The 144,179-nt window shown below is 38.2% G+C and overlaps 13 non-coding genes and 1 gene segment (V, D, J or C); 5 read left to right on the top strand and 9 right to left on the bottom strand.

Annotated features, from left to right (window-relative positions):
• Positions 1–16,916: 16,916 nt before the first annotated feature.
• On the bottom strand, positions 16,917–16,998 carry trnal-aag (transfer RNA leucine (anticodon AAG)). Its single transcript has one exon. It is a non-coding gene; the product is annotated as a tRNA-Leu (tRNA).
• Positions 16,999–18,175: 1,177 nt separating this feature from the next.
• On the bottom strand, positions 18,176–18,257 carry trnal-uag (transfer RNA leucine (anticodon UAG)). The gene has a single exon. It is a non-coding gene; the product is annotated as a tRNA-Leu (tRNA).
• A 12,916-nt stretch (positions 18,258–31,173) lies between these two features.
• Positions 31,174–31,245, top strand: trnap-ugg (transfer RNA proline (anticodon UGG)). The gene has a single exon. It is a non-coding gene; the product is annotated as a tRNA-Pro (tRNA).
• Positions 31,246–33,725: 2,480 nt separating this feature from the next.
• Positions 33,726–33,807, bottom strand: trnas-gcu (transfer RNA serine (anticodon GCU)). Its single transcript has one exon. It is a non-coding gene; the product is annotated as a tRNA-Ser (tRNA).
• Positions 33,808–34,130: 323 nt separating this feature from the next.
• On the bottom strand, positions 34,131–34,212 carry trnal-uag (transfer RNA leucine (anticodon UAG)). Its single transcript has one exon. It is a non-coding gene; the product is annotated as a tRNA-Leu (tRNA).
• A 23,103-nt stretch (positions 34,213–57,315) lies between these two features.
• On the top strand, positions 57,316–57,387 carry trnap-ugg (transfer RNA proline (anticodon UGG)). The gene has a single exon. It is a non-coding gene; the product is annotated as a tRNA-Pro (tRNA).
• A 9,031-nt stretch (positions 57,388–66,418) lies between these two features.
• trnal-aag (transfer RNA leucine (anticodon AAG)) lies at positions 66,419–66,500 on the bottom strand. The gene has a single exon. It is a non-coding gene; the product is annotated as a tRNA-Leu (tRNA).
• A 7,152-nt stretch (positions 66,501–73,652) lies between these two features.
• LOC131349872 (T cell receptor alpha variable 12-3-like) lies at positions 73,653–82,413 on the top strand. The segment is given in 3 exon segments: positions 73,653–73,692; positions 73,828–74,117; positions 82,321–82,413. Coding segments are annotated over 3 exon segments (423 nt in total).
• Positions 82,414–84,250: 1,837 nt separating this feature from the next.
• On the top strand, positions 84,251–84,322 carry trnac-gca (transfer RNA cysteine (anticodon GCA)). Its single transcript has one exon. It is a non-coding gene; the product is annotated as a tRNA-Cys (tRNA).
• Positions 84,323–116,029: 31,707 nt separating this feature from the next.
• On the top strand, positions 116,030–116,101 carry trnap-cgg (transfer RNA proline (anticodon CGG)). Its single transcript has one exon. It is a non-coding gene; the product is annotated as a tRNA-Pro (tRNA).
• Positions 116,102–119,710: 3,609 nt separating this feature from the next.
• On the bottom strand, positions 119,711–119,783 carry trnav-aac (transfer RNA valine (anticodon AAC)). The gene has a single exon. It is a non-coding gene; the product is annotated as a tRNA-Val (tRNA).
• Positions 119,784–120,689: 906 nt separating this feature from the next.
• Positions 120,690–120,762, bottom strand: trnav-aac (transfer RNA valine (anticodon AAC)). Its single transcript has one exon. It is a non-coding gene; the product is annotated as a tRNA-Val (tRNA).
• Positions 120,763–121,666: 904 nt separating this feature from the next.
• trnav-aac (transfer RNA valine (anticodon AAC)) lies at positions 121,667–121,739 on the bottom strand. The gene has a single exon. It is a non-coding gene; the product is annotated as a tRNA-Val (tRNA).
• A 247-nt stretch (positions 121,740–121,986) lies between these two features.
• Positions 121,987–122,059, bottom strand: trnav-cac (transfer RNA valine (anticodon CAC)). The gene has a single exon. It is a non-coding gene; the product is annotated as a tRNA-Val (tRNA).
• Positions 122,060–144,179: the final 22,120 nt, after the last annotated feature.

Genomic DNA, 144,179 nt, shown 5'->3' on the forward strand with positions numbered 1-144,179 from the left:
TAAATTTGCTGTCCCCTCAAAATAACTCAACACACATCCATTAATGTCTAAACCGTTGGCAACAAAAGTGAATACACCCCCTAAGTGGAAATGTCCAAATTGGGCCCAAAGTGTCAATATTTTGTGTGGCCACCATTATTTTCCAGCATTGCCTTAACCCTCTTGGGCATGGAGTTCACCAGAGCTACAGGTTGCCATATATTTACAAAAATGTGAGGGGTGTACTCACTTTTGTGAGATTCTGTATATTGCCACTTACTGAACAATCATCTAATTTTTAATATTATTACTGTATATTTTGCAACAAGTTTGAAGTAATATCTAAATAAAGCTAGTCTAAGTAGATTGATTGATAATGTTAAATTGCCCCTAGGTGTGAATGGGTGAGCAAATGGCTGTGTGTGTGTGTGTGTGTATGTGTGTGTGTGTGTGTGTGTGAAAGAGAGAGAGAGAGAGAGAGATAAACATTTTTTTTTTTTTCAATTATATTTCTGCACATATTTGGCAAGTTAAAAAACAATTTTTTTTGGTGTTAAGGTTTTTCTCTTCAGTGAACACAAGATGGCGCAGTCACTTATCTTAATGTTGGTCTAGAACTAGAGCACCACACAACCTGCTCACATTCTCTGAGACATAGAGTATACTTGTTCTTCTATCATACATACTGCTGATATAATATCCTAACCCCTGCCCTGGTTACTCTTAGTGCCTAAGCTAATTTCAGAGATATCATTCTGATTAAACAACACAACTGTCCACTTAACACTAAACTGTCATAAGAATAAATTCTCATCTAATGTCATTTCTTTGGCACCTGCTGTGTCAGAAACATTAAAAACTAGAAACTTATATGTGAATGTGCCTTTATTCTTCTTTCTCTTCTTCTGATGCTATTGTGAGTACAGGAAAGTTTTATTTTTCAGATTTAACTGTTAGAGCTGAGAAATAAGGGATTAATTCAACCTTAATTACCAAGGGAAAATACTCATTTCTTCCTCATTCTTAAATAAACCATATTCTCTTCCACTTAGTTTTTCTAACATTAATCTGCCTGCTGGTGTTTACACAAACTTTCTCTAATTTAGAGATATCACTAACATATGTGAAATAACATAAATACATTAATTTCCTACTTTCAGTATGTGTTTACTTAAATGTCCTCTGGACAGATTCCCCATATGAGGCTGAATGTAAAGCCAGGATGTTTCAGTAAGAATCAACAATCTGACAACAACATTGGTGACACTGTCATGTGATGCTGTGGGGTGGAGCAATTTTGAAGCTTTATGGTGTTAACATATTAGATTACAGAAAGATCTCCACTATTTTCACTGAGCTAAGACCAGTCATCATGTTCACTGTTATATTCATGTATCTGTGGCTTTCACTAGGTGAGTTAACATTGACTTTTTATTATTACAGAAATATTAACTATATTATATTAAATATTAGTCTGTGTGGTGATGCAGTGTGAAAATGCAGAGTGTGGGTCTGACTTAAGTATTTCCTGTTGATTATTAAAAGTTTAAGAACATTATGTTCTCTTCTCTATGACAGGTGACTCCATGGCAGATTCAATAGAGTCAGATTTCCATCATAAAGCTGTAGATGAAGGTGATGATGTTACTCTGTCCTGCAAATACAAACCAAGCTTTACAGGAAACAACCTGCACTGGTACAAGCAATATCCAAAATCTAAACCTGAGTTCCTTCTTATTGTTGACCAAAAAGGAGAACTAATTTCCAACACTGACCCAAGAATGTCTGCTAAAGTTGATGATAAAACTAAACAAGTGGATCTGATCATCTCCTCTGCTGCTGTATCAGACTCTGCTCTATACTACTGTGCTCTGGCGCCCCACAGTGACAGGAAATCCAGCTGCACTGTACAAAAACTTTCACACAGTTTTGTTATATTGAAAGCAGTTCTGCTGATGATGTTGAGCTGCTATTTACATGCTATTTTTGGCGAATTCTGTCTCTCTTGCAATTTATAAAGGGTTCATAAATATATTATAGTTTGACAAATGTTGGATTATTAGGAGATAGCTAATTGTTTTTTAAGCTTCATTAACCACTTTATCCTGTTCAGAGATCTATAGCTTTTCTTGGCAACACTGGAAATGAGGGAAACCTGAGCTCAATCTCGAACTGGGGACCATGGAACTGTGAGGCAGCAATACTATCTGATGTCTTTGTCTGACAGTTCATCAGTGCCTGAAAAGTAAAAATTAGTTAAATATTTTGCATTCATTAATGGTATAATATTTGGTTTAGAGAGGGATTATTAATATAACTTTTAAAAGTAGCTTTTCCTTATTTTGGTATTCAATCTTCTTGTGGATTTCTTTAGATGCTCTGATGAGTCTACATGCAGAAAGAAGAAGAAGAGGCTTAAAGCCATGTAAAAGCAACAATCCACAGGTTAAAAAAATACATGACTGTTGGCATCACAGTGATGACAGTTTTTATGGTGCATCACATAGAATCTTATCTGAGCCAGAAAATCCCAGAAGTGTCTCAATTTCATGTAGAGATAGGAGAGCAGACCCCTCTCTCCCATCCTCATCATTACATTCAGGGAAATATTGATAGCATCATGTGAAACTATTCAGCTGTTTAATATTAAACTGCACTCCGTGTCAGAGCAGAAGACTCTATGGAAGATAATGAAAACCACTAGAAAGATGATTAGGGTCTATCTATCCACCACTGAGGATCCTTACCAGAAAATATATACAACTTTGTGGATGTTGCCTCCGAGCCTCTTCCAGACACTTTACTCAGATAGTCAGGTATACATCTTTATACACTGATGATACTATTCCATATTCCTTGATAACCTGGAAATAAAAAGTAAAAGCTTGGTTCAATCATCACAGCAGAATTTTACAATATACATTATACCAGTATAGGACGTGCATTTCAGACCTAGTCATTTGTATTGATGTGCTCTGTGTAGAAAAAAAGAGTAATGTAATTAACAAATGAATCAAATAGGAAAACGTTTTCATTATTTTCATTGTCTGTACCACTTATCCAATCTATCCTCAGGTCACAGGGAGCCTGTACCTAACTCAGGAATCAAGGCAGGATACACCCTGGATGGAGTGCCAGCCAATCGCAGGGCACACACACAACGGGCAATTTAGAGACTCCAATCAGCCTAGATAATAATAAATTTAGCTAGCTTAGTAAATGACAGTGTAAAGTTCACATGCCTGAAATACCCAAAAATGTTACACCATTCCATTTGATGAACAGTTATTTCTGTGTTTATTGTGCTTGAGATCTGACGTGTTTAACATATGTTTCTGTGCAGGTTTACTTTGGTCTTGAGTCTTGAATAATAAGAATGTCTCCTTGTTTGATTTCCCAGTGTGTTTTTGACATTGATTGAAATACTTCAGCACTTAATTGCTGTGGGTTTTGGGAATATGTCTGTTACCCTCTGAGACCCTGCATCTGTGGAACCTGTAAAAGAATGCAAGTCTGTTTAGGAAACTTCTAAGTGATATTTTTGTTTCAGGCCCCAAAACACAAATGAGCCTAATTATATTTGATAATAAATCTGTACTACTGTTAATAATTAGGGGTGAATCAATACTACACTGTGAACTCACAAACAATGCCCCAATGTATATATATTGAATTTACAACAACATAAGATTTAATTATTATTTAATGTTTATAGAATAGATTGATTGTTTTCATTAATAAAAATGATATGCTGTCAGTATTTGTTTACTATGTGCTTAGGACAGGTTCCTCATTCAAGGTTGACTAGAACTCATTCATTATTACAGTGCTTTTTTCTATTGTTTTGCACAGTGTTCAGTTTTGGCAAAATAAATAAAAAAAATCATAAAAGTTTTTCGGTGTCAAATATTATCTTGTGATTAATAATCAAGTATTTAAGTAAATTTAAGGTAATTGTGTGTTTACTCCCCTGATAGGACAGGATGTAGGACAGGATGTAGGACAGGACCATGAACATATATCACCAAAACTATGTGTAAATGTTTTTATCTTTTATATAATCTTGCAGAGGCTGTTTGCCTACAGTGTAAAAGTTGAATAAAGAGACAAACATGGCGGTAAAAACAGTAAAGCTGCTTACAGACTTGGAAACCTTGATATCTGAGGCAGAGCACAAACTACAAGAATTAATCACTGACCCTTTCATTCTACACAATTCAACACATCGGACCACTTAAGACTAAACTGTAATAAAAATAAATACTCATCTAATGTCATTTCTGTGACAAACAAAAGCACCTGCTGTATCAGAAACACTGCACTCATCTGAAACTCTGCCTTTATTGTTCTTTCACTTCTGATGCTATCTTGAGTACAGAAACATTTTATTTTTTCTATTTAACTCCCTGTAACATTGTGTGTTTGTTAGGACTGAGCATTAAGGGGTTAATTAAAGTAAAAAAAAAACTTCTTCCTTATTCTCAAGTATAGTGGTTCTAACAATAAGCTCCCTTCTGCTGCACACATGACACACAGAGGAAGGAAAACAGACAAAACCAATTTCAACACAAAACCAATAAATACCACTGCAACATTTAATTCATTAAAACTATCTTAGATAGAATTTTACAGAATGATCAAGAAATGGAAAATGTAGGAACAAGCAAACTTTCACACAGTTTTGTTATATTGAAAGCAGCTTTACCAATGCTTTAGAGAAAGTTCCATGTCCTTTTGGGGGATTCTCTCTTTCTCTCTTCTGGTGATTGTCATGTTTTTTGGAGGTGATTCAAAACTGCACACAAACTGACAGTGACCTGAACACATCATCAAACTGGGGATCCTGAAGCTGTGATGCAGCAACACTACCTGCTGTGTCACTGTACTATCACACTGTTAAAATCCTTCTACTTAAAGTGTTTTCTTGTAGTGTGGTGTTGTGTCATTGTTATTATAAAGAAAGATTTCTACCCTCATGGTACAATTCCATACTGACTGATAACAAGTGCACTAAAGACAAGGCTCAGGTCAATCCTCATAGCAGAATTCCACAATGCCAGTGGACTCATGATCCTCTCTGTTCTGACTGGAGTAATTACACTGCAGATGAAGGGCATTTTATTGTCTCAGTGTCGTAACTTCACATATATAATAGTCAAACTAATCAGTAAACCAATTCCTTGTATTTTTAAACAAGTAACTAGAACCGTCTTATTCTTTAGTGCATTGTTGTCTTCTGCTCTTTTGCAGTGTTCAGTGTGAGAAAGTCTGAAGAAGAGAAATGTTTCATAAAAGAATGTTAGTTTAAAATATAATGTTGTGATTCATGATCAAGCATAAGAAAATTTATCTAAAGGGAATTCTGTGTGTTGTGAATACAATTAAATTCTAAGGTCAAATATAAAAATATTAATCCAGAGCATACGTGTGACTATATGACCTGTTTGCAGGGTCTTATTTATTTATTAGTGTGTTATGTTTTTTCTCTTCAGTGAACACAAGATGGCGCAGTCACTTATCTTATTGTGCCTCAACAACTAGAGCACCACACAACCTGCTCACATTATTTGAGACGATGAAAGCTACTTTTCACAGTAAAACCTTTGTGACGTTCTTCAATCATACAAAAATCAACAAAAGTACCTGCTGTGTGAGAAACACTGAAAACTGGAATCTTATCTGTAAATCTGCCTTTACTCTTCTTTCTCTTCTTCTCTTGATATCATAAGTACAGGAAAGTTTTATTTTTTAAGATTTAACTGTTAGAGTTGAGCATTAAGGGAATACATTAATTTCCTGCTTTCAGTATGTGTTTACTTAAATGTGCTCTGGACAGGTTTCCCATATGAGGCTGAATGTAAAGCCAGGATGTTTCAGTAAGAATCAACAATCTGACAACAACATTGGTGACACTGTCATGTGATGCTGTGGGGTGGAGCAATTTTGAAGCTTTATGGTGTTAACATATTAGATTACAGAAAGATCTCCACTATTTTCACTGAGCTAAGACCAGTCATCATGTTCACTGTTATATTCATGTATCTGTGGCTTTCACTAGGTGAGTTAACATTGACTTTTTGTTATTACAGAAATATTAACTATATTATATTAAATATTAGTCTGTGTGGTGATGCAGTGTGAAAATGTAGAGTGTGGGTCTGACTTAAGTATTTCCTGTTGATTATTTAAAGGTTAAAAACATTATGTTCTCTTCTCTATGACAGGTGACTCCATGGCAGATTCAATAAAGCCACTTTTCCCTCATAAAGCTGTAGATGAAGGTGATGATGTTACTCTGTCCTGCACATATAAAAAAAGTGGTGTAACACACTACCTGCACTGGTACAGACAATATCCAAAATCTAAACCTGAGTTCCTTCTTAATGTTGACCAAAAAGGAAATCTAATTTCCAACACTGACCCAAGAATGACTGCTAACGTTAAAGATGAACAAGTGGATCTGATCATCTCCTCTGCTGCTGTATCAGACTCTGCTCTATACTACTGTGCTCTGCAGCCCACAGTGACAGGAAATCCAGCTGCACTGTACAAAAACCTTCACACAGTTTTGTTATATGGAAATCTATTATCTACTGATCATTTTGAATTTACATGCCATGTTTGGAGGAATTCTGTCTCTAATGTGGTTTATAAAGAGTATATTTATAAATCACATTAGATTTTTGACACATGTATTATTAGGAGACAGTATGTTCATTCAGACACAAATCTATCACTTGTGAGCCTCAGTGATTAATCTCTGCTCCTCTGCTGGTCTGATCATGGAGACAGTCTTGGATGCACATTACAGAGTATTGTGACTAGCTCTGTACCAAGCTGTTTCTCGTGTTTCTTTGTCTGATTCCTATTGTGGTTTTGATCTCATTTTGTTTCATCGGTTTTCTGAGTCAGTCTAGTGTTTTTTGGATTAGTTTGCATCGCGGTTCATCTTTACGGTTCTCTGACCTTTCTGCCGGTCCCTGATTACGTTTACCTTGCCTGTCGTTTTGCATTATATTAATAAACTGCACATGGATCCTACTCACCCGGTGTCTGGAGGTTTGTTACAGCCATGCAGCCCACAGAGACACAAAACTCAAACAGACTGTACAAAAGTCAAGCTTGATTTTTTTCTCAGCAGGGGGAGATGTTTATCTGTTTCATTCAAATACAGGTTTCTTTCTTAATTCTCAAACTTCGCTGTTTATTTCCTTTAAATATCAACAATGATCCTCTTACATATGTTGTTAATACTTATTGGTTGAGCAATCAGAGAAGAAATCTTTTAAAAATAAATGTTAATCTTTAATCAAAAATAATTATTTCTGCTAAGGTTCATGCTGTTATTCCCCTGATGCAATAAAAATGTAAAACAAAGTTAAATATCAATGTCTTTAAATAGTTTAAATTGCTGGGTTTTAATGTAACACTAGTGAACTAAAGACTTCACTCTTCATTATTTGGCAGCTTATCAAATAGCACTTGATCCAGCACTGATATTAAGTGAAACACTTGAATTACCACAGATACTTAAAAGAGCATTGAGCTTAATACAAGATGCTTCTAAATTGTATTGTATTTTATATTATTATAATTTTATGGGGAATTTTTAAAATGGAATATATTAAATACTGTTATATGTTATATACTGCAGACAAAAGAAATAAAATGAAAAGAAAAAAAATGTAATCCCAATTATAGTAGTAGTTCTCCTAGACATCAGAGACACATTTCAAATACACAACACTGGCAATTATTTCTAAAGCTAGAGACCTGAACTAAACACTCAGGATAACAATGTTACTCCTCTTCTTGCTTTTCTTTACTGTTGCTGCCCAACCACACTGTACAAAAAGCACTACACATGACTGGAACAGAGCCATGCTTTTCTCACAAGATGGAGCTATTTACATGTTTACATTCACTTCTGAAATGCCTGACTGTGAGGACAGTTAGAAGCTGAATCAAGCTCAAGTTAAACAGCTGAAGCTTTACAGATTCAGGAGTTCAGGAGAGTAATGTTATGTAATGTTCTGGAAAGTAGTATTTGTTGTTATACTTTGTGAATGAAAATGACTTCTTGTTGTGGTTGTTATGTGTAGCATAGCTTCAACCATAGCCTTTTCTGGTAGTTTGCAATTTGCACTTGCATCTGCCTTTTGTGGCATTAATTAAATAAATGTCCTGCTTGAACTTGAATACAATGTGGAAATATTCTCCACAAACAGCGACGCTTCAGTAAGAATCAACAATCTGTCAGTAACATTGGTGTCATGTGATGCTGTGGGGTGGAGCTTCATGAATATTTATGATGTTGACATATCAGAGTACATAAAGACCTCAGAATATTTACATTCAGCTAAAACCGTTCATCATGTTCACTGTTATTTTTATGTGTCTGTGGCTTTCACTAGGTGAGTAAATTGCCTTGTTTATTGCATAAATATTAAAAGTTGAATTAATGGTTAAATAGTCTGTGTGGTGATGTGAAACAGCAGAATGTGAGATTTATGTAACACTGGCTTGATCCACACATAGGTTACTGACATTATGTTCTTTCCTCTATGACAGGTGACTCCATGGCAGATTCAATAAATCAACTTTCAACTCATAATATTGTACATGAAGGTGAAAATGTTACTCTGTCTTGCAAATACAAATTCAGCGGTGTTTCAGGAAACTACCTGTACTGGTACAGACAATATCCAACATCTAACCCTGAGTTCCTTCTTTATATTGATACAAGTGGGTATAAAAGTGACCCAATCCCACCATGTCTGAACGCTCATGTTGATAAAAACATACAACGAGTGGATCTGATCATCTCCTCTGCTGCTGTATCAGACTCTGCTCTATACTACTGTGCTTTGGTGCCCACAGTGACAGGAAATCCAGCTGAACTGTACAAAAATTTTCACACAGTTTAACTACACTGAAGGCAAACATACTACTGTTTTTTCTTCTGTCGGCTGATCCTGTTAGGGTTTGCCACAGTGGATCATTGATCTGTATATTTTGATTTGATGTAAGTTTTACAGTGGATGCCCTTCTTGATGCAACCCTCTGTGGAAAATATTTTTCTGATACTATAACACTATTTAATACTACTCAATTAATACTTTACTATTATCTGTCTCCAGCTCCACATTGACCTGACAGCTCAGTCAAGCAAGGCTCTAACTAAAAAACGCCAAGCTGCCCAGACTGGATGAATGCAGATACAAGGTTTATTTGCAATCAGCGCTGGTTACAAGAATTGAGCTGCTCACGAATGAACATCCCAACAACCTCCGAAATAATCATCACAAAACATAACCTTTTTATTCTTTTCTCTTATCTTTTCATAATATTCAAACCAAACCTTCTTTGCTGAGAAAGTCACTCCTATTTACTTCCTGAAATATCAGGTTCTTTTTTGGACACCATTATCTCTTACTTTTTAACTCTTTCACAATTCATTATAATCGGACTTCCGAGGTCAGTTATGAAAAATAGTGGACATCTGTGCACTTATCAATAGGACTTTTCCAGCTTGTTTTCATCAAACAGTTCATTTTGACCTCTGAGGACAGCATGGGTAAGTTTCAGGGCCACTGCTCTGTCTTTGCTTAGTTTTAATTCATTGCAAACAATGTTTTCTTTCACTTCTACACCTGCTGTAGTTTTAATCACAGTTTCCCTCCAATTATTCCTAGCTCTATCTCCTGCTACCCTTGACTTCCTACGACGTGCTGCGCTTCTGCTCAGGACCTTGGGTACAGCTCCAACCAAGATTGAAACTCCGTCCAAGTTTCATCTACTGTCAACAAAGTTTGCCAGATAGACATTACTCCTACTGCTACTGATTCTACACAGGCCATACAATCTCGCACCCAAACCTCGTAGTGTTAAATCCTTCATTGTTAGAGCTGTAGATAGAGGTGCCCAATAAATGCTGTGTCTCCAGATCTAAACTCACACTAAGTAAAACTCTTCTTACTGGTTCCTCAATTCCCTTTTATTAGTCTACTTTAAACTAAAAATCTAAATAAAACCTCCAAAATTCAAAAGAGATTCCTGTAAATGTAGCACAGACACACCACCTCAGACATTTCTCTCACACGCTTAACTTATTGTATGTTATGAACAATAATTAAATAATTTTGGTCTTTTATTTCTTACTATCAGCACCTTCAAAGTAGAATAGATATTTACTTCTCATCCTAAACTGTGAACACACAGGTATATAAAGAGACTGATTTGGATTTTTAGCAACTATGTCAATTTTGAGTACCAATATTTTATTACTTACATTTGAAGAAAGGCTATATAAATTTAAAGATTAATTAATGATAGTAATTGTGGAAAAGCAATGACATGAAATTATTATTTAGATATAATTACACTAATCAGCTTTCCTATACTTACCTATTGGGCAAATGTATGTGTAAAGAGAAATTTTGTACGAATCTGGTTCTGTTGTTCTATGATCATTATTATAAAAAGTTTGCATTTACTTTTCATACAAATATCTTGATGTAGTGGCCAATGAGCCTATTTATCACATTTACAGATTAACAGCAAAATATCATAATTGTTTATAGTTTTCAAATAATGTAAACACCACACAAACAAGTAAAGGCTTATAGTATTGTATAGATGATAAATCTTAAAATACAACACAGCTACATTAATGACTCTAGTTTTCTGTCACTGAAACTGTGTGAAGTGATGATCTGTACAAAGTTACACTACAGCATCACTTCCTGGGTGTGTCCTTCTAGAGACGTGTAAAGTTCAGCACATACAGCACTATTATACAGAATCCTCACAGAGCTGTGTTCAGAAATGGATCAACTATACAACTTACTGTACATAGTGAGATACATACCACTGATTCTCACTCTAGTTACAGGTCATTTATTTTTATCTGTTTATTCATTTTTGATGATATTATGATATTTAATCAGCTTTGTTAATGGTTTGCTCAACCTATTGCTGGCTATATATCGTCATATTGTGTAACTTGAGTATGTACCTTGTTTTGTTTGTTTGTAATTGAAGAATTAAAAATATAATAATAATAATAATAATAATAATAATTGCTTTACTCTCTAAACAACAGTTTGTTGATTTGGGAAAAATATTGTTGTTGTTAAAAGATACTGTATTTCCCTAGTTTACTCAGTTACATTAGATAGAAAGTTTTTCAGAAAAGTCCACAGAGCCAGTTCTGAATTTAATGAAAGCAGCTGAGGCTCTGTGCAGAAGTTCAGAAATTACTATTTGTTGTTCTAATTTGTGAATTTCAAGAAAAAAGACTTGTTTGTTAAAGTTTTTCTCTTTTCTCCAGAAGATGGAGTAGTGAGTTATCTTATTGTGGCCCAAATACAAGAACCCTGCTCACATCCCCAAGAATGTAGACTTCTGTGATTATAAATACTTCTTTGCAAAATAATATTGACTCTATCTGTTGTTTAATCCTACATACACAGTACTAGGCCTATAGGTACAGTAGACCTATACGTACAATTTCATTACAAATGTGTGAACTACACTGATCAGGCATAACATTATGACCAGCTGCATAATATTGTGCTGGTCCTCCTTTTTCTGCCAGAAAAGCCCATCATGCACTGTGTATTCTGACACCTTTCTATCAGAATCAGTATTAACTTCTTCAGCAACTTGAGTAACCAAGCTGTTGGATCGGATCACATGGGCCAGCCTTCGCTCCCCACGCGCATCAATAAGTCTTGGCCGCCCATGACACTGTCGCCGGTTTACCACTCTTCCTTGCTTGGACCACTTTTGATAGATACTGACCACTGCAGACCGGGAACACCCCACAAGAGCTGCAGTTTTGGAGATGCTCTAATCCAGTCGTCCAGCCATCACAATTTGGCCTTACGCTTGCCCATTTTTCCTGCTTCTAACACATTAACTTGTTCAAAATGTTCACTTGGGGCCTAATATATCCAACCCACTAACAGGTGCCATGATGAGGAGATCATCAGTGTCATTCTCTTCACCTGTCACTGGTCATAATGTTATGCCTGATTGGTGTAAATTAGTATTATATTTTTATTATTATTATATCATATTACAGCTGCATTGAATAAAATGGGATCTGGACAGATTCTCTTATCATAGGATAAGGTAAATACTCCACCCTTTCTTTATGAACACAGTTTCATGTTTAAATTACCACCTTATGAAATGTAATTCTATTTAATAAACATGCTTTATCACAACAATCAAGTACCCTAATACACCACTTATAAAATATATATATATATATATATATATATATATATATATATTTTACTCATTTTAATTATTACTACATTTTTCATTTTTATAAAGTAGAATTTTTTTCCTGCTGTCAGATTTTTTTTTGTTTGTTTACAATGTAAAGAGTTTCAGCACAGTTTCCCAAACAAGGCTTAATGTAAAGCCAGGATGTTTCACTGTCATCAACACTGGAGACACTGTCATGTGATGCTGGGGGGTGGAGCTTCCTGAACATTTATCATGGTAATATATTAGAGTACAGAAAGAGCTTTTTCATTCAGCTAAAACCAGTCATCATGTTCACTGTTATATTCATGTGTCTGTGGCTTTCACTAGGTGAGTTAACACCTTTTGTTAGTTTAGATATTATGTATTGTTTATTAATTGTCTGGTGTTATAGAAAGCATGATTTCTGTGTGTAATTCTGGCTTGATTGTGTTAAACTTTATGTTCTCTTCTCTATGACAGGTGACTCCATGGCAGATTCAATAAAGCCACTTTCCACTCAGAATGTTGTAGATGAAGGTGATGATGTTACTCTGTCCTGTGAATATGAAACAAGTACTACAGGATTCTACCTGCACTGGTACAGACAATATCCAAAATCTAAACCTGAGTTCCTTCTTTATATTTACAAAACTGGAGATCTAAGTGAAAACCTTCCCCCAAGAATGAATGCTACACTTAAAGATAAGAAAGTGGATCTGATCATCTCCTCTGCTGCTGTATCAGACTCTGCACTATATTACTGTGCTCTGGCGCCCACAGTGACAGGAAATCCAGCTGCACTGTACAAAAACCTTCACACAGTTTTGTTATACTCAAAGCAGTTCTGCTGGTGACAATCCTTTACTCCTAAGTGAAATTTATAATTAAATTAGAAGTGCATTAAAGACAAGGCATGGCTCCACATTTATCACCTTGAACTGTATATATCATCTAACACCAATCACACAGACCAGCAACGAGGTAATGAGAAAAACCTCCAGAACTAAGGACTGAGTTTTAGGCTTCACAGGTAATAAGAATTAGACCTCACATGCTTTGTCACTTCTGCTGTGATGGAGTGTATCTGAAATTTAACACTGCAATGTGTGTGATTTAAAGTTTTGTTGCTTCATTGCTTTATGTGTGTACTTTAATCTGTTTGTGTTAAAGCATTACACAGGAAACCTGCTCTCCACATAGCATTATCTCTACAGATGGTATAACCACTACAGAACAATTCCTGGTATTTTTACACAAGTGACTAGAACTGCCTTATTTATTAGTGCATCATTAGTTTTCTGATCTTTGCACAGTGTTTGCACAACTTAGCTCTAAGATATCTCTCCGATTTACTCACCACTTACAATCCTGCTCGGTCACTTAGATCCCAAGATGGTCATCTTTTGTGAATACCATGGTCTCGCCTGTAACGCAGGGGAGACAGAGCCTCCGCAGTAGCTGGTCCTAAGCTGTGGAACAGCCTGCCATCACCCATTAGAACTGCTTCCACGTTAGCTGAATTCAAATCGATGTTAAAAACGCATCTCTTTTCTTCTGCTTTTAATTGTTTGTAATGTGTATGTGTTTTCCTGCTTTCATCCTTTTTATTTTTATTTTTTTCCCTTTCTTTTTGTTCAGCACTTTGGCAAACTAAGGTTGAATTTAAATGTGCTTTAGAAATAAAATTGAATTGAAAATTGAATTGAATTGGTGTATATTTCTTATGAGTTCAAATGCAATAAATACTTTAAAATATTAAAGTTTAAAATAATAAAGTTGTGCATTGAGCCACTAGCTTTGTTTGTTTATTGATTTAATGTTTTCAACTATCTAACTGACCATGTTTGTGCTTTCTTGGGAAATGTCCGTCATGTTCGGACACATGCTTTTATGGTCATGTGACCTGTATATATTTGCATACATAATAGTGGTAGGGCGGGGTATTCAAATAAATGAGCGTGTTTCTTTTTTAGGTGTACATGTTCATGTTATTGTTTTCTATTGAAATTAAATTACACATCAAAAGGACTGAATGCCCTGATACTTACATCTGACTATAAAAAATTGATGAATTAGTATATAGTTTTTTTCTATGGGAGAACGTATATTACATTAAGGGCCCTGCTCAGTTGACCATGTGGCTTAAACCCCATTCTGTCATTCAACAAACCAGCAACCCTTAACCACTTGAACCACCACTGCTGAAGGATTCCTTTCAACATACAACAACAGACTTCTGTACAGGATCACAATGAAAGAAAGCAATGTCAGAAGTGGGATTCGAACCCATCTAATCAGATTGACAGGTCCTCTGTTGAAGTGCAGGATTCTGTGTAGGTTTTGTAGAACCACAGAAACTAAACTACACTATTCCAATACTCAACTGTTTTATTTGTTAATACTGATAAATCAAGTGTTGTAGTCATTCTAGATGACATTCAGATATTAGATGTTAGGAGAAATTGGACTGTTAATCTTTAGTTAGTCAATCACCTGGTCAGTAAACATTAATCACCAGCATGAAATGGAATTTCCACCTGTTTTATTGTGTCCATGTTCAGTATTTAATTTCATTGTCAGATTACACTCCATAGTCATAGTTAATGGTTCATATGTAAATAGACACACTTTGTAGATTTGGATTTTAATCATCATCATTCATCTGTTATAATAATTATTACAATGATATTTAATCAGTTAATAAATTATATTGATTAATTACCCTATTTATATTAATCTAGTCATTTTTTTATTTTTTATTATATGATTTGCAAAAAATACTTCACTGATATATTTTTTATGTTCTTCTTACACCAGGCAGTTTTGCAGATAAAATTGGACCAACGGATGAAGATGCCAACATTGTCAGGAAAGAAACAGAGACTGTTACTCTGAAATGTTCATATGAGACAAGCAGTGATTACATTTTGCTTTACTGGTACAAACAATATCCTAACAGCGCACCACAGTTTTTACTGTATAAAGGAGCATGGTCAGGACCTGATCAGAGAACTCTTGATGATCGTCAATTAGAGTTAAAAACAAGCAGAGACTCTACTGAACTTACTATCAGAGGTCTAAAGCTCTCAGATTCTGCACTCTATCATTGTGCTCTTAGAGTAGAAGCACAGTGATACAGAGTCACTGAAAGGCTTTACAAAAACATCAAATAGCACATACACATACAAAAGGTTTCTAAAAACTACAGCAACTTTTTATCAGTTAAGCGCAGACATAAATAAAAAAATATGGCAACATGCAGCTGAAAGAAATAGTAAATGAAAACAAAGTGGGTTCAAACATGACAACTACACATTAATTACAATAAATTCACAAATCTACATGTTTCAGGCTTAAAAAATATTTTCCTGATGCTATCAGAGCCATTGGGTCACATGTTGCTGCTGTCTATTTTTAATAAAAGTTATTGACATTTTCTCTTGCATTTTCATTCATTATTTTTTTTTGTTCATGTGTAATTATGCATGTACATCCTGGAAATGCGTGTTGCTTTGCAGGATGTGTGCTAAAGCAATGGCCTTTTACAAACAATCAGAGCAGATGTGGGTTTAATCATCCAGATTTATTCATATTAATTATCCAAATGTAGGGAAATGTGATCTGACTGAGTTTGTGGCATGTTTTTTGGTTTAAGATGAGGATTTTGAGTATTTCTGAAACTGTTCTGAACAGAATTTTTTTGGATTTTGATACAACAGTCTATAAATAACCCCTCTTTACAATCACGGTGAAGAGAGAAGCATCTATAACAATAAAAGATGTCCAATCTTGATGTGGATGAGCTACAGGACTTCAGGATCCTCTGCTGTCATTGAAGAGCAGGACTCTGAGGTTACACTGGAAACAGACTTACAGCAGAAGATTGGACAGTGACAGTATTCACAACTTCAGCTGAATACAAAACTGACAGATTCTAGCCTGAGCAACGAGGTGCAGACTGCATTTATCAAAGGATCCTGAAAAACAGAAATCTCTAAACTATATAATTTATCTGTTTTTAAACAGCAAACAGATTATTTTTGGGTTAGATTTGTATCATTTTCATAGGAAATCCTTGGACAGTTTAATGTTTTTTGTATTTCTTTAAATATTTTATTATTTTCCTATTTATTTCGTATTTTTCTATACTACTTGCTATACTCTTCATTGTATTATATTTCAGTGCACTGTTGTTGAGAAGAGCACCCACAGTTTCTTTGTACTCCTTATGTGCAATGACAATAAAATTTATGCTATTCTATTCTATTCTATTCTATTCTATTCTATTCTATTCTATTCTATTCTATTCAATATCAGCAAGCATGGCTTTGGTTGGAGCACAATTTCATTTCATTGTCTGTACCGCTTATCTGATCTATACTCGGGTCACGGGGAGCCTGTGTCTATCTCAGGCATCATTGGGCATCAAGGCTGGATACACGCTGGACGGAGTGTTGGAGCACGATGTTATAGTTAATTAGAGGTTATAGGTTTTTATCAGAAATAAACAGAAATAAAGCCGATAGATAGTCGTGCAGTGTGAAAACAATGGCGACCCAAAAACTTTGAAAATCTTGCAGTGTGAACTCAGCATTAAGGCTTCGCACTCAACCACACACCCCTAAAGGTGTGGGTGAAGGAACAACCTTCTGCTGTCATCGACCCAAAAGTTCAACTGGCAGCGGTGGGATTCGAACCCACGCCCCCGAAGAGACTGGAGCCTTAATCCAGCGCCTTGGACCGCTCGGCCACGCTACCAAGCAATTGGATGGTTGGGGGCTGTGGTCAAGGGAGGCCTGCCAGGTCGGGAAAGAGAGGCACTCTGGCAGGCGGTAGCAATGGTTGTACCACGCACGCTTCCATTACCAGACGTGATTCAAGATCCAAACTCAGGAAAGGTTTGGCAAAGTGGATTGACAGCCTTAGGCTCTTGTTGACAAGGTTTGCTGATATGAACTTGAATCCCAGTCTGTTGCAATCAAGGTGCACGATCAGTGCCGCTGTCTTCGGAACTGTGCACTGCATTGATCTGCATGGATCTCCAGTGGCGACCCGTCAGGCTTGCAGCATCTGTGTCCAACCAACATGGAAATATAGCCCACGGTTGCGAAACCCTAGACCCAGGGCTAGCTTTTCTCACTCCCCTCTAGCGCAGTCTCACAGACCAGGTACGAAGCATTCCGCATGCAGGAGTTGTGGTAAAGAGGAGGTTAAAGGGCACACAAGCAACAAGGAAGGGATTCAAACCCACACGTGTAGAGAACAATGGATTAACAGACCATCACCTTAACCTCTCAGCCACCTCGTCAGATGCAGGTGTGGCACCCACGGCCAAATGTCCACAGAGACCGCGACAATTCTGTAGAGGAGCGCCGTAACCCAACACGTTTAAACAAGCCTGTTCCCAAAGCAACTGGAGCCCATCCCACGTGGATTAGCAGTCTGTTTCCTTAACCTCTTGGCATCCTAGGTCACCCACATGACCTTACACCTCAGTGCACCTGGCACTTGCACTCCATTGCCCAAACCTCTTGGGCACCACTTCTTATGTCGATTTTTTATTCTTGGTTGAATTGTTGTTTTGTTGGTAGCTTGTAACCATGGTAAGGGCACAACTGATGCGGCTCACACACACGGAAACTGTGTTTTGCGTACCGTTCTGTGGTTGTTTGGACTTGCTGTTTGTAAAAGCAAGGTGTGAAACAGAGCAGCATCTCAAAGCCAGGCGCTGACACCAGTTGCCAAAACCGGGGAGCTATTTCAGCACCCGGGTCTGGGGGCTCCGGTATGGTGTGAGCGTGCTCGTGTTTTTTTGCAGCCAGGCAGCCTGCTAACGTCAACTCTTAAGCACATTTGCAGAAGGCACAGGAGCCACAACCACTGTAAAGCCTTTGTGGTGCCAGAGCCCACAACCACTGCCTTGAAAAGGCTCAGATGGCAGCGGTGGGATTTGAACCCACGCCTCCGAAGAGACTGGAGTCTAAATCCAGCACCTTAGACCACTCGGCCACGCTACCCAAGGGCTCAGTTCTTATAGACCTCTGTGGAGAGCACACTGACATACTGATTGGGTGTATGGTACACAGGCTGCACAGATGAGGACAGACAAACTGTGCAGAGGGTGAAAAACAGCTCAAAAAATCATCGGCTGAACTCTGCCCTCCCTGGATGACATGTCCAGGTCCCGCTGCCTCAGCAAAATCAAGGCCTTCACAGGAGACTCCTCACATCCTGCTCATCACTTGTTTGACCTGTTGCCATCTGGGTGGCACTTCAGGTCAACAAAGTCTCACACCACCAGACTTACAAACAGCTTCTTCCCCTGGGCCATTCGGACTGCAAACAATCACTGAACACACACACACACATTCTACCTAATAAAATGTGCAATTCTACTGTGCACTTTAATCTGTCTGTGAATTGAGTACAAGTTATAACTTAATATTGGCTTTGCACAAATTAGATTTCAAGCAAATATATAATTGGGAACATTTTCTTGCAGCTTTATGAATGTTCTGCTTATATTGCAGTAGCCCTTTAAAAAAGGGTACAAGTATGCATATGTATGAAAGGAGAGTCCATAACCTGAGGTACTGAGATATTGAGAAGGGTTCAGTAAATTAATTCTATTTTTACATATGTTTCTTTATTGACATGCACAACCAATTATTACAACATTATTACAACAATACTAATTCTAACAAAGTCCTGAATATGTACAATATGGCTATATTTGTGGACACCTAACCATCACACCAGTATGTGGGCATTCTCCAAACTGCTGCACAATTGTAGGATGTCTTTATATTCTTACAAAAACATGTTCCAGCTCAATGAAGATGTTTATTACAAGTTTGGTGTGGAATAAAATGAGTTACCTGCACACAGCCCTGAACTCAAACCCACATTTGGGATGAATTAGAATTCTGACTGCACCCCAAGCCACACATGCCTGATGTTTTAGGGCTGTATGGACACATGGACATACAGTATCTCACAAAAGTGAGTACACCCCTCACATTTTTGTAAATATTTTATTATATCTTTTCATGTGACAACATTGAAGAAACGACACTCTGCTCCAATGTAAAGTAGTGAGTGTACAGCCTGTATAACAGTGTAAATTTGCTGTCCCCTCAAAATAACTCAACACACATCCATTAATGTCTAAACCGTTGGCAACAAAAGTGACTACACCCCTAAGTGGAAATGTCCAAATTGGGCCCAAAGTGTCAATATTTTGTGTGGCCACCATTATTTTCCAGCATTGCCTTAACCCTCTTGGGCATGGAGTTCACCAGAGCTACAGGTTGCCATATATTTACAAAAATGTGAGGGGTGTACTCACTTTTGTGAGATACTGTATACTGCCACTTACTGAACAATCATCTAATTTTTAATATTATTAGTGTATATTTTGCAACAAGTTTTAAGTAATATCTAAATAAAGCTAGTCTAAGTAGATTGATTGATAATGTTAAATTGCCCCTAGGTGTGAATGGGTGAGCAAATGGCTGTGTGTGTGTGTGTGTGTGTGTAAAAGAGAGAGAGAGAGAGAGAGAGAAAAACAATTATTTTTTTTCAATTATATTTCTGCACATATTTGGTAAGTTAAAAAACAATTTTTTTGGTGTTAAGGTTTTTCTCTTCAGTGAACACAAGATGGCGCAGTCACTTATCTTAATGTTGGTCAAGAACCAGAGCACCACACAACCTGCTCACATTCTCTGAGACATAGAGTATACTTGTTCTTCTATCATACATACTGCTGATATAATATCCTAACCCCTGCCCTGGTTACTCTTAGTGCCTAAGCTAATTTCAGAGATACCATTCTGATTAAACAACACAACTGTCCACTTAACACTAAACTGTCATAAGAATAAATACTCATCTAATGTCATTTCTTTGGCACCTGCTGTGTCAGAAACATTAAAAACTAGAAACTTATATGTGAATGTGCCTTTATTCTTCTTTTTCTTCTTCTGATGCTATTGTGAGTACAGGAAAGTTTTATTTTTCAGATTTAACTGTTAGAGCTGAGAAATAAGGGATTAATTCAAACTTAATTACCAAGGGAAAATACTAATTTCTTCCTCATTCTTAAATAAATCATATTCTCTTCCACTTAGTGTTTCTAACATTTATCTGCCTGCTGGTGTTTATACAAACTTTCTCTAATTTAGAGATATCACTAACATATGTAAAATAACATAAATACATTAATTTCCTGCTTTCAGTATGTGTTTACTTAAATGTGCTCTGGACAGGTTTCCCATATGAGGCTGAATGTAAAGCCAGGATGTTTCAGTAAGAATCAACAATCTGACAACAACATTGGTGACACTGTCATGTGATGCTGTGGGGTGGAGCAATTTTGAAGCTTTATGGTGTTAACATATTAGATTACAGAAAGATCTCCACTATTTTCACTGAGCTAAGACCAGTCATCATGTTCACTGTTATATTCATGTATCTGTGGCTTTCACTAGGTGAGTTAACATTGACTTTTTATTATTGCAGAAATATTAACTATATTATATTAAATATTAGTCTGTGTGGTGATGCAGTGTGAAAATGCAGAGTGTGGGTCTGACTTAAGTATTTCCTGTTGATTATTTAAAGGTTAAAAACATTATGTTCTCTTCTCTATGACAGGTGACTCCATGGCAGATTCAATAGAGTCAGATTTCCCTCATAAAGCTGTAGATGAAGGTGATGATGTTACTCTGTCCTGCAACTACGAAGCAAGCACTAAAGGAAACTACCTGCAGTGGTACAGGCAATATCCAAAATCTAAACCTGAGTTCCTTCTTTATATTGCTCAAAGTGGAACGTATAATTCTGATCCTCCCCCAAGAATGTCTGTTAACGTTGATGCTAAACAAGTGTATCTGAACATCTCCTCTGCTGCTGTATCAGACTCTGCACTATATTACTGTGCTCTGGCGCTCACAGTGACAGGAAATCCAGCTGCACTGTACAAAAACCTTCACACAGTTTTGTTATACTCAAGGCAGTTCTGCTGGTGACAATCCTTTACTCCTAAGTGCAATTTGTAATTAAATTAGAAGTGCATTAAAGACAAGGCATGGCTCCACATTTATCACCTTGAACTGTATATATCATCTAACACCAATCACACAGACCAGCAACGAGGTAATGAGAAAAACCTCCAGAACTAAGGAATGAGTTTGAGGCTTCACAGGAAATAAGAATTAGACCTCACATGCTTTGTCACTTCTGCTGTGATGGAGTGTATCTGAAATTTAACACTGCAATGTGTGTGATTTAAAGTTTTGTTGCTTCATTTTATGTGTGTACTTTAATCTGTTTGTGTTAAAGCATTACACAGGAAACCTGCTCTCCACATAGCATTATCTCTACAGATGGTATAACCACTACAGAACAATTCCTGGTATTTTTACACAAGTGACTAGAACTGCCTTATTTATTAGTGCATCATTAGTTTTCTGATCTTTTGCACAGTGTTCAGTGTGAGAAACATCAATTCAATTCAATCTGAACTCTGAACACTGTTCCAAACACAGAGACCACAGATTATCAGATATGCTCTTGTCATGTAATGGAGTGCAAGCAGAGACTCTGGTAAAAAGTGTGGAGTAAAGACAGAATTGTCTTTTAAATGTTTTGAATGGTTTAAAGTAATATAAGTTCTCAGAATAGACCTACACAAAGCAGAAAGAAAGAATAATAACATCAATAACATCAAATCCCCCAAACTGTTATTGTACAATAAAATAAAACTGAATTCTTAAAAAAGTTTTTCGTGTGCTAATGAGACGCAGAAAGTCACGTGACACTTCCGCATGTCCTAATTAGCATATCACAACAATGACGGATTCTTATAGAAGAAAAAAGTCAGTGAAAAAGAGTCTTTGTTACATGACAGTTGTCTTCAAGCTACTTTGTTTCTGCTCACTCCCAATTTAAACTCACATGACACTGCATAATTGTTCATTTACTGAAAGCTTAATGCAGGCTAATTTATTCCAAATCAGAGTAACTGGTATGCATTGCATGCTCTGGTGTCTGCAAACACGGGTAGCTGCAAACGAGACCATATCACACCAATGTTACGCTCCCTGCACTGGCTGCCAGTCTGATATCGAATTGATTACAAAATTCTGTTATTTGTCTATAAAGCTCTTAACAACTTAGCTCCAAGATATCTCTCCGATTTACTCACCACTTACAATCCTGCTCGGTCACTTAGATCCCAAGATGGTCATCTTTTGTGAATACCATGGTCTCGCCTGTAACGCAGGGGAGACAGAGCCTTCGCAGTAGCTGGTCCTAAGCTGTGGAACAGCCTGCCATCACCCATTAGAACTGCTTCCACGTTAGCTGAATTCAAATCTATGTTAAAAACGCATCTCTTTTCTTCTGCTGTTAATTGTTTGTAAATGTGTATGTGTTTTCCTGCTTTCATCCTTTTTATTTTTATTCCCTTTATTTTTGTACAGCACTTTGGCAAACTAAGGTTGAATTGAAATGTGCTTTAGAAATAAAATTGAATTGAAAATTGAATTAAATTGATGTATACAGATGTCGGCGCTTTGGTATGTAAATGCATGTGTTGGACTTCACAGAATCTCCACCAGGTGGCACATGGTACACCTCTGGCCTGAGCACATTATACAGTATAATCACTCAAAGTTTGCTATGTAGTCTTCATACTCTTGTTAAATACGCTTGTAATTTATCACGTTACATTAAAAAGTGTCCAGTAAATTTGTTAACTGCACATGTAATGTAGTGATTGTGAGAAAACATCCACAATACATTCTGAAAGACATAAACACAGTTTCTAAAGTATATATTTTAATACTTTAATACATATATAATAATATTTACATTTTAAATGAATATGTATAAATTTACCCGTGACTGTGTGAGTGTAAAGCTGCGAAGTATTTTATGTGCTTTGTAAATACTTAATTGCGCTGGTGTTGTCCTGCCATTTGCACATAACTTGTTTTTGTTCAACTTTAAAGATGCCTGTGCAAAGATAAAAATTAAAATGGAAAACCTCTTCAGATTAAAGTCATTATAATGCAAAATTTAACTGGTAGTTATTCCAGAAAAAAAGTCAAACTAAATATAATTGTGACAAAGTAGTAATATTTCGCGAATAAAGTTAACACTATGAGAAAAACGTAAAAATCACGAGATTCGTAGCAATACGGGATTAAATTCGTGAAATTTTGAGAATAATGGCCTATTTGTGTATAGTGAAATTAAGGTATGAATAAAACGACTTATGCATATGCATAAAAGTGCTTAAAAATGAAACTTAATAATAAGGTAGGTATAACTTATCTGCTTTGAACATTACTCCAAACACGTTGATGTATATGGCATTATAAATAAAACATTACAACTTAATCCCTACAGTATATTGCATGAGTTTAATACTGTTGCATGAAGTCAAACACATTAAATGACGTGCTTGGAAACGGAATTTCTCTCAGAAGCAGATTAAAACAAGCAACAAAGAAAGTAAATGTGTGGAATTCATATTTAACATTTTCAGCTGTGAGTTTTCAATGTCATAACTTCATGGTTAAAAAGTTTAAAAAGTTAGTATGAAAGGTTAAAGTATTGTAAGTTATTGTGTCTTTTGAGACACAGCCCTGACCTCTAACTCCAAAAGATATGTTTAAGAGGTGAAGTCAGATGCACTGATTCTCACTCTAGTTACAGGTAATTCATTTTAATCAGTTTACCAAAAGTTTTAATTCTTACAATCATATTTAATGAGTTAATTAGTTGCATTAATTAATAACCATGTTTTTTATTATTCATCCAGTCATTTCTTTATTTCTTAAGTCAATATTAATAAAACGTATAAACCAGTATAAATGAAGATTCTAAAACCACATCAAAGATCCTTCCTTTACCAACCTGTTATCAGAAAACCACAGACACAAACAATGTTTGTGGTAATTCTGTGGCATAAATCAATAAATAAAAAAAGTAGTAAAGTATATATATATAGTTACTTAAATGGTTTGAGGAAATCGATGGCCTTAAATGGTTTGAGTTGACGGAACACAAACTGATAAAGTTAGTCTTGATTAATTTGAGTTCAGTCAACTCAAACCATTTAAGGCAATCGGTTTCCTCAAACCATTTGTGTAGCTAAAATGTTATTTGGACTTAATTACATCTGTTACCTGAACACAAACAGATTTAAAGACTAAGCAAAATCGAACTTTCCTTGGTTCCAGGAACCAAAAAAAAAAAAGTCAGCTTCTTGGGGTAGCTGATATGAAGGGCATAAAGCAGCCCAAAAAGCAGCATCAGAGCACTGACCCAGGATTTTGAAGACATCACCATGTCATCTTCAAGGACAATCAAGACATACAAACAAAAAAACAAAGAGGCAAAACAAAATTAATACCAGTGGTTCCCATTAGAATGAACTAAACCTTATAATTACAACATAACAAGCTTCTGCAAATAGTGCAGATCATGTTCATGACTTTGGAGTATGAGCTTTACATATGACAATGATATAAACATACAGAAAACAATGCACATCAAATTTAGATATTATATTTAGATAATGTGTTTAATGTGTGTGTTGAACCATGTTAATATTTTAGTAAAGTCTAAATCAAAGTAATTTTTGAAGCTTGAAAATACAGATTGCCTTTAATTGGACAGACAAAAGGAGAGAAAAAGATTTAAACGTACCTTTAACAAAAATCTAATGGAATTACACGAGGGTGAGTAAATGAATTATATAATCATCATTTGAGTAAACCTTTCCTTTAAGATTACTGAAATGATCAACTGTACAGCTACTCTAGCTGTATTTTTTTCGATGTCGACAAAAAGATCAAAATGTTTCAGAAAGTAGTCCTGATGAGCCTTACCGTGTGTGTCTTGAAAACATCTGACGAGTCTTCCTTCAAGTAAAGCGGCAGTCCAGCCAGGACAAGAGTTCCAATGACACTGATGTCATCCTGATCCTTAAAGACAAAACAAAAAATGACCATACTTTTAATTCCCAACTAAGCAACATTTTGAATTTATTAACATGATTAATGATGAGACAACATTCTAACACTGCAAACCTAGCTACAACATGTAACAGCACTAGTTATTACCTGGCACTTTCTTACTAATCCACATAACAGGCAAATTCCTTTAGGCAGTTTAATAACAGCACAAGCACATTTTAAGGATTAGTTCATCCACACACAAAAATTGTCATCATTCACTTACTTGCATGTTATTCTACACTACTTTGTGTAATTTATTTATTTTGTTTGTATAGACTACTGTTTTAGAATGCCTTCATGTTTTTGTCTTTTCTGGCAACTGAAAACATAATGTGACAATTTTTTTAACCTGTACAGCCCTTGAGTATGTTCAATGGGAATTCCACTTACTTGTTCATGATAGTCTTTTAATATTTTAGCCATCTGGTTGCCAATGGTACCATCCTTCGATGCCTTAGCTCTGAAAAGTGTCAGGAGTTGTGGAGTGTGCTTGTCCAGGGAAATGTAAAAGGTTTGCTGCAAATTACAGGACTTGGTTACAGATGTATGTTATCTAGCTAGCGAACCTCGCTAATCATTTCATTTACACAATATCATATAGAGTGTAAAGCTTGCTGAACTCGGGTGAAGGTTTTAATAATTATTCCGTATAATATTTAGATAGATTTCGGATGATGGACTGGGACAGGAGGTTTTTGAGACTTTAATCAGTCACCGTGTACGGTGAATTTACACAAGCTAATGCTAATGCTAGATAATGCTAACTAATGCTAATATTTGTCTGTTTATTCTCAGCTTAACTAGTTTACAAACTCACAGGTTCATTAACGTTTCTGCGTTAAAAAGGAAATTTTTGTATTTTTACGTCTCCCTTTTTAAAAAAAAAAAAAATAATCAAAATTCTCTGTTTCTGGGTGTGGGTGAAAAAAACACTGGTTTATCCACACTGTTAGCAAGCCTGGATAATTAACTTGGTAGCATCATTAAGATAAATATCGTAATGAGTAAAGCAAACCTTTTAACCGGTAAACAAACCTTTCCTTTATTTTACTCAAGCTGTTTTTACTGTAAGGAACGTGACAGAATGTTAGATGTGTTATTATGAAACTGCGATGAGAAGAAGCACTTATGATGGGGCGGCGGGAGGAAATGTACAGTACATCATCTTTTTTGGAGAACAGGACATGTTTAGGCTTACATCCTGCTTCGTGTTAAGGTGTAAATTAAGTAGCCATCTAGAACACCATAAGTGAATTTTTTTGTTTTTTACGTTTTAACAGGATGCAGTTGGCGTACAGCTGGCCTCCATGGCTCCGATTCGGTTCCTGAGGACTCCTTCTCATCGGGACTCCATCAAAGCAGAGCTCTCCGGGTCCTATGTAAGCTTATGAATGCCTGTGTAACATGACAGCTGTTTAAATCTGAAAGACTTTGATAATAGAGAACTCCATTAGGACTCCATTATGTAAAGTTAATTTCTTTTTGTAACTTTTCTGCTCTCTGCAGGCCTACCAGTACAACCTCGTGGACGTGTTTTACGAGCTGCTTCTCTGCGGATACTTCACGAAGGGCTTAACGCCTCAGCCAGTAAGCGTCTTATCGGGAGATTTAAAAGCGATGCTTGAATGTAGTTTGAGAACAGGATCTATTTTATTTCATTTTGTTTTCCCATATTTTAAACCCTGACATTAACAGAGCTTGTCGTCTCCCTTTCCTAAAGCTTCAGGGAGGACTCTCGGAGCGCCTGCTTGCGCTCATCAAGTGGGATGTAGACGTTCGGGAGCCTGGAGCAAAGATCTACTTCACAGTGCTTATTGTAAGTGTTCAAATATCTTCTGATGCCACGTTACACAAATGGTCAGCATTGTATCTCTAAGACAGTGACATTACACTGGATTTGTGTTTGTGTAATTTGTTGATAGGATCAGCTTACAGACCTTTTTGTGGTACTGTTCTCTCAGCCCCTGGAGCTCTACACCGACCCGCCAGCTTTAGCCAGCACGGTTAGGCATCTCCTCGGGCAGCATGTCGAGAAGAAGATGGTGAAGACTTTGGAGAGGCTCTTGGCAATGTCCTTCCCTTACTTCTACACCTTCCCAGTACCCACCAACACAACACACACACACAAACACACAATTTATTGCACAAGTTCCCATTCCATACTTTGTTACAGTTCATATTTTGTCCCTACATTGCTCAAGCGCTCCACAGATGAGTATAAATTGATTTTGTAACATTTCAATTGTCACATTTTAAAATATCTCTCTTCTTTTTCCCCTTGACAGGTCTGCACAACGATCCCAGGACTTTAGGACCAGAATTGCACATTCTGCTTTATTGGTACAAACAATATCCTATAATTATATATCCTGTAATTTTTTTCCATTCATACATTTATTTATTCTTTCATGTGTTTATTATACCTGTGTGTATAAATGTATGTTACTTTACCAAATGTGAACTAAGATCCAGAACAAAATGTGAGCACTCCAGACCATAATTCCATTGTATAGTTACAAGAAGTTAAAATGGATGAATAAGGAAAGTGTTAGTCAAATTTGCTTTCCTTTTATTGATCATAATGAAATTCATCAAGATTGAGTGAAAATGAAATGAAAATGGAAATTGTGTATTAACATTTGTATTTTCAGTTAAATGGATGTACAATGTCTGCCAAATTTTAAATGGATCAGCAAAAATCCATTCACAGTTGCATTTCCCAGGTCTTAAGTGTTACGACCCTGACCTGTGGAAACATCACTTACTCTTCCCTGCACCACCTTCCATTCACAAACCTGTGCTCCACCTCAGTCCTGCCTCCACATATGGCTTTCATGGAAGAGGTGAGAGGAAGAAGCTCTTTCTCTCCAAAAAAACATGGCAGCATCTTAACAAATTCGGGAACAATATTTTTTTGGACTGATGGTTAATCATTATTCATAGTTTCATGTTTGGTGAAGGTCAAACAGAGTTTATCACAACAAACACCTCATACCAAGTGTCATGTTGGTGGAGGGGTGAGGATTCGGTTGTTTTGCAGCCACAGGCTCTAGAAAACTTTTAATCATTTGGACATTGATGATCTCCACTTTATATTAGAATATTCTTGAGACAAATGTAAGACTGTCCATGAGCTTATGTTGTGCTGAAACTGGGTCATATTAAAGGACAATAATCACAAGCACACCAGCAAATTTGTCTCTTTAAGGATGCTGAATCTGAGGACTTGTTTTTGTCTAGGTTAATGTCAGAAATACAGATAAAAAAGAAAAAGACGGGTTATTCTTGTGTTCTGATATGCTGAAATGCTGTAATGATTCCAAATGAATCTGTGAATTGAAACTGTGAACTATTCCCAGCGTGGTGAGCAATACTTTTGTTTTAAATATATTGATGGTTCTTGATGTAAATAATGTATATGTCTATTTAAATTCAGCTCCTGCAGATGGCAGTACATGACATGAAAATACTCTAGAACTGAACCTGATTGGACCTGGACACAACAGAACCATGTGGAGTGTTAAAGTAGCCATGAACATTAAACCTGAACAAAGCTTCAGCACAGATACATGGTGTGTGGAGTGCAGTCCGACTGAAACACTTGAATTACTGCAGAATCTTGAGCTTAATACAAGATGCTTATGTATTTGTGCACATGCTCTCAAACACCACCTTGTTAGGGGTTTTATATTATTATAATTTTGTGGGGAATTTTTTCAAATCCTATCAATCACTACAGTACCTCTGGTGTTTTGTTTAGACTTTAAGGGTGTACTATAAATCTGCTGAAGAATTTAATTTCACAATAAGAATTGTTTGTAATTGCAACAATATATTTTGTAGATTAGAAAAGGTTTAAGTTCATAGAAATAGGAAATACAGGAAGTAAATATTTGAATCTTTTGCTCATTAAATTCTTTTAGAACATGTGTGTGTATTTTACATAATGTGGCAAATCCTGCACTCTGATTGGTTAAAACAGAGGGAAGCTACAGTTGAGGCTTTGTACACAAGAAATGCTTAGATGCTTCACTGAAGACAGAGTAGAAGGAAACTTGACATTTACTGTAACATAAAAAGGAAACTTTCAGAAGAACAGAGGAAATTAAAACATGATGGTTTTCTGTATGTTTCTGTTTTTTACCATGTTCATAGGTAAGCTTATATTTTATATATCCCCATATATTATGTTTAAATGTTTTATAACTAGTAAAGAAATGTTTCCATGTGTGAGTGTTTTAGATTGTAAGCATGTACTGTATGTATACTGTATAATATAAAATGATAATATTCTGAAATAAATGTCCTCTTCAGGTGAGAGCACACAGCATTACTCCAACATCTTCTGCTGTCTATGGTAAAGAGGAGCAAGAAGTTACACTCTCCTGTGATTATAAATACACTGTTTCTATGAACAATCTACAGTGGTATCGACAATATTCCAATGCAGCACCAGAATTCCTCGTTCTGTTGACGGAATCGGGAGTGAATCAGACAGGTGATACTCCTCATCCTCATTTGTCTGCTAAAGTTCATAAGAGTCTGAAGCGTGTGGATTTGGAGATCTCGCCTGCTTCAGTATCAGACTCTGCACTGTACTACTGCGCCTTGCAGCCCACAGTGACAGGAAAGTCAACTTCACTGTCCAAAAATCTACAGAGACCTCAAACATGAAAGAGTTATTGATCCAGTAGAAATATATGTATATAACCATATATGAATACTTTATTTGAATTCAATAGACAAAACATTCTAAGTGAATCCAAATACTGATAGAAAAGTTAGGTGTGTGTTTGAAGAAGCCACATGTTCACTCCCTCTGCAGTATTAAGTGCAGTTCTCATAAACAATAGTGGCAGGTGTGATGGTTTATTTACTTAATGACAGTGTAAAGATCACATGCTGGAAAATTTGGATATTGTAAACTTTTTTGACAAGCAGCTGATTTGACTTTTTTTTTTTTTTAATTTATTTGTTTGTTTGTTTGCTTGTTTGTTTGTTTGTTTTACTGAGCATGAGATTTAATGTGTTCATCATGTGTGTCTTTGCAGGGTGTTTAATATATTTTTGAGAATTACAGGATACCTGAAAGTATGTATAACTAAGAATAAGAATTGTGGAAAATAAAAACACAGTTTCCATCACACAATCAGGAAATAAATAAGCTCTACTGAAATAGTGCCCCATAATCAATTCTTGAGGTAGATGAGCTACAACAGCTAAAGACCACATCGGGTTTCATTCCTGTTCACCAAGAACAGAAATCTAAGACTACAGTAACAACCCTGTAAATGACATAAATCATACTAAAATATTTTTTAAAATCCATAGCTACCACATGGGACTCCATTACAGCTTCCTAGTGTCACCCTATCGAACAGATGAGACCTTGTCACAGTTACCAAACCATACCCCACCAGCCACCTGAGTTTCTTTAGCAACCAGCTAATTCAATTTTATTACCAACTGGAATCATTTTTAAACTTACTGCAAATGTCACAGAAACTACTTGAAGCCTCATAATATTCACCAAGCTATACTGGAGCAACAGTACAGTTTCCAGCAAAGAAGCTACAATCCTGTAAACTTGACCTAAACTGAAACCTCCACCTGACACTAAAGCAAGCTTGTTCTACAAGAATTGATTTTGATCTTCATGTCCACCGAGATTAATGACATATTTGGCCCAATGGCAAGAGCTGCTTACTTGGTTCACACTTAGCGTCTGCATTCCAAAAAGGTTCGAATCCCACAGGAGCCTCGCTTTATTGTTAACTTGACTTTGTGTAACCGAGTTCCTTTTACTCGGACCCCAGTCCATATGAACTGGAAGGTCACAGAGAGTTACAGAGTACAGTGAACCTCCATTGGCACACAGCAAGCTGAACAGGGACGACCTGGCTCATTGGTCTAGGGGTATGATTCTCGCTTTGGGTGCGAGAGGTCCCGGGTTCAAATCCCGGACGAGCCCTGGTTTTACATGGAAGAGAGTGGGTGGGATAAAACTAATGGAAACTTGCACTGCCGGCTTGGTTCTCGCTTGGAAGCTTGTTTCTCCAGAGGTCCAAGGAGGTTCAAATCCCACTGTAATTACCTCTGAAAATTAAAGCTCCAACCTGGAGCCTATCTCTGGAATACAGGGAGCGGGATGGAGAATGTCACACTTTGTGGAGACCTGAACCTCTGAAATATTAATATAATAGAGTACAGAAAGACCTCAGAATATTGTCATTTTACTAACACCATTCATCATGTTCACTGTTATATTCATGTGTCTGTGGCTTTCATTAGGTAAGTTATCATTGATCTTTTCAGAAAGGAGGGTAAAAGGTAAATCCCTATGCCACCACATCTGTCTGCTAAAGTTGATGATAAAACTAAACAAGTGGATCTGATCATCTCCTCTGCTGCTTTTAATGTTTGATAATATACAATTAGAAGGTAATTTATTCATAATCACACTCTCTGGTATCACCCAGATGAGGATGGGTTCACATTTGAGTCTTCCTCATATCGTCTCAGGGAGTTTTTTCTTGCCGCTGTTGCCTCAGAGTTGCTCATTAGGGGTAAAGTTAATTTTCAACTTTGTAATTTCTATTCTGAATTTCTGTATTTCTGTAAAGCTGCTTTGAGACAATGTCCATTGTTAAAAGTGATGTACAAATAAAAATGAAGTGAACTGAATTGAATTGAACTGAATTTAATTACCTTTTGGTTATAGACACAGCAAATTTACTTATGAGAGATTTTGTTTAAATCTGGATCAGTTTCTTATGATTTTCCACAGCAAATTATCATAATTATTTATAAATTTACAAATAATTTAAAAACCACACAAACAGATAAAGGCTTATAGTATTGTATAGATGATGAATCTTGAAATACAACACAGCCATAATGACTCTAGATTTCTGTCACTGACACTGTGTGAAGTGATCTGTCCAAAATAACACTAAAACTGCATCACTTCCTGGGTGTGTCCTTCTAGAGACGTGTAAAGTTCAGCACATACAGCACTATTATACAGAATCCTCACAGAGCTGTGTTCAGAAATGGATCAGCTATACAACTTACTGTACATAGTGAGATACATACCACTGATTCTCACTCTAGTTACAGGTCATTCATTTTCATCAGTTTATCAATAGTTTTAACTATCACAATCATATTTAATCAGTTAATTAATTACATTAATTAATAACCATGTTTTTTTTTGGCGACGCTACCCATGCACTTGGAGGGTTGTGGGGCTGTGGTCAAGGGAGGCCTGCCAGGTCGGGAAAGAGAGGCACTCTGGCAGGCGGTCACAATGGTTGTACCACGCATGCTTCCATTACCAGACGTGATTCAAGATCCAAACCCAGGAAAGGTTTGAAAGGCTTAGGCTCTTGTTGACAAGGTTTGCTGATATGAACTTGCATCCCAGTCTGTTGCAATAAATTCAGTTCAATTCAATTTTATTTGTATAGCGCTTTTAACAAAGAGCATTGTCTCAAAGCAGCTTTACATGAGAAACCACATCAAAAAACAACAAACATATGAACAGACAAACAGACAAACAGTCCTAGATGTTATCCCAAGTGAGCAAGCCTGAGGTGACTGAGGCGACTGTGGCAAGGAAAAACTCCCTTAGATGGTATGAGGAAGAAACCTTGAGAGGAACCAGACTCAAAAGGGAACCCATCCTCATTTGGGTGACAATTGTGTGATGTAGATACAGCATGTGTATAGTGTTATGTGAATCAATAAGGAGGTTGTTGTCCATGGCGCTGCTTGAATATTCCAATCCTCACAAGCAGAACCCAGCTGGAGCTGGTCCATCTCCGGATGCCACTGGAGCCGGCACAGTCTCTGTATGCCTCGGGATGGGTAGAAGAAAGGAAACAATGGAACAGCATTAGCGTAGCTGCTGTTCATAATATTAGCAGTACTAGCTGAATGTGCATTTAATCAGATGTACTGGCGTGCAAGGTTATGGGAAGTGTTAGATGTATGCCTGGCTAAAGAGATAAGTCTTTAGTCTACTTTTAAACTGGGTGACTGTGTCTGAGCCCCGAACACAGTCAGGAAGACTATTCCAGAGTTTTGGAGCTAAATACGAAAACGCTCTACCTCCTTTTGTGGACTTTGAATTTTCGGCCATCCAATTTCTAATATCTTTAACACACTCAGTTAATCTAGACCAATTAGATATTTCATCTGGTTTTGATGAGATATATAAAGGCGCACGATCCGGGCCGCTGTCTTCGGGACCGTGCACTGCATTGATCTGCATGGATCTCCAGTGGCGACCCGTCAGCCTTACAGCATCTGTGTCCAACCAACATGGAAATACAGCCCACGGTTGCGAAACACCTAGACCCAGGGCTAGCTTTTCTCACTCCCCTCTAGCACTCCGATGCATTGCGCGTGCAAGAGTTGTGGTAAAGAGGAGGTTAAAGGGCACACAAGCGACGAGGATGGGATTCAAACCCACACGTGCAGAGCACAATGGATTAGCAGTCCATCGCCTTAACCTCTCGGCCACCTCGTCAGGTGCAGTTGTGGCACCCACGACCAAATGTCCACAGAGACCGCAACAATTCCGTAGAGGAGTGGTTGTTTGGACTTGCTGTTTGAAAAAGCAAGGTGTGAAACGGAGCAGCCGGCGTTGACACCAGTTGCCAAACCCTGGGAGCTATTTCAGCACCTGGGTCTGGGGGCTCCGGTACCGTGCGAGCTCATTTTTTTTTTTTTCAGCCAGACAGCCAGCTAATGGCAACTCTTAAGCAAATTTGCAGAAGGCACAGGAGCCACAACCCCTGTAAAGCCTTTGGGGTGCCAGAGCCCACAACCACTGCCTTGAAAAGGCTCAGCTGGCAGCGGTGGGATTTGAACCCACGCCTCCGAAGAGACTGGAGCCTAAATCCAGCGCCTTAGACCACTCAGCCACGCTACCCGAGGGCGCAACACTTATAGACCTCTGTGGAGAGTACACTGACATACTGTCTGGGTGTGTGGTACACAGGCTGCACAGATGAGGACAGACAAACTGTGCAGAGGGTGAAAAACAGCTCAAAAAATCATCGGCTGCCCTCTGCCCTCCCTGGATGACATGTCCAGGTCCTGCTGCCTCAGCAAAATCAAGGCCATCACAGGAGACTCCTCACATCCTGCTCATCACTTGTTTGACCTGTTGCCATCTGGGAGGCGCTTCAGGTCAACAAAGTCTCACACCACCAGACTTACAAACAGCTTCTTCCCCTGGGCCATTCGGACTGCAAACAATCACTGAACACACACACACACATTCTACCTAATAAAATGTGCAATTCCACTGTGCACTTTAATCTGTCTGTGAATTGAGTACAAGTTATAACTTAATATTGGCTTTGCACAAATTAGATTTCAAGCAAATATATAATTGGGAACATTTTGTTGCAGCTTTATGAATGTTCTGCTTATATTACAGTAGCCCTTTAAAGATGGGTACAAGTATGCATATGTATGAAAGGAGAGTCCATAACCTGAGGTACTGAGATATTGAGAAGGGTTCAGTAAATTAATTCTATTTTTACATATGTTTCTTTATTGACATGCACAACCAGTTATTACAACATTATTACAACAATACTAATTCTAACAAAGTCCTGAATATGTACAATATGGCTACATTTGTGGACACCTAACCATCACACCAGTATGTGGGCATTCTCCAAACTGCTGCACAATTGTAGGATGTCTTTATATTCTTACAAAAACATGTTCCAGCTCAATGAAGATGTTTATTACAAGTTTGGTGTGGAATAAAATGAGTTACCTGCACACAGCCCTGAACTCAAACCCACTCAACACTTTTGGGATGAATTAGAATTCTGACTGCACCCCAAGCCACACATGCCTGATGTTTTAGGGCTGTATGGACACATGGACATACAGTATCTCACAAAAGTAAGTACACCCCTCACGGTTTTGTAAATATTTTATTATATCATTTCATGTGACAACATTGAAGAAACGACACTCTGCTCCAATGTAAAGTAGTGAGTGTACAGCCTGTATAACAGTGTAAATTTGCTGTCCCCTCAAAATAACTCAACACACAGCCATTAATGTCTAAACCGTTGGCAACAAAAGTGAATACACCCGTAAGTGGAAATGTCCAAATTGGGCCCAAAGTGTCAATATTTTGTGTGGCCACCATTATTTTCCAGCATTGCCTTAACCCTCTTGGGCATGGAGTTCACCAGAGCTACAGGTTGCCATATATTTACAAAAATGTGAGGGGTGTACTCACTTTTGTGAGATACTGTATATTGCCACTTACTGAACAATCATCTAATTTTTAATATTATTAGTGAATATTTTGCAACAAGTTTGAAGTAATATCTAAATAAAGCTAGTCTAAGTAGATTGATTGATAATGTTAAATTGCCCCTAGGTGTGAATGGGTGAGCAAATGGCTGTGTGTGTGTGTGTGTATGTGTGTGTGTGTGAAAGAGAGAGAGAGAGAGAGAAACAATTTTTTTTTTTTCAATTATATTTCTGCACATATTTGGTAAGTTCAAAAACAATTTTTTTTGGTGTTAAGGTTTTTCTCTTCAGTGAACACAAGATGGCGCAGTCACTTATCTTAATGTTGGCCTAGAACTAGAGCACCACACAACCTGCTCACATTCTCTGAGACATAGAGTATACTTGTTCTTCTATCATACATACTGCTGATATAATATCCTAACCCCTGCCCTGGTTACTCTTAGTGCCTAAGCTAATTTCAGAGATATCATTCTGATTAAACAACACAACTGTCCACTTAACACTAAACTGTCATAAGAATAAATAATCATCTAATGTCATTTCTTTGGCACCTGCTGTGTCAGAAACATTAAAAACTAGAAACTTATATGTGAATGTGCCTTTATTCTTCTTTCTCTTCTTCTGATGCTATTGTGAGTACAGGAACGTTTTATTTTTCAGATTTAACTGTTAGAGCTGAGAAATAAGGGATTAATTCAACCTTAATTACCAAGGGAAACTACTAATTTCTTCCTCATTCTAAAATAAATCATATTCTCTTCCACTTAGTGTTTCTAACATTAATCTGCCTGCTGGTGTTTACACAAACTTTCTCTAATTTAGAGATATCACTAACATATGTAAAATAACATAAATACATTATTTTCCTGCTTTCAGTATGTGTTTACTTAAATGTCCTCTGGACAGGTTTCCCATATGAGGCTGAATGTAAAGCCTGGATGTTTCAGTAAGAATCAACAATCTGACAACAACATTGGTGACACTGTCATGTGATGCTGTGGGGTGGAGCAATTTTGAAGCTTTATGGTGTTAACATATTAGATTACAGAAAGATCTCCACTATTTTCACTGAGCTAAGACCAGTCATCATGTTCACTGTTATATTCATGTATCTGTGGCTTTCACTAGGTGAGTTAACATTGACTTTTTATTATTACAGAAATATCAACTATATTATATTAAATATTAGTCTGTGTGGTGATGCAGTGTGAAAATGTAGAGTGTGGGTCTGACTTAAGTATTTCCTGTTGATTATTTAAAGGTTAAAAACATTATGTTCTCTTCTCTATGACAGGTGACTCCATGGCAGATTCAATAGAGCCACTTCTCCCTCATAAAGCTGTAGATGAAGGTGATGATGTTACTCTGTCCTGCAGCTACAAAAAAAGTAGTACTTCAGACGATCTGCACTGGTACAGGCAATATCCAAAATCTACACCTGAGTTCCTTCTTATTGTTGACCAAAAAGGAAATCTAATTTCCAACACTGACCCAAGAATGTCTGCTAAAGTTGATGATAAAACTATACAAGTGGATCTGATCATCTCCTCTGCTGCTGTATCAGACTCTGCACTATACTACTGTGCTCTGAGGCCCACAGTGACAGGAAATCCAGCTGCACTGTACAAAGACTTTCACACAGTTTTGTTATATTGAAAGAAGTTTTGCCAATGCTTTAGAGAAAGTTACATGTCCTTTTGGGGGATTCTCTCTTTCTCTCTACTGATCAGGGTCGTGGTTGATATGGAGTTTGTCCCACACATGAGGTAGGAAACACCCTGAATGGGATGTCAGTCCTTTGCAGAGCTCCATACACAAACCCTTTCACATACTTATTTACACATAGTGAATTTATTAGTAAATTTATTACTGTCATGTTTTTTGGAGGTGATGCAAAACTGCACACAAACTGACAGTAACCTGAACTCATCATCAAACTGGGGATCCTGAAGCTGTGATGCAGCAACACTACCTGCTGTGTCACTGTGCTATCACACTGTTAAAATCCTTCTGCTTAAAGTGTGTTCTTGTAGTGTGGTGTTGTGTCATTGTTATAATAAAGAACAATTACTAATTTTAAGTATTATGTATTTTGACAGCCCAACTTTAACAAGCCATAAACATATTTCACCAAGCAATGTTTAAATCTTTTATTTACTTTATAATCCTGCATAGGCTGTTGTCACTGAACCTTTCATACTACACAATTGTAATTGCATGTGATAAGTTTATTGGTGTAATAGGGGTGTGTTCATGAAAATGTGTGTGTGTGAAAGAGAGAGAGAGAGAGAGAGAGAGAGAGAGAAGGAGAAATTTTAAATTGCTAAATTATAAAACTATTTATTAGTGTGTTAAGGTTTTTCTCTTCAGTGAACACAAGATGGCGCAGTCACTTATCTTATTGTGGGTCTAGAACTAGAGCACCACACAACCTGCTCACATTCTCTGAGATGATGTTGCTACTTTTCACAGTAAACAATTGTGACATAGAGTTTACTTGTTATTCTACTAAATAGTTTATTTATATTCTTCTTTATAATGGGCAGTTTAGCAGATTAAATTGGGCTGACCGATGAAGATGCCAACATTGTCAGAAAAGAAACAGACTCTGTTATTCTAAAATGTTCATACGAGTCAAGCAGTGATTACACTGAGCTTTACTCTTCTTTTCCTTTCACCAACTTAAGAGCCATGCTTTTCTCACAAGATGGAGATATTTACACTTTTACATTCACTTCATCATCAACCTGTAACATTAACCATCATTTAACCATCAAATGTAATATTTTAATGGACACAATATTAGAGGTTAACTAATGTTGTATTGTTTGTAGAATAAAGCCCAAACTGCACTTCACTAACAACTCCTCATACAGCTAGTTTGTTGTGTAACTGGTTATTATTGCATGGACCCAGTGGACACTGTGGATCAGAAACCCAGTAAACGCTCTGTTCTGGACATTCTTGTACCATTAAAGTTAGAATATTAATGCTATATTTGATTTATTTGGTTTATTCTAGATGGAATCTGAAAAATACATGCAAACAACATGACTGTCAAGTGGATTAGTTTTAAATGTTATGCTTGTTTTCTATAGAAACTAGTTTGGAGTTAAATGGAATATTGGTTCCAGATGTAGATGCAGACACCACTAATTTAATGTGTAATTAAATAACTTTAATTACTTTATTTACTGTAAGTAAATCCTGGATTTATCAGGGGGAATAACTAATAAACTAAGGTGCAGAAATAGACAAAAGATCAAAAAGAGAGCAAAAGGTAAATAAAACATCCAAAAATATCCAAAACAAATCACACAAAAAGTTGATCATCAACAGTGGAATAGTTCTGTGTTGTATTAGTGACTCAGTTCACTGTCACTTATACTGTGAAGTGATGATCTGTGTAAAATTATGCTCCAACAGCATCACTTCCTGGGTGTGGCCTTCTAGAGACGTGTAAAGTTCAGCACATACAGCACTATTATACAGAATCCTCACAGAGCTGTGTTCAGAAATGGATCAACTATACAACTTACTGTACATAGTGAGATACATACCACTGATTCTCACTCTAGTTACAGGTCATTCATTTCATCAGTTTATCAAAAGTTTTAATTCTTACAATCATATTTAATGAGTTGCATTAATTAATAACCATGTTTTTTATTATTCATCCGGTCATTTCTTGATATTTTAAGTCAATATTTGGTTTAAGAAAAATATTTCACTGATATATTTTTTGTATTTTTTTTTTTTTTACACCAGGCAGTTTTGCTGATAAAATTGGACCAGCAGATGAAGATGCCAACATTGTCAGGAAAGAAACAGAGACTGTTACTCTGAAATGTTCATATGAGTCAAGCAGCAATGACATTGATCTTTACTGGTACAAACAATATCCTAACAGCGCACCACAGTTTTTACTGTATAAAGGAGCAAGGTTAAGATCTGATAGGAAGAGCACTCCTGATGATCATCGATTAGAGTCGAAAACCAGCAGAGACTCTACTGAACTTACTATCAGAGGTCTAAAGCTCTCAGATTCTGCACTCTATCAATGTGCTCTTGAAGTAGTAGCACTGTAATACAGAGTTACTGAAAGGCTTTACAAAAACTGTAAATGGCATATATGACGTTTATAAAACCACGAGATCAAAGAAACTCACTTTATCAACTTTTTGGTAAACCACAGAAACCAACAACTTTTGTAATAACATTTACAGCTGGAGAAAATAGCTGAGAAAAAAAGAATGATGAGGGATTAACACAGCAACTACACAATATTCATGGTAAACTCACAAATATACATGTTTCAGATACTAGATGTTGCTGGTCTTTTAATTAAATTAATAAATTAATAAAAAACCCACAACCCAGTGTAGTCCATTGTAATTTGTATTCCTGCTTCATGACTAGTGTTGCTGGGAGAAGCTCCAGATCCACTGCAACCCTGACCAGGATAAAGCAGTTACTGAAGATGAATGAATGAATGTAGGTTTATATAGACAGTTGTGGACATGTGACCAGGATAGAGCAGTTAATAAAAATAAATTCTGAGTTACTGATCATTTATTAGGACAGTAAGCAGCTGTTGATATTATTTATAAGGTATAGTTGGTGTGATCATGCAATGTGTCTCATAGCAAACAAAAACCTAGTAAATCCTAGCAAACCTATTAACAAAAACCTGCATTATGACCAAAGCCTCTGATGCTAATTAATGAAGCTAGTGAACATGTAACACCAGCCATACAACATCATCCATGATTGTTCATTAAGTTTGACAAAAGTGGATCTGTTCATCTCCTCTGCAGCAGTGACAGACTCTAAACTGTACTACTCTGGTGCACACAGTGACAGGAAACCCAACTAGACTGTAGACAATGTACTACACATGATTAATTCATTCTGTGGAAATGCTTTCTTTATATTATGTTGGTAGATGCAGCTCAGGCTCTTTTGGTGAAAGCAGGAAAAAGAGCTGAGAGAGAAGAAGGACAGAGTGATAGCAAAGCTAACAGAGAAAAAGATTCTCCTTTCCACTGTGTGTTTGTAGACTTGGAGAAAGCGTATGACAGGGTGCCAAGAGAAGAGCTGTGGTACTGTATGAGGAAGTCAGGAGTAGCAGAGAAGTATGTCAGAGTGGTGCAGGACATGTATGAGAGGAGCAGGACAGTGGTGAGGTGTGCTGTAGGTCAGACAGAGAAGTTCAAAGTGTGGGTGGGACTGCATCAGGGATCGGCTCTGAGCCCCTTCCTGTTTGCTATGGTGATGGACCAGTTGTCAGAGGAGGTCAGACCGGAGTCTCCTTGGACAATGATGTTTGCAGATGACATTGTGATCTGTAGTGAGAGCAGGGAGCAGGTGGAGGTAAACCTGGAAAGGTGGAGGTTTGCGCTGGAGAGAAGAGGAATGAAAGTCAGTGGTAGTAAGACTGAGTACATGTGTGTGAATGACAGGGAGGGAAGTGGAACAGTAAGATTACAGGGTGAAGAGGTGAAGAAGGTACAAGTACTTGGGGTCAACAGTTGTTAAGTTTTACAGCTACTATCAACATCTGTTTTCTTGTGAGAAAAAAAATCCATGGAAATGACAAATTCAGCGGTATTTGAAAGAGAAATATATGGGGGCTATGAAGACATTTTAGGTATTTGAATAAATATTTCTTCCATATTCCAAAATCAGTTCAATCCCAGAAACCACCTACTAAAGAAAGGACTTAGCATATTATAACAATTCCTGTATGTTTCACCATTCAAATATTCTTATTTTTGTAATGAGAGAGAGAGAGAGAGAGCAAGAGAGAGAGAGAGAGAGAGAGACCCAAAAACAAGTGTTATAACTTTTAATGTCAAAATATCACAGAAAAATTGAGTAGATGGTATGAGTGAATCCATTGCTTCTCAGGACCACATTGTTTTATTAAGACAAAAACATTTCTACAGATTTATATAAACAGTATACAGAACAGTACAGTTATCATGAATATGCATAAATACAAGTAGGTGGAGCTAGAGGTGGAGATGTACATCAAATAGTAACACTGACATTCATTTCTGAAGCTAGAGGTTTGAACTAAACACTCAGGAAAACAATGTTGTTCCTCTTCGTGGTGTTTTTCACTCTTGCTGATGTTGGTAAGTCATATACACTGCACACAAAATATTATTTTTTCTAATTAAGAAGACAAAATTTTCCATGTGAAATGTGTCATTTATGATTAAAATATCACAATATTGTTGTAATGTTTTTATAGCAGAGGCTGCTGACAATAACATTAAACCAGATCAAACCAATGTATTTTCAATGGAAGGCAGCAACATCTCACTGTCCTGCACATATACTGGATCAGTTGACAGTCTCCACTGGTATCGACAAAAACCTGGATCAAGACCTGAGTTTCTGCTGCTGATTCTTGAAGCCAGTGAAACTGTCACTGAGGCTCAACCACCTCATCCACAATTGTCTGTACAACTTAAAAAAGAGCAAGATAAAACGAATAAGAAAGTGGATCTGATCATCTCCTCTGCTGCTGTATCAGACTCTGCTCTATACTACTGTGCTCTGGAGCCCACAGTGACAGGAAATCCAGCTGCACTGTACAAAAACTTTCACACAGTTTTGTTATATTAAAAGCAGCTCTTCCAATGTTTAGAGAAAGTTACATGCCCTTTTGGGGGATTCTATCTTTTTCTCTATTGGTCAGGGTCATAGTAGATACAGAGTCTGTCCCAGACATGAGGTGGGAAAACACCCTGAATGGGATGTCAGTCCTTTGCACTCCACAAACCCTTTCACACACTCATTCACACAAAAGTGCAATTTCTCCTAGCAAATTTTCCTACTGTCATGTTTTTTTTGGAAATGATGCAAAACTGCACACAAACTGACACTAACCTAAACTCCTGTTAAAATCCTTCTGCTTAAAGTATTTTCTTTCCCTATGGTGTAATTTTTATAATAAAGAAAGATTTCTACCCTCATGGTACAATTCCATATTGACTGATAACAAGTGCACTAAAGACAAGGCTCAGGTCAATCCTCATAGCAGAATTCCACAATGCCAGTGGACTCATGATCCTCTCTGTTCTGTCTGGAGTAATTACACTGCAGATGAAGGGCATTTTATTGTCTAAGTGTCGTAACTTCACATATATAATAGTCAAACTAATCAGTTATAGCCCAATGTTCAACAAGTTCAACCTCAACAGAAGGAGATCATCTTCAAAACTAAGGATTATCTTATTATCAGCAAACCAATTCCTTGTATTTTCAAACAAGTAACTAGAACCGTCTTATTCATTAGTGCATTGTTGTCTTCTGATCTTTTGCAGTGTTCAGTGTGAGAAAGAATCATTATGTTGTGATTCATGAACAAGCATCTGAGTAAATTTATCTAAAGGGAATTGTTTGTGTGTGCGTGTGTGTGTGTGTGTGTGTGTGTGTGTGTGTGTGTGTGTTTAATCCCCTGATAGGAAAGGAAGTATGTCATGTGAACATAAAGTATTTCTCAATGGCCAGTTCAGTTTAATTGTTGAGATTTACAGCTGTTTTCAACATCTGTTTCCTTTTAGTTTTCTATTATTATTTCTTTTTGTGCTTTACATTAAATAACGTAACCTGGTGTTGTAAATACAATTTAAATGTAAGTTCTAATATATAATTACTAATCCACAGTATGAATATATATGTATGGCTGTATGAACTGTTTGCAGGTTTTTATTTTGTCCAAGTTAAGGTGTTTCTCTTCAATGAACACAAGATGGCGCAGTCACTTATCTTATTGTGGGTTAAGTTCTAGAGACACTACCACACAACCTGCTCACATTCTCTGAGATGATGGAAGCTACTTTTCACAGTAAAACCTTTGTGACATAGAGTATACTTGTTCTTCTATCATACATACTGCTGATATAATATCCTAACCCCTGCCCTGGTTACTCTTAGTGCCTAAGATAATTTCAGAGATACCATTCTGATTAAACAACACAACTGTCCACTTAACACTAAACTGTCATAAGAATAAATAATCATCTAATGTCATTTCTCTGACAAACAAAAGTACCTGTTGTGTCAGAAACACTGAAAACTGGAAACTTGTCTGTAAATCTGCATTTACTCTTCTTTCTCTTCTTCTGATGCTATTGTGAGTTTAAACCTTAATTATCAAGTAAAAAAATTATTCAATTAAACCTTATTCTCTTCCACTTAGTGTTTCTAACATTAATCTGCCTGCTGGTGTTTATACAATAATTCTCTAATTTAGAGACATCACTAACATACAATTAAAATACTGACAATGTAATTATTAGATTAGATTTTTACTAGATTTAATTGATCATTTTTACATAAATACATTAATTTCCTGCTTTCAGTATGTGTTTACTTAAATGTGCTCTGGACAGGTTCCCCATATGAGGCTGAATGTAAAGCCAGGATGTTTCAGTAAGAATCAACAATCTGACAACAACATTGGTGACACTGTCATGTGATGCTGTGGGGTGGAGCAATTTTGAAGCTTTATGGTGTTAACATATTAGATTACAGAAAGATCTCCACTATTTTCACTGAGCTAAGACCAGTCATCATGTTCACTGTTATATTCATGTATCTGTGGCTTTCACTAGGTGAGTTAACATTGACTTTTTGTTATTGCAGAAATATTAACTATATTATATTAAATATTAGTCTGTGTGGTGATGCAGTGTGAAAATGCAGAGTGTGGGTCTGACTTAAGTATTTCCTGTTGATTATTTAAACATTATGTTCTCTTCTCTATGACAGGTGACTCCATGGCAGATTCAATAGAGCCAGATTTCAATCAGAAACCTGTAGATGAAGGTGATGATGTTACTCTGTCCTGCAAATACAAATTCAGTGGTGTTTCAGGAAACAACTACCTGTACTGGTACAGACAATATCCAAAATCTAAACCTGAGTTCCTTCTTTATATTGATCAAACTGGAACTTATAATTCTGATCCTCCCCCAAGAATGTCTGTTAACGTTAAAGATGAACAAGTGTATCTGAACATCTCCTCTGCTGCTGTATCAGACTCTGCTCTATACTACTGTGCTCTGAGGCCCACAGTGACAGGAAATCCAGCTGCACTGTACAAAAACCTTCACACAGTTTTGCTACATGCCCTTTTGGGGAAGTCTCTCTTTCTTTCTCAAGATTTATAAAGAGTTTATATTATTATAATATTTGATTATTAGTAGACAGCTCATTCATTCATTCATTCATTCATTCATTCTTCTTCTATTCTTCTATAACTATTCTATTTTGGTCAGGAAACCAGAAGTTACATTAGACAGAAAGTTAAACAGAAAGGTACTCAGAGGGTCCAATTGGGACCATTTCTGAACTTCAGTGAAGCAGCTGAGGCTCTGTACAAGTTCAGGAGTTGAATAAAGTAATGTTCTGAAAATTATTATTGTCATAATTTGTGAAAAAAACAAACAATCAAACAAAACCATGGCTTCTTTTTCCCAGCAGGCTTTTTTATGTGCAAATTGGGATATAGTTTTATGATTGAGTAAAAAATAAATAAATAACTAAGTTCAAACAGAAAAGACCTTGGTGTGTTAAGGTCTCTTTCCTTTCACCACAAGATGGAGGAGGCTGTTATCTTATTGTTGGACAAGTACTAGGATTCTGCTTACATCCCCCAGAGATGCTGACATTATGATTATGAATACTTTACACAATTATAAAGACTACAGCTATTCTTCAGCCTTACATAGATAATACTTTTATATATAAAAAAGTCTAGAACCAATCAGAATGTTTTAATAATCTCTGCTTGTACAATCAAGCTAATTAGTGTCATTTTCAACACATCATCAAGCCTTGAAAGGAGTTTGCTTGAATCCAGAAAGGAAACTGAACTTGTAGTAGGGCTATACATGCAATTTCTGTAAAAATGAAATGTACATGTTCACTTGCAATGGGATGTTTGTCATGAGATAATATAAATACTACACTCTTTATTTGTACACAGTTTCATGCTTAAATGAAAAATAATGATATAAAAATCCAACAGTACAGATGATATTGATAAAAAATGATAGATTAGAGAAAGAAAAGAGGCTGGTTTGTTCCTCACCACAGTAAAATACTCCTCAACTGTTTGTAATCCTATTTAATAAACAGGTCATTAGGTCTACACACACCTAAATTTCCATTTCCCATCCTGCATTGTACCAGACTCCACTTCCCACAATGCACACTCACTTCCACATTCATTAGTTCATTTATTTTATTGAAGTATTTTTCATGCTATCAGTTTGTGTTTGTTTACCATGTGCTCAGGAAAATTTATCCATGTGGTGCTGAATGTAAAGCCAGAAAGCTTCAGTAAGAATCAACAATCTGTCAGTAACATTAGTGACACTGTCATGTGATGCTGTGGGGTGGAGCTTCATGAATGTTTATAATGTTAATATATCAGACTGCAGAAATTTTATTTTCATTTATAAGCTCATCCATCATGTTCACTGTTATATTCATGTGTCTGTGGCTTTCACTCGGTGAGTTAACATTGATTTTTGTAGATTCAGAAATTGTTTTTAATTAGATTTAATTAGTCTTTTTAGTTATGTAGTATATCTGCGTAATTTAACACTGCAATGTGTGTACTTTCATTCGTTTGTGTTAAAGCTTGACACAGGAAACCTGCTCTCCACATAGCAATATCTCTACAGATGGTATAACCACTACAGAACAATTCTGGGGTTTTTTAGCAGTGACTATAACTGCCTTATTTATTACTGCATCATTTGTTTTCTGCTCTTGTGCACAGTATTCACAGTAAAATAAAGTCAATTCAGTTTAAGTTGAACAATGGATACTGCTACAAACAAGGAGACCACTCGCGTGCGGTGCTGCGTGTGCCGCTGTCAAACCTTTATATCCTTTTATTTAGGAATAAATATTTTACAATGATAAAATAGCATGTCTGATGCAATGGTTTGTGAAGTAACAGTGTTTTTGTTCTGTGTTGTACTGGTTACTCAGTTCACTCTCACTGATATTGTTAAGTAATAATCTGTAAAAAGTTATACTACAACTGCATCACTTCCTGGGTGTGGCCTTCTAGAGACGTGTAAAGTTCAGCACATACAGCACTATTATACAGAATCCTCACAGAGCTGTGTTCAGAAATGGATCAACTATACAACTTACTGTACATAGTGAGATACATACCACTGATTCTCACTCTAGTTACAGGTAATTTTCAATCAGTTATTAATTATTACAATGATGTTTAATCAGTTAATTAATTGCATTAATTAATAAGCATGTTTGTATTAATCTAGTAATTTCTTGATTCATTAAGTCAATATTGGAATTACAAAAAATACTTCACTGACATGTTTCTTTATATTTTTGTCACACCAGGTAGATTTGCATATAAAATTGAGCCAACAGATGCAAACATTGTCAGGAAAGAAGCAGAGACTGTTAGTCTGAAATGTTCATATGAGGCAAGCAGTGAATACATTTATCTTTACTGGTACAAACAATATCCTAACAGCGCACCACAGTTTTTACTGTATAAAGGCGCAAGGTCAATTGCAGGTGCTGGGAGCACTCCTGATGATCATCGACTAGAGTCGAAAACAAGCCGAGACTCTACTGAACTCACTATCAGAGGTCTAAAGCTCTCAGATTCTGCACTCTATCATTGTGCTCTTACAGTATTGACACAGTGATACAGAGTCACTGACAGGCTTTACAAAAACATCAACATGTCATATTAAGTTTCTAAAACCACAGAAGATGAAAGAGACTCACTTTACCAACTTATCAGTTAACCACAGATACAAACAACATTTGTGAAAACATTTGCAGCTGGAGCTAAATTTCCCCTAAGTCTGAATGAGTGTGTGAATGTGTCTGTGCATTTTGTCCTGCATTAGACTGCTGTATCATCCAGGGTGTATTCCTGCATCATCCCTAGTGTTGCTGGGAGAAGCTCCAGATTCACCTGCCCAGGACAAAGCATGAATGAATGAATGAAGGTGTGTATATATAATGTATATAGACAGTTGTGGAAGTGTGACCAGGATAAAGTAGATACTAAAAATAAACTCTGATTGAATGACCATTCATTAGGTTGCAGCTGCAGCTTATGGATCTGGGGCTTGGTTTTACTGTAGTTTTAGCATACTAAGATTTGCTAATTGTCTAGTAGATGAGAAAGAGTTGCTGTGTGAGGTAAAGCAGAGTTGTCATGAATATGAATAAATATGATGTTTATTTCAAAAGATAAACACAAACTAACTAAACACTCAGGATAACAATGTTATTATGCCCACTTGGTTTTCTTCACTATTGCTGATATTGCTAAGTCCTTTAGTTTGCAAGTTACAAACCAAAAGAACAAGTATTTTAAAAAGTTGCTTAATAATAAATTGTTGTCAATAAATTCAAATAAATTGGTGTATTTATATTAAAGGCTGTTGACAACAATTCATCCACCCAGAATACACTGTTTAATGTAATCACAATCATCTTTAAGTAACCAAACATAACTATAAAATAAATACATATCAGTTTCTGATTGCCAGTGAAATGTAGTTAGAGTGAGAATGTTCTTTTAGCTGATTGTTTATAACAGACGTGTTCCTGAACATTAATGAGGAAAGGCTCAGGTGCACAGTTTATTCTCCTCTTGATCAATAGATGAAGAAAATTGTTGGAGGAAAAGTTTCTGTTCCTCTGCAGCTCTTTTTCTCTATAGACAATATTCTGTTTGTGAGACCTGTATGATTGTAATTAACACCAGTGCAATCATAGCTCCAGTTTTGTTCTTTGGTCACTACACTTAATTAACCCTACTGAATAAAATCAGATGGAAAAATATTTGAAGTGAACTGGAACAGCGATTTAGTCCAGGAACTCTATGGAACTCTGTATGGGAAGGCTATACAAAGAAATGCAAAAAATACTAAATATATACATTATATAATATTAATTATAGTTCAGAAGTTTGTTTATTATTGTCATTAATAAATAAATTACCTTCAATTACCTTAAAAATGAAAAAGAAGAGCAAAAAGATGGTTTAGTGAGTTATCTTATTGTGGGTCAGGTGCTAGGACTCTGCTCACACTTGTAGATGAAGGTGATGATGTTAATCTGATAAAATCGGTCCGTAGGATGAAGATGATAACATTGTCAGTAAGGAAACAGACACTTTCTTATGAGTCAAGCAGTCATTGTGTTTGGCTTTAATTGTACAAACAATATCCTAACATTTTATTTCGGGGGCCCCTCTGTACCACCAATATGACTAATTATAACTAATTATTGTCATTTTGTATAATAATCATTGTCCATTGACATATATCAAAAAAAAGACGATGTCATTTCATGTACTCTTGGGGGCCCCCTGGTGGCTACGGGGCCCTAAGCAGCCGCTTAGTTCGCTTATGCCTTGGGCATAACCACTTCCTGACTCAGTATCTGACAGTCAATATTACTAATGTAATGTTGTATGATATTTAGGAATGATCATAAAATTATCAAAACTTCTGCAGATTTCTGCAGGACTTGAAGAGCTGGACACTGGGTGAGATCGCCTGTGCTGCGGGTCTGTCAGTGTGTGTGTGTGTGTGTGTGTGTGTGTAAATAGTGCCCTTTGCACTTACTCATTTGTTTTGGGTTTTCTGTTTGTTAATGTATTAGTTATCACAGTATGCATTTTGGGCTGCTATTTTATTTTATTTTATTTTTAAATGGACGGGTTTTAAGCTGTAGCTGGGCTGGAAATCTTAGGTCCAATCCGGAAATCCCTGGTTACTATGGTTACCGCGTCCTGCGGTCTTCACTGGTGTCCTCAACCGTTTAATAGCAAAGTAAAATAGAAATTAGGCTAGAGTATTTCACACCTCACAAGGAATAGTCAATTTTATTACAGTCTGCCTTGAAAATGCATGTGTAAGGATGTCTGCCACCAAATCGATTTCTTCTCCTCTGTCAGTCATTGTGAGTTAAAATAATTTTATTTAGTTTGTGTGGTTCTCTGCCTCTGACTACTCCAGTTGTCCAATCAAAGGATGGGAAATTGCTGACGTAATCGTATGCCTGCTAGATGGCGCCAATGACGCCAACTCGAAATCTGATTGGTTAATGTAACAATTTTAATTGCCACTTATAATAAGCTACGGGCGCCTGCACTATTCATTCTGAAGGCCTTAAGACAGATTTCTTTCACTCTGGCAACACATGATGTCAGCCACTGGCTGAAATATGATTAGATAAATATTCTTATCATTACTGGAAGCAGCGCAACCAAGAGCAAAGCTAGGACATGTAGAGAATAGACTATTGGGAATAATTTAATACACACGCATGGAAAAATATATTAAAATGCAAATCAGTGATTCAGATCACTGCTGTTTAGGCCAGCAGAGAAGGCCTTGCTGGCACTGATGGCCCACCACTGGTTTAGATACTTTAGAAACTATTTTGGATTGGAATATTCAAGATGTAGATGCAGACACCACTGATTACTTTTTAACATTTTATTTCTGTACCACTTATCTGATCTATTCTCAGGTCAAAGGGAGCCTGTGCCTATCTCAGGCATCATCGGGCATCAAGGCAGGATACACCCTGGACAGAGTGCCAATTCATCGCAGGGTGCACACACACACTCATTTACACACTACAGAACTCCAATCAGCCTAGAAGCATGTCTTTGGGCGGAAACTGTAGCACCTGCAGGAAACCCACCAAGCAACGTGCAAACTACACACACACACACACACACACAGTGAGCAGGAGCAAGACTTGAACCCAGGACACATGGAGATGGACGCGTGGAGGTGTGAGGTGAACGTGCTAACCACTGAGCTGCCTGATTGCAAACATATAATGTGTAATTAATTTAAAACTTGTTTAATTTTTATATTATGGCTTAACAATTGTATAATTATCATTAGAATAATTACATTTGTTTAATTATATTGTTGCTATTATCTGTATATTACAAACAGTTCCTGCTTTGGGTTTGCTTAAAATATATATAGGTCCTTTAACTACAGTTGAATGTAAATCCTGGATTTATCTGTAAGAATCAACAATCTGTCAGCAACATTGGTGACACGGTCATGTGATGCTGTGGGGTGGAGCGTCATAAAATGAACATATTAGAGTACAGAAAGAATATTTCTATTCAGCTAAGACCATTCATGGTATAAAAAACACTAATAAACTAAGGTGCACAAAATCACAGAAAATAATGAACTGCTGAAGTGCGTCTGATGTAAAGTTTTGTTATTTATTTTATATGGTGTTTATTTTAAATCCTAAACTTTTACACATGCACCCACCAACTGGCCTGCACTTCACCTAGCATTATCCTGTCATCATGCATTATCAGTGTCATCAGATTTTATAAACACTACAGTTGACTAGAACTGGATCATTCATTACTACATTGGTTTGTTTTTGTATTCAGTGTGAGAACATTTGAAGAAAAGACTAAGAATCATTTCATAAAAGTATGTTGGTTTAAAATATTATGTTGAGATTCATAACCAAGCATCTAAGTAAATTTATCTAAAGGCAGTTGTGTGTGTTTAATCCCCTGATAGGACAGAAAGTATATCATGTGAATATAAAGCATTTCTCAGTGGCCAATTTAGTTTAGTTGTTGAGTTTTACAACCGTGTTCAACATCTGTTTCCTTTTAGTTTTCCCTTATTATTTATTTTTTCTGCTTTGTATTAAGTAACGTAAAGAAAATATAAAAAACAAAGATACAGTGACAAACCCAGCAGTATTTAAGAGAGAAATGGATGACACCCCAAACTGTAAATACAACTTAAATATAAGGTCTAATAAAAATTAAAAATCCAATATATGTGTGGCTGTATGACCTTTTTGCAGGGCTTTATTTATTAGTGTGTTAAGGTTTTTCTCTTCAGTGAACACAAGGTGGCGCAGTCACTTATCTTATTGTGGGTTAAGTTCTAGAGACACTACCACACAACCTGCTCACATTCTCTGAGATGATGGAAGCTACTTTTCACAGTAAAACCTTTGTGACATAGAGTTTACTTGTTCTTCTATCATACATACTGCTGATATAATATCCTAACCCCTGCCCTGGTTACTCTTAGTGCCTAAGATAATTTCAGAGATACCATTCTGATTAAACAACACAACTGTCCACTTAACACTAAACTGTCATAAGAATAAATACTCAGCTAATGTCATTTCACTGACAAGCAAAAGCACCTGCTGTGTCAGAAACACTGAAAACTGGAAACTTATCTGTAAATCTGCAGTTTTTCATATACATTTTTTATATTTAACTGTTAGAGCTGAGCATTAAAGGATTAATTAAAAATTCATTAATTTCCTGCTTTCAGTATGTGTTTACTTAAATGTGCTCTGGACAGGTTCCCCATATGAGGTTGAATGTAAAGCCAGGATGTTTCAGTAAGAATCAACAATCTGACAACAACATTGGTGACACTGTCATGTGATGCTGTGGGGTGGAGCAATTTTGAAGCTTTATGGTGTTAACATATTAGATTACAGAAAGATCTCCACTATTTTCACTGAGCTAAGACCAGTCATCATGTTCACTGTTATATTCATGTATCTGTGGCTTTCACTAGGTGAGTTAACATTGACTTTTTGTTATTGTGGAAATATTAACTATATTATATTAAATATTAGTCTGTGTGGTGATGCAGTGTGAAAATGCAGAGTGTGACTTAAGTATTTCCTGTTCTCTTCTCCATGACAGGTGACTCCATGGCAGATTCAATAAAGCCACTTTTCCCTCATAAACCTGTAGATGAAGGTGATGATGTTACTCTGTCCTGCACATATAAAAAAAGTGATCCATCAGACTACTTGTACTGGTACAGACAATATCCAAAATCTAAACCTGAGTTCCTTCTTTATATTATTCAAAGTGGAACTCTAAAGTCTGAAATTCCCCCAGGAATGTCTGTTAAAGTTGATGATAAACAAGTGGATCTGATCATCTCCTCTGCTGCTGTATCAGACTCTGCTCTATACTACTGTGCTCTGAGGCCCACAGTGACAGGAAATCCAGCTGCACTGTACAAAAACCTTCACACAGTTTTATTATACTGAAAGTAGTTCTGCTGATGATTTTGAGTAATTTACCTGCTATTTCTGAGGAATTCTGTTTCTCTTGCAATTTATACAAAATACATAAATATATCGTAGTTTGACAAATGTTGGATTATTAGAAAACAGCTAATTGTTTTTTTTTTTAGCTTCATTAACCTCTATATGCTAATCCGTGATCTATAGCCTTTCTTGGGAAAACTGGGAATGAGGGAGGAATGTGAGAAAATCAGAAAAGACAGAGGAAGCCCATGGGGATACAGTCAGCCATTGTACAGACAGTAACCTGAGCTCAATCTCGAACTGGGGACCATGGAACTGTGAGGCAGCAATACTACCTGATGTCTTGTTCTGACAGCTCAACAGTCCCTGAAAAGTAGAAATTAGGTGAATATCTGTCATTCATTAATGGCATGATATTTTTACTACACATGTTTTACAATATAAACTTTAAGAGAGGTTTTATCTTGTTTTGGTATTCAGTGATCTTAGGCATTTCTTTAGATACAGAGACTATGATCACTGCTGACTCACAACACAAAATACAACTTGAATAACATCTTGTTGATTTCAGAAAGACCCACAGTGATGACAGTTCTATTTTGCATCACATAGGATCTCATCTGGGCCAGAAAATCCCAGAAGTGTCTCGATTTCCTGTAAATACAGGGAAATATTGAGAGCATCTTGTGCATTTATACCGCTGTTTAATATGAAAAGTGCATGCTGTCTCAGAGTACAAAACACTACAGCAGATAGTGAAAACCACTGAAAACATCATCAGGGTTTCTCTTACTTCAATCAAGGATCCTTACCAGAAAGTGTACATTTATAAAGCCACCAGTTTTGAGAACATCACCTCCACTCTTCTACCAGACTCTCCTCCCCTGCCATAAGAACATCTAGACAGAACATCTGGAAAACTCTGTAACAGCTTCTTTCTCACGACAGAACTAATATAAATATATCTAATGAGCTTGATACATCCTCTGTGTGTATAGTATATACACTGTTACTCTGAAATGTTCATATAAGTGAAGCAGAGATAACATTCTGCTTTATTGGTACAAACAATATCCTATAATTATATATCCTGTAATTTTTTTCCATTCATACATTTATTTATTCTTTCATGTGTTTATTATACCTGTGTGTATAAATGTATGTTACTTTAACAAATGTGAACTAAGATCCAGAACAAAATGTGAGCACTCCAGACCATAATTCCATTGTATAGTTACAAGTTAAAATGGATGAATAAGGAAAGTGTTAGTCAAATTTGCTTTCCTTTTATTGATCATAATGAAATTCATCAAGATTGAGTGAAAATGAAATGAAAATGGAAATTGTGTATTAACATTTGTATTTTCAGTTAAATGGATGTACAATGTCTGCCAAATTTTAAATGGATCAGCAAAAATCCATTCACAGTTGCATTTCCCAGGTCTTAAGTGTTACGACCCTGACCTGTGGAAACAGCACTTACTCTTCCCTGCACCACCTTCCATTCACAAACCTGTGCTCCACCTCAGTCCTGCCTCCACATATGGCTTTCATGGAAGAGGTGAGAGGAAGAAGCCCTTTCTCTCCAAAAAAACATGGCAGCATCTTAACAAATTCGGGAACAATATTTTTTTGGACTGATGGTTAATCATTATTCGTAGTTTCATGTTTGGTGAAGGTCAAACAGAGTTTATCACAACAAACACCTCATACCAAGTGTCATGTTGGTGGAGGGGTGAGGATTCGGTTGTTTTGCAGCCACAGGCTCTAGAAAACTTTTAATCATTTGGACATTGATGATCTCCACTTTATATTAGAATATTCTTGAGACAAATGTAAGACTGTCCATGAGCTTATGTTGTGCTGAAACTGGGTCATATTAAAGGACAATAATCACAAGCACACCAGCAAATTTGTCTCTTTAAGGATGCTGAATCTGAGGACTTGTTTTTGTCTAGGTTAATGTCAGAAATACATTAAAAAAGAAAAAGACGGGTTATTCTTGTGTTCTGATATGCTGAAATGCTGTAATGATTCCAAATGAATCTGTGAATTGAAACTGTGAACTATTCCCAGCGTGGTGAGCAATACTTTTGTTTTAAATATATTGATGGTTCTTGATGTAAATAATGTCTATTTAAATTCAGCTCCTGCAGATGGCAGTACATGACATGAAAATACTCTAGAACTGAACCTGATTGGACCTGGACACAACAGAACCATGTGGAGTGTTAAAGTAGCCATGAACATTAAACCTGAACAAAGCTTCAGCACAGATACATGGTGTGTGGAGTGCAGTCCGACTGAAACACTTGAATTACTGCAGAATCTTGAGCTTAATACAAGATGCTTATGTATTTGTGCACATGCTCTCAAACACCACCTTGTTAGGGGTTTTATATTGTTATAATTTTATGGGGAATTTTTTAAAATCCTATCAATCACTACAGTACCTCTGGTGTTTTGTTTAGACTTTAAGGGTGTATTATAAATCTGCTGAAGAATTTAATTTCACAATAAGAATTGTTTGTAATTGCAACAATATATTTTGTAGATTAGAAAAGATTTAAGTTCATAGAAATAGGAAATACAGGAACTAAATATATGAATCTTTTGCTCATTAAATTCTTTTAGAACATGTGTGTGTATTTTACATAATGTGGCAAATCCTGCACTCTGATTGGTTAAAACAGAGGGAAGCTACAGTTGAGGCTTTGTACACAAGAAATGCTTAGATGCTTCACTGAAGACAGAGTAGAAGGAAACTTGACATTTACAATAACATAAAAAGGAAACTTTCAGAAGAACAGAGGAAATTAAAGCATGATGGTTTTCTGTATGTTTCTGTTTTTTACCATGTTCATAGGTAAGCTTATATTTTATATATCCCCATATATCATGTTTAAATGTTTTATAACTAGTAAAGAAATGTTTCCATGTGTGAGTGTTTTAGATTGTAAGCATGTACTGTATGTATACTGTATAATATAAAATGATAATATTCTGAAATAAATGTCCTCTTCAGGTGAGAGCACACAGGACAGCATTACTCCAACATCTTCTGCTGTCTATGGTAAAGAGGAGCAAGCAGTTACACTCTCCTGTGATTATATATACACTGTTTCTATGAACAATCTACAGTGGTATCGACAATATTCCAATGCAGCACCAGAATTCCTCGTTCTGTTGACGGAATCGGGAGGGAATCAGACAGGTGATACTCCTCATCCTCATTTGTCTGCTAAAGTTCATAAGAGTCTGAAGCGTGTGGATTTGGAGATCTCGCCTGCTTCAGTATCAGACTCTGCACTGTACTACTGCGCCTTGCAGCCCACAGTGACAGGAAAGTCAACTTCACTGTCCAAAAATCTACAGAGACCTCAAACATGAAAGAGTTATTGATCCAGTAGAAATATATGTATATAACCATATATGAATACTTTATTTGAAGTGAATAGACAAAACATTCTAAGTGAATCCAAATACAGATAGAAAAGTTAGGTGTGTGTTTGAAGAAGCCACATGTTCACTCCCTCTGCAGTATTAAGTGCAGTTCTCATAAACAATAGTGGCAGGTTTGATGGTTTATTTACTTAATGACAGTGTAAAGATCACATGCTGGAAAATTTGGATATTGTAAACTTTTTTGACAAGCAGCTGATTTGACTTTTTTTTTTTTAAATTTATTTGTTTGTTTGTTTGCTTGTTTGTTTGTTTGTTTTACTGAGCATGAGATTTAATGTGTTCATCATGTGTGTCTTTGCAGGGTCTTTAATATATTTTTGAGAATTACTGGATACCTGAAAGTATGTATAACTAAGAATAAGAATTGTGGAAAATAAAAACACAGTTTCCATCACACAATCAGGAAATAAATAAGCTCTACTGAAATAGTGCTCCATAATCCATTCTTGAGGTGGATGAGCTACAACAGCTAAAGACCACATGGGGTTTCATTCCTGTTCACCAAGAACAGAAATCTAAGACTACAGTAACAACCCTGTAAATGACATAAATCATACTAAAATATTTTTTAAAATCCATAGCTACCACATGGGACTCCATTACAGCTTCCTAGTGTCACCCTATCGAACAGATGAGACCTTGTAACAGTTACCAAACCATACCCCACCAGCCACCTGAGTTTCTTTAGCAACCAGCTAATTCAATTTTATTACCAACTGGAATCATTTTTAAACTTACTGCAAATATCACAGAAACTACTTGAAGCCTCATAATATTCACCAAGCTATACTGGAGCAACAGTACAGTTTCCAGCAAAGAAGCTACAATCCTGTAAACTTGACCTATACTGAAACCTCCACCTGACACTAAAGCAAGCTTGTTCTACAAGAATTGATTTTGATCTTCATGTCCACCGAGATTAATGACATATTTGGCCCAATGGCAAGAGCTGCTTGCTTGGTTCACACTTAGCGTCTGCGTTCCAAAAAGGTTCGAATCCCACAGGAGCCCTCGCTTTATTGTTAACTTGACTTTGTGTAACCGAGTTCCTTTTACTCGGACCCCAGTCCATATGAACTTGAAGGTCACAGAGAGTTACAGAGTACAGTGAACCTCCATTGGCACACAGCAAGCAGAACAGGGACGACCTGGCTCGTTGGTCTAGGGGTATGATTCTCGCTTTGGGTGCGAGAGGTCCCGGGTTCAAATCCCGGACGAGCCCCGGTTTTACATGGAATAGAGTGGTTGGGACAAAACTAATGGAAACTTGCACTGCCGGCTTGGTTCTTGCTTGGAAGCTTGTTTCTCCAGAGGTCCAAGGAGGTTCAAATCCCACTGTAATTACCTCTGAAAATTAAAGCTCCAACCTGGAGCCTATCTCTGGAATACAGGGAGCGGGATGGAGAATGTCACACTTTGTGGAGACATGAACCTCTGAAATATTAATATAATAGAGTACAGAAAGACCTCAGAATATTGTCATTTTACTAACACCATTCATCATGTTCACTGTTATATTCATGTGTCTGTGGCTTTCATTAGGTAAGTTAACATTGATCTTTTCAGAAAGGAGATAATAAATTAATGATTAATTAGCCTGTGTGATGTTAAGAAAAAATAGAATATGACTTATATAACTAAAAACTAAAAAATTATTTTGTTCTCTTCTCTATAACAGGTGACTCCATGGCAGATTTATTAGAACCACTTTTCACTCATAAAGTTGTAGATGAAGGTGATGATGTTACTCTGTCCTGCAGCAACAAAGACAGTGGTTCAGTAAACAGTCTACAATGGTACAAACAACATCCAAAATCTAAACCTGAGTTCCTTTTTTTCATCACTCCATGTGGAGGTAAATCCCTATGCCACCACGTCTGTCTGCTAAAGTTGATGATAAAACTAAACAAGCGGATCTGATCATCTCCTCTGCTGCTTTTAATGTTTGATAATATACAATTAGAAGGTAATTTATTCATAATCACACTCTCTGGTATCACCCAGATGAGGATGGGTTCACATTTGAGTCTTCCTCATATCGTCTCACAGAGTTTTTTCTTGCCGCTGTTGCCTCAGAGTTGCTCATTAGGGGTAAAGTTAATTTTCAACTTTGAAATTTCTATTCTGAATTTCTGTATTTCTGTAAAGCTGCTTTGAGACAATGTCCATTGTTAAAAGTGCTGTACAAATAAAAATGAAGTGAACTGAATTGAATTGAACTGAATTTAATTACCTTTTGGTTATAGACACAGCAAATTTACTTATGAGAGATTTTGTTTAAATCTGGATCAGTTTCCTATGATTTTCCACAGCAAATTATCATAATTATTTATAAATTTACAAATAATTTAAAAACCACACAAACAGATAAAGGGTTATAGTATTGTATAGATGATGAATCTTCAAATACAACACCAGCCATAATGACTCTAGATTTCTGTCACTGACACTGTGTGAAGTGATCTGTACAAAATAACACTAAAACTGCATCACTTCCTGGGTGTGTCCTTCTAGAGACGTGTAAAGTTCAGCACATACAGCACTATTATACAGAATCCTCACAGAGCTGTGTTCAGAAATGGATCAACTATACAACTTACTGTACATAGTGAGATACATACCACTGATTCTCACTCTAGTTACAGGTCATTTATTTTTATCTGTTTATTCATTTTTGATGATATTATGATATTTATTCAGCTTTGTTAAAGGTTTGTTCAACCTATTGCTGGTTATATATCGTCATATTGTGTAAGTTGAGTATGTATCTTGTTTTGTTTGTTTGTAATTGAAGAATTAAAAATATAATAATAATAATAATAATAATAATAATAATAATAATAATAATAATAATAATAATAATAATAATTGCTTTTCTCTCTAAACAACAGTTTGTTGATTTGGGAAAAATATTGTTGTTTTAAAAGATACTGTATTTCCCTAGTTTACTCAGTTACATTAGATAGAAAGTTTTTCAGAAAAGTCCACAGAGCCAATTCTGAATTTAATGAAAGCAGCTGAGGCTCTGTACAGAAGTTCAGAAATTACTATTTGTTGTACTAATTTGTGAATTTAAAGAAAAAAGACTTGTTTGTTAAAGTTTTTCTCTTTTCTCCAGAAGATGGCGTAGTGAGTTATCTTATTGTGGCCCAAATACAAGGACCCTGCTCACATCCCCAAGAATGTAGACTTCTGTGATTATAAATACTTCTTTGCAAAATAATATCGACTCTATCTGTTGTTTAATCCTACATACACAGTACTAGGCCTATAGGTACAGTAGACCTATACGTACAATTTCATTACAAATGTGTGACCTACACTGATCAGGCATAACATCATGACCAGCTGCATAATATTGTGCTGGTCCTCCTTTTTCTGCCAGAAAAGCCCATCATGCACTGTGTATTCTGACACCTTTCTATCAGAATCAGTATTAACTTCTTCAGCAACTTGAGTAACAGTAGCTCATCTGTTGGATCGGATCACACGGGCCAGACTTCGCTCCCCACGCGCATCAATAAGCCTTGGCCGTCCATGACACTGTCGCCGGTTTACCACTCTTCCTTGCTTGGACCACTTTTGATAGATACTGACCACTGCAGACTGGGACCACCCCACAAGAGCTGCAGTTTTGGAGATGCTCTAATCCAGTCGTCCAGCCATCACAATTTGGCCTTACACTTGCCCATTTATCCTGCTTCTAACACATTAACTTGTTCAAAATGTTCACTTGGGGCCTAATATATCCAACCCACTAACAGGTGCCATGATGAGGAGATCATCAGTGTCATTCTCTTCACCTGTCACTGGTCATAATGTTATGCCTGATTGGTGTAAATTAGTATTATATTTTTATTATTATTATATTACAGCTGCATTGAATAAAATGGGATCTGGACAGATTCTCTTATCATAGGATAAGGTAAATACTCCACCCTTTCTTTATAAACACAGTTTCATGTTTAAATGACCAATCAGCAGATATGAGATGAAGTCAACTAGTTTTACAAAGTGGTTTTATTAAGCAATGAGTTAAATGACATTAAAGAATAATAGATAAGAGAAAGAAAAGAGGCTGGTTTGTTCCACACCTCATGAAATACCACCTTATGAAATGTAATTCTATTCAATAAACATTCTTTATCACAACAATCAAGTACCCTAATATCCAAACACCACTTATAAAAAAAAAATATATATATATATATATATATATATATATATATATATATATATATATATATATTTAAAAAACAAAAATATTTACTCATTTTAATTATTACTACAGTTTTCATTTTTATAAAGTAGAATTTTTTCCTGCTGTCAGTTTTTGTTTGTTTACAATGTAAAGATTTTCAGCACAGTTTCCCAAACAAGGCTTAATGTAAAGCCAGGATGTTTCTCTGTCATCAACACTGGAGACACTGTCATGTGATGCTGGGGGGTGGAGCTTCCTGAACATTTATCATGGTAATATATTAGAGTACAGAAAGAGCTTTTTCATTCAGCTAAAACCAGTCATCATGTTCACTGTTATATTCATGTGTCTGTGGCTTTCACTAGGTGAGTTAACACCTTTTGTTAGTTTAGATATTATGTATTGTTTATTAATTGTCTGGTGTTACAGAAAGCATGATTTCTGTGTGTAATTCTGGCTTGATTGTGGTAAACTTTATGTTCTCTTCTCTATGACAGGTGACTCCATGGCAGATTCAATAAAGCCACTTTCCACTCAGAATGTTGTAGATGAAGGTGATGATGTTACTCTGTCCTGCGAATTTGTAACAAGTGCTACAGACTTCTACCTGCACTGGTACAGGCAATATCCAAAATGTAAACCTGAGTTCCTTCTTTATATTTACAAAACTGGAGATCTAAGTGAAAACCGTCCCCCAAGAATGAATGCTACACTTAAAGATAAGAAAGTGTATCTGAACATCTCCTCTGCTGCTGTATCAGACTCTGCTCTATACTACTGTGCTCTGGCGCCCACAGTGACAGGAAATCCAGCTGCACTGTACAAAAACCTTCACACAGTTTTGTTATACTGAAGGCAGTTCTGTTGGTGACAATCCTTTACTCCTAAGTGACATTTATAATTAAATTAGAAGTGCACTAAAGACAAGGCATGGCTCCACATTTATCACCTTGAACTGTATATATCATCTAACACCAATCACACAGACCAGCAACGAGGTAATGAGAAAAACCTCCAGAACTAAGGAATGAGTTTTAGGCTTCACAGGAAATAAGAATTAGACCTCACATGCTTTGTCACTTCTGCTGTGATGGAGTATATCTGAAATTTAACACTGCAATGTGTGTGATTTAAAGTTTTGTTGCTTCATTTTATGTGTGTACTTTAATCTGTTTGTGTTAAAGCATTACACAGGAAACCTGCTCTCCACATAGCATTATCTCTACAGATGGTATAACCACTACAGAACAATTCCTGGTATTTTTACACAAGTGACTAGAACTGCCTTATTTATTAGTGCATCATTAGTTTTCTGATCTTTGCACAGTGTTTGCACAACTTAGCTCCAAGATATCTCTCCGATTTACTCACCACTTACAATCCTGCTCGGTCACTTAGATCCCAAGATGGTCATCTTTTGTGAATACCATGGTCTCGCCTGTAACGCAGGGGAGACAGAGCCTTCGCAGTAGCTGGTCCTAAGCTGTGGAACAGCCTGCCATCACCCATTAGAACTGCTTCCACGTTAGCTGAATTCAAATCTATGTTAAAAACGTATCTCTTTTCTTCTGCTTTTAATTGTTTGTAATGTGTATGTGTTTTCCTGCTTTCATCCTTTTTATTTTAATTTTTTTCCCTTTCTTTTTGTTCAGCACTTTGGCAAACTAAGGTTGAATTTAAATGTGCTTTAGAAATAAAATTGAATTGAAAATTGAATTGAATTGTTGTATATTTCTTAAGAGTTCAAATGCAGTAAATACTTTAAAATATTAAAGTTTAAAATAATAAAGTTGTGCATCGAGCCACTAGCTTTGTTTGTTTATTGATTTAATGTTTTCAACTATCTAACTGACCATGTTTGTGCTTTCTTGGGAAATGTCCGTCATGTTCGGACACATGCTTTTATGGTCATGTGACCTGTATATATTTGCATACATAATAGTGGTAGGGCGGGATATTCAAATAAATGAGCGTGTTTCTTTTTTAGGTGTACATGTTCATGTTATTGTTTTCTATTGAAATTAAATTACACATCAAAAGGACTGAATGCCCTGATACTTACATCTGACTATAAAAAATCGATGAATTAGTATATAGTTTTTTTCAGTGGGAGAACGTATATTACATTAAGGGCCCTGCTCAGTTGACCATGTGGCTTAAACCCCATTCTGTCATTCAACAAACCAGCAACCCTTAACCACTTGAACCACCACTGCTGAAGGATTCCATTCAACATACAACAACAGACTTCTGTACAGGATTACAATGAAAGAAAGCAATGTCAGAAGTGGGATTCGAACCCATCTAATCAGATTGACAGGTCCTCTGTTGAAGTGCAGGATTCTGTGTAGGTTTTGTAGAACCACAGAAACTAAACTACACTATTCCAATACTCAACTGTTTTATTTGTTAATACTGATAAATCAAGTGTTGTAGTCATTCTAGATAACATTCAGATATTAGATGTTAGGAGAAATTGGACTGCTAATCTTTAGTTAGTCAATCACCTGGTCAATAAACAATAATCACCAGCATGAAATGGAATTTCCACCTGTTTTATTGTGTCCATGTTCAGTATTTAATTTCATTGTCAGATTACACTCCATAGTCATAGTTAATGGTTCATATGTAAATAGACACACTTTGTAGATTTGGATTTTAATTTAAAGTGTAGTATTTCATCAGTATTTCTGTTTAATCTAGTCTACTAGAGGCAATATATTACTAGAAAAGTTAAACTAAAACCAGTTGTACACAAATATTACCAGAGTGGAAAGAGTGAACATAGTCTGTAGTTTGTTCACAAAAATACTTGACAGATTTATTTCTTTTATTTATATTCTTCTTTATAATGGGCAGTTTAGCAGATTAAATTGGGCTGACTGATGAAGATGCCAACATTTTCAGAAAAGGAACAGACTCTGTTATTCTAAAATGTTCATACGAGTCAAGCAGTGATTACACTGAGCTTTACTCTTCTTTTCCTTTTACCAACTTAAGAGTCATGCTTTTCTCACAAGATGGAGATATTTACACTTTTACATTCACTTCATCATCAACCTGTAACATTAACCATCATTTAACCATCAAATGTAGTAACAGTGTATTTTAATGGACACAATATTAGAGGTTAACTAATGTTGTATTCTTTGTAGAATAAAGCCCAAACTGCACTTCACTAACAACTCCTCATACAGCTAGTTTGTTGTGTAACTGGTTATTATTGCATGGAACCAGTGGAAACTGTGGATCAGAAACCCAGTAAACGCTCTGTTCTGGACATTCTTGTACCATTAAAGTTAGAATATTAATGCTACATTTGATTTATTTGGTTTATTCTAGATGGAATCTGAAAAATACATACAAACAACATGACTATGTCAAATGGATTAGTTTTAAATGTTATGTTTGATTACTTTCGAAACTAGTTTGGAGTTAAATGGAATATTGGTTCCAGATGTAGATGCAGACACCACTAATTTAATGTGTAATTAAATAACTTTAATTACTTTATTTACTGTAAGTAAATCCTGGATTTATCTGTAAGAATCAACAATCTGTCAGTAACATTGGTGACACTGTCATGTGATGCTGTGGGTGGAGCTTCATGAATCTTTATGAAATTAACATATTAGAGTACAGAAAGAATATTTCCATTCAGCTAAGACCATTCATGGTAAAAAATAAAAAAAAAATAAAAAAAACATAAAAAAAGAGGAATAACTAATAAACTAAGGTGCAGAAATAGACAAAAAAAGTTGATCAGCAACAGTGGAATAGTTCTGTGTTGTATTAGTGACTCAGTTCACTGTCACTGATACTGTGAAGTGATGATCTGTGTAAAATTATGCTCCAACAGCATCACTTCCTGGGTGTGTCCTTCTAGAGACGTGTAAAGTTCAGCACATACAGCACTATTATACAGAATCCTCACAGAGCTGTGTTCAGAAATGGATCAACTATACAACTTACTGTACATAGTGAGATACATACCACTGATTCTCACTCTAGTTACAGGTCATTCATTTTTATCTGTTATAATAATTATTACAATGATATTTAATCAGTTAATAAATTATATTGATTAATTACCATATTTATATTAATCTAGTCATTTTTTTATTTTTTATTATATGATTTGCAAAAAATACTTCACTGATATATTTTTTATGTTCTTCTTACACCAGGCAGTTTTGCAGATAAAATTGGACCAACGGATGAAGATGCCAACATTGTCAGGAAAGAAACAGAGACTGTTACTCTGAAATGTTCATATGAGACAAGCAATGATTACATTTTGCTTTACTGGTACAAACAATATCCTAACAGCGCACCACAGTTTTTACTGTATAAAGGAGCATGGTCAGGACCTGATCAGAGAACTCTTGATGATCGTCAATTAGAGTTAAAAACAAGCAGAGACTCTACTGAACTTACTATCAGAGGTCTAAAGCTCTCAGATTCTGCACTCTATCATTGTGCTCTTAGAGTAGAAGCACAGTGATACAGAGTCACTGAAAGGCTTTACAAAAATATCAAATAGCACATACACATACAAAAGGTTTCTAAAAACTACAGCAACTTTTTATCAGTTAACCGCAGACATAAATAAAAAAAAATATGGCAACATGCAGCTGAAAGAAATAGTAAATGAAAACAAAGTGGGTTCAAACATGACAACTACACATTAATTACAATAAATTCACAAATCTACATGTTTCAGGCTTAAAATATATTTTCCTGATGCTATCAGAGCCATTGGGTCACGTGTTGTTGCTGTCTATTTTTAATAAAACTTATTGACATTTTCTCTTGCATTTTCATTCATTATTTTTTTTGTTCATGTGTAATTATGCATGTACATCCTGGAAATGCGTGTTGCTTTGCAGGATGTGTGCTAAGGCAATGGCCTTTTACAAACAATCAGAGCAGATGTGGGTTTAATCATCCAGATTTATTCATATTAATTATCCAAATGTAGGGAAATGTGATCTGACTGAGTTTGTGGCATGTTTTTTGGTTTAAGATGAGGATTTTGAGTATTTCTGAAACTGTTCTGAACAGAATTTTTTTGGATTTTGATACAACAGTCTATAAATAACCCCTCTTTACAATCACGGTGAAGAGAGAAGCATCTATAACAATAAAAGATGTCCAATCTTGATGTGGATGAGCTACAGGACTTCAGGATCCTCTGCTGTCATTGAAGAGCAGGACTCTGAGGTTACACTGGAAACAGACTTACAGCAGAAGATTGGACAGTGACAGTATTCACAACTTCAGTTGAATACAAAACTGACAGATTCTAGCCTGAGCAACGAGGTGCAGACTGCATTTATCAAAGGATCCTGAAAAACAGAAATCTCTAAACTATATAATTTATCTGTTTTTAAACAGCAAACAGATTATTTTTGGGTTAGATTTGTATCATTTTCATAGGAAATGCTTGGACAGTTTAATGTTTTTTGTATTTATTTAAATATTTCATTATTTTCCTATTTATTTCTTATTTTTCTATACTACTTGCTATGCTCTTCATTGTATTATATTTCAGCGCACTGTTGTTGAGAAGAGCACCCACAGTTTCGTTGTACTCCTTATGTGCAATGACAATAAAATTTATTCTATTCTATTCTATTCTATTCTATTCTATTCTATTCTATTCTATTCTATTCTATTCTATTCAATATCAGCAAACATGGCTTTGGTTGGAGCACAATTTCATTTCATTGTCTGTACCGCTTATCTGATCTATACTCGGGTCACGGGGAGCCTGTGCCTATCTCAGGCATCATTGGGCATCAAGGCTGGATACACGCTGGACGGAGTGTTGGAGCACGATGTTATAGTTAATCAGAGGTTATAGGTTTTTATCAGAAATAAACAGAAATAAAGCCGATAGATAGTCGTGCAGTGTGAAAACAATGGTGACCCAAAAACTTTGAAAATCTTGCAGTGTGAACTCAGCATTAAGGCTTCGCACTCAACCACACACCCCTGAAGGTGTGGGTGAAGGAACAACCTTCTGCTGTCGTCGACCCAAAAGTTTGGCTGGCAGCGGTGGGATTCGAACCCACGCCCCCGAAGAGACTGGAGCCTTAATCCAGCGCCTTGGACCGCTCGGCCACGCTACCCAGGCAATTGAATGGTTGGGGGCTGTGGTCAAGGGAGGCCTGCCAGGTCGGGAAAGAGAGGCACTCTGGCAGGCGGTAGCAATGGTTGTACCACGCACGCTTCCATTACCAGACGTGATTCAAGATCCAAACTCAGGAAAGGTTTGGCAAAGTGGATTGACAGCCTTAGGCTCTTGTTGACAAGGTTTGCTGATATGAACTTGAATCCCAGTCTGTTGCAATCAAGGTGCACGATCCGTGCCGCTGTCTTCGGGACTGTGCACTGCATTGATCTGCATGGATCTCCAGTGGCGACCCGTCAGACTTACAGCATCTGTGTCCAACCATCATGGAAATATAGCCCACGTTTGCGAAACCCTAGACCCAGGGCTAGCTTTTCTCACTCCCCTCTAGCGCAGTCTCACAGACCAGGTACGAAGCAGTCCGCATGAGGAGTTGTGGTAAAGAGGAGGTTAAAGGGCACACAAGCAACAAGGAAGGGATTCAAACCCACACGTGTAGAGCACAATGGATTAGCAGTCTATCGCCTTAACCTATCAGCCACCTCGTCAGACGCAGGTGTGGCACCCACGGCCAAATGTCCACAGAGACCGCGACAATTCTGTAGAGGAGCTCCGTAACCCAACACGTTTAAACAAGCCTGTTCCCAAAGCAACTGGAGCCCATCCCACGTGGATTAGCAGTCTGTCTCCTTAACCTCTTGGCGTCCTAGTTCACCCACATGACCTTACACCTCAGTGCACCTGGCACTTGCACTCCATTGCCCAAACCTCTTGGGCACCACTTCTTATGTCGATTTTTTATTCTTGGTTGAATTGTTGTTTTGTTGGTAGCTCGTAACCATGGTAAGGGCACGACTGATGCAGCTCACACGCGGAAACCGTGTTTTGCGTACCGTTCTGTGGTTGTTTGGACTTGCTGTTTGAAAAAGCAAGGTGTGAAACAGAGCAGCATCTCAAAGCCAGGCGTTGACACCAGTTGCCGAAACCGGGGAGCTATTTCAGCACCCGGGTCTGGGGGCTCCGGTATGGTGTGAGCGTGCTCGTGTTTTTTTGCAGCCAGGCAGCCAGCTAATGGCAACTCTTAAGCACATTTGCAGAAGGCACAGGAGCCACAACCCCTGTAAAGCCTTTGTGGTGCCAGAGCCCACAACCACTGCCTTGAAAAGGCTCAGATGGCAGCAGTGGGATTTGAACCCACTGGAGCCTAAATCCTAAATCCAGCTCCTCAGACCACTCGACCACGCTACCCGAGAGCTCAAGCCTTATAGACCTCTGTGGAGAGCACACTGACATACTGTCTGGGTGTGTGGTACACAGGCTGCACAGATGAGGACAGACAAACTGAGCAGAGGGTGAAAAACAGCTCAAAAAATCATCGGCTGCCCTCTGCCCTCCCTGGATGACATGTCCAGGTCCCGCTGCCTCAGAAAAATCAAGGCCATCACAGGAGACTCCTCACATCCTGCTCATCACTTGTTTGACCTGTTGCCATCTGGGCAGCACTTCAGGTCAACAAAGTCTCACACCTGAGGTACTGAGATATTGAGAAGGGTTCAGTATTTATATTAACATATTTTTACATATGTTTCTTTATTGACATGCACAACCAATTATTACAACATTATTACAACAATACTAATTCTAACAAAGTCCTGAATATGTACAATATGGCTATATTTGTGGACACCTAACCATCACACCAGTATGTGGGCATTCTCCAAACTGCTGCACAATTGTAGGATGTTTTTGTATTCTTACAAAAACATGTTCCAGCTCAATGAAGATGTTTATTACAAGTTTGGTGTGGAATAAATTGAGTTACCTGCACACAGCCCTGAACTCAAACCCACTCAACACTTTTGGGATGAATTAGAATTCTGACTGCACCCCAAGCCACACATGCCTGATGTTTTAGGGCTGTATGGACACATGGACATACAGTATCTCACAAAATTGAGTACACCCCTCACATTTTTGTAAATATTTTATTATACCTTTTCATGTGACAACACTGAAGAAACGACACTCTGCTCCAATGTAAAGTAGTGAGTGTACAGCCTGTATAACAGTGTAAATTTGCTGTCCCCTCAAAATAACTCAACACACAGCCATTAATGTCTAAACCGTTGGCAACAAAAGTGAATACACCCGTAAGTGGAAATGTCCAAATTGGGCCCAAAGTGTCAATATTTTGTGTGGCCACCATTATTTTCCAGCTTTGCCTTAACCCTCTTGGGCATGGAGTTCACCAGAGCTACAGGTTGCCATATATTTACAAAAATGTGAGGGGTGTACTCACTTTTGTGAGATACTGTATATTGCCACTTACTGAACAATCATCTAATTTTTAATATTATTAGTGTATATTTTGCAACAAGTTTGAAGTAATATCTAAATAAAGCTAGTCTAAGTAGATTGATTGATAATGTTAAATTGCCCCTAGGTGTGAATGGGTGAGCAAATGGCTGTGTGTGTGTGTGTGTGTGTGTGTGTGTGAAAGAGAGAGAGAGAGAGAGAGAGAGAGAGAGAGAAAGAGAAACAATTATTTTTTTCAGTTATATTTCTGCACATATATAAATTTGGTAAGTTAAAAAACAATTTTTTTTGGTGTTAAGGTTTTTCTCTTCAGTGAACACAAGATGGCGCAGTCACTTATCTTATTGTGGGTTAAGTTCTAGAGACACTACCACACAACCTGCTCACATTCTCTGAGATGATGGAAGCTACTTTTCACAGTAAAATCTTTGTGACATAGAGTATACTTGTTCTTCTATCATACATACTGCTGATATGATATCCTAACCCCTGTCCTGGTTACTCTTAGCGCCTAAGCTAATTTCAGAGATACCACTCTGATTAAACAACACAACTGTCCACTTAACACTAAACTGTCATGAGAATAAATAATCATCTAATGTCATTTCTTTGACAAGCAAAAGCACCTGCTGTGTCAGAAACACTGAAAACTGGAAACTTTTCTGTAAATCTGCAATTACTCTACTTTCTTTTCTTCTGATGCTATCATGAGTACAGGAAAGTTTTATTTTTCAGATTTACAACAAAACTTTATTTCCTGCTTTCAGTATGTGTTTACTTAAATATCCTCTGGACAGGTTCCCCATATGAGGCTGAATGTAAAGCCAGGATGTTTCAGTAAGAATCAACAATCTGACAACAACATTGGTGACACTGTCATGTGATGCTGTGGGGTGGAGCAATTTTGAAGCTTTATGGTGTTAACATATTAGATTACAGAAAGATCTCCACTATTTTCACTGAGCTAAGACCAGTCATCATGTTCACTGTTATATTCATGTATCTGTGGCTTTCACTAGGTGAGTTAACATTGACTTTTTGTTATTGCAGAAATATTAACTATATTATATTAAATATTAGTCTGTGTGGTGATGCAGTGTGAAAATGCAGAGTGTGACTTAAATATTTCCTGTTGATTATTTAAAGTTTAAAAACATTATGTTCTCTTCTCTATAACAGGTGACTCCATGGCAAATTCAATAGAGCCAGATTTCCCTCATAAAGCTCTAGATGAAGGTGATGATGTTGTTCTGTCCTGCAAATACAAAACAAGCACAAGTTCAATAAACAACTACCTCCACTGGTACAGGCAATATTCAAAATCTACACCTGAGTTCCTTCTTATTGTTGACCAAAAAGGAGATCTAATTTCCAACACTGACCCAAGAATGTCTGCTGAAGTTGATGATAAAACTAAACAAGTGGATCTGATCATCTCCTCTGCTGCTGTATCAGACTCTGCTCTATACTACTGTGCTCTGCAGCCCACAGTGACAGGAAATCCAGCTGCACTGTACAAAAACCTTCACACAGTTTTGTTATACTGAAGGTAGATAAACTGCTTAAACTCAATAATTTACATTCCTTTAAATCAGGAACTCTGCTAGTTTTTGACTCTCACAATTTTCAAGTGAAATAAACTCACACAGCAGAATAAAATCATGAACAGGATATTATTGTACATCTCTCCACTATAGATAGTCTTTTTGGAGTCCTATGTGTCTGTGGCTTTCACTAGGTGAGTTAACACCTTTTGTTAGTTTAGATACTATGTATTGTTTATTAATTGTCTGGTGTTATAGAAAGCATGATTTCTGTGTGTAATTCTGGCTTGATTGTGTTAAACTTTATGTTCTCTTCTCTATGACAGGTGACTCCATGGCAGATTCAATAAAGCCACTTTCCACTCAGAATGTTGTAGATGAAGGTGATGATGTTACTCTGTCCTGTGAATATGAAACAAGTGCTACAGACTTCTACCTGCACTGGTACAGGCAATATCCAAAATCTAAACCTGAGTTCCTTCTTTATATTTTCAAAACTGGAGATCTAAGTGAAAACCGTCCCCCAAGAATGAATGCTACACTTAAAGATAAGAAAGTGGATCTGATCATCTCCTCTGCTGCTGTATCAGACTCTGCTCTATACTACTGTGCTCTGGCACCCACAGTGACAGGAAATCCAGCTGCACTGTACAAAAACTTTCACACAGTTTTGTTATATTGAAAGCAGTTCTGCTGATGATGTTGAGCTGCTATTTACATGCTATTTTTGGCGAATTCTGTCTCTCTTGCAATTTATAAAGGGTTCATAAATATGTTATAGTTTGACAAATGTTGGATTATTAGGAGATAGCTAATTGTTTTTTTAAGCTTCATTAACCACTTTATCCTGTTCAGAGATCTATAGCTTTTCTTGGCAACACTGGAAATGAGGGAAACCTGAGCTCAATCTCGAACTGGGGACCATGGAACTGTGAGGCAGCAATACTATCTGATGTCTTTGTCTGACAGTTCATCAGTGGCTGAAAAGTAAAGATTAGTTAAATATTTTGCATTCATTAATTGTATAATATTTGGTTTAGAGAGGGATTATTAATATAACTTTTAAAAGTAGCTTTTCCTTATTTTGGTATTCAATCTTCTTGGGGATTTCTTTAGATGCTCTGATGAGTCTACATGCAGAAAGAAGAAGAAGAGGCTTAAAGCCATGTAAAAGCAACAATCCACAGGTTAAAAAATACATGACTGTTGGCATCACAGTGATGACAGTTTTTATGGTGCATCACATAGAATCTTATCTGAGCCAGAAAATCCCAGAAGTGTCTCAATTTCATGTAGAGATAGGAGAGCAGACCCCTCTCTCCCATCCTCATCATTACATTCAGGGAAATATTGATAGCATCATGTGAAACTATTCAGCTGTTTAATATTAAACTGCACTCAGTGTCAGAGCAGAAGACTCTATGGAAGATAATGAAAACCACTAGAAAGATGATTAGGGTCTATCTATCCACCATTGAGGATCCTTACCAGAAAATATATACAACTTTGTGGATGTTGCCTCCGAGCCTCTTCCAGACACTTTACTCAGATAGTCAGGTATACATCTTTATACACTGATGATACTATTCCATATTCCTTGATAACCTGGAAATAAAAAGTAAAAGCTTGGTTCAATCATCACAGCAGAATTTTACAATATACAATATACCAACACTATATCATGGAAGGCAGCACTGAATCTTTTGAGTTTGTTGCAGTGAACAACAGCAAGTTCACCACCACTGCCTTGAAGAGGCAAAAACTAACACATAATGTATTACAGTGTTACAGAGAAAAAATCCTTTATAAATATATGAAGTGCAAAGTTTAAATACTCTTTCTGATGACTCAAGCTTCTTTTTGTCTGTGAACATTTCTTTGTGTCTTAAGGTTTTTCTCCTTGATGAACACAAAGATGGTGAACTCAGTTATCTTATGATGGGCCGAATACTAGAGCAGCATATAAACCTGCACATTCTTTTCACATACTTTTCACAATAAACCCTGTGATATAGACTCTACCTCTACTTCTATCATACATACTGCACAAATATTATCTTAACCCCTGCCATGGTTCATCTCAGTAGTAGATATAATTCCAGATATACCAGTCCACATAAAACAACTGTCCACTTTAGACTAAACTGTGTTTTTAAATCTCTAGTGCAGTTGTACTAATGTTGTATTTTTCATATGTAACTACCTTTAACCTTGTGTTGTTAGAGTCTTCCAGTCCACCTCACTCCTGAATGTAAAGCCACACTGCTGACACTGTCATGTGATGCTGTGGGGTGGAGCTTCATGAACCTTTATGATGTTAAGATTAGCAAGAAATTTGACAAAAAAAATTTTTCATTCAAAAAATAAATTCAATAAATCCTGTATTCAAATGTAAGAATCAACAATCAGCACTGTCATGTGATACTGCAGGGTGTAGCTTCAAGAAGCTTTATGAAGATCCAGAGAGCAAAAGGAAAACAAAACCTCCTAAAAAGCTAAACAAAATAACACAAAAAAGAGAAAGAAAAGATAATGAATCCATAAAGTGATATAATACACAAAATAAAAAAATTAAAAAAGAATAAAATGGTGTGTGTAGCTAACACAGGCTCCCGTGTTCCATACACAACAAAAGACAAGACATTAGGGAATTTAATTTCTTTACTGAAGCAGAGTGATGTCTAGATCAATAACAAAAAGAACTGTACATGTTACATGCATACTTTTATAAGGTTTTATAAAGTAATTGAAGTTGATTTTAAATAGTCAGAATGTAATAAATGAATATTAGCTATACAAAATTTAGCAATTACCATTTATCCATTTATCCAGTGGTATCCTGGCTAATCTGTCCTACTGAATAAATTTAGAAATTAACTTTGTTCTACATTAAAATCATCTATTGAAAGTAATTGAAGGAAAATATTCAGAAAACAGCACCATTTTCTGTTGTTCCACAAGGAGGCAGAATAAAACAATAAACCCAGCCACTAATAAACATGTGCTGCTGTCACTCTGTAACCATGACTCTATCAGGCAATGTCCAAAATGGAGTTAGAGACCCCTGGTATAATATGTAAAACCTTAATTATTAGATGAATGATAAATGTCTTGTTCCACATGTGAGACTGAATGTAATGTCAGGATGCAGTAAGTCAAGAATCTGTCAGTAAAACTGGTGACACTGTCATATGATGCTGAGGGGTGGAGCTTCATGAACCTCTGAAATGTTAATATAATAAAGTACAGAAAGACCTCAGAATATTGTCATTTTACTAACACCATTCATCATGATCACTGTTATATTCATGTGTCTGTGGCTTTCATTAGGTAAGTTATCATTGACCTTCTCAGAAAGGAAGTGTTACATTAATGATTAATTAGCCTGTGTGATGTTAAGAAAAAGTATAATATGAGTTAAATAACTGAAAAATAAAAATGATTATGTTCTCTTCTCTATGACAGGTGACTCCATGGAAGATCCAATAGAGCCACGTTTCCCTCATAAAGTTGTAGATGAAGGTGATGATGTTACTCTGTCCTGCAGCTACAAAAACAGTGCTACAGTAAAAAGCCTACAATGGTACAAACAACATCCAAAATCTAAACCTGAGTTCCTTTTTTACATCTTACCGAGTGGAGATAAAACTGACCCTATGCCACCACGTCTGTCTGCTGAAGTCGATGATAAAACTAAACAAGTGTATCTGATCATCTCCTCTGCTGCTGTATCAAACTCTGCTCTATACTACTGTGCTCTGGTGCCCACAGTGACAGGAAATCCAGCTGCACTGTACAAAAACACTGACACAGTTTTATTATACTGAAGGTAGATAAACTGCTTAAACTCAATAATTTACATTCCTTTAAATCAGGAACCCTGCTAGTTTTTGACTCTCACAATTTTCAAGTGAAATAAACTCACACAGCAGAATAAACTCATGAACAGGATATTATTGTACATCTCTCCACTATAGATAGTCTTTTTGGAGTCCTAATTTACTAAAAAAAATCAAATGTACATTAAATAATTGCTTAAATTGACTGTTGTTAGTTTTTAAATGCATTATCATACTAAATATTTTACAGTAATTCATTACATACAACAGTCTGCCATAAGATCAGCAAACTTCCATGTATTTATTTTATTTTGCTCTCTTTTGGTCCTCATCATGAGGAGACTCTTGCAGAAGACTGAACAGGAGTTGTTTGTTCTCTGATATAACTGAGGATAGCTAGCTAGCAAGCTAACATTAGCTATGTCTGTTTATAACAGTAGCTTGCAGAGTCAAATGCTGCACTCATACAGTAGTTCAGAATTATCAGCTAACAAAAACACAAAACCTCTTGTTACCTATACAGCCTGAATACAAGTATAGCTTTTCTATTTCAATTTCTACTCCAAATAAAATAGAAAAAACTTGGAAATGTATTTAGTTTTAAAAAGTTAGTATCAAAGGTTAAAGTATTGTCAGATATTGTGTCATTTTTTGTTAGATTCCTGAGACACAGCCCTGAAATCTAACTCCAAAAGATATGTTTAAGAGGTGAAGTCAGATGCAGTGGGTTGATCAGCAACAGTGGAATAGTTCTGTGTTGTATTAGTGACTCAGTTCACTGTCACTGATACTGTGAAGTGATGATCTGTGTAAAATTATGCTCCAACAGCATCACTTCCTGGGTGTGTCCTTCTAGAGACGTGTAAAGTTCAGCACATACAGCACTATTATACAGAATCCTCACAGAGCTGTGTTCAGAAATGGATCAACTATACAACTTACTGTACATAGTGAGATACATACCACTGATTCTCACTCTAGCTACAGGTCATTTATTTTTATCAATTTATTAACAGACCTCATTATTACAATAATATTTAATCAATTAATTCAGTGCATTAATTAATGACCATGTTTTCTATTATTCATCTAGTCATTTATTGATTTTTTAAGTCAATATTTGGTTTAAAAAAACTATTCCACTAACATATTTTTTTATATTCTTTTCACACCAGGCAGTTTTGCAAATAAAATTGGACCAACAGATGAAGATGCCAACATTGTCAGGAAAGAAACAGAGACTGTTACTCTGAAATGTTCATATGAGACAAGCAGTGAAGACATTTATCTTTACTGGTACAAACAATATCCTAACAGCGCACCACAGTTTTTACTGTATAAAGGCGCAAGGTCAAGATCTGACCAGAGCACTCCTGATGATCATCGATTAGAGGCAGAAACCAGCAGAGACTCTACTGAACTCACTATCAGAGGTCTAAAGCTCTCAGATTCTGCACTCTATCTTTGTGCTCTGTAGCACAGTGACACAGAGTCAGTGAAAGGCTGTACAAAAACAGTAAAATGGTACATATAAAGTTTCTAAAACCACAGAAGATGAAAGAGACTCAATTTAACAACTTGTTGGTAAACCTCAGCCACAAACAACATTTGTGAAAACATATGCAGCTGGAGGGAACAGCAAACAAAGAATACTGAGCAATTAACACAACTTCACAACCAGTAACCTGAAAATTAAATTTACAAATCTACATCTGCCAGGCGATATTTAACATATTTAATTTATAAAATATGTTCAGGAAAAAGGTACTGAAGCATCCAGGTCCTCACAACCAGACTGTGTAACAATTTCTTACCTCAAGCCATCAGACTCCTCAATACCCAGAGACTGGACTGACACACACACACACACACACACACACACACAAACACACACACACATACACACACACACACACACACAAACACACACACACACACAAACACAAATGCACATAAACACACACACACACACACAAAATTCTTCAAATGAGAGACAAAAATTCTTTGTGCAATTGTAACCTTTATTATCTCTAATATAAAGGTACGACAAAACTACAAAAACACACACAAAAGATCATGAAGTTGCATGTTCACCTCAAAAGCATATTTGAGTTATTATAAATCCAAGTATGAAAGATTGAGAACAGAGAATATAACCGCCAACACCGCTAAAAATGTGGAAGATAATTAGTGCGCTGTCTATTAGCTTGATGCTAACATATAATGGGAATTGCCATAGACAAGTTAACGGAAATTAGCATTGGCATCACGACCAAATAACATGTAAAAACATGAGAGTGTAAATCAACTATTTACCTTTACAAACTCAACAATGAACTCAAGATGTTGTCATACTTTCAGGCATTTGTTTTTACTCTTTAAAATAACTTTACAACTCTGTAGTTGTGTACTGCTGCCAGTTTATTGTGTCTGTAACTCTTCACTGTTCACATATATTACTCAGATTCCTAACTGCTCACACTATTTCACACAACAGAAAATGTCTGAGAACAGAAAATATCAAGAAATAGCAACACTTCCAATAATTCACAGTGAATACAATTATCTGGCTTCAAAGTGCTGTTTATAACATATAGAGGGCAAGTATTTCAATGCAAAGGAGTGTGGAGAGAGAGAGAGAGAGAGAGAGAGAGAATAGATTCTTATAACCACCAGAAAGAAAAGAGATGTGAGTTGTGGTTGCTTCAGTAAATTAATCAGGATAATCATATTTTCATATACATTCTGTGTAGCATAAAAACGAGTTGACTTTAAACCAGGCATTTTCTCTCAGCAATGTATGACAAGCAGACTCTGGATGCTAGTTTAATGTTAGACTTAATATGATCATAACTCAGTGGTTTTCATATCAGAGGACAGATGAGGTGGACAGTTATGATGCATGGAATGATGTGATTGAATGGATAGATGGAGAACAATGAAAAATCTTCTTTGTATATATATAAATTTATGTTTGTGAGACTGTGTGAGAATCTTGCATCCTGTGTACCAAAAAAGTAATGTATCTATTGTGTTATCAATTTCCCATCCTTTTGGATTACAGCAGTAACGAATTACAGATGTTTATTCCTACCCTGGTGTAATACAGTGTTGGAGACATAAAAATGATTTACCTTAGGTATTTGTGCTGCACAGAAAATAAACACAAGGAATGTAAATATTTTAATTTATTCATTAACTAAGGGTGGTGGTTTATGCATGAAAGACAATTATTAAAGTAATCACCAACATCTTCATATAAGTACATATTAATTTTACTGCTGTCTATCTGCACCTGATATTACACAATAATGCTGTAACACACACAGTTCATAAAAGCTTTCTGCTTTTTCTATTCTAAACCCCTGAGGTTTGGTGGATGTGTCTCTGACAGACATCCTGTTAAACAAGTCATTTATTTTACATTTTCAGGTACAGCAGTCAGTTTAAAATAAACGTTTCTTTAACAGAGGTAATTGAGTCTCATATTATTTACATTTTTTTCAAACACAAAACATTAATGTTGAATATTTTTGACTTTATAAAATGATTTTCTCAAGTCTTGGTGATCGACCCTATTAAACAATAAAGAAAGTAAGACATCTTTTTATATACACAGTTTAGTAGCCTACTATTCTTTTTGGCCGAATTTATTATTATAATCAACTTCATTATTTCCTGCATTTTGTATCACCAAAGTCTCTAAATGTATGTAAATGCAGGAAATGGGATTCAAATAAAAAACATTTTCCCCCATTTTGTGCCCCCCCCTTCTCAAATCCAAGTTACACCCTTGATGCAAAAACATTTCTACAGATTTATATAAACAGTATACAGAACAGTACAGTTATCATGAATATGCATAAATACAAGTAGGTGGAGCTAGAGGTGGAGATGTACATCAAATAGTAACACTGACATTCATTTCTAAAGCTAGAGGTTTGAACTAAACACTCAGGAAAACAATGTTGTTCCTCTTCGTGGTGTTTTTCACTCTTGCTGATGTTGGTAAGTCATATACACTGCACACAAAATATTATTTTTTCTAATTAAGAAGACACAATTTTCCATGTGAAATGTGTCATTTATGATTAAAATAATCAAAATATTGTTGTAATGTTTTTATAGCAGAGGCTGCTGACAATAACATTAAACCAGATCAAACCAATGTATTTTCAATGGAAGGCAGCAACATCTCACTGTCCTGCACATATACTGGATCAGTTAACAGTCTCCACTGGTATCGACAAAAACCTGGATCAAGACCTGAGTTTCTGCTGCTAACTGATAAAAGCGGTATACTTTTCATACAGGCTCAGCCACCTTATCCAGGATTGTCCATAAAACAAACTAAAACGAGTAAGAAAGTGGATCTGATCATCTCCTCTGCTGCTGTATCAGACTCTGCTCTATACTACTGTGCTCTGAGGCCCACAGTGACAGGAAATCCAGCTGCACTGTACAAAAACTTTCACACAGTTTTGTTATATTGAAAGAAGTTTTGCCAATGCTTTAGAGAAAGTTACATGCCCTTTTGGGGGATTCTCTCTTTCTCTCTACTGATCAGGGTCATGGTTGATATGGAGTCTGTCCCACACATGAGGTAGGAAACACCCTGAATGGGATGTCAGTTCTTTGCAGAGCTCCATACACAAACCCTTTCACATACTTATTTACACATAGTGAATTTATTAGTAAATTTACTACTGTCATGTTTTTTGGAGGTTATGCAAAACTGCACACAAACTGACAGTAACCTGAACTCATCATCAAACTGGGGATCCTGAAGCTGTGATGCAGCAACACTACCTGCTGTGTCACTGTGCTATCACACTGTTAAAATCCTTCTGCTTAAAGTGTTTTCTTGTAGTGTGGTGTTGTGTCATTGTTATTATAAAGAACGATTTCTACCCTCATGGTACAATTCCATATTGACTGATAACAAGTGCACTAAAGACAAGGCTCAGGTCAATCCTCATAGCAGAATTCCACAATGCCAGTGGACTCATGATCCTCTCTGTTCTGACTGGAGTAATTACACTGCAGATGTCTTGTAATTGAAATTTAAATATAAGGTATGTTTATATATTTATATATAAACTATTTGATCCCCTGCTGATTTTGTACGTTTGCCCACTGACAAAGAAATGATCAGTCTGTAATTTTAATGGTAGGTTTATCTGAACAGTGAGAGACAGAATAACAACAAAAAAATCCAGAAAAACACATTTTAAAAAAGTTATACATTGATTTGCATTTTATTGAGTGAAATAAGTATTTGACCCCTTTGCAAAACATGACTTAGTACTTGGTGGCAAACCCTTGTTGGCAATCACAGACGTCAGACATTTCTTGTAGTTGGCCACCAGGTTTGCACACATCTCACATCTCAAGGAATTTGGGCCCACTCCTCTTTGCAGATCCCCTCCAAGTCATTAAAGTTTTGTGGCTGACCCTTCAGCTCCCTCCACAGATTTTCTATGGGATTAAGGTCTGGAGACTGGCTAGGCCACTACAGGACCTTAACGTGCTTCTTTTTGAACCACTCCTTTGTTGCCTTGGCCGTGTGTTTTGGGTCATTGTCAGGATGAAATATCCATCCACGACCCATTTTCAATGCTCTGGCTGAGGGAAGGACGTTCTCATCCAAGATTTAACGGTACATGGCCCCGTCCATCGTCCCTTTGATGCGGTGCAGTTGTCCTGTCACCTGGGGATGGTGTGCTTGGGGTCATAGGCAGCATTCCTCCTCCTCCAAACACGGCGAGTTGAGTTGATGCCAAAGAGCTGGATTTTGGTCTCATTTGACCACAACACTTTCACCCAGTTCTCCTCTGAATCATTCAGATGTTCACTGGCAAACTTCAGATGAGCCTGTACATGTGCTTTCTTTAGCAGGGGGACCTTGCGGGTGCTACTGAATTTCAGTCTTTCATGGCGTACTGTGTGACCAATTGTTTTCTTGGTGACTATGGTCCCAGCTGCCTTGAGATCATTGACAAAATCCTCCAGTGTAATTCTGGGCTGATTCCTCGCTGTTCTCATGATCATTGAAACTCCATGAGGTGAGATCTTGCATGGAGCCCCAGACCGAGGAAGATTGACAGTCCTTTTGTGTTTCTTCCATTTGGGAATAATTGCACCAACTGTTGTCACCTTCTCACCAAGCTGCTTGGCGATGGTCTTGTAGCTCATTCTAGCCTTGAGTAGGTCTACAGTCTTGTCCCTGACATCCATGGACAGCTCTTTGGTCTTTGCCATGATGGAGAGTTTGGAATCTGATTGATTGCTTCCTTCGGTGGACAGGTGTCTTTCATACAGTTAATGAGCTGAGATTAAGAGCACTCCCCGAGAGTGCTCCTACTGTAATCTCACTTCCTTACCTGTATAAAAGACATCTGGGAGCCAGAAATCTTTCTGATTGATAGGGGATCAAATATTTATTTCACTCATTAAAATGCAAATCAATGTATAACTTTTCTGAAATGCGTTTTTCTGGATTTTTTTGTTGTTATTCTGCCTCTCACTGTTCAAATACATTAAAATACCATTAAAATTACAGACTGATCATTTCTTTGTCAGTGGGCAAATGTACAAAATCAGCAGGGGATCAAATAATTTTTTTAAAATGTTGATTTTCAACTCAACTCAAATACATGAAATTAATTTCTCACTTATATACAAATCCCTTTTAAAGAGTATCAGAAACTTTGAGTCATTCACTACAGTGTGAAATGAAAATGTCAAAATAACAAAATACAGATAACCTTCAAGACCCAACCTGTCAGGATCATAGTCTGAAATTCTAATTGTAAAGGATCAAACACCATTTTACACATATTAGTGGATTTGTTTACTTGGAATAGCATAATAGTTTCAGTTTTTGATTTGATTTGTGCTATATGGCGACGTTTTAAATGTGTTCTGGAGGAATTCACCAAATGTTTTCGGGTTTCTTCAGGTTAATCTAAGGGATTTCTGCCTTTTTATTCTTAGTAGAGGAAAATAGGTTTAAACTTTAATTCATGATAAAGGCACATGGTCACTTTTTGTTTATATATGTTTAACAATGCTTTTATGAATCACTGTGTTTGATAGTGATGTGTCGTTCATGAAAGATTCGTTCATTTTGAATGAATCTGTAATATGACTCGGGAGTGATTCGTTCATTTTGTATTGACCGCGCATGCGCAAGATCCTATCTGGGTCTGTGCTGGGAAACTTGTTCGTCACGTGACAGCCTCATAGGCTACGGCTCTGCAGTCAGTACCGTCTTTGGGTCGGATTCGTTCGTTCCTTCATCACACTTCCTGGCTCAGTATCTTACAGTCCATAATATTAATGTAATATTGTATAATATTTAGGAATGATCATAAAATTATCAAAACTTCCGCGGATTTCTGCAGGACTTGAAGAGCTGGACACTGGGTGAGATCGCCTGTGCTGTGTGTCTGTCAGTGTGTGTGTGTGTGTGTGTGTGTCTAAATAGTGCCTTTTGCACTTTTGTTTTGGGTTTTCTGTTTGTTAATGTATTAGTTATCACACTATGCATTTTGGGCTGGTATTTTATTTTATTTCATTTTTAAATGGACGGGTTTTAAGCTGTAGCTGGGCTGGAAATCTTAGGTCCAATCCGGAAATCACTGGTTACTATGGTTACCGTGTCCTGCGGGGAGAAAGAGCTCCTTCTGACAACACTCAGCCCCTCACGGTAGGACGATCTTTATCCTTTAATGTCACACTGATTTTACAATAAATGTACAATAAATATACAATATAATATAACATAATATACAATACAATGTAATATTTACCCCAGTAGTAGGACACTTTCAAGAACCCTGTGTTCCTTCCTCTGCTCCAATAACTCACAGTGGCAGGGTAGCAGTTCGGTAGTTCAGTGTTCGAAAAAAAGGATGAGACGGACAAAGTTAGCCGATGCATGCCATTTAACTTCCCTCAGAATTTACTCCCGGATGGAATAACTTACATGAACTCTAAAATAAATAGCAAATAAGCTTTTTTTTTCTCTGCTTTCCAAACTAGGTGAACCGCGAGCGCGCACACACTTCTGAGCACATTGTTCCGCACTACTCTACCCATAATGCATTTCACTCAGGACTACAACCTCCCCGTAGACAGTGGTCTTAAAGCAACAGCTCTTACTTTACCCCACTCCCGCAACACTACCCCCACTCTGGATGGTGATTAAACCCTTAACACCACTCTAGCAACATAGTATGATGGATACACGGCACATCAACACACACATTAGCCATGATATTATCATAGATCTACGGTGTAAATGAAAGGCAGAAATACATTCAACACAATGTCCAACCATTGGCCTACCCCCCATTTGGTTGTTAACAGTCCCTGTCGAATCCTGTTGCAGCATGCTACTCCCACTCGACTGAACATTCTCTGTGTGTCCTGCTCTGTCATCGGTTCAGCGGGATTATCCATGAGAGGCGTGCTGTTCGTGCCACTGGAATTTTCAGTTTCCTCTGCTAAGACACAAGACAGATTCAGGTGAAGTCCAGTTCCATCAGCTTCCAGGCTTAGGGCAGGAACTTCCTGAGGTTGCCAACCGTCCGAGTCTTTAAATACCCAGCTGTTCTCCAAGGGTTGCAGAGAATGGTAGGGTTTGGGCTTGTCATGATGAACGACCTTTACTTTGGTCCTAGGATTTCTTTGGATTCAGTACACTAGGTTGTCAAGATGTCCCAAGATAAAGTAAGGGCCATCGTAGTTGGGGAGAAACTTCCTGATCTTGTTTTTCACTGCCTTGGTTCTTTTGACAAGATACCACACTGCATCACCGACCTTGTAGCATGTTCTGGTCACTCGCTTATCATACTGTTTAGCACGCTCCACAGATTGGCCTTGTGCATTCCTCGCCACCTGATTTGCAAACTCCAAACTTGCTCTCATCTGAATCACATATTGTGGGACTGATTCAGTCACTGTGTTGCTTAGGGGCTTCCCTGTGATGAGGTCGATGGGCTCCATTATCTCCTGGCTGAAAAGCATCATGTTTGGGGTAAGCCCAGTCGAGCTGTGTTTGGTCACTCTGTAAGCCATTACAGCATAAGGAACCATAAGGTCCCACTCCCAATGACATCGCACGGAGGTCATGGCTAGGATTTTCTGTAGAGTGGCATTAAGCGCTCTGCGCTCTAGACTGTTGAGTCGTCCGTGGGCATAACCAAAAAGATTAAGCATATCGCCTATAGACTCAATGAATTTGTGTTAAGGTGCCCATTGATGGCCAAGAACATATTCCAAACACCTCCACCATCTACAAGGACTGTCTCCACATTTAAAAAATTCCCTTGATCATTATACCAGCTCTACTCACAGGGACTCACTAAATAAAAGTATTAGCAACGACAACAATGTAATCCAGGGTAAGACCTACCTTTGTCCTCCGACAGCCTCACTTATCTGTGGAATGGATTAAACAACGTGGTGAATTTACAAAGATGGGTAAATTGTGGCCTTGAAGGGATGCTCTTGGATAGCAAAGATGCTCAAATAGGCTTTGGCTTTCAAGGGGCGACTGATTTGTGTTAAGGTGCCCAGAGTCTGCTATGAACAAATTCCACACACCCTGCACCTACAAGGACTGTCTTCACAGTAATATGTTACCCTGATCATTATGCCATGTCTACCAGCAGGGACTGTTTTCATTGTAACAAATAATTCCCACACCAGTAGACCACCTAGACCAGTTGACACTCTTTTCATTGGGACCAAGCAGAGTGCGTTAGAGAATTTTATTGCGGATCAGATGGCCCCCTGGACGAATCCGCATACCGCTGCCTGAATCCGCTGATTCAGGTATCCTTAACTGGTTAACAGTTTACAACATTATAAGTTGTCTGGAAATGACCAAGCCTACAAACGATATCATGTGTAGATAATCCCATCGCAGTAGGAAACTGCAGATTGACTTTTAATCTATGCACCCTTGGTCCAATATTAAAATGACAGGTTTAAAATGCTTTGAAAGGGCAACCTGTTGTCAGTTGCTAGTACTTACCTGTGGGGGTGTAGCTCAGTGGCAGAGCATTTGACTGCAGATCAAGAGGTCCCTGGTTCAAATCCAGGTGCCCCCTGATGGATTTGCTTTGCAGTACCTTTAAATTGCTCAACCTGTCCATCTGACTGAGGTCAGAAAGGTGTTCGGTGGGTTTTGTCAATGTCTAGCAACTCACACATGCTCTGGAAGACCTCTGATTCAAAATTGGTGCCTTGGTCACTATGGAGTGTAAGTGGTGCCCCATAATGGCAGACCCGTGTGCGATACCAAAGTGAAACATCTTCTCGCATTTGGTACCAACAATACCTGGTCCACAACCAAGACAATGTTCACTCCACACCGAAATGTCCACCCACTGGCTCCTCGTGCATCTGGCGCATTACATCTTCCTGGAAAACTCGCGGCAGGATTATCTGGGGATAAAACTCAGGGCCCTCATTCAGGTACAGTCTTTGCCACTGGCTTCAGTAGGCTTTTGTTGCTGGGCCATAGGGGGATACATTCTCCCAGGAAGGTCATTCATTGGCTTCCTCCATCCACCTCTTGATGGGAGCAATTTCCGGATCGGCTGTCTGAGCAGAACGCAGTTCCCTTGTTGTACTTGAGAAAGCACAGGTCTGATTCCGAAATTGCTAGCATCTGTGTCCAGAACAAGATCACCAATGTCCATAGGGTAGCCAAGGATGGGGGTGGTAGTGAGCAGCTTCTTTAACTCATCAAATGCCTGTTGGCTCTCAGGGGTCCAGTGAAATTGGGCATGTTTCCTCAACAGGTTGTGAAGGGGCTTTGCAACTGCAGCAAAATCTTTGACAAACCGCCTGTAGTAGCATGCAAGACCCACAAACTGTTGAACTTTGTGAACACTCACAGGCTGTGGCCATTCTCGAATTTCCTGCACCTTCTCTGGGTCGGCGGCTATACCATGCTCTGAGATGATGTGGCCAAGGTAGACTACCTGGCAGCAGAAGAGACAGCATTTTGCAGGTTTCAGCTTCAGGTTCGCTTGGCGCAGCCTTTTGAACACCTGTCTATCTTACATTAGAGCGAGCAGAAAATAAAACAGGATGGCAAGAGAACATGTTACCGCTGCAGAAAGAGTGGTCATCCGGCACAAGAATGCTGGTTCAAAGACAAAGACTGCAGAAACTGTGGAAGAAAGGGACACGTTGAGCGTGCATGTCAAAGCAAAAAGCTGACCATAAATGAGAAAGTAAAGCCAACTAAACAGGTGGAACAAAAAGAAGGATATGTCAGGAAATTTAAAAAGAAACACATCAATCAAGTAGAAAATACGGGGAAACAAGAGGATGAATCTGAAGAAAATGACTTCTCACACATAATGTCTGTGTCTTCAAATTCTGATGGCTACTGGGTGACGCCACTGTTAAATGGGGAGGCCGTCCCTATGCAGGTGGACACAGGAGCAGCTGTATCACTCGTGACTGAGTCAACTTACAGAGAGAAGTGGCCATACCTCCATCCCAAGGAAGCAAAGCTGACTCTGAAATCATACACAGGAGAGCTTGTGCCTCTTTTAGGGGTGGTGGATGTAACTGTGAAGCTGAACAGCCAGAAGGTAAAATTACCACTATATATTGTGAAAGGTAGTAGTCACATTTGATGGGCCAAGCATGGCTAGAGAAAATAAAGTTAAATTGGCAAGAAGTGCACTTAGTAGCGAAAGAGTCTACCAGCTTACAAAACATCCTGAGGAAGCATGCAGAGGTGTTCGGAGATGAGCTGGGGAACATGAAAGACATCATTGTAAAGCTGGCCATTAAACCCGACAGTAAACCTAAGTGCCTTAAAGCCCGCCCTGTTCCCTATGCAACTAAGCCTAAGGTGGAAACAGAACTGGACCGCCTGGAGAACACTGGAGTACTGAAGAAAGTGGGCATCAGTGAGTGGGCCACACCTATTGTTCCTGCATTAAAAAGGATGGAACGGTCAGAATTTTTGGCAATTTCAAGGTTACGATAAACCCTGTTTTAACTGTGGAACAGTACCCCTTGCCGTTAATTGAAGATCTTTTTGCTGGATTAGCGGGCGGCCAGAAATTCAGCAAAATAGACTTGTGTCATGCTTACCTTCAAATGCAGGTTGATCCTGCTTCCCAAGAGCTGTTGACCATCGTGACACACAAGGGCCTATATAGATATCAGCGGCTACCTTTTGGAATAACTTCGGCTCCAGCATTGTTTCAACGTGCCATGGACCAGATCCTGAGTGGCCTAAATGGAGTATAGTGTTATCTGGATGACCTGTTAATCAAGGGAAAGATGATGAGGATCATCTCCATAACCTAAATACAACGCTACAGCGGCTAAAAGAGCATGGTCTCCGGGTAAAGAAAGACAAATGTGAATTTTTCAAACCCACCGAATATCTTGGACACGTAATTGACAGCGCTGGTCTCCATAAAGCTCCATCTAAGGTAAAAGCTATTATGGATGCACCGTCCCCAAAGAATGTGTGCCAGCTGAGCTCATTCCTGGGACTACTGACATACTACGCAAAGTTCATGCCAAACCTGGCCAGCAGGCTTCGTCCCCTACACGAACTGTTGAACTAGTCCCAACAATGGAAATGGTCCGACAGATGTGAGAAGGCATTCAGGGATGTGAAATGTGTATTAACATAGTCCAAGGCCCTCACACATTATAACCCTTCTATACCAATGCCATCCGGTGAAGAAAGACCAGTTGCTTTTGCGTCAAGGACCCTGAACTCAGCAGAGAGCAATTATGCCCAAATTGAATGAGAAGCTTTAGCGATCATATTTGGTGTCAAGAAATTTCATCAATACTTGTCCTGGCGCAGATTCACTCTACTTGCTGACCACCGACCACTTACCTCTATCTTTGACCCTCAAACTGTCATTCCCTCACTGGCGGCAAATCGCATGCAGCGCTGGGTTCTGTTCCTGTCGGTACATCAATACGACATCAAATACAGGAGATCTGAGCAGCACTGCAACACAGATGGACTGTCCAGGCTGCCCCTGCCGGACACACCATCAGAAGGTGGTCAAGCTGACATCTTTTACTAGAACTGACCCAGTTTTGTCAGAAGTTTTGACCTGGATCTCTCAAGGCAAGAGAGGAGAGATGACAGAAAAATTAAAACCTTATCTGGTTCGGCAAAATGAACTAACTGTACAGTCTGGCTGCTTACTATGGGGTTATCGTGTCGTTATACCCCTGACTTTGAGGAACATTTTGCTGAAGGAACTTCATGCAGGACATGCGGGAGTAGTGAGGATGAAGGAGATGGCACGCAGCTACTTCTGGTGGCCTGGGATAGATGCAGAGATTGAAGAGGAAGCAAAGGGAAGTCCAGATTTCCAAAATGTAAGAAACATGCCACAGATGGCCCCATTGTACCCATGGGACTTCCCAGAGGAGCCATGGCAAAGAATACATATAGACTTTGCAGGTCCAATAGAGAGTCACATGTTTCTAGTGATTGTCGATGCTCACAGCAAATGGCCGGAGGTAGCAGTTATGAACAGCACATCCTCTGAGAAAACCACTGAAGAGCTTAGATCCACATTCAGTCATTTCGGACTACCTCAGCAGCTTGTAAGTGATAATGGCCCTCAACTGGTGTCAGAAGAGTTTCAGTCCTTCCTGTGTGTGAATGGGATTCAACACATAAGATCTGCACCGTATCATCCATCCACCAATGGCCTGGCAGAATGTTTTGTTCAGATTCTGAAGAAGGCCCTAAAGACATCTCAGGGTAAGGGTTCCCTAAATCAGCACTTGAACACTTTTCTGTTCTCTTACAGGAACACTCCCCATGCAGTCACGAAAGTCTCCCCAGCTACAGCACTGTTGAAATGACAACTGCGCAACAGACTGGATCTGTTGAGACCAAAAGGAACCAAACAGGTGGTCCTGTTACAGCAGCGTAGGCAGCTGGAGAGACGACGTAAGGCAAAATTTAGGAGTTTCAGCAGAGGTGACAGCATACTTGCTCGTAATTACGGGAAGGGAGAAAAGTGGGTACCTGCAACCATTCTTGCACAGACTGGCCCTGTTTCATACATTGTTGAAACTAAGGACAATCAGACATGGAGGAGACACGTTGACCAGTTATTGTTTTCAGCAATCTCCAGTGATAATCCCAGTGAATGGGAAGTTCAACAACAACACACATCTCACATTGACTCTGGTAGGGATGTAGTACTAGAAATCTTGCCCGCACCACTTTCCAATAAAAGTCAGATAACTGTTCCCTCCGAGAATATATCTCCTACACCAGTGACAACAGACACTGTTGTAACAACACCTCCCGTGTCTGATCTTCATCGTTATCCGACCAGAGTGCGGAAACCACCACAAAGATTAGATCTCTAGTTAGTAGTTGACCCACAATGTTGGGGCAGAATAATCCCCAGGGTTCAATCGGGAAACAAGGCAGTCTACCCTCTTTCCCCTAGTGTTAGAAGTTTTATATATATATGTTTAAAAAAAATGTATTTGTTGAGGTTGATGTTTAAAGTAAAAGGGGAAGAGTATGTTGTGTATTGCTATCAAAATTTTGCACAGTTTGGCCTTACGCCACTCCGTATTGATTCTCTGTTTTATTACATATGCGCAGTAGGTGTAAACAATGTTTTCCCCTCTTGTATCCGGTGCATAAGCAGTAAAGGTGTGTTATAGAAAAAGTCCTGTCAGTCTCATCATTAAAAACAGCACATGGTCACTTTGTGCAGATGCAACAATTTACATGTATAAAAACAAACTAAGATTTGTCGTCAACAATTCACAACATTCAGAAGTGTCTAAATCAAGAGGTGTAGTATAATCTAGTGAAGAATATTTTCTAAGTTATCATAAAATAACATTGTCAATCATTCAGTGTGATGCAGTAATTACAACTAAAACATTACATCTAAAAAACCCAGGAATCACTCTGCCCCCTGGTGAGACATATTCTGATCAACAGTGTCAGCTGCAGGAAGTGTGGAGCTCCACAGGCTATGACAGTAAACTCCTTCAGCTTTATCTTTCAGCAGATTACCATCTCTATCATGCTGCTCTTTAATCTTTTACTGTTAATGCTTCTTCTAGGTATGTTCATCTTAATATTAGTTCTTATGACCAAGCTGGGACATGAAGTGTGAGAAATAGCACAGGGTTATATATAGGAGGTAGAACAGAACAGTTGACATGACTCTGACTAAGTAAAAGTGGGTGGAGCTAGATGTGGTAAGATACAGTTTAGAAAGGAGTAAGAGCAAGAATCAAGGGGAAGGTGTACAGGACATTGGTGAGACCGGCCATGCTGTATGTTTTAGAGGCAGTGTCACTGAGGAAGAGACAGGAGTCAGAGCTGGAAGTAGCAGAGCTGAAGATGTTGAGGTTCTCTTTGGCAGTGACACGGTTGGACAGGATTAGGAACGAGTACATCAGAGGGACAGCTCATGTTGGATATTTGGGGGACAAAGTTAGGGAGGCCAGATTAAGATGGTTTGGACATGTCCAGAGGAGGGAGAGTGAGTATATTGGTAGGAGAATGTTGGACATAGAGCTGCCAGGCAGGAGGCAAAGAGGAAGGCCAAAGAGGAGGTATATGGATGTAATAAAGGAGGATATGAAGCTAGTAGGTGCAAGTGTTGAGGATGTAGAAGATAGGGATAGGTGGAGAGAGATGATTCACTGTGGAGACCCCTGAAGGGAAAAGCCGAAAGAAGAAGAAGAGGTTTCAAATATTATCTTCTGATTAATAATCAAGTATTTAAGTAAATCTAAAGTAATTTTGTGTGTTTACTTCCCTTTTAGGACAGGATGTACAACAAGACTTTCTTAATGGCCAATTCAGTGGAGTTGTTAAGTTTTACAGCTACTATCAATATCTGTTTTCTTGTGAGGAAAAAAACATGGAAATGACAAATTCAGCAGTGTTTGAAAGAGAAATATATGGGGCCTATGAAGACATAGGTATTTGTATAAATATTTCTTCCATATTCCAAAATCAGTGTCACAGTGCAATCCCAAAAACCACCTACTAAATAAAGGAGAGAGAGAGAGAGAGAGACAGAGAGAGAGAGAGAGAGAGACAGAGAGAGACAGAGAACCAAAAACAAGTGTTGTAACTTTTAATGTAAAAATATCACAGAAAAATTGAGTAAATGGTATGAGTGAATCCATTGCTTCTCAGGGCCACATTGTTTTATTAATACAAAAATATTTCTACAAGCTTTATATAAACAGTATTCAGAACAGCAGATCTGTCATGAATATACATAAATACAAGTAGGTGGAGCTAGAGGTGGAGATGTACATCAAGTAGTAACATTGACATTCATTTCTAAAGCTAGAGGTTTGAACTAAACACTCAGGAAAACAATGTTGTTCCTCTTCGTGGTGTTTTTCACTCTTGCTGATGTTGGTAAGTCATATACACTGCACACAAAATATTATTTTTTCTAATTAAGAAGACACAATTTTCCATGTGAAATGTGTCATTTATGATTAAAATATCACAATATTGTTGTAATGTTTTTATAGCAGAGGCTGCTGACAATATCATTAAACCAGATCAAACCAATGTATTTTCAATGGAAGGCAGCAACATCTCACTGTCCTGCACATATACTGGATCAGTTAACAGTCTCCACTGGTATCGACAAAAACCTGGATCAAGACCTGAGTTTCTGCTGCTGACTGATAAAAGCGGTAGTTATGTCACTGAGGCTCAACCACCTCATCCACGATTGTCCATAAAACCAGATATAACGAATAAGAAAGTGGATCTGATCATCTCCTCTGCTGCTGTATCAGACTCTGCTCTATACTACTGTGCTCTGGAGCCCACAGTGACAGGAAATCCAGCTGCACTGTACAAAAACTTTCACACAGTTTTGTTATATTGAAAGAAGTTTTGCCAATGATTTAGAGAAAGTTACATGTCCTTTTGGGGGATTCTCTCTTTCTCTCTACTGATCAGGGTCATGGTTGATATGGAGTCTGTCCCACACATGAGGTAGGAAACACCCTGAATGGGATGTCAGTCCTTTGCAGAGCTCCATACACAAACCCTTTCACATACTTATTTACACATAGTGAATTTATTAGTAAATTTATTACTGTCATGTTTTTGGAGGTGATGCAAAACTGCACACAAACTGACAGTAACCTGAACTCATCATCAAACTGGGGATCCTGAAGCTGTGATGCAGCAACACTACCTGCTGTGTCACTGTGCTATCACACTGTTAAAATCCTTCTGCTTAAAGTGTTTTCTTGTAGTGTGGTGTTGTGTCATTGTTATAATAAAGAACAATTACTTATTTTAAGTATTATGTATTTTGACAGCCCAACTTTAACAAGTCATGAACATATTTCACCAAGCAATGTTTAAATCTTTTATTTCCTTTATAATCCTGCATAGTCTGTTGTCACTGAACCTTTCATTCTACAAAATTGTAATTGCATGTGATAAGTTTATTGGTGTAATAGGGGTGTTTTCACTACATGCTCACTCACAGATAATGTTCACACACTACACTATCTTTTACCTGCTGAAGTGTGTCTCACCCTTAAAATTTTCATGAATGTGTGTGTGTGAGTGTGTGTGTGTGAAAGAGAGAGAGAGAGAGAGAGAGAGAGAGAGAAACAGAGAGAGAGAAGGAGAAATTTTAAATTGCTAAATTATAAAACTATTTATTAGTGTGTTAAGGTTTTTCTCTTCAGTGAACACAAGATGGCGCAGTCACTTATCTTATTGTGGGTCTAGAACTAGAGCACCACACAACCTGCTCACATTCTCTGAGATGATGGAAGCTACTTTTCACAGTAAACAATTGTGACATAGAGTTTACTTGTTATTCTACTAAATAGTTTATTTATATTCTTCTTTATAATGGGCAGTTTAGCAGATTAAATTGGGCTGACCGATGAAGATGCCAACATTGTCAGAAAAGGAACAGACTCTGTTATTCTAAAATGTTCATACGAGTCAAGCAGTGATTACACTGAGCTTTACTCTTCCTTTCCTTTTACCAACTTAAGAGTCATGCTTTTCTCACAAGATGGAGATATTTACACTTTTACATTCACTTCATCATCATCCTTTCACATTAACCATCATTTAACCATCAAATGTAATATTTTAATGGACACAATATTAGAGGTTAACTAATGTTGTATTGTTTGTAGAATAAAGCCCAAACTGCACTTCACTAACAACTCCTCATACAGCTAGTCTGTTGTGTAACTGGTTATTATTGCATGGACCCAGTGGACACTGTGGATCAGAAACCCAGTAAACGCTCTGTTCTGGACATTCTTGTACCATTAAAGTTAGAATATTAATGCTACATTTGATTTATTTGGTTTATTCTAGATGGAATCTGAAAAATACATGCAAACAACATGACTATGTCAAATGGATTAGTTTTAAATGTTATGTTTGCTTACTTTAGAAACTAGTTTGGAGTTAAATGGAATATTGGTTCCAGATGTAGATGCAGACACCACTAATTTAATGTGTAATTAAATAACTTTAATTACTGTATTTACTGTAAGTAAATCCTGGATTTATCTGGGGGAATAACTAATAAACTAAGGTGCAGAAATAGACAAAAGATCAAAAAGAGAGCAACAAGGGAAAAAAAACATCCAAAAATATCCAAACCAAATCACACAAAACGTTGATCAGCAACAGTGGAATAGTTCTGTGTTGTATTAGTGACTCAGTTCACTGTCACTGATACTGTGAAGTGATGATCTGTGTAAAATTATGCTCCAACAGCATCACTTCCTGGGTGTGTCCTTCTAGAGACGTGTAAAGTTCAGCACATACAGCACTATTATACAGAATCCTCACAGAGCTGTGTTCAGAAATGGATCAACTATACAACTTACTGTACATAGTGAGATACATACCACTGATTCTCACTCTAGTTACAGGTCATTCATTTCATCAGTTTATCAAAAGTTTTAATTCTTACAATCATATTTAATGAGTTGCATTAATTAATAACCATGTTTTTTATTATTCATCCAGTCATTTCTTGATATCTTAAGTCAATATTTGGTTTAAGAAAAAAATTTCACTGATATATTTTTTTGTATTTTTTTTTTTTACACCAGGCAGTTTTGCTGATAAAATTGGACCAACAGATGAAGATGCCAACAATGTCAGGAAAGAAACAGAGACTGTTACTCTGAAATGTTCATATGAGTCAAGCAGCAATGACATTGATCTTTACTGGTACAAACAATATCCTAACAGCGCACCACAGTTTTTATTGTATAAAGGCGCAAGGTCAAGATCTGACCAGAGCACTCCTGATGATCATCGATTAGAGTCGAAAACCAGCAGAGACTCTACTGAACTTACTATCAGAGGTCTAAAGCTCTCAGATTCTGCACTCTATCATTGTGCTCTTGAAGTAGTAGCACTGTAATACAGAGTCACTGAAAGGCTTTACAAAAACTGTAAATGGCATATATGACGTTTATAAAACCACGAGATCAAAGAGACTCACTTTATCAACTTTTTGGTAAACCACAGAAACAAACAATTTTTGTAATAACATTTACAGCTGGAGAAAATAGCTGAGAAAAAAAGAATGATGAGGGATTAACACAGCAACTACACAATATTCATGGTAAACTCACAAATATACATGTTTCAGATACTAGATGTTGCTGGTCTATACATTGTGTAATTAAATTAATAAACAACCCACAACCCAGTGTAGTCCATTGTAATTTGTATTCCTGCTTCATGACTAGTGTTGCTGGGAGAAGCTCCAGATCCACTGCAACCCTGACCAGGATAAAGCAGTTACTGAAGATCAATGAATGAATGTAGGTTTATATAGACAGTTGTGGACATGTGACCAGGATAGAGCAGTTAATAAAAATAAATTCTGAGTTAATGATCATTTATTAGGACAGTAAGCAGCTGTTTATATTATTTATAAGGTATAGTTGGTGTGATCATGCAATGTGTCTCATAGCAAACAAAAACCTATTAAATCCTAGCAAACCTATTAATAAAAACCTGCATTATGACCAAAGCCTCTGATGCTAATTAATGAAGCTAGTGAACATGTAACACCAGCCATACAACATCATCCATGATTGTTCATTAAGTTTGACAAAAGTGGATCTGTTCATCTCCTCTGCAGCAGTGACAGACTCTAAACTGTACTACTCTGGTGCACACAGTGACAGGAAACCCAACTAGACTGTAGACAATGTACTACACATGATTCATTCATTCTGTGGAAATGCTTTCTTTATATTATGTTGGTAGATGCAGCTCAGGCTCTTTTGGTGAAAGCAGGAAAAAGAGCTGAGAGAGAAGAAGGACAGAGTGATAGCAAAGCTAACAGAGAAAAAGATTCTCCTTTCCACTGTGTGTTTGTAGACTTGGAGAAAGCGTATGACAGGGTGCCAAGAGAAGAGCTGTGGTACTGTATGAGGAAGTCAGGAGTAGCAGAGAAGTATGTCAGAGTGGTGCAGGACATGTATGAGAGGAGCAGGACAGTGGTGAGGTGTGCTGTAGGTCAGACAGAGGAGTTCAAAGTGGGGGTGGGACTGCATCAAGGATCGGCTCTGAGCCCCTTCCTGTTTGCTATGGTGATGGACCAGTTGTCAGAGGAGGTCAGACAGGAGTCTCCTTGGACAATGATGTTTGCAGATGACATTGTGATCTGTAGTGAGAGCAGGGAGCAAGTGGAGGAAAACCTGGAAAGGTGGAGGTTTGCGCTGGAGAGAAGAGGAATGAAAGTCAGTGGTAGTAAGACTGAGTACATGTGTGTGAATGACAGGGAGGGAAGTGGAACAGTAAGATTACAGGGTGAAGAGGTGAAGAAGGTACAAGTACTTGGGGTCAACAGTTGTTAAGTTTTACAGCTACTATCAACATCTGTTTTCTTGTGAGAAAAAAAAAATCCATGGAAATGACAAATTCAGCAGTATTTGAAAGAGAAATATATGGGGGCTATGAAGACATTTTAGGTATTTGTATAAATATTTCTTCCATATTCCAAAATCAGTTCAATCCCAAAAACCACCTACTAAAGAAAGGACTTAGCATATTATAACAATTCCTGTATGTTTCACCATTCAAATATTCTTATTTTTGTAATGAGAGAGAGAGAGAGAGAGAGAGAGAGCAAGAGAGAGAGAGAGAGAGAGAGAGAGAGAGAGACCCAAAAACAAGTGTTGTAACTTTTAATGTAAAAATATCACAGAAAAATTGAGTAAATGGTATGAGTGAATCCATTGCTTCTCAGGGCCACATTGTTTTATTAATACAAAAATATTTCTACAAGCTTTATATAAACAGTATTCAGAACAGCAGATCTGTCATGAATATACATAAATACAAGTAGGTGGAGCTAGAGGTGGAGATGTACATCAAATAGTAACACTGACATTCATTTCTAAAGCTAGAGGTTTGAACTAAACACTCAGGAAAACAATGTTGTTCCTCTTCGTGGTGTTTTTCACTCTTGCTGATGTTGGTAAGTCATATACACTGCACACAAAATATTATTTTTTCTAATTAAGAAGACAAAATCTTTCATGTGAAATGTGTCATTTATGATTAAAATATCACAATATTGTTGTAATGTTTTTATAGCAGAGGCTGCTGACAATAACATTAAACCAGATCACACCAATGTATTTTCAATGGAAGGCAGCAACATCTCACTGTCCTGCACATATACTGGATCAGTTAACAGTCTCCACTGGTATCGACAAAAACCTGGATCAAGACCTGAGTTTCTGCTGCTAACTGATGAAAGTGGTAGTTATGTCACTGAGGCTCAACCACCTCATCCACGATTGTCCATAAAACCAGATAAAACGAGTAATAAAGTGGATCTGATCATCTCCTCTGCTGCTGTATCAGACTCTGCTCTATACTACTGTGCTCTGACGCCCACAGTGACAGGAAATCCAGCTGCACTGTACAAAAACTCTGACACAGTTTTGTTATATTGAAAGAAGTTTTGCCAATGATTTAGAGAAAGTTACATGTCCTTTTGGGGGATTCTCTCTTTCTCTCTACTGATCAGGGTCATGGTTGATGTGGAGTTTGTCCCACACATGAGGTAGGAAACACCCTGAATGGGATGTCAGTCCTTTGCAGAGCTCCATACACAAACCCTTTCACATACTTATTTACACATAGTGAATTTATTAGTAAATTTATTACTGTCATGTTTTTTGGAGGTGATGCAAAACTGCACACAAACTGACAGTAACCTGAACTCATCATCAAACTGAGGATCCTGAAGCTGTGATGCAGCAACACGACCTGCTGTGTCACTGTGCTATCACACTGTTAAAATCCTTCTGCTTAAAGTGTTTTCTTGTAGTGTGGTGTTGTGTCATTGTTATAATAAAGAAAGATTTCTATCCTCATGGTACAATTCCATATTGACTGATAACAAGTGCACTAAAGACAAGGCTCAGGTCAATCCTCATAGCAGAATTCCACAATGCCAGTGGACTCATGATCCTCTCTGTTCTGTCTGGAGTAATTACACTGCAGATGTCTTGTAAATGAAATTTAAATATAAGGTATATTTATATATTTATATATCATTTTATATTATATATTAAATTATTAATCCAGAGCATATGTGTGGCTCTCAGGGAAAACATGACAGATATCCCTTTGGCTGAATTCTGGGGTTTATTTTAAGTATTATGTATTTTGACAGCCCAACTTTAACAAGCCATAAACATATTTCACCAAGCAATGTTTAAATCTTTTATTTACTTTATAATCCTGCATAGGCTGTTGTCACTGAACCTTTCATACTACACAATTGTAATTGCATGTGATAAGTTTATTGGTGTAATAGGGGTGTGTTCACTACATGCTCACTCACAGATAATGTTCACACACTACACTATCTTTTACCTGCTGAAGTGTGTCTCACCCTTAAATCCCTTTTTTTCATGAAAATGTGTGTGTGTGACAGAGAGAGAGAGAGAGAGAGAGAGAGATTTTAAATTGCTAAATTAAAAAACTATTTATTAGTGTGTTAAGGTTTTTCTCTTCAGTGAACACAAGATGGCGCAGTCACTTATCTTATTGTGGGTCTAGATCTAGAGCACCACACAACCTGCTCACATTCTTTGAGATGATGGAAGCTACTTTTCACAGTAAAACCTTTGTGACATAGAGTATACTTGTTCTCCTATCATACATACTGCTGATATAATATCCTAACCCCTGCCCTGGTTACTCTTAGTGCCTAAGCTAATTTCAGAGAAGAAATACTAAACTGTTATAAGAACAAATACAGTAAAAAGTTTTATTTGTCATATTTAACTATTGCAGCTGAGCATTAACTTAAGCTTCATTAAGCCTTAATAATCAACAATCAGTCATGTGATGCTGTGGGGTGGAGCAATTTTAAAGCTTTATGGTGATAACATATTAATCTAGCCATGGGGGTCACAGTCCAGTGACTTCTGTGCCGGTCCCAGATAAATAAAAAGGGTTGCATCAGGAAGGGCATCCGGCGTAAAACATTGCCAAATTTAATGATGAGAATCGTCAGATGTAATAAATGAGGATATGAAGCTAGTGGGTGCAATTGTTGAAGATGCAAAAGATAGGGATAGGTGGACAGAGATGATTCGCTGTGGCGACCCCTGAAGGGAAAGTTTCTAATCTTTACAAGTTTTTGGTTTCCACGGTTCTTGGGTATGAATTGTAAACTGATCAATCTGTCTGAATATCATAAAAACTTTGCTGAAGCACAAATCTTCTTTAAAACACAGCATGAATCATATCTTCAAGTATGCTGATGACAATACAGTGTTGAGTCTCATCAGCAAAATATTGAGTTTACATACAGAGAGAAGGTGGAGGAGTGCGAGGACAAGTGTAGAAGGATTAATCCATAGGGGGAACTCTTAATTTCCTGCAGACATATATGAGAGAAAACATAAAAAAGAAATAAAAAGCATCCTGTGCAGCTGTACCATTGTTTAATATGAAAAGAGTATTCTGTCTCAGAGCACAAGACACTACAACAGATGAAACAGATGAGGTGAAAAACACAAAAAACTTCATCACCGGCTCTTTTACTTCAATCAAGGATCCTTACCAGAAAGTGTACAATAAATACAGTTTAAAATAATAAATAGTGCATCGAGCCACTAGCTTTGTTTGTTTATTGATTTAATGTTTTCAACTATCTAACTGAGTATTAAACTTTCACTCACCGTGTTTGTGCTTTCTTGGGAAATGTCCGTCATGTTCGGACACGTGCTTTTACGGTCATGTGACCTGAATATATTTGCATACATAATGGTGGTTGGGCGGGGTATTCAAATAAATGAGCTTGTTTCATGTTTGTGTTATTGTTTTATATTGAAATGTCTCAAAAAGACTTTTTATGTCCTGACACTTACATCTGACTATAAAAAATCAACAATTAACATATCATTTTTTTCAGTGGGAGTACATATATTACTTTAAAGGTCCTGCTCATGGCTTGAACCCCATTCTGCCATTCAACAAACCAGCAACCCTTAACTACTTGAACCACCACAGCTGACAGAGTCCTTTCAACATACAACAGACTTCTGTACAGGATCACAACACAAAGGAAAGAAACCAGTGTCAGAAGTGGGATTTGAACCCACACCTCCAGGGGAGACTGCAACCTAAATGGAGTTCAGTTCTGAGTGAATGAGCATTTATTAGGCTGCAGCTACAGGTTAGGGTTGAGTGTGTTTCTATGTGATCATATACTGTCTGATAGATTTAAATTTACGCTTCCAGCAGTATCCATAACCACAGGTAATGAGGTAATAAATAAAATAAGCTACAAATATAACAAAAATACAAAATACCTGAATTTAAGGGTACAAAATATAACAAAAAAATATAACAAATATATAACAAAATATAAAAAAAACCTATAATAAAATAAATATAACAAAAAATACTAAACACAGAGATTTAAAGGTATATGAGATAAGTATTGTGGAAAAACATGATTCTGAAAGTACAGACATAATGAGGTGATGTACAAAAACTGGGTATGTGCAAAAACAGCATGTTTATGAGTCCTGTGCAAATTTATCTATCTATCTATCTATCTATCTATCTATCTATCTATCTATCTATCTATCTATCTATCTATCTATCTATCTATCTATCTATCTATCTATCTATCTATCTATCTATCTATCTATCTATCTATCTATCTATCTATCTATCTATCTGCAGATGTTAAAGGACACCAGCCTTCTAAGGAAGTCCAGGCGGCTCTGTCCTCTCCTGCACAGAGTGTCTGTGTTGGCAGTCCAGTTCATTTGATCATCCAGCTGTACTCCAAGGTATTTGTAGGTCTTGACAAACTCCACACAGTCACTGTTGATGGTCACAGGTTCCAGTTGAGGCCTGGGCCTCCTGAAGTCCACCACCATCTCCATGGTCTTTGTTGTGTTGAGGTGCAGATGGTTACAGTCGCACCATGCAACGAAGTCCTGTATCAGTTTTCTGTCCTCCTCCTCCTCATAGCAAGGTTGGGGATTTTTCAGGGTGGATCTGGGGCTTGGTTCCACAAGGTATAAAGCTGTAGTTTTTTTTTCATTCTAGGCTGTGCTAATGGTGTAGTAGATGAGTGAAATATTACATTGCAGAATGTAATAAATATGAATAAATATGAGTGGGCAGAGCTACATTTGGAGACATCTGAGACAGAAAATCAAATATTATTATGGTTAATGTAACTGTATGCTGTGAAATATTGGAGATGAAATTAATGAATGGATTAAAGTGCAGATATTCAGTTTACTCTCACTTTACTAAACACACTCTAAGTGAAAACCAATGCACTAGAGATGTTAGAAGATGGTGTAGTGAGTTATCTTATTGTGGGCCAAATACTAGAACCCTGCTCACATGCCCAAATATGTAGACTTCTGTGATTATACATAATTCTTTGCAAAATAATATAGACTCTATCTGTTGTTCAATCCTACATACATAGTGCTAGACCTATATGTAGAATTTGCAGTTATTACATACAATATCATTAAAAATGTTTGTCTTATATTTGTAATATATTTGTCTCCAGCAAGGACAAGCACATTACAGCTGCATTGAATAAAATGGGCTCTGGACAGATTCTCTCATCATAGGATAAGAAACTTTACCCTTTCTATATAAACACAGTTTCATGTTTAAATGACCAATCAGCAGATATGAGATCAAGTCAACTAGTTTTACACAGCGGTTTTATTAAGCAATGAGTTAAATGACAATAAAGAAAAATAGATAACAGAAAGAAAAGAGCCTGGTTTGTTCCTCACATAATAAAATACCACCTCATGAAAATGTAATCCTATTTAATAAACATGCTTTCAAATACCTTATTGTCCAGACAACATTTATAAAATATGAAAAATAATAAAATAAAATATTTACTCATTTTAATTATTAATATTATTTTTTCCTGCTGTCAGTTTTTGTTTGTTTATTATGTAAACAGTTTCAGCACAGTTTCCCAAACAAGGCTTAATGTAAAGCCAGGATGTTTCACCGTCATCAACACTGGAGACACTGTCATGTGATGCTGGGGGGTGGAGCTTCCTGAACATTTATCATGTTAATATATTAGAGTACAGAAAGAGCTTTTTCATTCAGCTAAAACCAGTCATCATGTTCACTGTTATATTCATGTGTCTGTGGCTTTCACTAGGTGAGTTAACACCTTTTGTTAGTTTAGATATTATGTATTGTTTATTAATTGTCTGGTGTTATAGAAAGCATGATTTCTGTGTGTAATTCTGGCTTGATTATGTAAAACTTTATGTTCTCTTCTCTATAACAGGTGACTCCATGGCAGATTCAGTAGAGCCACTTTTCACCCATAAAGTTGTAGATGAAGGTGATGATGTTACTCTGTCCTGTGAATATGAAACAAGTGCTACAGGATTCTACCTGCACTGGTACAGACAATATCCAAAATCTAAACCTGAGTTCCTTCTTTATATTTACCAAAGTGGAGCTCTAAGTGCTAACCGTCCCCCAAGAATGTCTGCTAAACTTAAAGATAAGAAAGTGGATCTCATCATCTCCTCTGCTGCTGTATCAGATTCTGCACTCTATCACTGTGCTCTTAGAGTAGTAGCACAGTGATACAGAGTCACTGAGAGACTGTACAAAAACCTATGAAATAATTCATTTGAAGTTCAACGTTTAATATCAAAGATACTTCCTTTAGCAACTTATCAGTTAACCACAGACACAAAAGACATTTGTGGTAACATATGCAGCTGAAGAAAGAGAATAAAATAAAGAGGCACTGTGTCACTTGTTGCTGGTGTGTACTGTTTAATATTTAATTCATTGTACTTTGCTGCAGTTTTTCCCATGATTAATTCGAATGAATTTTCATTCATGTATATGTACAAACACAAATTAGGATTTGTCATGTATTCTAAGAGGCACAATATTGTACAACTTGTTTGGGGATTCACAACATTCAGAAGTGTCTAATTTAAGAGGTGTAGTATAATCTAGGGAAGGAGAATAATATTTTCAAAGGTGTCCCAAAGTGACATTGTCAACCTTGCAGAAAATATCCCAATGGCATTTTCCCCCCATTGTTCTCTTAAAGGTTTTGTGGAGGACAGGGGAGTCAGGGAATCAAACCTGAGGTAAATGTTATGCAATGTGCCTGATGATGATGATACTTATGTATTTTGATTAAAAAAAGCACTTGTCTGGTGCCTCCATTGTCTTGGACTTCCAAATGTCATCAAAATGCAGACAAAAGCCATAAATATCATTAAAATAAGTTCAGGTGCTCTAACTGGCAGACTGTTACAGATTTGCAGTTGCAGGTCACCATGTCAACATGACAGATGAAGAATATCAATATTGTATTTATACTACACACTTATACTGATCAATGCGTACTGTATCAGTGGCCGAGCAGAAGATACTGAATCAGAAGCAGTAGGTACTGATAAAGTCATACAACAACAGCAGCACTTCCTACTTCTGATCAGTCAGGTTTAAGAGAACATTATGTATGATTTATATAAAAACATCAAATTGCTAATCAAAATGTGATTTCATTGCTCATACTAAACTTAATGAAAAGAAGTTTCTAATTATTCCATAGAATTACAGAGTAAGCATGATCAACTCACTTGGTATTTCCTGCGCTCCGTAATATCACAACTAGAGAAAACTGCTGTTTATGTTCGAAGATGTTGTGAAACTATTAGCTGCACTTTGAAGATATTTTTGCTGTGAAGACCTAACCATTGGAAGTTTAATTCTACCTCCCCTTGACTTAACGTGGCCAATGAGGAATGCAAATGGTCTGTTTATTAATGTTATATTTATATTATATTTATGATATTAGTAACGATGCATATGCTAATGTGTTAGCAATAGAGACAACGGTTTATAACCTTTGTGGGTTATGTTCAAGTCTATATTTTGTCTATTATTGTTAATGGTTATTCTCTATGAGGACACATTATTTTGTTATATTTATTTTGATATTTTGTGTATTTATTATCAGTTCTCACAGCATTGTCATTGGCCTTTGGCATGATGTGGCATGTTAAGATGGCTGGTGGAGCAATTTGTTAATAAATGCCTGTAATTAAGAACACTTGAGCTTGTGTTTGAATCGAGGGGAGCTACACAATGAATGTCACTTTGATCAGTTTAATTATGTCTGTGATGGACCTGTATTGCCAGAGAGAAGAGCTTACACACTCTGTACTGATGGCAGTAGATAAAGTTTTAAAATGTTTTACTGACCTAAACAAAAGACATGAAATTTAGCCAACAGAACATAATTCCCAGGCTGTAACACAAACATGTTAATATGACTAATTACAATATGTATTTACATGTGTATCATTACATAACTGAATTCCACAATGGGTTCATTCATTAATCTTCAGTAAAGACTTTATCCTGATCAGGGTCACGGTGGCTCCAGAATCTATCATGGACACACTAGGCACAAGGAGGAAACACACCATATCACAGGAGTGGAAAAAGTACTGAGAGTCAAGCACATGGACACTAACACACATCATGAAGCCTTGTACATTGTTACTCTTTGTGTAAGCAGTTTTAATGTTGGCTACTGGAACCATTGCTTGTCTACTCTTGCATTAGTGATGAAAAGAGTTTAATTTGTAACTAGATAATGGTGGCCGAATTTGTGAACATTACAAGACTTACATTTAGATCGTGTTCATACCTTCTAATTTCTACCATAGGTCTGTTCAAACTGGTTCAACATTTAAAAAGGAATATTGTTTGATTTAGAGAGTTGTCATGCTGTAGCTCACACAGTTCACCTGCTGTACAGAGCAGCATCCCTGCTGGATCTCAAAATCATTACCAAAAAATTCATTTTATGCTTTTTTGACTCCTTTATTTCTTCATTAATTAAAAAGTTGTAAATTGTTATATAAAGATAATCAAACATGCATAATGCAGTAATACACAGATTAATGCAGCCCAGTTTGAATCACAGCTGCACTGCATCACAATGTTATAGCAGATACTGAACCCAACCCAGTGAAGTTTCTGGAATGTAAATCATTCTGACAAAATATAATTAGATGGCTACTTTTGTCGACTATAAACAACAGTTTGTTGATTTGGGAAAAATATTGTTGTTTTGAAAGATACTGTAGTTCCCTAGTTTACTCAGTTACATTAGATAGAAAGTTTTCTAGAAAAGTCCACAGAAATTCTGAACTTAATTAAAGCAGAAGTTGATTAAAGTTCAGTAGTTGAATAAAGTTATTTTCTGCAAATTATAATCTGTTGTTATGATTTGTGAATAAAAATAGACTTGTTTGTTAATGTCTTTCTCTTTTCTCCAGAAGATGGAGTAGTGAGTTATCTTATTGTGGGCCAAATACTAGAACCCTGCTCACATCCCCAAATATGTAGACTTCTGTGATTATACATAATTCTTTGCAAAATAATATAGACTCTATCTGTTGTTCAATCCTACATACATAGTGCTAGACCTATATGTAGAATTTACATACAATTTCATTAAAAATGTTTGACTTATATTTGTGATATATTTGTCTCCACCAAGGACAAGCACATTACAGCTGCATTGAATAAAATGGGCTCTGGACAGATTCTCTTGTCATAGGATAAGAAACTTTACCCTTTCTTTATAAACACAGTTTCATGTTTAAATGACCAATCAGCAGATATGAGATATATAAGTCAACTAGTTTTACACAGCAGTTTTATTAAGCAATGAGTTAAATGACAATAAAGAATAATAGATAACAGAATGAAAAGAGCCTGGTTTGTTCCTCACCTAATAAAATACCACCTCATGAAAATGTAATCCTATTTAATAAACATGCTTTCAAATACCTTGTTGTCCAGACACCACTTATAAAATATAAAAAATAATAAAATAAAATATTTACTCATTTTAATTATTCATAAGTTTTTCCTGCTGTCAGTTTTTGTTTGTTTACTATGTAAAGAGTTTCAGCACAGTTTCCCAAACAAGGCTTAATGTAAAGCCAGGATGTTTCACTGTCATCAACACTGGAGACACTGTCATGTGATGCTGGGGGGTGGAGCTTCCTGAACATTTATCATGGTAATATATTAGAGTACAGAAAGAGCTTTTTCATTCAGCTAAAACCAGTCATCATGTTCACTGTTATATTCATGTGTCTGTGGCTTTCACTAGGTAAGTTAACACCTTTTGTTAGTTTAGATATTATGTATTGTTTATTAATTGTCTGGTGTTATAGAAAGCATGATTTCTGTGTGTAATTCTGGCTTGATTGTGTAAAACTTTATGTTCTCTTCTCTATGACAGGTGACTCCATGGCAGATTCAGTAGAGCCACTTTTCACCCATAAAGTTGTAGATGAAGGTGATGATGTTACTCTGTCCTGCAGATATGAAACAAGTGCTACACTATTCTCCCTGCACTGGTACAGACAATATCCAAAATCTAAACCTGAGTTCCTTCTTTATATTTACCAAAGTGGAACTCTAAGTGATAACCATCCCCCAAGAATGTCTGTTAAACTTAAAGATAAGAAAGTGGATCTGATCATCTCCTCTGCTGCTGTATCAGATTCTGCACTCTATCACTGTGCTCTTAGAGTAGTAGCACAGTGATACAGAGTCACTGAGAGACTGTACAAAAACCTATGAAATAATTCATTTGAAGTTCAACGTTTAATATCAAAGATACTTCCTTTAGCAACTTATCAGTTAACCACAGACACAAAAGACATTTGTGGTAACATATGCAGCTGAAGAAAGAGAATAAAATAAAGAGGCACTGTGTCACTTGTTGCTGGTGTGTACTGTTTAATATTTAATTCATTGTACTTTGCTGCAGTTTTTCCCCATGATTAATTCGCATGAATTTTCATTCATGTATATGTACAAACACAAATTAGGATTTGTCATGTATTCTAAGAGGGTTAGGGTAATAAAAATAAAAAAAAATAAATGTCCTTCCTGCATTTGAATACAATGTGGAAATATTCCCCACAAGCGGCAATGCATCAGTAAGAATCAACAATCTGTCAGTAACATTGGTGTCATGTGATGCTGTGGGGTGGAGCTTCATGAACATTTATGATGTTGACATATCAGAGTACATAAAGACCTCAGAATATTTACATTCAGCTAAAACCGTTCATCATGTTCACTGTTATATTAATCCTTTGCTATTATCTGTCTCCAGCTCCACACTGACCTGACAGCTCAGTCAAGCAAGGCTCTAACTAAAAAAAGCCAAACTGCCCAGACTGGATGAATGCAGATACAAGGTTTTATTTGCAATCAGCGCTGGTTACAAGAATTGAGCTGCTCACGAATGAACATCCCAACAACCTCCGAAATAATCATCACAAAACATAGTCTTTTTATTCTTTTCCCTTATCTTTTCATAATATTCAAACCAAACCCTCTTTGCTGAGAAAGTCACTCCTATTTTCTTCCTGAAATATCAGGTTCTTTTTGAACACCATTATCTCTTACTTTTTAACTCTTTTGCATTCCATTATAAATGGGACTTCCGAGGTCAGTTATAAAAATAGTGGACATCTGTGCACTTATCAATAGGACTTTTCCAGCTTGTTTTCATCAAACAGTTCATTTTGACCTCCGAGGACAGCATGGGTAAGTTTCAGGGCCACTGCTCTGTCTTTGCTTAGTTTTAATTCATTGCAAACAATGTTTTCTTTCACTTCTACACCTGCTGTAGTTTTAATCACAGTTTCCTTCCAATTATTCCTAGCTCTATCTCCTGCTACCCTTGGCTTCCTACGACGTGCTGCGCTTCTGCTCAGGACCTTGGGCACAGCTCCAACCCCAGCCATACCAAGATTGAAACTCCGTCCAAGTCTCATCTACTGTCAGCAAAGTTTGCCAGATAGACATTACTCCTACTGCTACTGATTCTACACAGGCCATACAATCTCGCACCTATACCTCGTAGTGTTAAACCCTTCATTATTAAAACTGTAAATAGGGGTGCCCAATAAATTAAGGTGGTGCCTGACAACCCAACCATGCTGTCCTCTGATTATTTTATACAAACACAAACAAGAATGCATTCATATACACTCTAAACACTCTAAAACATTCAAAACCACTTTAAACACTCTAAACCACTTTAAACCATTAAAAATTACTCCCACACCTCCCAATTAATCTCAGCTTGAAAATGCATGGACTTGTGCAACCACCAGTGGCTGGGTTGGTTCTGTGCTTAGGCCACAGTGGGAAGAATGCAGGATCCTAGACATTAGTCTCTCTCTGTTTATATTACATATTCACACCAATTACCTGATGTATGCTATTGAATTGATGTTTATTGGCATCCTTTTTTATTCAACAATGGCAGCAACAGAAAAAATAGATATCACCCTTTGGCACTAACATTCATTCATCTATCCATTTATCCATCCATTCATACATACATATACAGTAGCCATTTTGTTCTGGTTAAGGCAATAAAAACACATACAGTGATGGACATCAAGGAGAAGTTTAGAGAAGTTAGAGTCCAAATAATTTGCATGAGGAATCTAGGATAGTGTAATATATATAAAACAGAGGCTAGTGCATTTGTAGTATCAGGTGATATCAGGTTTGTGTTTACTGACTGCACATTATAAACTCTAGCTGAAGGAACAAAAATAATAAGTTAATGTCTCTGTGCTGTGTCTCCAGATTTAAACTCACACTCAGTAAAACTCTTCTTACTGGTTCCTCAATTCCCTTTTATTAGTCTTCTTTAAACTAAAAATCTAAATAAAACCTCCATAATTCAAAAGAGATTCCTGTAAATGTAGCACAGACACACCACCTCAGACATTTCTCTCACACGCTTAACTTATTGTATGTTATGAACAATAATTAAATAATTTTGGTCTTTTATTTCTTACTATCAGCACCTTCAAAGTAGAATAGATATTTACTTCTCATGCTAAACTGTGAACACACAGGTATATAAAGAGATTGTTTTGGATTTTTAGCAACTATGTCAATTTTGAGTACCAATATTTTATTACTTACCTTTGAAGAAAGGCTATATAAATTTAAAGATTAATTAATGATAGTAATTGTGAATAAGCAATGACATGAAATTATTATTTAGATATAATTACACTAATCAGCTTTCCTATACTTACCTATTGGGCAAATGTATGTGTAAAGAGAGATTTTGTACGAATCTGGTTCTGTTGTTCTATGATCATTATTATAAAAAGTTTGCATTTACTTTTCATACAAATATCTTGATGTAGTGGCCAATGAGCCTATTTATCACATTTACAGATTAACAGGAAAATATCATAATTGTTTATAGTTTTCAAATAATGTAAACACCACAAAAACAAGTAAAGGCTTATAGTATTGTATAGATGATAAATCTTAAAATACAACACAGCTACATTAATGACTCTAGTTTTCTGTCACTGAAACTGTGTGAAGTGATGATCTGTACAAAGTTACACTACAACAGCATCACTTCCTGGGTGTGTCCTTCTAGAGACGTGTAAAGTTCAGCACATACAGCACTATTATACAGAATCCTCACAGAGCTGTGTTCAGAAATGGATCAACTATACAACTTACTGTACATAGTGAGATACATACCACTGATTCTCACTCTAGTTACAGGTCATTTATTTTTATCTGTTTATTCATTTTTGATGATATTATGATATTTAATCAGCTTTGTTAATGGTTTGTTCAACCTATTGCTGGTTATATATCGTCATATTGTGTAACTTGAGTGTGTATCTTGTTTTGTTTGTTTGTAATTGAAGAATTAAAAATATAATAATAATAATAATAATAATAATAATAATAATAATAATAATAATAATAATTGCTTTTCTCTCTAAACAACAGTTTGTTGATTTGGGAAAAATATTGTTGTTTTAAAAGATACTGTATTTCCCTAGTTTACTCAGTTACATTAGATAGAAAGTTTTTCAGAAAAGTCTGTGATTATAAATACTTCTTTGCAAAATAATATCGACTCTATCTGTTGTTTAATCCTACATATACAGTACTAGGCCTATAGGTACAATTTCATTACAAATGTGTGACGTACACTGAACAGGCATAACATTATGACCACCTGCTTAATATTGTGTTGGTCCTCCTTTTTCTGCCAAAAAAGCCCATCATGCACTGTGTATTCTGACACCTTTCTATCAGAATCAGTATTAACTTCTTCAGCAACTTGAGTAACATTTTTCCTGCTTCTAACACATTAACTTGTTCAAAATGTTCACTTGGGGCCTAATATATCCAACCCACTAACAGGTGCCATGATGAGGAGATCATCAGTGTCATTCTCTTCACCTGTCACTGGTCATAATGTTATGTCTGATTGTTGTAAATTAATATTATATTTTTATTATTATTATATCATATTACAGCTGCATTGAATAAAATGGGATCTGGACAGATTCTCTTATCATAGGATAAGGTAAATACTCCACCCTTTCTTTATAAACACAGTTTCATGTTTAAATGACCAATCAGCAGATATGAGATGAAGTCAACTAGTTTTACACAGCGGTTTTATTAAGCAATGAGTTAAATGGCAATAAAGAATAATAGATAAGAGAAAGAAAAGAGGCTGGTTTGTTCCACACCTCATGAAATGTAATTCTATTCAATAAAAATGCTTTATCTATCACAACAATCAATATCCAAACACCACTTATAAAAAAAAATATATATATATATATATATATATATATATATATATATATATATATTTAAAAAACAAAAATATTTACTCATTTTAATTATTACAACATTTTTATAAAGTAGAATTTTTTCCTGCTGTCAGTTTTTGTTTGTTTACAATGTAAAGAGTTTCAGCACAGTTTCCAAACAAGGCTTAATGTAAAGCCAGGATGTTTCACTGTCATCAACACTGGAGACACTGTCATGTGATGCTGGGGGGTGGAGCTTCCTGAACATTTATCATGGTAATATATTAGAGTACAGAAAGAGCTTTTTCATTCAGCTAAAACCAGTCATCATGTTCACTGTTATATTCATGTGTCTGTGGCTTTCACTAGGTGAGTTAACACCTTTTGTTAGTTTAGATATTATGTATTGTTTATTAATTGTCTGGTGTTATAGAAAGCATGATTTCTGTGTGTAATTCTGGCTTGATTGTGTTAAACTTTATGTTCTCTTCTCTATAACAGGTGACTCCATGGCAGATTCAATAAAGCCACTTTCCACTCAGAATGTTGTAGATGAAGGTGATGATGTTACTCTGTCCTGTGAATATGTAACAAGTTCTACAGGATTCTCCCTGCACTGGTACAGACAATATCCAAAATCTAAACCTGAGTTCCTTCTTTATATTTTCAAAACTGGAGATCTAAGTGAAAACCGTCCCCCAAGAATGAATGCTACACTTAAAGATAAGAAAGTGGATCTGATCATCTCCTCTGCTGCTGTATCAGATTCTGCACTATATTACTGTGCTCTGGCGCCCACAGTGACAGGAAATCCAGCTGCACTGTACAAAAACTCTGACACAGTTTTGTTATACTCAAGGCAGTTCTGCTGGTGACAATCCTTTATTCTTGAGTGCAATTTATAATTAAATTAGAAGTGCATTAAAGACAAGGCATGGCTCCACATTTATCACCTTGAACTGTATATATCATCTAACACCAATCACACAGACCAGCAACGAGGTAATGAGAAAATGAGACAGGAGGAGCCAGAAAGTCACGTGACACTTCCGCATGTCCTAATTAGCATATCACAACAATGACGGATTCTTATAGAAGAAAAAAGTCAGTGAAAAAGAGTCTTTGTTACATGACAGTTGTCTTCAAGCTACTTTGTTTCTGCTCACTCCCAATTTAAACTCACATGACACTGCATAATTGTTCATTTACTGAAAGCTTAATGCAGGCTAATTTATTCCAAATCAGAGTAACTGGTATGCATTGCATGCTCTGGTGTCTGCAAACACGGGTAGCTGCAAACGAGACCATATCACACCAATGTTACGCTCCCTGCACTGGCTGCCAGTCTGATATCGAATTGATTACAAAATTCTGTTATTTGTCTATAAAGCTCTTAACAACTTAGCTCCAAGATATCTCTCCGATTTACTCACCACTTACAATCCTGCTCGGTCACTTAGATCCCAAGATGGTCATCTTTTGTGAATACCATGGTCTCGCCTGTAACGCAGGGGAGACAGAGCCTTCGCAGTAGCTGGTCCTAAGCTGTGGAACAGCCTGCCATCACCCATTAGAACTGCTTCCACGTTAGCTGAATTCAAATCGATGTTAAAAACGCATCTCTTTTCTTCTGCTGTTAATTGTTTGTAATGTGTATGTGTTTTCCTGCTTTCATCCTTTTTATTTTTATTCCCTTTATTTTTGTACAGCACTTTGGCAAACTAAGGTTGAATTGAAATGTGCTTTAGAAATAATTTACCCGTGACTGTGTGAGTGTAAAGCTGCGAAGTATTTTATGTGCTTTGTAAATACTTAATTGCGCTGGTGTTGTCCTGCCATTTGCACATAACTTGTTTTTGTTCAACTTTAAAGATGCCTGTGCAAAGATAAAAATTAAAATGGAAAACCTCTTCAGATTAAAGTCATTATAATGCAAAATTTAACTGGTAGTTATTCCAGAAAAAAAGTCAAACTAAATAAAATTGTGACAAAGTAGTAATATTTCGCGAATAAAGTTAACACTATGAGAATAACGTAAAAAATCACGAGATTCGTAGCAATACGGGATTAAATTCGTGATATTTTGAGAATAATGGCCTATTTGTGTATAGTGAAATTAAGGTATTAATAAAACGACTTATGCATATGCATAAAAGTGCTTAAAAATGAAACTTGACTCATTGCAGGCACATCCATCTGTTTTAATAATAAGGTAGGTATAACTTATCTGCTTTGAACATTACTCCAAACACGTTGATGTATATGGCCTTATAAATAAAACATTACAACTTAATCCCTACAGTATATTGCATGAGTTTAATACTGTTGCATGAAGTCAAACACATTAAATGACGTGCTTGGCCACGGAATTTCTCTCAGAAGCAGATTAAAACAAGCAACAATGAAAGTAAACGTGTGGAATTCATATTTAACATTTTCAGCTGTGAGTTTTCAATGTCATAACTTCATGGTTAAAAAGTTTAAAAAGTTAGTATGAAAGGTTAAAGTATTGTAAGTTATTGTGTCTTTTGAGACACAGCCCTGACCTCTAACTCCAAAAGATATGTTTAAGAGGTGAAGTCAGATGCACTGATTCTCACTCTAGTTACAGGTAATTCATTTTAATCAGTTTACCAAAAGTTTTAATTCTTACAATCATATTTAATGAGTTAATTAGTTGCATTAATTAATAACCATGTTTTTTATTATTCATCCAGTCATTTCTTTATTTCTTAAGTCAATATTAATAAAACGTATAAACCAGTATAAATGAAGATTCTAAAACCACATCAAAGATCCTTCCTTTACCAACCTGTTATCAGAAAACCACAGACACAAACAATGTTTGTGGTAATTCTGTGGTATAAATCAATAAATAAAAAAGTAGTAAAGTATATGTATATATATGTATATATATAGTTACTTAAATGGTTTTAGGAAATCGATGGCCTTAAATGGTTTGAGTTGACAGAACACAAACTGATAAAGTTAGTCTTGATTAATTTGAGTTCAGTCAACTCAAACCATTTAAGGCAATCGGTTTCCTCAAACCAAAAAAAAGAAGCCCAAAAAGCAGCATCAGAGGACTGACCCAGGATTTTGAAGACATCACCACGTCATCTTCAAGGACAATCAAGACATACAAACAAAAAAACAAAGAGGCAAAACAAAATTAATACCAGTGGTTCCCATTAGAATGAACTAAACCTTATAATTACAACATAACAAGCCTCTGCAAATAGTGCAGATCATGTTCATGACTTTGGAGTATGAGCTTTACATATGACAATGATATAAACATACAGGAAACAATGCACATCAAATTTAGATATTATATTTAGATAATGTGTTTAATGTGTGTGTTGAACCATGTTAATATTTTAGTAAAGTCTAAATCAAAGTAATTTTTGAAGCTTGAAAATACAGATTGCCTTTAATTGGACAGACAAAAGGAGAGAAAAAGATTTAAACGTACCTTTAACAAAAATCTAATGGAATTACACGAGGGTGAGTAAATGAATTATATAATCATCATTTGAGTAAACCTTTCCTTTAAGATTACTGAAATGATCAACTGTACAGCTACTCTAGCTGTATTTTTTTCGATGTCGACAAAAAGATCAAAATGTTTCAGAAAGTAGTCCTGATGAGCCTTACCGTCTTGAAAACATCTGACGAGTCTTCCTTCAAGTAAAGCGGCAGTCCAGCCAGGACAAGAGTTCCAATGACAGTGATGTCATCCTGATCCTTAAAGACAAAACAAAAAATGACCATACTTTTAATTCCCAACTAAGCAACATTTTGAATTTATTAACATGATTAATGATGAGACAACATTCTAACACTGCAAACCTAGCTACAACATGTAACAGCACTAGTTATTACCTGGCACTTTCTTACTAATCCACATAACAGGCAAATTCCTTTAGGCAGTTTAATAACAGCACAAGCACATTTTAAGGATTAGTTCATCCACACACAAAAATTGTTATCATTCACTTACTTGCATGTTATTCTACACTACTTTGTGTAATTTATTTAATTTGTTTGTATAGACTACTGTTTTAGAATGCCTTCATGTTTTTGTCTTTTCTGGCAACTGAAAACATTCATCATTATTATATTTAACTGATTTTAATTATTGATAATGTTTTTAACCTGTACAGCCCTTGAGTATGTTCAATGGGAATTCCACTTACTTGTTCATGATAGTCTTTTAATATTTTAGCCATCTGGTTGCCAATGGTACCATCCTTCGATGCCTTAGCTCTGAAAAGTGTCAGGAGTTGTGGAGTGTGCTTGTCCAGGGAAATGTAAAAGGTTTGCTGCGAATTACAGGACTTGGTTACAGATGTATGTTATCTAGCTAGCGAACCTCGCTAATCATTTCATTTACACAATATCATATAGAGTGTAAAGCTTGCTGAACTCGGGTGAAGGTTTTAATAATTATTCCGTATAATATTTAGATTTCGGATGATGGACTGGGACAGGAGGTTTTTGAGACTTTAATCAGTCACCGTGTACGGTGAATTTACACAAGCTAATGCTAATGCTAGATACTGCTAACTAATGCTAATATTTGTCTGTTTATTCTCAGCTTAACTAGTTTACAAACTCATAGGTTCATTAACGTTTCGGCGTTAAAAAAGAAATTTTTGTATTTTTATGTCTCCCTTTTTTTTAAATATCCTCTATTTCTGGGTGTGGGTGAAAAAAACACTGGTTTATCTACACTGTTAGCAAGCCTGGATAATTAACTTGGTAGCATCATTAAGATAAATATCGTAATGAGTAATGCAAACCTTTTAACCCGTAAACAAACCTTTCCTTTATTTTACTCAAGCTGTTTTTACTGTAAGGAACGTGACAGAATGTTAGATGTGTTATTATGAAACTGCGATGAGAAGAAGCACTTATGATGGGGCGGCGGGAGGAAATGTACAGTACATCATCTTTTTTGGAGAACAGGACATGTTTAGGCTTACATCCTGCTTCGTGTTAAGGTGTAAATTAAGTAGCCATCTAGAACACCATAAGTGAATTACAGAGATTTTTTTGTTTTTTACGTTTTTAACAGGATGCAGTTGGCGTACAGCTGGCCTCCGTGGCTCCGATTCGGTTCCTGAGGACTCCTTCTCATCGGGACTCCATCAAAGCAGAGCTCTCTGGGTCCTATGTAAGCTTATGAATGCCTGTGTAACATGACAGCTGTTTAAATCTGAAAGACTTTGATAATAGAGAACTCCATTAGGACTCCATTATGTAAAGTTAATTTCTTTTTGTAACTTTTCTGCTCTCTGCAGGCCTACCACTACAAAAGAGTTATTGATCCAATAGAAATATATGTATATAACCATATATGAATACTTTATTTGAAGTGAATAGACAAAACATTCTAAGTGAATCCAAATACAGATAGAAAAGTTAGGTGTGTGTTTGAAGAAGCCACATGTTCACTCCCTCTGCAGTATTAAGTGCAGTTCTCATAAACAATAGTGGCAGGTTTGATGGTTTATTTACTTAATGACAGTGTAAAGATCACATGCTGGAAAATTTGGATATTGTAAACTCTTTTGACAAGCAGCTGATTTGTTTTATTTTTATTTATTTATTTGTTTGTTTGTTTGCTTGTTTGTTTGTTTATTTTACTGAGCATGAGATTTAATGTGTTCATCATGTGTGTCTTTGCAGGATCTTTAATATATTTTTGAGAATTACAGGATACCTGAAAGTATGTATAACTAAGAATAAGAACTCTGGAAAATAAAAACACAGTTTCCATCACACAATCAGGAAATAAATAAGCTCTACTGAAATAGTGCTCCATAATCAATTCTTGAGGTAGATGAGCTCCAACAGCTAAAGACCACATGGGGTTTCATTCCTGTTCACCAAGAACAGAAATCTAAGACTACAGTAACAACCCTGTAAATGACATAAATCATACTAAAATATTTTTTTTAAAATCCATAGCAACCACATGGGACTCCATTACAGCTTCCTAGTGTCACCCTATCGAACAGATGAGACCTTGTAACAGTTACCAAACCATACCCCACCAGCCACCTGAGTTTCTTTAGCAACCAGCTAATTCAATTTTATTACCAACTGGAATCATTTTTAAACTTACTGCAAATATCACAGAAACTACTTGAAGCCTCATAATATTCACCAAGCTATACTGGAGCAACAGTACAGTTTCCAGCAAAGAAGCTACAATCCTGTAAACTTGACCTATACTGAAACCTCCACCTGACACTAAAGCAAGCTTGTTCTACAAGAATTGATTTTGATCTTCATGTCCACCGAGATTAATGACATATTTGGCCCAATGGCAAGAGCTGCTTACTTGGTTCACACTTAGCGTCTGCATTCCAAAAAGGTTCAAATCCCACAGGAGCCCTCGCTTTATTGTTAACTTGACTTTGTGTAACCGAGTTCCTTTTACTCGGACCCCAGTCCATATGAACAGGAAGGTCATACAGTTACAGAGTACAGTGAACCTCCATTGGCACACAGCAAGCTGACCGGGACGACCTGGCTCGTTGGTCTAGGGGTATGATTCTTGCTTCGGGTGCGAGAGGTCCGGGGTTCAAATCCCGGATGAGCCTTGGTTTTACATGGAATAGAGTGGGTGGGACAAAACTAATGGAAACTTGCACTGCCGGCTTGGTTCTCGCTTGGAAGCTTGTTTCTCCAGAGGTCCAAGGAGGTTCAAATCCCACTGTAATTACCTCTGAAAATTAAAGCTCCAACCTGGAGCCTCTCTCTGGAATACAGGGAGTGGGATGTAGAATGTCACACTTTGTGGAGACATGAACCTCTGAAATATTAATATAATAGAGTACAGAAAGACCTCAGAATATTGTCATTTTACTAACACCATTCATCATGTTCACTGTTATATTCATGTGTCTGTGGCTTTCATTAGGTAAGTTAACATTGATCTTTTCAGAAAGGAGATAATAAATTAATGATTAATTAGCCTGTGTGATGTTAAGAAAAAATAGAATATGAGTTATATAACTCAAAACTAAAAAATTATTATGTTCTCTTCTCTATAACAGGTGACTCCATGGCAGATTTATTAGAACCACTTTTCACTCATAAAGTTGTAGATGAAGGTGATGATGTTACTCTGTCCTGCAGCAACAAAGACAGTGGTTCAGTAAACAGCCTACAACGGTACAAACAACATCCAAAATCTAAACCTGAGTTCCTTTTTTTCATCACTCCATGTGGAGGTAAATCCCTATGCCACCACGTCTGTCTGCTAAAGTTGATGATAAAACTAAACAAGTGGATCTGATCATCTCCTCTGCTGCTTTTAATGTTTGATAAAATACAATTAGAAGGTAATTTATTCATAATCACACTCTCTGGTATCACCCAGATGAGGATGAGTTCACATTTGAGTCTTCCTCATATCGTCTCACAGAGTTTTTTCTTGCCGCTGTTGCCTCAGAGTTGCTCATTAGGGGTAAAGTTAATTTTCAACTTTGTAATTTCTATTCTGAATTTCTGTATTTCTGTAAAGCTGCTTTGAGACAATGTCCATTGTTAAAAGTGCTGTACAAATAAAAATGAAGCGAACTGAATTGAATTGAACTGAATTTAATTACCTTTTGGTTATAGACACAGCAAATTTACTTATGAGAGATTTTGTTTAAATCTGGATCAGTTTCCTATGATTTTCCACAGCAAATTATCATAATTATTTATAAATGTACAAATAATTTAAAAACCACACAAACAGATAAAGGCTTATAGTATTGTATAGATGATGAATCTTGAAATACGACACCAGCCATAATGACTCTAGATTTCTGTCACTGACACTGTGTGAAGTGATCTGTACAAAATAACACTAAAACTGCATCACTTCCTGGGTGTGTCCTTCTAGAGACGTGTAAAGTTCAGCACATACAGCACTATTATACAGAATCCTCACAGAGCTGTGTTCAGAAATGGATCAACTATACAACTTACTGTACATAGTGAGATACATACCACTGATTCTCACTCTAGTTACAGGTAATTCATTTTCATCAGTTTATCAATAGTTTTAACTATCACAATCATATTTAATCAGTTAATTAATTACATTAATTAATAACCATGTTTTTTTTGGCGACGCTACCCATGCACTTGGAGGGTTGTGGGGCTGTGGTCAAGGGAGGCCTGCCAGGTCTGGAAAGAGAGGCACTCTGGCAGGCGGTCGCAATGGTTGTACCACGCATGCTTCCATTACCAGACGTGATTCAAAATCCAAACCCAGGAAAGGTTTGAAAGGCTTAAGCTCTTGTTGACAAGGTTTGCTGATATGAACTTGCATCCCAGTCTGTTGCAATAAATTCAATTCAATTCAATTTTATTTGTATAGCGCTTTTAACAAAGAGCATTGTCTCAAAGCAGCTTTACATGAGAAACCACATAAGAAAACAACAAACATATGAACAGACAAACAGACAAACAGTCCTAGATGTTATCCCAAGTGAGCAAGCCTGAGGTGACTGAGGCGACTGTGGCAAGGAAAACTCCCTTAGATGGTATGAGGAAGAAACCTTGAGAGGAACCAGACTCAAAAGGGAACCCATCCTCATTTGTGTGACAATTGTGTGATGTAGATACAGCATGTGTATAGTGTTATGTGAATCAATGAGGAGGTTGTTGTCCATGGCGCTGCTTGAATATCCCAATCCTCACAAGCAGAACCCGGCTGGAGCTGGTCCATCTCCGGATGCCACTGGAGCCGGCACAGTCTCTGGATGGGTAGAAGAAAGGAAACAATGGAACAGCATTAGCGTAGCTGCTGTTCATAATATTAGCAGTACTAGCTGAATGTGCATTTAATCAGATGTACTGGAGCACAAGGTTATGGGAAGTGTTAGATGTATGCCTGGCTAAAGAGATAAGTCTTTAGTCTATATTTAAACTGGGAGACTGTGTCTGAGCCCCGAACACAGTCAGGAAGACTATTCCAGAGTTTTGGAGCTAAATACGAAACGCTCTACCTCCTTTTGTGGATTTTGATATTTTGGGAACTACTAGATGTCCAGAATTTTGTGATCTTAAAGAGCGTGGTGGATTGTAATGTGTTAGAAGACTGGATAGATAGGTGGGAGCTAAACCATTTAGAGCCTTGTATGTGAGTAGAGCTAGTTTATAGTCAATTCTAAACTTAACAGGTAGCCAGTGCAGGGATGATAATATTGGGGTTATATGATCATATTTTCTTGATCTGGTAAGAACTCTGGCGGCTGCATTCTGAACTAACTGTAGCTTGTTTATTGAAGATGCAGGACAACCACCTAGTAATGCATTACAGTAGTCCAGTCTGGAGGTCATGAATGCATGAACTAGCTTTTCTGCATCAGATACAGATAAAATGTTCCTAAGCTTGGCAATATTTCTAAGATGGAAGAAGGCTGTTTTTGTGATATTGTAAATATGGTTTTCAAAGGATAAGTTGCTGTCTAATATTACACCCAGGTCTTTCACTGTTGAGCTAGTAGTAAAAGTGCATCCTTCTAGGTGCAAGCTGAATTGTGAGAGCTTCTGTGTACTAGTTTTTGGGCCAATAAGTAATATCTCTGTTTTGTCAGAATTTAATAATAGGAAATTATCGGTCATCCAATCTCTAATATCTTTAACACACTCAGTTAATCTAGACCAATTAGATATTTCACCTGGTTTTGATGAGATATATAAAGGTGCACGATCCGGGCCGCTGTCTTCGGGACTGTGCACTGCATTGATCTGCATGGATCTCCAGTGGCGACCCGTCAGCCTTACAGCATCTGTGTCCAACCAACATGGAAATACAGCCCACGGTTGCGAAAAACATAGACCCAGGGCTAGCTTTTCTCGATCCCCTCTAGCACTCCGAAGCATTCCGCATGCAAGAGTTGTGGTAAAGAGGAGGTTAAAGGGCACACAAGCAATGAGGATGGGATTTGAACCCACACGTGCAGAGCACAACGGAATAGCAGTCCATCACCTTAACCTCTCAGCCACCTCGTCAGGCGCAAGTGTGGCACCCATGACCAAATGTCCACAGAGAGCGCTGCTTGATTTGAAGTATACACTTGTTCATTTTCTATGCACTAAAGCGCATTTCAAACTAGGCATCCCATTGTGGAGAAACTGCTCCAGTCACCTTCAGGGTGCCGATTAGGACGAGTGGACGCATACTGAAGCAAAGCTCAAAAGCCTTGGGTTGTTTCTGCCCGGTTTCGAACCGGGGGCCTTTCGCGTGTTAGGCGAACGTGATAACCACTACACTACAGAAACTACAAAGAAGCAATTCGGGCTCTCATCTTCAAAATAAATCAATTAAACCAAAAAAGAAAACAAAAAAAAGACAATATCAAGACTTTTGTTCGCCAGTGCAAATGAGCAGACAACGTGAAAACAGTCACGCTACAGAAACTATGTGGGAGTGGGGCCGGATCTCAGTTTCAGCTTGTTCCCAAGGCACGGGTGCTACAGAGCGCAAAACTCGAGTCTAATTCGATTCCCGGCCAACGCACTACATTTAAGCCGCATGTTGGAGCGTGGCAAATGTACGAGGGCCGCCCTTGAAAAGGCAAACGGAACAGGAAAGTCCGCCAGCTGCGTTTAACAGGCTTTGGCAAGAGTGTGACGAAGGCTTCTCTGCTTGTGAGAGGTCTTTCCACAAGTGATTTCCACTTGTGTTCTAAGTGGTTGCTTGCTGCCTGAGGCCAAAAAAAAAACAGCCCTACTTGTTGCTCGACTCGAACAAGCAAACACTTGTTCATGCACTAAAGCCCATTTGAAGCTAGGCACCACATAGTGGAGAAACTGCTCTAGTCACCTTCAGGGTCCTGATTAGGACAAGTGGGCTCTTACTGGAGCAAAGCTCAAGGCTTGTTTCTGCCCGGTCTCGAAAGTCAAAACGGAACGGCAAAGTCCACCAGTTGCATTTGACAGGCTTTGGCCAGAGTTCTTTGGTGAGAGCTCTTTCCGATTTCCAATTGCGGTGTAAGTGATGGCTTGCGGCCTGCAGCAAAAGCCCCTAAGCGCTGCTTGATTTGAAGTATACACTTGTTCATTTTCTATGCACTAAAGCGCATTTCAAACTAGGCATCCCATTGTGGAGAAACTGCTCCAGTCACCTTCAGGGTGCCGATTAGGACGAGTGGACGCATACTGAAGCAAAGCTCAAAAGCCTTGGGTTGTTTCTGCCCGGTTTCGAACCGGGGGCCTTTCGCGTGTTAGGCGAACGTGATAACCACTACACTACAGAAACTACAAAGAAGCAATTCGGGCTCTCATCTTCAAAATAAATCAATTAAACCAAAAAAGAAAACAAAAAAAAGACGATATCAAGACTTTTGTTCGCCAGTGCAAATGAGCAGACAACGTGAAAACAGTCACGCTACAGAAACTATGTGGGAGTGGGGCCGGATCTCAGTTTCAGCTTGTTCCCAAGGCACGGGTGCTACAGAGCGCAAAACTCGAGTCTAATTCGATTCCCGGCCAACGCACTACATTTAAGCCGCATGTTGGAGCGTGGCAAATGTACGAGGGCCGCCATTGAAAAGGCAAACGGAACAGGAAAGTCCGCCAGCTGCGTTTAACAGGCTTTGGCAAGAGTGTGACGAAGGCTTCTCTGATTGTGAGAGGTCTTTCCACAAGTGATTTCCACTTGTGTTCTAAGTGGTTGCTTGCTGCCTGAGGCCAAAAAAAACAGCCCTACTTGTTGCTCGACTCGAACAAGCAAACACTTGTTCATGCACTAAAGCCCATTTGAAGCTAGGCACCACATAGTGGAGAAACTGCTCTAGTCACCTTCAGGGTCCTGATTAGGACAAGTGGGCTCTTACTGGAGCAAAGCTCAAGGCTTGTTTCTGCCCGGTCTCGAAAGTCAAAACGGAACGGCAAAGTCCACCAGTTGCATATGACAGGCTTTGGCCAGAGTTCTTTGGTGAGAGCTCTTTCCGATTTCCAATTGCGGTGTAAGTGATGGCTTGCGGCCTGCAGCAAAAGCCCCTAAGCGCTGCTTGATTTGAAGTATACACTTGTTCATTTTCTATGCACTAAAGCGCATTTCAAACTAGGCATCCCATTGTGGAGAAACTGCTCCAGTCACCTTCAGGGTGCCGATTAGGACGAGTGGACGCATACTGAAGCAAAGCTCAAAAGCCTTGGGTTGTTTCTGCCCGGTTTCAAACCGGGGGCTTTTCGCGTGTTAGGCGAACGTGATAACCACTACACTACAGAAACTACAAAGAAGGGCTCTCATCTTCAAAATAAATCAATTAAACCAAAAAAGAAAACAAAAAAAAGACAATATCAAGACTTTTGTTCGCCAGTGCAAATGAGCAGACAACGTGAAAACAGTCACGCTACAGAAACTATGTGGGAGTGGGGCCGGATCTCAGTTTCAGCTTGTTCCCAAGGCACGGGTGCTACAGAGCGCAAAACTCGAGTCTTATTCGACGCAAAGCACAAGCCCCTGACCGCCAAAAGATGTTTCTGCCCGGTTTCGAATCGGGGACCTTTCGCGTGTGAGGCAAACGTGATAACCACTACACTACAGAAACAGAAGCGAAGGAAAGTGTTTCCTTTCGGCGGGGGAACCGCAAAGTAAGTAAATGAATAAATAATCGATCAACGCAAAGGCTTAAGCGTTCCTTCAACCGAGTAATGAGTGTGCAGCCTCAGGGGATCTTTCGCGTGTGAGGCGAACGTGATAACCACTACACTACAGAAAATATAAAGTAGCAGCTCGGGCTCTCATCTTCAAAATAATTCAATTATTACAGCTGGCATTATTGATATTAGAGAAATACGCTGACCAGCTGCTGTTCAGAGCAGTTCTGTATCTAAGCAGGTGTTCAGTGTAATCTATAGAGTGTACAGATTTGCTGGGTTTCCTTTATAATTGCTAAAATGGTCACTCTGACATCTCTTGGTGGAGACATGTTTTTTAAAATGGTAAGGTTAACGCTAGGTAGAACCTAGGGAAAGTTTAGTAGACTCAAGAATATAAAAAGCATAAATAGAGGAAAAGAAAGATATGTTTCTTGATGAACACAAGATGGCGAACTTGGTTATCTTATGGTCTGACAAGTACAAGAGGACCTTCTGTAATATAGGCTCTGCCTGTTCTTCTATCATTCATACTGCACAAATATTTAACCCTTGCCATTGTTAATCTCAGGAGCTAAACTAATTTCAGACATATAAAACAACTGTTCACTTTAGACTAAAGTGTTTTTTTTGATTCAACATTAAAGTCCATGGAGAAAAAAGGGGGATTTGTTCATCTCCTCTGCAACTGTATCAGACTCTGCACTATGCTACTCTGCTCTAACCCTAACCCACAGTGACAGGAAATCCAGCTGCACTGTACAAAAATTTTGACAGTTCTGTTATATTGAAAGTTTTACTGAATTGAAGATACATGTTTTAAGGTTTTTCTTCTTGATAAAAAACCTGAACAGGCTGTGCTGGTTCAGCACCATCACTGTTTTGGATAGCAGAGGAGCACATGGCTGCGGTGTGGAGCGAGTGAAGCATGGCAAAGCTGTTGGAGACCGAAGAAGACATCCCTAAGCCATTGCACTCGTCACTGCTCCACCGTACCTGGACCCCTTTCAGCCCCTTTCAGCCATCAACCAAGGCTGTGTAACCATGTTTTCCCTATTTTGCTCCTTTTTCTATTTTCACTGAATTTTGTACTCAAAGATTCTTTTTTTCCCTATGTGCACCAAATAAATACACTGTGAATTTTAACCTTCGCTGTCTCATGTATGTCTGTTAAGCCCTCACTGCCTGAGTAGTGTGGGAGATAATTTTGTAAATGAGGATATATGTATGCGGTGTGTGTTTGATGTAGTGTGAAATAATCGGGGGACAGCAGGAGTGAGTTCTCAGGTAAGGTTTACTCGTTAGGTCGTTTGAGCTTAAGAACAATATAAGGTTTAACACGGCATGTTGGCCTGTCACGGGCCTTGCACACAGGCTGCAAGGGCTTTGAAGAACAAATAGTTGTATGAATGATGTCAGTCTGGCAGGCCTTCTCTGCGGTACCAGGCTTTCCAAACTTGGACCAATCAATGGCAGAGATGCACCCTAGATTATTATGGTCAATCTTCGCTCCGCTGGTACCTGGAGCGGCAGTGATCTCATCATGAAGTAAACGCAGCGCGTGCTGGATGGCAATGGTGGTACCAGGCGAAATATCTAGAGTACATACGTAGAAGACAGTGGATAAATCAGAAAAGCCGTGAAGTGTAGAGTGTAATAAAAGAAGGGTGTTGGCCCCTGAAGGACTGAGAACTTACCCATGCTGTCTCCTGAAGAAGAATGAGGTGTTGGCAAGAGTGAGGCCGAAGACAATCCCACTGGTGGGGGCGGAAACACCCAATTTTTAATATAATGATGTAGGGAAGTTTTAATTATAATGGTATTTGAAAAGTTGTAAGTTCAAAGATAATGGTGTAAAAAAGAGTCTAAATAGTCTAAAAAAGAAAGATGGGTGGGATTGTCTAGGCAAAGAACCAGTGACGTGTTGCATTGGGAAGATAAGGGAAATGTATATAAAGGCTGTAGTTGGAGTTTCCCGAAGAGAGGTTGTTGGGACGTTCATGCGTGAGCATCTCAATTCTTGTGTCAGCGCTGATTACAAAATAAAATCTCTTATCTGCATTCATCTAGTCTGCTTGATTGGCTTATTTAGTTTTGAGGCCTTACTAACTATGAGTCTCACTTAGACTGAGCTGTCGGGTCAGTGTGGAGCTGGAGTCAGATTTTAGTAGTGAGTACAGTAGAATTTTTATTCCACATTGTTTTGGTGACCCCGACGTGATTTCAAAGAAAACGAGAGAACAGCAGAGCCCCAGACCTGGGACCTGAGGCTGCGGCCGCCGCCCACGGACCAGACACGGGATCCAACTAGGACAGAGGTAAGGCAGAAGCCTGTTTAACTGAATTTCTGCATTAGTTGTGTGTGGTCTGGGGAGGCGGAGGCGCTCGGCCCAGGGTCGGATCAGCTCTGCTCCAACCTATTGAGGCAGAGAGGCAGAGTGAGTGTAAGTTAAAACCACATAGAGTGACATGATAAATTGCATGTTTTGTATTGAAAAGACTAGATGATGTCAAATGTATGAATGTGTAAAGGCCTGTATGATCGAAAGTCCTGGTGGGTTCCAGGTGGTATGAGAGAAATTCCTGTGAAAAAGACCTTATTTGGACGCAAACGGGGCGTTTAGTAGCAGAATAGTAAGTTCTGTGAATGTGAACACCGTCACTGGAAAAAGAAAAATAAGTGTCAAGTAGCAGGTGATAAAAGAGAAGAGTAAAATTCCTGGATCCGGGTGGTAGTGAAAGGAAAATAAGAGAAGAAAAGAGAAATATAGTGAAAAATCCCGGATCTAGGTGTAAGGGAAATAAGAGATAAAGAGAATATAAAGAGAAAAAGCGCTGAATAGAAAAGTCCTGGATCCAGGTGGTAGAAAATAAAGAAAAGATTAAGAAATAAGGACGGGCCTGCTGTCGGCCTTTGTCTGTTGTCTGTCCTGATTGTATTGCATGCAGTGTGTGGGTGTGTTGAGTGCGAGGGGCTGTGTGAGTGTGAGTGCATGAGGAAAATAAATGGTGATTGGATGTGCGCACTGTAAATAGCACTGTATTAACCTTTTGTCTACTAACACTATTACTGTGAGAGTATAGGAAAACCAGTGTGTACATGCACGCACATTGATATGGACTGTGATATATGAAACAGGTGGGGATGATAGGGCTGAAGTTGAAAAGGAACTGCAACAGAGTGGGAAAATAAGCCAGAAGTCTTTGTGAGAGTAAAGGAATCACCGTGCATGGATGTAATCATACTAAGGTTTGATATATATGTTTTAGAGGTGCATTACATGAGAAGTGAAGGGAAAGTAAGGGTAGTGATGGTGTGGACCAGAATAGCCTTTAGAATAAATCTTATAGTGAAGCGGGCGTCCACATACCGTAAGTGAGGACCTAGTGCCAAGTGTGAGCTGATGTTTCATCTCAATTTGTTGTGCACTCATTGAATTGGATGAATACATGTATCGGTCACAAGTATAATTGTTCCACCCTCTACTGACGTGAAAGTGTGGTTTAACATCCATGGGGTCCATGTGAAGATGTAGCACATCAAAGGACACTATTGATCCTGAATGGTGGGAGTGTTTGTATCCGCCTACACGGGACGACACCGTGTGAGTGCTTACTTTACCATTCCGGAGGAACTAAGTGAGGAAGTTCCCAATATTATCACAGAAAGAGCAAAAACTCGCGGATTAGAGCTAAGTCTTAGCAGTCCACTACCATTCAAGCGAATTGGCTATAGGTTTCCAAATAGGTTTGAAAGGGAGTTCGCGGAGGCAGCACTAGAGTTGTTGAGAAAGGAAGCTGGGAAACTCATGGTTAGGGTCAATTTAATGTGGCCTATGACCCCAAGAGGTCCTCAATACACGGAAGTTTGGATTAGCATGTGGAAGTTGGGGCAGGATCGTACGTTGTGGAAGTGTTTCATTGCAGGAAGTTTAACAGTAGACCCTCAGGTGATGATGAGGAATTAAAAAGAGCAAGGGTGTGTGTGTGTGTGGAAAAAGATTGAGTGCTTTCTGGAGTGGTGGAGAGGTGTGTGTGTGTGTGCGGGGGCATTGTGCCAAGAAAGAGTGAGTAAGAGCGGAGACATCCCCCTAGAAGGAGGAATTTCATACAGAATAAGTGAGGGAAAAGAGTTGTACATATGAATAGGCTGAGGAGTTCAACGGCTAGAGACACGGTTTGTGGACCTGGGACGAAATCAAAAGTGGCTGAAAGCAGGCTTAGCGAGGGAGGGATATTGTGCAATCAGCAGAAGAGAATACTCAGGAAAAATCCACCTAAAACTTGGGTCTGCATTCTATTGGGCCACTCAGTGAATTGTAAAAAGTGTGACCCAGATAATACAACATTACCCTTATTGAAGTATTGAGCTATTATATTGACACCATATACTGCATGCGCACTACTGTTTTCTTCAGCTGTATGGCCTTTCACCAAGACTTGGAGATAGAAACAAGGGGAATACGCACACACTTTTGGGATGAGCAGACATATAAAGATAGAGAAGGAGTAGAGCACTGGCAGCCAGAAGATTTGATTAGAGATAAATTGTGGGCCCTGACAAAGTTTGACGGACTGTACACCTTACAAAGAACGTTCCCTGACTTAGACTGGTACGAAGCCTTGAGGAAGATTTGGCGCCCCAAGTTGTTGAGTCCTATATTGAGAGCACTAGTTGACGCTCCTGAGCCCAGCAGTGTAGCCATCCCAATATTTGATTTCATCAGTGACCCATATAAGGAGGACGACGAACCCCTGGCAGAGTTATTCCAGCCCAGACCAGGCTAGTACAACTATTGTTCGGGATTGACAGCAACTGTGACAGTAGAACCGCGACTTGTACATTGGGAAAGAGGTTTTGCAACGTCAGTGCTGATTGATAAGATCAATGCGCTCGGTGAGAAGATAAGAAAGAATCCAGTAAGGCCGAGCTTGACAGTGAAACGAATCAGCGTCGCACTGACGTGGTCAGAAGGCAACAGGAATCCAGGAGAGAGAAGTAGCGCATACAGGGCACAACAGGGGTGCATCATGAGTGAAGGGAGAAGACAGCCTACACCAGTTGACATTATAATAGCGCAACACAAACCTGACAAGAAGTATGTCAGGAAGTGTATGAGAAAATGGCATGACAGGACTCAGGGGACATGGCAGTGGCCGGTGGAAGGAACATTTGATGAAAAGGCCTGCTCAGAAGTGAGAGAAATGCTGAGACACTGGAAGCCAAGCAAAGATGATGATAAATCCAGAGGAAAGAAGTATAGGCAATTAGAGATTCTGGAATGGTTCATGAGAGAAGGAAAGAAGGTCAGAGAAGTGGAAGAAGCGGTGAAGCGAGCGATAAAGAAGGAAGAAGAGCGGAGTAGAGAGGAGAAAGAAATAGAAAGACCACCGCCAATCTACTGTCCACCACCTAACTACAACGAGCCAATGGTGGGCAGGGAACAAGTGGGAGTGTATCCAACCCTAACGGACTGCTATGCCGACTGGACAGGATGGGAAGACGTGGAGATATCAGTTGAAAACCCAATTAAAGGAAAAATTAGAAGGAGCAAAGAAACAGGGGGAAATCACAGTGAAAATGAGGAAGAAGGGGAGGCAGAGGAGATACTGCAAAGAGCAAAGAAAGAGAGTGAAGAGTATTTGCAAAAGGGAAAAGAGTTCACACACTCAACACCAGTGGGGGACAGTGCTGAGAGACATATCTCAACGTGTGCGAGTGGGCCTACAGCGCCCCCCACGCTCCCGGAAGAATGGGAAAGAGATGAACCAATGAGTGAGGAACAGGGTGCATATAATCAATCCCGAACAGAAAAGACAACAGGGCCACCGGAAAAACAACCATGTGCTGAATACTGGCGAGAAGATCCAGAGAGACAGGTTAGAGGAGTGCTGTACATAGAGCCAAGGGAAGATGCAATAAAGAGACAGAGGGACACCAGAGAGCAGAAGGTGAGGGATAGTATTCGTAATTTCGCGCAGCAGCTGGAAGATTTAGAAGAGCGCTTACAAAATTCAGTTACAGCGTTGGAGGAGCAGCTGGAACGGGAGCGCACGCGACCAAGAACCTTAAGGGACAAGAAGTCATTAAAAGCACCACAGAGATATGGGTTTGATGACGAGGAAGAGGTTCGAATGAATCCCCTGGTGACAAAAGGAAGAGATGTGCAATATGTTCCATGGACATTTATGGATATGGTAGGATTAAGCTCACAGCTACCGGAGATGTGTAATGGAGGGCAGAGGTGGATTACAAAGTTTGAAGAAAAGACAGCAGGACATACCTTGTTGATAGGAGATGTGAAAGCCATATTAGCCCAAACAATAGGGAAAGCAAAGACAGCTGAAATACTGGATGAAGCTGGACTAAAAGGAGCAATGGATCTACCAGGCTGGGATGCTATAGCACTGGGGACATGGAGAAATAGGTTGTGGAATGAAATAAGGAAAACCTACCCCACGAAAATGGACCCAGGACAACTGGAACACATGATTCTGAAGGAAGAAGAAAATGTAGTAAAATTCATTCATGATTATCAGAATAAATGGAAGGAAGAGACAGGTGGAACATGGGACGAGACAGACACAAGTAAAGGACTGTTTAAATTAATGCTGAAGAAATGTCTACCAGAACCAGTCCAAATCTCGTTGGATGAGGTGGTCGGTCTAAACTCCATGCCTTGGGATACCTACAAAGCACATGTGATACATTATGTGGAACAATACAGAAAGAAACAAAAGGACGAGAAAACAGCCTCAGAGGCCCTACTGACACAGCTATATAAAACACAGCTTGGCAAGTTGACAAGAGCTAGACAGAAAGAAAAGGAGAGAGAAAAAGCAGGAAAAATACAAGCCGCAGTGGTTATCCCAGCAGGCCAAGAACCAGTACAGAATAACCAAATGCTGCCGCAACAAGGACAAACACCGCAGCAACCGCAAATGATGCCACAACCGCAGGTGGCAGCACCAAATTCACAGCATCCACAAAATAGCCAGGTGTACCCAATGACTCAACCCATTAATGTCCACATTGGCGGTGCACAAGGAAGATTTAGAGGACGCCCAATGAGAGGTCGGTGGCAAGGGAGAAGGCAGCTGTGGGAACGATTTGGATCACCACCGCAGGGATATGCGCCGCAGAGCCCTGTAGGGCCCCAAGGACTGAGTTATGCGCAGGCACCCCCCAATCCTCAGTACCAACAGCCTCAACAACCACTAGAGTGCTGGGGCTGCGGAGGGACTGGACACATGAGAAGAGACTGCCCACATATGTATCAGCCCCAGATAGGCCCGGGACTGGGGCCCGCACCAAATTGGAGTTGAAACGGCCCTGAGAAGCCAGAGGGGGAGAATATGCAGTATGCCACTACACTGCATCCGCAACAGGAACCAACTGTCATGGTAACACTCAATAATGAGCGTCCTTTTCCATTCATGATCGAAATGGGTGCCACATATTCATGTATAGGGCGCGAAGGCTCGAATCTCCCTCTAGCTCGGAAGACCATCAAAACAACAGGCTTCTCAGGGATCTCACAGATCTTACATTTCACAGAGCCTCAGATACTAACATTAGAAGACACCACCATTGTGGCACCACTTTTGTATTCACCCTCCACACCAGTCAATTTATTGGGACGAGATCTTTTGTGTAAATTTAAGGCTAGAATTCAGTGCAGCCCTACAGGCCTCTGGGTAACATTCCCAGACAGAACCACAGCAGAACAATATCTCATGGCTGGGACGCAGGCAGACACAGAGTGTAGCACAGTGTATTGGCTACAGAACGACAATCCCTCATTATCAGAGTTGCAGGCCAGCTATTTACAGTGGAAGCCATGGATACAGGCTATGCGGCCGGATTACACCGAACCTAAGAGCCCGTTGCACTGTACTATGTGTTTTGACCCTGACAGCACCAATGAAGAATATGCAACACTATGGTCAGACATGTTGGAAGGAAAACTGTTTGATGTGGTGACAACAGACATCTTCGTGGGCCCTCAAGGAGTGGCAGCGGCAGTTCAGTTACCCAATAACTTAAAGAGCTGGTACCAGATTACAAACTCAATACCACACATCACACTGATGGTAGCAGGGGGATATGAATCGAAAGACCTGGGACCAATGCTCAAAGAAACTAGCCAGGTGCTGGAATGGAAGCCAACCATCAATCAGTACATGCACACCTCACCGGATGGAAAATTTATGCGCATTTCTCAAAAAGGCACAGACACTTTAAGAGCCACACAAACCTTGATAGAAAAGAAAATGTCGCCTATCTATCAGTTACCACTTTCAGACGACAAAGACATCGCACCAGATAAACAATCGGATACAGAAACTGAAGGGCTGTTAGCCACCATCCCAAGTGTGCTCTGGACTCAGCACTCTACGGACGTAGGACTCATAAAGTCAGCAGGACAGGTTTTGATAAAACTTAAACCTAATGTCAGGTACCCGTATCAGAAACAATATCCACTAACACCACAGGCTCAGGCAGGGATAGGGCCTACACTCGAGGGGTTATTGGAGGCAGGGGTTTTAATACCAACACATAGCCGCTGCAACACTCCAATATTCCCAGTTAGAAAACCAAACTCAGATAAGTGGCGACTTGTGCATGATTTACGTGCCATTAACCATATAGTTGAGGCAGAAGCACCCATAGTCCCAGATCCACATACGTTACTCTCCAACATCCCAGGCAATACTAAATGGTACACGGTTATTGATTTGTGTTCAGCATTTTTCAGTATTCCACTGCATCCAGATTCACAACATTTGTTTGCGTTCACGTATAACGGCCAACAGTACACATACACGAGATTGCCCCAGGGCTATTGTGAAAGCCCATCAATTTTCAATCGCATTGTGGCTAGGGATCTAGCTTCATTGGATATTGATAGTCTTCTCCTGACATATGTTGATGACATCTTGATTTGTAGCCCAACTAAAGAACAGTGCCAGGCAGACTCCCTAAAAGTATTGAGACTCTTAGCAGAAAACGGACACAAGGTGAGCAAGGAAAAGTTACAGTTCTGCAAACAGGAAGTAGAGTATCTAGGAAGAGTTTTGCATGGCACTAGTCGTAAGCTGTCGCCTACGCATCTAGAGGCGGTCCGTAAAGCCCCGAAACCGCAAACGGTTGGGCAGATGTTGTCTTTCTTGGGTATGGTGGGTTATAGCAGACAGTGGATAGTAGATTTTGCATTGAAGGTAGCTCCACTACGTGCGTTGATAAAAGCAGCTGATCAAAAGAAAGCTGCATTGGTTTGGACGACGGAGGCCATTGCAGCTTTCGAAATGCTGAAGGAGGATCTTTGTACAGCACCAGCGCTAGCGAGTCCTGATTACGGTAAGCCATTCTTCCTGTATGTATCAGAGAAACGAGGCTTCGCTAATGCCGTGTTAACTCAGCAACAGGGACCAGGCAAGCAGCCTGTTGCTTACTTTAGCTGCAGGCTAGACAACATTGAGAGTGGTATGCCGCCATGTTATCGTGGATTAGCAGCAGCAGCCTTTGCGTATCAAAAGGCATCAACCATTACAATGGGCCATCCTACTATATTGTACACTACACATGCGTTACATGCCCTGCTTACCAGTCCGACATTTGTGATAACTCATGCGCGGAAGACGGGTTACGACGTAATTCTCTCTTCACCAGAATTGACTATTCAAAGATGCCAGACAGTTAATCCAGCTGATAGAATGATGACCCCATTGGATGGTGAACCGCACGATTGTCAGCAAGTTTCAGCCACATACTCTAAAGCGCGTCAAGACCTTGAAAATCAACCTTTGCCACATTCGGATGTAACCTTTTTTGTTGACGGCTCGTGCTTTAGAGGCCTAGACGGGAACTTGGCGGGTTACGCCATAGTAGCGCCCAGTAATGATTTGACTAGCTTTGTTACTGTTCAGTCTATGGCTGTTTCTCAACCATGTTCCGCACAATTGGCTGAGAGTAAAACTCGGCCTCAGTGTATGAGATATCTAAGTGGATAAAAAGGGGGGCGGTTAAGAATGCACGGACAAGCGTATGGCGGGGTCCTCAGGGACATTTTGTGGCTCCTCTCTCAGTTCTCACATCGTTGATTAATGATGCGCATGGCTTGAGCCATTGCGCAAGGGGGGAAGTGATCAAACGGATTCAAAGAGCATGGTGGTCTCCGTATTTAGCTCAGATGGTTGATCACAGGTTAGCACATTGTGAAATATGCGCAGAATACAACAACAGGAAAAGTTTTACTGCCCCAATAGGTCACATACCAGAGCCAGACGGACCATTCAGGCATCTGATCATTGACTTCATGGATATGGCTGAGGTGAAGGAGAAGAAAAGGTATGTTTTGGTGGTGGAGGATAGGTTTAGTAGATGGGTGGAGGCGCACCCAACAGCTAAAGCAGATGCAGATTCAGTGGCTAAATTTTTGTGTCGTGAGGTGATTCCAAGGTTTGGTATTCCTGATAAGATCAGCTCAGACAGCGGTACTCACTTTGTGAACAATGTGATTCGAAGAGTGTTCCAGTATTTAAGAATACGACACAGATTGGGCTGTGTCTATCACCCACAGTCGCAGGGAATGGTGGAAAGGGCCAATGGAACATTAAAAGCGAAGCTGGCAAAAATTTGTGAAGCTGGAAAAATGAATTGGGTGCAAGCTTTGCCATTAGCACTGATGAGCATGAGAATGCAAACTAACCGAATGACGCATCTAACCCCGCATGAAATGCTTACAGGACGACCTATGCCTGTGCCTTATCTACGAGGGCCCTATAAGGGCCCTTCGCTGGAGCAGCTTGAAAGTGAGCTTGGCAATTATGTGAAGCACTTGACTGAAATACACCGAGCTATATTCCAATAGGTGAAAGGTGCTACGGAGGGAAGGACGAGCGAAATTGACGAGGAGCTGAGGACTGTGAAACCAGGAGACTGGGTGTATGTCAAGGTCTTCAAGAGAAGATGGAATGAGCCCAGACGAGTTGTACCACTAAAAGTTGTCTTAGCTACTCCAACAGCCGTAAAGGTCGAAGGTAAGACTGCTTGGTTTCATCTAAATCACTGTTGCAGAGCACCAGATCCAGGGGCTGGAGCGAGACGTGAAAGAGCGCAGGAGCAGGATCCACTGATAAGGGAATTCGAGACGCGAAGGCGTGATCCAGCTGTTCCCGCCTCACAACCCCCTTCGGTACAAGCGCCCCACCCGCAGAGCCAGGAGTATCAACCGTGGGAGAGTCCAGCAGAACAAGAAGAAGAAGACCCAAGGGAAGGGCCTTCACAACACAATGTGGGAGATACAGGACCTGCCTATAGAACTAGAGCCCGTGCACGGCGAGAACACTGAAAGAGAAGGGAGAGAGAGGAACGATGAGCAAGAAATAAATGAAGAGGAGGGAAACGGTGATCGAATCAACAGAACGGACTGGGGCTTATTGGTACTTGTAATAATAGCACTGCTGTGTATAGGACTATGGACATACACACTTATGCGAGTCTTTGGTGATGATGAACAAATGAATGATGAAACTAGGGGAATATATTATATTGAGCAATCACCAACAACACTGCCCAGAGTACGCAGAGACACTGCACAGTCAATGAGCCTTATGAGTAGATTAGATCAGGAGTTGTGGACAAACAACTTGTTTTACCAATGGCTAAGTTACACAGCACACGAAGCAGGAAACACCTCGTGCATAGTGTGCCATGACAGGACATCGCGAGCTCCCAGGGTTTTTCCAACGAGAGGACCAGAAGGTTGTAACAGCACCAAGCACAACCTACGCCACCTATGCCCATTCGTTTGTCTTATGCATTCTATCTCATGTGCTTACGGCCCAACCAGGTTGAAGAAGTTGAATAGCACCTGTGAGTATGAGGAGATCGGGACTGAGGGACATCCGCCCATCAGAGTGAGTGAGCGTCAGGGACAGAGATACCCATTCTGTGTATGTTCAAACGGATCACAGGTGTTCGTCGGCAACATTTCTAAAGACTGTGACATGACGGCAGATACAAAAGGATTGAAGATTAACGTGTGGAGACAGTGGAAAAAGGACTATATTGATCTGAACCAGCCTGACCTATCTAATGGGACTAGGCCGCTGGCTGATGTATTCTGGTATTGTGGATATAGTGTTGCTAGGCAGACCCTGCCACCCGGATGGGGAGGATGCTGTGCAACAGTGGTGCTGACAGGAAAACTAACTGTGCTGCAAGAAAAGAAGATTAATGCATCAGGTCGACGAATTAAGCTCGACCTGGGACGATTTGACAGGAGCAGTGGGGTTTATGTGGATTGGAGAGGGGTTCCGGTGGGAGTCCCTGATGAACATGCTGCCATTGGTCGACCAGGAGCAGGAGCACTGACCTTTTTCTTGCCATGGGCACAGATTGGTAAAAACGTGAGATGGATTAACTACATTTGGTACAATCAACAAAGGTTCATGAACTACACAGTACAAGCATTGGATTTGATTCAAGAACAACTACATGCAACATCTACCATGGCCTTACAGAACAGGCTTATCCTGGACACCATGAGAGCCCCGGAAGAAGGAGTGTGTACCATGTTTGGAGACCAATGTTGTACTTACATTCCAATGCACACTGGTCCAGAGGGTTACCTGAGTAAAATATTGAGGCAGATGAAAGATCTTAGAGATGAGCACATAGAAAACACATATAAACCAACAAATGATTGGCTGGCATGGTTGTTCTCCTCAAATTGGAGAGCCGTCATACTTAGGATAGGAACAGTTGTGGGTGTGGTTTTGGTGATACTTGCAGTTCTGTTGTGTTGTGTAGTTCCACTACTGCGTTCCATGATTACACAGATGACGCACACATTGTTTGGCCAATATGTTCAGATGACACATGAGATTGAGTCTCCGTCTAAACCCAGCAATGGCAGTGATGAATTGGACTTAATAAAGATGATTGCATAATGGAGGGGGATTGGAGGCATATATGGAGGTATTTATGGGGTAGGTTGTTGAAAAACGATTTGGGGGAGTGGGAGCCAAATGTAGGATTACTAGAGTACCCTTTTATAGACAGACGTACATCGGTGAGGGAGATTTACGCAGACAGGATATACATCACAGAGATACAAACATTCGCATACACTCCGAGGCAGACAGCGCAGTTACCTATTGTGGGAGAACATGCACATTATAGTGTAGAACGGTTACTTAATCTAGCGTACAGGAGGAAGAGAAGGTTCGGAATATGGATAGGCGTTCCTCTTAGAAAGAGAATAGAGGTCATTACAGTCAAGTTAGGAGAAGATGTATTGTGGACCAATGTTCCTAGATGAATGATGGAGCTGCTGAGATCCTTGCCGTTCCAATCATCGGGCGGGGGCTAAGTGATGTGCTAGTAACCTCTCCTTAGCCCCCCAATGGCCCCTCTACGTGGCACAAAGTCACATGGGCAGAAGAACAACAGGGGACATCATGAAAGGATGTGGGATGTGTTATGTTGGCGTGTCATATTATATTGTGTTTTAAGTCACTAATGTTTATGCATGCAACACTATTATCATTTACGTGTGTTTTGAAATACTACTGATGAAAAAGCGTAATCAGCTTCTTATATGCATCTATCCGTATGCCGAGTGTCAAATGTGCCGGGATCACTGGAGAAGTCTTATAATGACTACTGAATGATTGAATGTTACTCATTTATGCATCTTAATGACAACTGCTGATTTATGGTTAAAGGGAATAATGATTCAGGCTTATTGGTCGTGTGGGAACGAGTGGTAGACATTACTGAATGTGTTATAAACATAGAGTTAGTTGATACTTAATGTTTGCACACTTGAAGCTCTCTGCAGGTACAGTGGCTGGGTAGGTAAGGTGATGAGATCTCGAGAGTGACTGAGGACAGAGTGACTGAGGTTCCAATCTGGCTCATGGTACAGATCCCAATAATGCCCTACTGAAGAATCAAGAGAAGACAGACCAGCAACACAAAAGCCGCACCAGAGTCAGAGGTGTTGGGCAACGGGAAAGCTGCTACCCAAAAAAAACAGGGGGCAGCCGGTGACCAGAGAAGAAGGCCAGTTAGCCAAAGACGGGTAAGGTCTCACTGGGTGGGACAACCTAAGGCAGGCACGGTCGTGCTGCTGGTCACCGGGCGTGAAACGGAAACAACGGAGATTGCGTGTAACCAGGGGAATACCTGGTGAGTAGGGTTGGGATCCAGGTAGGTATGAAATTGACTGGCAAATGTGAGAGAACGGGTGAGGTGGGCGATAGCAAGACTGAGAAGAACTACATGCAGTGGTACCTGCACAGAGCTTGGAGTACTTATTACATTCCTTAACGAGTATATAATTCAAATGCAATTGTTTACTAGCACCATGATAGTAGTGAAACACTGAAAACGAATCATACGAGTATATAATCCTTGTGCTGATTTATGTACGTATATAAGGCATGTATGCATAGCGTCTGAACAAGTTGAGTGTGTTGTGACTTGAGTCACAAAAGGGGGGAATGTGGGAGATAATTTTGTAAATGAGGATATATGTATGCGGTGTGTGATTGATGTAGTGTGAAATAATCGGGGGACAGCAGGAGTGAGTTCTCAGGTAAGGTTTATTCGTTAGGTCGTTTGAGCTTAAGAACAATATAAGGTTTAACACGGCATGTTGGCCTGTCACGGGCCTTGCACACAGGCTGCAAGGGCTTTGAAGAACAAATAGTTGTATGAATGATGTCAGTCTGGCAGGCCTTCTCTGCGGTACCAGGCTTTCCAAACTTGGACCAATCAATGGCAGAGATGCACCCTAGATTATTATGGTCAATCTTCGCTCCGCTGGTACCTAGAGCGGCAGTGATCTCATCATGAAGTAAACGCAGCGCGTGCTGGATGGCAATGGTGGTACCAGGCGAAATATCTAGAGTACATATGTAGAAGACAGTGGATAAATCAGAAAAGCCGTGAAGTGTAGAGTGTAATAAAAGAAAGGGTGTTGGCCCCTGAAGGACTGAGAACTTACCCATGCTGTCTCCTGAAGAAGAATGAGGTGTTGGCAAGAGTGAGGCCGAAGACAATCCCACTGGTGGGGGCGGAAACGCCCAATTTGTTAATATAATGATGTAGGGAAGTTTTAATTATAATGGTATTTGAAAAGTTGTAAATTCAAAGATAATGGTGTAAAAAAGAGTCTAAAAGGTCTAAAAAAGAAAGATGGGTGGGATTGTCTAGGCAAAGAACCAGTGACGTGTTGCATTGGGAAGATAAGGGAAATGTATATAAAGGCTGTAGTTGGAGTTCCCCGAAGAGAGGTTGTTGGGACATTCATGCACGAGCATCTCAATTCTTGTGTCAGCGCTGATTACAAAATAAAATCTCTTATCTGCATTCATCTAGTCTGCTTGATTGGCTTATTTAGTTTTGAGGCCTTACTAACTATGAGTCTCACTTAGACTGAGCTGTCGGGTCAGTGTGGAGCTGGAGTCAGATTTTAGTAGTGAGTACAGTAGAATTTTTATTCCACAGTAGCTACAACCTGTATTCTCTAATAAGTTAAAGTCATAAAGTTTCTTCCTCATGTCATCTCAAAGGTTTCCTCCATGTAACTGTTTCCTTTCGGTTACTCATGATTGATTTAAATCTACAATTGCAAAGTATTTCATTAAATTAAAGTTTCTGACTCTGTTCACGTTCATTACATTAAAGTATCTATAATTATGTTATGAACCTGTTTACCCAAATAAGTAGCTAAAAAAATTTAACAACCATGAAACCAGGACAACAGAGAAACTAGTTTCACCAAGAAAAGATAACATGGGACATGCCAAAGAAATGAACAAGTGGGCCAGAAATAAAACCAGATTAGTGACCAAAAAACACATTTCCTCTTGAATCCGTTCATTTATCAGCATCTACATACTATATTCTGATTGTACACATGGATATATCGCCAACATACTGCATAATCTATTGAAAGACATACTGCAAAGAAATATACATTTTTAAGTGCTTATATATTTTTTTCACATTTTGTACTGTTACAACCTGGACCTGAAATGAACTTAACTGGGATTACACAGTATATCATGATTATATATATAATACTGTATATTAAATCATGTTTGTTGACTTATTTTGCCACCTATTGGGATAATAGAGATAAGATTGTGTTTTTCCCCCTGAATGTTTTCATTCAATTACTTTCAGAAATGATCATGATTTATAACAAAATTCATTTTTGTGGGCCATATTAGCCAATATCAAACTATGAACATGGACTTCGAGCAGTGACAGACTGTAAAATTACATCCAAATTCTAACAGCAACATACTGTTTTTCCAAACAGTACGATACAGTAACATACTTGTAAAATCTTAAGCAGGTTACCATAGAATTTAACAGTAATATACAGTATTTTCTTTTTGTGGTATAGACCAGTCAAACACATGCACTGTAAAAAGTAATTGTTGAATCTACTCAAGAAAAACTTGTAAATTTAACTGACTTTAGAAAATTTGTTGATTTAAATTGATTAGACTGTGTAGTGTGAACTAAACTTAAGAGTACTTAAGAGTATTTATTTATTTATTTATAGGTTCTGGGTCTTTTTCCCCTTTGTGCTATAAAATAACCTGGAAACCAGTAAGATTTAAGCTTATTGCCAATCAGCTGCTGCTACATCACAATCCACCATATTTGTATGAACAGAGCTTGATATATTTACTGGCCTTTGGTTAAGTTTCAGCATAGGATGAAACAATTACTATTACAATTATTATTACTATCACAATTAGAATTACTCTTCTAATTTCTTAAACACGCTTTTGTCTCATGCATGCGCAATGTGACAGAACACAGGTGTTTGGAGAAGACATTGACGAAGAAGAACTCAAAGAACAGCACGTTTTAGGGATGTAGTAGAATGACTAGGTATGCTCACAATGATCTGTTTATAAACATCAGTGTCTCTTACAACTTAAATACAATTTTATTTGCTAGTTGTGTGGAAAGAGGAAAAGACATAAAAAGGCACACTGAAGTAGTTTTATGTCAAATGCGACCAGTGCTACGTTGCAAAAATCGACTTTTACTGAACACTTGTTTTATTACATTTCTAAGCTATTTTAATCGGTTGTAAGTTCATGGTTTATCATTAATGATATGTAAAAACCTGTGCGGCCTTTATGAACATTCTTTCTAGAACGTTTGATCCGCACGTGTGGTTCACATGGAAATGAACAACATGATGCCTGAATTAAGATAGCTTAATTAACAAGCATGTACCATATTTTGTGTTTTTTATTTAGTGTATGCTTATTTTGGGGACTTAAATTCATGAAGTGGAAGTGTAGGTTTTGCTTGTTTTCATGTGAAAAGTGGGCTCAGCTGTTGAAACACTACAGAATAAAACATGGAAGCTACACTAGAAGTACTCCAATTCCATGTCTCTACACAGATTGTCTGTGCTCATTCAAATCATTTAATGCAATAAGTGTACACTTAACAAAACATCTTTCACATCAGGCACATGGTAGCCTATCCAGTCCATGTGATAACATCCCTTTGATATTTCACTGCCCACTTTGCAGTTTTGAGGAGCCCTGCACAGAGTCTATTTTTTTTCTCATTTGCGGCAGCATCTCAAAAATCATAGAACTGTGCAGTTTCCCTACAACAATTGCAATTTTGAGAGCAATATCTACTCTACATTTAATTCCCATAAATGTAGAGAGCATGGAGCATTTGATCAGAGGCAGTTAAAATCTGACATTCTCTTGTATGTTGCTACACACAGTGTAGATAATGTGCAACAAGAACAGCCCTTGAGCGCTGATCCTGTAGATGAACTTTTGGAGATAAATGATATAGAGATTGAAAACTTTGATGAATTGCGTCCTCAGTTGGAGCCTCACTCTTTCTCAAATTATAGCCTCACTCTCTCAAAATGCAGGTGATTTTGCATGTTTCTGATTTGTCTGCACAGGAAATAATTCAACATATAAATCAAATTTTACTTCTTTCATCTTGACAATGACCAAAGATGGTGAGCCTCTTTCCACAATAAGCAGAGGAGCATCATATTTTCAGAGTGAATTTCTGATTGCCATGCCAGTTGAATACAAGCTTGATTCAGAGTCAGTCTCTTATGTGCCAGTTCTGCAAATGTTGCAGAAAATGCTAAACTGGGCTGACATTCTATATAGGGTTCTTTGCAATGATCGATTAGTTAATGAATTTAAGACTTACAGAGATGGCACTCAAGATTCAAGATTCAAGAAGCTTTATTGTCATTTCAACCACATATAGCTGACGCAGTACATAGTGAAATGAAATAACGTTTCACCAGGACCTGCTGCTACATAAACATACAACAACATAGAGTAAAAATAACAACACAGAGCTAGGACAGAAGTTTGTCTTAGCCACATAAAGTGCACAGTGTGCAGCTAGGTGCAAACAGATCGAAGACAAGACAGTGCAAAAATAATAAATACAAACAAAAGGCAACACAAAAACACAGGACACTTAGTGCCGAAAAGAAAGAAAAGAACATGTGTAATGGAATATAAGTGAAATAAAATAAGATAAAAAGAAATGATGTAAAAAATATTGTGCAAAAAAAATTCAACAGCAGCAGTTGAGGTAGTGCAAATAGAAATAAACATAAGTATAACTATAGCAGCGTATGACAGGTAGTGGTAGTGCCACAAGTAATGAACAATTTAAATTATGTGTGTGTGTATGTGTGTGTGTGAGTGTATCCATCCAGGTGAGAGAGAGAGAGAGAGAGAGAGAGAGTGTGTGTGTATGTGTGTGAGACAGACAGAGAGTTTTGTACAGTTCAGTCTTGAGTGTGTGTGTGTGTTTATGTGTGTGTGTGAGAGAGAGTTGTTCTACAGTTCAGTCCTGGGTGTTGAGGAGGCTGATGGCTTGAGGAAAGAAAATGTTCAACAGTCTGGTTGTGAGGGCCCGAATGCTCCGGTACCTCTTTCCAGATGGCAGGAGGGTGAAGAGTGTGTGTGAGGGGTGTGTGGGGTCAGCCACAATGCTGTTAGCTTTGCAGATGCAGCGTGTGGTGTAAATGTCCGTGATAGAGGGGAGAGAGATTCCGATGATCTTCTCAGCTGTCCTTACTCTCCGCTGAAGGGTCTTGCGATCCGAGACGGTGCAGTTCCCAAACCAGGCAGTGATGCAGCTGCTCAGGACGCTCTCGATGGTCCCTCTGTAGAACACAGTCAGGATGAGGGGAGGGAGATGGGCTTTCCTCAGCCTCCTCAGGAAGTAGAGGCGCTGCTGGGCTTTCTTGGTGATGGAGCTGGTGTTGAGTGACCAGGTGAAGTTCTCTGCCAGATGAACACCAAGGAATTTGGTGCTCTTGACGATCTCCACCGAGGATCCATCGATGAACAGCGAAGAATGGTCACTCTGTGCTCTCCTGAAGTCAACCACCATCTCTTTAGTCTTGTCAACGTTCAGGGAGAGGTTATTGGCTCTGCACCAGGCTGTTAGATGTTGCAGCTCCTCTCTGTAAGCTGACTCATTGCTCTTACTGATGAGACCCACCACAGTTGTGTCATCGGCGAACTTGACAGTGTGGTTGGATCTGTGCATTGCTGCACAGTCGTGAGTCAGCAGAGTGAACAGCAGTGGACTGAGCACACAGACCTGAGGAGCTCCAGTGCTCAGTGTGGTGGTGCTGGAGATTCTGTTCCTGATCCGGACAGACTGAGGTCTCCCAGTCAGGAAATCCAGGATCCAGTTGCAGAGAGAGGTGTTCAGGCCCAGCAGGCTCAGCTTCTCAATCAGCCACTGAGGGATGATTGTGTTGAATGCTGAACTGAAATCTATGAACAGCATTCGAACGTAGGAGTCTTTACAGTCCAGGTGTGTGAGGGCAAGATGGAGGGTTGTGGTGATGGTGTCATCCGTGGAGCGGTTAGGACGATACGCAAACTGCAAGGGGTCCAGTGAGGGTGGAAGCTGTGACTTGATGTGCCTCAGGACGAGCCTCTCGAAGCATTTCATCACAATTGGTGTGAGTGCGACGGGTTGATAGTCATTGAGGCAGGAAACCGTAGACTTCTTAAGCACAGGGACGATGGTCATTGTCTTGAGGCACATTGGGATGATGGAGCTGCTCAGCAAGATGTTGAAGATGTCAGTGAAGACATATGCCAGCTGCTCCTCACACTCCCTCAGCACTCTGCCAGGAATGTTGTCTGGTCCAGCAGACTTCCGTGGGTTAACTCTGCATAGAGTTCTCTTCACATCAGCTGTGGTGAGACAGAGCACCTGGACGTTTGGAGGAGGGATGGTCTTCCTCGCTGTTGTGTTGTTCTGTGCCTCAAACCGAGCGTAGAAGTCGTTCAGCGCATCTGGAAGGGAGTCGTCACTGTCACAGGTAGGTAGTGATGTTCTGTAGTTGGTGATCGCCTGGATGCCCTGCCACATGTGCCGGGAGTCTCCGCTGTTCTGGAAGTGGCCATGGATTCTCTCAGTATCAAGAAAATGACTTTTTCAACACTGAGACCTTCAGGATTGTCCTAGGTCTTTATTTTGATGAATTTGAGCTTGCCAATCCCCTTGGCACTTCTCAAAAGAAACATAAAATATTTGCTCTCTATTGGGTTCTAGACAACCTTACCTCAAAAGATCTTTCATCACTTCAGTCAATTCAGCTAGCATTTTTATGCAGAGCTAGTGCAATTTAACATCATGGTTACAAAGACATCTTGCACCCACTTGTTAGGGACCTTGAAACTCTTGAAAAGCATGGTGTATATATTGAACAGTTAGGAGACTGTTTGAAAGGAAGTTTGCTTTTTGTTTCATCTGATAATCTGGGTGCACATTCTTTTGCAGGACTACAGGAGAGTTTCAGTGTTGAGCACCCATGTCGGTTCTGCTTTGCAAAGAGGAGTGAAATCCAGGAGAAGGAGGTCTGGTCGGGAACATGGTGTGAAAGGTGGCTGTGTGTTAAGTGAAAGGTTGGAACATTTTCACAGTTGGTGGTTTTCCACCTGACATAATGCACAACCTTATGGAGGGTGTCATCCCTATTGAAATGTCCTTGTGCATTAATGATTTGGTATCAAGGAAATTAATATCTCTTGAATCCCTGACTCAAGCTATCAAGCAGTTACCTTACAAATTCTCAGACAAAGTTCATCAGCCTCAGATCATCCCAGGCACATTTGCCTCATAAGGTACCACTGGGGGTAATGCCCATGAGAATTGGGCATTTATTAGACTTCTGCCCCTCATGGTGGCCCTTGATATCCTGTCCTCACAGCATCATCTGTGAGCAATGATGGAATCAAGTATAATCCAGATATGGTTGTATCTGTTGGTACTTTTCCAGGCCTGTCTGATTTCAGACAGTTTTTTCAAAATTCTTGTCATCAACAGTGCTGTTCTGTTTGTGTGTAAAGATCTGACATGTTGGTACATTCACCACCTGCGTTCTTTTGAACTTTGCTGTCATGTGCTATCACTGACAATCACCAAACTCTCAGAACTCTTATAAACTTCGGGGAAGGACCTGTGTTACACTCCAACATTATATCATATGCTGAATGAATGATAATTCAGGCTTAAAGAGACTTGAAATTATTGAAAAATTATTTACTCTCATTCTTACTTGGAAGACAAAAAGGCTTATTTTTGAAATGATTTCTGATTGCTGATGTCTGACTACTATGTAAGAAGATAGCAAGCATTGCTTCTCAAACTTCAGGAGGACACAAAAGCATCATATAATTTCATTCAACTTCAAGTGTTTGAATAGTATCAATGGGTTTATTAAGAAACAAACTGAAATATCCTGGTCATAGGAACTGGTCATATCCTGCATGCACTCCTGAGAGAGCAGCAGTTAAATGCTATTCTATGTGAAGGGTTGATCCAGTGAAATGGATTATATATTGAAGTTGATTTCTCAGCAAACCAATTTATTTGCCTTAAATGCTTGGACTGTATGGCAGATGTCACATTAAATTATTAATTATTTTGTGTACTTTTTAAAGTACATTTAAACAAGGATGAGTGAAACTTTTCAAATCATTTTTTTCAAA

The sequence above is a fragment of the Hemibagrus wyckioides genome, unplaced genomic scaffold (assembly GCF_019097595.1).
Source record: "Hemibagrus wyckioides isolate EC202008001 unplaced genomic scaffold, SWU_Hwy_1.0 Contig15, whole genome shotgun sequence".
Taxonomy (NCBI): Eukaryota; Metazoa; Chordata; class Actinopteri; order Siluriformes; family Bagridae; genus Hemibagrus; species Hemibagrus wyckioides.